General features: G+C 33.3%; 3 protein-coding genes across 20 annotated transcripts; 1 reads left to right on the top strand and 2 right to left on the bottom strand.

The window, feature by feature from the left end:
* Positions 1 to 17,358: 17,358 nt before the first annotated feature.
* Positions 17,359 to 28,221, bottom strand: LOC108024914 (transcriptional activator cubitus interruptus). Of its 3 annotated transcripts, none has more exons than XM_017095111.3 (6): positions 27,742 to 28,219; positions 21,654 to 22,036; positions 20,944 to 21,581; positions 20,377 to 20,889; positions 20,150 to 20,314; positions 17,359 to 20,096 (listed from the first exon to the last, which is right to left on the bottom strand). In XM_017095111.3, exons 1-6 carry the CDS (start codon positions 27,798 to 27,800, stop codon positions 17,631 to 17,633), a joined length of 4,224 nt encoding a protein of 1,407 aa, XP_016950600.1. In that variant the 5' UTR covers positions 27,801 to 28,219; the 3' UTR covers positions 17,359 to 17,630. The 3 variants fall into 3 exon arrangements, with proteins under 3 accessions (XP_016950600.1, XP_050742837.1, XP_016950602.1); XM_050886880.1 differs by lacking the exon at positions 27,742 to 28,219 and adding an exon at positions 22,574 to 22,645; XM_017095113.3 differs by having other exon boundaries at positions 19,818 to 20,096; positions 20,150 to 20,247; positions 27,742 to 28,221.
* Positions 28,222 to 43,070: 14,849 nt separating this feature from the next.
* LOC108024916 (40S ribosomal protein S3a) lies at positions 43,071 to 44,086 on the bottom strand. Its single transcript, XM_017095115.3, has 2 exons — positions 43,709 to 44,086; positions 43,071 to 43,612 (listed from the first exon to the last, which is right to left on the bottom strand). Exons 1-2 carry the CDS (start codon positions 44,047 to 44,049, stop codon positions 43,147 to 43,149), a joined length of 807 nt encoding a protein of 268 aa, XP_016950604.1. The 5' UTR covers positions 44,050 to 44,086; the 3' UTR covers positions 43,071 to 43,146.
* A 2,629-nt stretch (positions 44,087 to 46,715) lies between these two features.
* On the top strand, positions 46,716 to 106,277 carry LOC108024899 (protein pangolin, isoforms A/H/I/S). Of its 16 annotated transcripts, XM_017095058.2 has the most exons (13): positions 46,728 to 47,328; positions 50,307 to 50,607; positions 53,052 to 53,097; positions 56,052 to 56,149; positions 59,590 to 59,701; positions 65,485 to 65,572; positions 65,630 to 65,710; positions 67,254 to 67,403; positions 77,794 to 77,986; positions 83,374 to 83,527; positions 84,301 to 84,370; positions 93,142 to 93,573; positions 97,387 to 97,526. In XM_017095058.2, exons 2-12 carry the CDS (start codon positions 50,443 to 50,445, stop codon positions 93,473 to 93,475), a joined length of 1,491 nt encoding a protein of 496 aa, XP_016950547.1. In that variant the 5' UTR covers positions 46,728 to 47,328; positions 50,307 to 50,442; the 3' UTR covers positions 93,476 to 93,573; positions 97,387 to 97,526. The 16 variants fall into 16 exon arrangements, with proteins under 16 accessions (XP_016950544.1, XP_016950547.1, XP_016950545.1 ...); XM_017095055.3 differs by lacking the exons at positions 83,374 to 83,527; positions 93,142 to 93,573 and adding an exon at positions 78,222 to 78,387 and having other exon boundaries at positions 46,716 to 46,767; positions 97,387 to 106,277; XM_017095056.3 differs by lacking the exon at positions 93,142 to 93,573 and having other exon boundaries at positions 46,730 to 47,328; positions 97,387 to 106,277.
* Positions 106,278 to 106,714: the final 437 nt, after the last annotated feature.

Genomic DNA, 106,714 nt, shown 5'->3' on the forward strand with positions numbered 1-106,714 from the left:
GCGGCTAATGCTTTTCATCTGGTCTCTTTTTCAGCGCGGTATTCAGATGAGCTAAAAAAATACCAGAAAGATACCAGATTTAAGAAGGGAATTTTAATAGACTTCGCTACCCGCGGCCCAAAAAATAAGACATTTATTTATAACTGAAGAAGAAATTTATTCTTTTGCTGTGTTTGTGCAGAAGATGTGTGGAAACCGTAATTTAAAAATGGAATAGAAAACACATAAGGACTTCTGTGAATTAGGTGACTTGATTCGCGGAAAGCAACAGCACAGAGGGTTAATCCTCAGAACAGTGAAAGTGTTAGAGAAAAGTAAAAAATTCAATTGAGAAGCAGCATGACCAGTGAGACTTCGCTTCCTTGCTTAGACTTCTACCGGGCGTGTCCACGCAAATAAAAAAAATGCTGTCCAATGGAATAAACGTTATAGTAATAAAAGTAACTTATTGGCAGAAACGAAGAGTTCCCCATTTCCATTTTGTCAAAAAAGCCAGCTGCTAGGTACATGTACATATGTACTTTTAAAACTGTTAACTTCGGTCACAGCAAATCTGAGTACTAGGCTTACATTTGCATAACATTCTCTTGCGTTTATTTTTCTTTTTTTTGCTTATGACTAGTGGGTTTCCCATTTACTTTCATATAGTCACTTTTAATGAGCACAACACTGAGCACTCGAACAACCAAATCTGATTTATGAAGAAGATATTTAAAAATGAATTGCGTAGAAACAACAGTTTTGGTTTGATTAGTCATAGTTATTCAGATTAGCTGTTACGGAGGGTAGATTTGTCAAAAATCCCAACCGTTTTGAATAGTCCATTTATTTATGGAAAGACTTACAACAAATTATTTTATTATATTATTTCATAATTTAAATAAATGTTGAAATTAAAAAAGTCTGTTTCCACAGAAAATCCGATAAACAGATAATCTTTTTCGTAATGAATAAAACTTTATTTCCAAGTGGTTTTAAACTGTATTGCTGGTAATGAAAACTGAAAAAAAATGTAAAAAAGTAAATTAAATTATTAGTCAGTAAAAACAATATAATGATATATTTAAGCATATTTAAGTTTGATGATAATCGAACCTTCGGAAAAGGGGTGGCACGCTTGGCAGATTTTGACTCCATATGCAAACCGTTATCGAATGGATGGGTGCTAGTTTTAACAATATCCGGCCGGATTTAAATTGGTTTACCGCCTTGGTATGTACTGAGGTTTAAAGTTAAATACAAGTTAGTTATTAATTAACCAGGAATGCAATTATTAAAATTATGAAATTATGAATATAACTCTATTGCAAAGTATTTGTAAACAATTCAATAGTTTTCGTGGAGGATTTAAATTCGCACGGCGGAAAGTTTTTTTGACATTTTTTTTATGTTATTACCAGTTATTTGGAAATGACTCGAAACCGGTTTGGGACATTCGAATCTGGCTTTTTTTCTAGTTGAGTTCCTTTCTTCTTCATCCTTCACCAGCAACAATTTCTGTCTCATGGGTGAATTCGGATAAAAAATTTTTAAAAATGTCATTTATAACTTCATGTATAACCCATTTTATAGTACCCTTTTTGTATTTAAAAAAATGGTTTTTAAGGTTATCTATTGGTGTATCATTATCGTTTATTTTGGCTTGTGTATGTCCTTCCTCTAACATCTGTCCGCGTGCTCTGAAGTTTTGGACAATGCTCCTAAAATATTAAATTTGTTCATTTTTTTCTGTGTCCAAAATAAAATAAATTTTGATCTTCAAAACAATTTTAATTCATCCAGGAATTATATATTAACATTTTTGTTAACTATATATATCTATATATAGAAATTCATTTGTAATGTTTGTTAAGTTTTTTAAACAGAAACAGAATTTTCTAGATTTTTTAGGTATTTATCCAGGGTGTCGAATAGAAACATTTGTTTATTTAATATATCATTATTGTATTTATTTAACCAAACATACATTTCATGTCAAAAGCTTATATCATATTATATCTCATTATATCATTTATATCTTTAGTATATTCATTATACTTATATTCATCCCTTATTCATTATATTAGTTCGTCGCAATCGTCACGACTCTTTACCTTGCACAAAAAAGATGTTTTGTTCAATATTAGAAGTTCTTGTTTTAAAAATAAATTTATTGAATTAAAATTAAAGTTCCTTTCAATTTTGCTGTTATACTAATCATACATGAGTGGTGTTAAAAGAGTTATTTATTACGAAAATATTTAGTCGATAACAAACTTATAAATGCTTTTCTTTTAATTAAAAAGATATCTAATGGCTGTCAAGTAAGCTTAAAATGTTTTCGATACTGAACTGAAAGGGATTGCTTCTTTTATCGGTCAATATCTTCCAAACCGTAATTTGTATGACAGAATCTATATAGTTTTAAATTTTTATATCCTTGCAGAGAGTATATTGATTTCAGTCAGAAGTTTGCAACGCAGTGAAGGAGACGTTTCCGACCCCATAAAGAATATATATTCTTGATCAGCGTCACAAGACGAGTCGATCTAGCCATATCCGTCTGTTCGTACGTCTGTCCGTCCGTCTGTCCGTCCGTTTCTACGCAAAATAGTCTCTCAGTTTAAAAGCTTTCGGGCTAAAACTTTCCCAAAAGCCTTATTTCTCTTGCAGGTAGTACTTATATAAGTCGGAACCAGCCGGATCGGATATCTATATCTTATACTTCCCATAAAAATTATAATTATGTGTTTGGTGTTTTTTAACATATACCCTCCTACGCTTGGAAATAACATTTTTTTAATTAGTTCTGAATTTTGATTTCAATTTTATCAAAATCGGACGTCTATATCAAAGTCATAAATTGGTGGATCGAAAAATTGGTGGGAAAATAAAATGAAAGTTAGTAATCCCCTTCTAGTAATGCTGCGTCCAGCAGCTAGTGGCGTATTGCTAATTTTCAGCATGTGATGTGCAAGCTCAATTGAGATTGCAAAATATTGAATATATTTGGGTTTAACTTTTAAATGTGTAGTTCGATTATTTTTTGGCACGTAGATGGGTATTGATAATAAGAGAACAATGTAATTTACTTTTTAACATAATATTAAAAAATGTGCGAGCTAGATGGTTTCTATTGTTATGTTATTTGTGAGCGTTGGCACCCTGCTGACAAATTTGCGCTGCGCAAGAAGCTGAAAAATCTACATACCAAATGTCAAACTTATAGCTTTTATAGTTTCCAAGATCTCAGCGTTCATACGGACGGACGGACAAATGGACAGACGGACATGGATAGATCGACTATGCTATTGATCCTGAACAAGATTGTATACTTTACTGTATTGTACTCTGTCGAATCTAGTATACCCTTTTACTCTACGAGTAACGGTTATAAATATATACCTTAATATGATGTTTTCATTTTTTTTTCAGTTTTTTCTAATCTATTTTAATGAACAACAACGTAATTTCTACCAAAAAGGGCGTTTACCCGCCACTTTTCGTGACAGATGAAGAGAGCCGAAGTGTCTCGTGCGAACTTCGCGAGAAGTGCAATAAAGTCGATTAATTAAATGGAAACAAAACACAAAAACTAAACAGGCTAATTTCAAATAAGCAAATTTTATATTATAAAATATTAATTACTGAGCTATGAACAAAATAAAGAGCGACTAAGTAAGAAAAAACGACCCTACTGTCGGTCGAAAGCCAAATCATGCCAACGACGTGGAGTTAACAATGCGAAACCCCTCACCATCAGTTTCGAACCTGGCGCACCAACAAAATGCAGCGGTAAAACTTCTGCATCCGCACTACATTTATCAGCAACACCTACAGCTACGGCAAAAAAAAAAAAACAACAACATCCACAGCTGCAGCCGCAGGTCTAAATACAACTGCAACAAAAACCACGACAACGAATCAAAACAAAAACAAAATTCAGCAAGCGGGGGTGGACATATAGACCGGACTAGCTTTTACCAGAAAATGAACCAGGCTGTTTTCATTAGGGAGAAAATCTCGAATGCCTTGGTTAACGGGGACGGAAACTTTCATGTTGTTCCGGTCACAAAACGGGATATATGTACATGAAACCAAGCTGCAGACCAAATATGAAGAACATTTCCGAGTTGTATCACAATACCTGAAAAGAAAACTAGAAAAAGCTACTACACTTACCAAGTAAAAAGAAGCAAGGACCTGCAAGTGGTACTAAAAAAAAATCGAGCCCGACGTAATTGCCAAGGAAGTTATCGATACTCTCAAGGAAAACGGGTTTTCTACAAGGAACGTCAGTAACATTATTAACATGAAAAAGGAGCCGCACCTATTCTTCATGGTCGAGCTGGAGCCAGACAGCAAAGTCTTGAAGAAAAATGAAGTGCACCCCATTTATAACCCGGTAATACTTATTGAACCGAAGAATTAACGTGAAAGAGTAAAATAAAAGGAACGTCCCAGTGCAATGCACAAATTGTCAGGACACACCAGGGGATACTGTTCACTTTGAACAGTCTGAAAATTCGGCTTACTGCCCTGCCCCCAAACAAAAAAAGCGTTAACTGCCAAGGTAAGCACACTGCAAACGACAAGGGCGATATACAAAGAGATGAAGGACCGCATGCGAAAAGTGACAGCAACGAATCATCAGAATACCCAAAATACGTACACTTCCTCGCATGCACCGCTGTATGTATTTTTCGGCAAGGCTGCAAGATCCTCATTTGGTCAACTAAATACAGAAGGGCTTCTCATACGCCGACGTCCTTCGATCAGGGACAGAAAACCCTTTCCAGTTTAATCCAGGAAACGCTCAGCAGATCCAAGTACAGTCACAAAGCACTCTGGAATCTATGGTGGTCACCAAGTAACAAAGTATGATGGAATTTATGTCATTCATGAAAACGACCATGAAAACACTGGTACAACATCCTCGTAGTAGAGAGGGTGCTATCTGGCGGATTAAAAAAAAATTAACTGGACTACAAGGGTTTGCTCTACATCTTCACTCTCAATCCGTACATATGACTCCCACATATGGGGAACACAAACATTATTCAGCGCTTTCAAATTAAAATCCTGAGAACTATCATTGGGACACCATGGTATATTCGGAACCAAAACATCCACAGGGACCTCGGCATTCTTACCGAAAAAAAGAAATAGACAAACAAAAGCGTCCTACAATGAAAAACTCTCTGTGCACCTCAATCGCCTCGCAAGAGGCTTTACTTGGGTTTTCTGTCAATCCCGTTTAAAACGCAACGATCTGCCAAGCCAGCAATAACTTTTGGCCCCCTTTGGCACAATACCAGTAATATGACTGTTAATTAAATTAATTAGTTTAAGATTTGATATACTTATTGCTAGTATCCAAAGGGAGAAGATTTAATAAATAAATAGCATAACAAAATAGGTGCTTTTTTTTACAAATCTTTTTTTTTTTGATTATACACAAATCTAAAAACCGAACACAAATTTTTGATTTCGCTTCGAAGGTTATAATTTTGTCCACAATAAATGGTCAGAAACGCCAGTCAAACAAAAGTAATGCACATTTTCTCAAATTTTTCAGTCACTCCCAGTCGTAAGTTCCGGAAGGTTTTTACAAAAAAAATAGTTCTGAGATGCAGTCTATTGCGGTGCCCTCTAGATGTGTTTCTAATTAGTGCTTTCAGGTGTATTTTACTGGGAGTTAAAAAAAAAATAAAATGAAAATCCGAAAGTGGCCAATCCCCTTTTTTTCTACAATCGGTTTCGTTCGAAAAGGGTACATGCAGAGATGCGCGTGGCTTTTATCGTCTCTTAGTTTTTCTAGTTAAATAAAAATTAAAACCACAAAGGCATATGTTCATAGGTGCGTAGTAAAAATTACGCAATACATTGTAATTCTTCCAAAATAAATTATTTGCATATTCATAATTAATATATGTTTATCAAAGTTTAACATTCGATATAAAGCTTTCAGAATCGCAAAAAAGAGATGAGCCCACCAAGGACTGGACTGGAGCTTAGGAGGTAATATATTCAAATACACCAAAGGTATAATTTTTTCATATTATTTCCCCACCAATTATCCGATCGTTCCTTTGACAGCTTTATGACATGGTTGTCCGATTATGTTAAAATTAAATTAAAAACTAACAAATGTTGTTTCGAAGTGTCAGAGGCTATTTATATGTTTAAAAACACAAAAAAAAACCTTTTTTATTCCTATTGTTCCCATGGGAGCTATAAGATATTGTTGTCCGATCCGTCTGGTTCCGACTTATATACTACCCGAGAGTTTTAAAACTGAGAGACTAGTTTGCGTAGAAACGGACGAAAAGAAGCATGGTGACGCGGCGCATTTAGATAGCCCTATAGCATTCCGTTTTCGACTTCTGCATGTTGTTGCTTTCCGCGTTTTTGGCATCTACATCTCTATAGTTCTGCTGTAGGCTCGGAGTAACATCCCTTAAGTTCCGAAGTAGACGCGCAGTGACATGTCAGTTACTGGTAGAGTATTGTAGGATTTTTACCGAAATCTGTTTGCCAAAAATATTTTGTTCCGTGCAGAACAAGTGGCAAAGGTCGCCACAATAAGTACAGAACAAATTGGGCTGCGGAGAAGTGAATACGCCATCATTTCTTTTCGTACTGATTTTATTGAGCATGGATTTTATATACATGATTTGGGTTTACAAGGATATTTATTTAGGTCTAATTTAGATAAAATGGACAAAATGTTTTATTATAATAACCATAGCCTAAATAAGCAATTACATCTACCAGATGGTATGAAGGCACATCCGTCGGTTGGGTGCATATTTATGACCTGATATAACATGCATATGTGCACAGACCATACCCAAAAATCTGTAGCGCGTACAGGTTTTTATGATGGAAACAAAACATTACCTGAAATGTGTTTGTCTCATCAATATCTATATCTATTTATCTCTTGCTCCCTTTTTATACCGTTACAGAGGGTATAATAATTTTAGTCAGAAGTTTGCAACGCAGTGAAGGGGACGTTTCCGACCCCATAAAGTATATATATTTTTGAAACTAGTCTCTCAGTTTTGAAGCTATCGGGCTGAAACTTTCCCAAAAGATTTCTTTCTATTGCAGGTAGGAACCAGCCGGATCGGACCACTATATCTTATCCATAGAAACTATCGGGGAAAAAATTAAAAAACTAATTATATCTTCGGTGTTCTTTAACATATAACCTTCTAAGCTTGGAAATAACATTCTTAAATTATTTCTGAATTTCGAATTATTTGATCAAAATCGGAAGACTATATCATATAGCTGTCATAGGAACGATTTGAAAATTGGTGGAAAATAATATATAACAAATTAAAGCTTTGGTGCTTTTTGACATATAACCTTCTCATCTTGGAAATAACATATTTTAATTAGTTCTGAATTTGGAATTAAATTTTATCAAAATCGGACGACTATATCATTTAGCTGTCATAGAAACAATCGGGAAATTAGTGGGAAAATAATATGAAAAAATTATTTACTAAAGTTGTTTATTTCTATAACTGCAAGTGTATACAAACTTCGGCATGCCGAAGTTAACTTCCTTCATGATTCTCGAGACACTCTACTGTAGCGTTCTTCGTGCCGACGAACTTCGGAGATTTCACTCTCTTTTTGTGTCTTATAATTGCCTATCCTCGGCGCTCGGAGAGACAACCTTCGGCCGGTCCTTTTTTTGCGTCTCTCCGATATGTTCAGAAAGAAACCTCTGTTTGAGTTATAAAAAGGGAAGCAGCAGGCTGCTTAAATTTTGCGCTGCGACACATTTTGATTTATTCATAAAGTGATACCTTTTAAAAATAATAAATTCAGTGTAAGTTTTTAATCGTTGATAGAAGTTTAAAGTACTTTCTTTTTTAAGATGTTTTAAAGGTTTTACAACATAAGAGAAAATTCTGGTTCCGTTACCCGAAGGTGGCATAGTGAAATGTTTTGTGCCAATGAAAATCCCTGAAATCCCTAAATATACAAGTAATATATACAAGTTGTCGCGGAACGGATTAGGGCTATCGATAGTTAAGTTTGAATTTAGCGACTCTAGAAGTCAGTATTATTTAAGTGACGATTTTTAGGGTTATATTATTGGGTCACACTAAATCGGGTGATGACGAGCTTAAAATTGGAGGCACGGTATACACCGATTCGCTCCATCACATTGGAGATGATGCCGGCAAAGCACTCGCCCCGGCGGAGCCTCAGACTGGATGTCTCGGGTACTCCCGCCACTGCGACCACCACAGCCACAGCAACTGGCAAGCAGGCCAGCTCGGAGAGGGTGGCTGGTGATCGGCAGTGGCCACAGACTCCGAAGGAAAGTGGAGTAGCCGCCAGGAAAGCGACAAGTAACGGGGCAGATTACGGACTCCACTACTGTAGAAGTGGCGACCCTAATGGAAAGGATCGCACATTTAGAATCGGAGCTGGTGAAGGCAAGGGCAAGTGAAGGACAAGCAGAGGCCGCCAGGGATCCCGTTGAAAGTGGGGCACGCGTCGTTGGAGTGAACGGTGTAGCGAATTTGAGTGCAGCCTGAAATAGGTTGTGTTCACCCTCCAAGGGAGCCGACACACAATAAGCGTCAATACCTAGATGGACGCCACGTAGATTGCCTGAACTTCCCGAGTTCAAGGGTCAGCCAGAGGAATGGCTAATATTCCTGTGCGCGTTCACGGAAACAATGGCAGCTCACCAGTGTACAGAATTGGAGAATAACCAGAGGCTAGTGAAAGCCTTTGAAGGGCGAGGCCCGAGCAGCAGTGAAGTCGCTGCTCATCCACCCCAGCAATGCGCAAGCTGTTATGGAGCAGCTACGATTCTGGTATGCACAACTGGAGAGCGTGCGCGTTGTGCAGCCAATTCAAGATGCCAAGTGAAGGGTTCTGCATGCGAATACTGTTCGCTAGGAGGAACGGTATGCAGACCGCCCCAGATGTTGCCATATATGTGGAGGACGCTTCTTCAACCACGCTTCTACAATGTCGCGAATCGAGTCCGCCAGGTAGTTAAGTTTATGTTTTTCATGTTTGGAGTATGGATGCCTATTCTACCTATCCCTGACGGTCGCCAGTCGCAGATGGAGGCCGCAGGAGGGAACAGAAGAGCAGCTGTACAGAGACGGCAGCCGACAGATACGAATGCCACAGTCAGTGGATTCCAGCAAGAAGAGCCTGCCTACGTCAGCCGCAGTTATAGACGCGGGACCCGATGAGGACGAGGGGCGACATGCGAACGCCAGGAATTATCGCACCGAAACTTGAGTTGTGTTGAATCGACTGGAGGTCACCTCCTATTCCGGATTCTTCCCGTGACGCTGTACGGAGAGAATTCGCAGGTCGACACCTGCGCTGGATGAAGGATCGTCTATCACGCGCATCGACGACGAACTCATCTGCAGTCTGAACCTGAAAGGCGAGAGTAGACAACTGAATGTGCATTGGTTTGGCGGAAAATCTGCCAAAGAGCGCACGAGAATGGTTAGCCTGCAGATCAGTGCAGCGGGCAAGCCAAATCGCCAAGTGGCCAATTTGAACCTTCCGATGCAGAGCTTGCGTCGACAGCCCTGCAAGCATTTTTATCGACACTTCTAAGTGACTTCTAGGAGATGAAAACTATCGTCCGCGATATTGCATTCGGGTCGCGGAAGTCACTCCCGTCGGGAAGAAATGTGCCATTTTGGCGGCACTTCTTGGAGTCACTTCGGCGAAGAAATGTGCCACTTCGGCGGCACTTCTTGGAGTCATTTCGGCGACCCTTCGAGAAGTCAGTTCGGCGACTCTTCTTGAAGTGTCTTCGGTGCCACTTCCAGGAACGACATCTGAAAGTGTCGCCGAAGTGACTCCGAGAAGTGTCGCCGAAGTGGCACATTTCTTCCCGACGGGAGTGACTTTCAAGATCCGAATGCGATATCGCCGAAGTGACTTCTGAAAGTTACTTAGAAGTGAATCAGATAAAAACATTCCTAGGTCTGCGGCTATAACAAAACCAATAAAGAGACAATTAAAAGGATAAAAGGATCAAGAAGCAAAACCTTATAATGCAACAATACGATCTTACAGTTTCCCGATTTTGTCAAACCATTCATTCTTACTACGGATGCAAGCAACTATGCGATTTGCGCCGTATTATCGCAAGGAAATTTAGGAACGGACAGCCCGATAGCATACTAATTAACATAACTAAGAGACCATAGAAAGAGATATGCTGGTCATTATTTTTTATACTCCAAACTCGTAAGGTGGCGACTCCAAATGTTGTGTATAAAAAGGGCTTCCTCAATTCAATCTGAGCTCAACGTGTTAGAAGATGCCTCAGATATAGCGACAAATGGATTCCCAATATCAAAAAGACCACTAAATGAATATAATGTTCAAGTGAATCTACAGGAAGAAGAAAATCAGGAGTAGTAAATAAATTCTATTCAGGACTAAATTACGAGTAATTTTGACGGAAAACAGTTTTGATGACGAAACAATTGAATGCTAAACAATGGAATGCTAAAAGAAACTCTAAAACCTAAAAGAATGGTGGCGTCGTTGATTCCGGAATACTTGGTGATAATAATCCAATACGAATATTGCAAATACTTTGCCAATAGTAAATTGTATAAGGCCATAAGATGAACAAGAAAAATGTACTAACCGTAATAAAAAAAATTTCGAAGTACGCTTGGGGACTTACAATCCCAACAAATGACATTAACGTCAACCAGACCACAAGAAGAAAACCAGAAAATTAACCAAACCAAACGATTAAATAATAACAGGTGGTTAAGGACTACCTGCAGCAAGGAGCTTTGAGATTCGGCCGTTATCTCGGCGAAGATAATACAGACGCACAAGACATTCATACACATAGTAAGGCTACATGAATACCAAGAAGCTGTAGAAGGCAAAAAGCAAACGCTCAGGGACATGGTAAAAAATACAAAAACGAAGGATCTGGTGAGAGCACTTCAAAACAAACTACAAATGATGAAGGCAAGATTGGAAGCTATATTTCCAAAGAGTAGGAGAACGAGAGGATTAATGAACGAATTAGGTTCAGGCATCAAATCGATAACTGGGAATCTAGATGCAGAAAGGCTAGTAGCAGAGATAAGGAGAATGCAGGAAGAAGAAAATGGATTGAGAGAAGCCATAATCTCTCAGGAAAAAAAGGGTAGCAAGATCAATATAATGTTAAAAAATGTAACAAAATACATTAATAAAGAACCTTCCTAGAGGAGGACAAGAGGATTAATAGGTTAGAGTACATAGACAGGAGTTCGAAACGATAGATATTTTGGGATTAAATTTAAGTGATATAGTAGAAAGCTTGTTGATTTGACAAACAGGAAGCAACAAAGGGTGTGCAAGAGTTAGAAGGGCAAGGTATTCAATATAATGTCTGAAGAACATATGTACAGATATTTTCCATAAAAAGGGATCGTGGGATAGTATAATAGAGTTTGTAATAACACCGGAATATCTAGTAAGCAACTAGGAAGAAATATATTACTATAAGAACAAATATCAGAGAGAAGATTTATAATTCTAAACCAAGAATTATAAAATTGTAAACCAATTTAACGAGAATTGTGTTAGGAAGCAAATCAGAGGAAATAAAGGAGGTAACCTCGTTAGCAGGATTTTCAAACCGGAAGAGGGTTACACCGCAATATTCAATAGAGAGAATGTAAAATTACTAACAAATTGGGGACACAAAGGAACCATAAATGGATCAGAACTTATCATATTCAGTGAGTGCAGAGCCATGGTAAAAAACATCCAATACGAAACGATGAAAAAACTTGGTACAGCGCCAGAAAAACCGAACTACCCAAGAATTGGGAATTCTGGCACAGCACCAGAAAAACCGAACTACCCAAGAATTGGGAATACATGAGCTGAAGATGGAGGACATCAAGACGAAATTACAGAATAGAATACAGAGAGAAGTTACCGCCTCTGCAATAACCGAAAACCTCCGGCAGCCAAACATCTAGCAGCCAAATACTTTGTTCGCAATAAAGTTGCCAACCAAACACACACATCGGGACTACTTCAGATCCAAACCGCACATATGCTAGGTCAGCATAATTAGATGTAATCATTTAAGCATTAAAGACGAATTATAAAAAAAAAAAATTTTTAAAACCACATCTTGGTACTGTGTATTATTGAGACGCTCCCCGAACCAAAGTGGAATACCTTTCTCTCGAGCTTACCATATGAGTGAACGAGAGGCAAATACGCGGCTAACACTTTTCGTCTGGTATTTTTTTCAGCGCTGTACTCAGATTAGCTAAAAAAATACCAGAAAAATACCACTTTTAGCAAGTGAATTTCGATGAATGCCACGCCCACAAGAAATGTTATCTTTGGCTGTGATCGTACGGAAGCCAAGTGGAAACCACAATTTAAAAACTAGGAAGAACGCTATAGCCGAGTGCCTCGACTGATAGTCGATACCCGTTACTAAGCTTAAGGGAGCAAAAGCGAAATGGAGATATATAAGCAGCAAAGCGATTAGGGCGCCACCTACCGGCCTTTTTAGTAGATGTTATGTGGACGGCAGACAGTTTTAAGCTTTATAACAGCTTGTAGGCGTTAGAGTGGGCGTGGCACTTTTTTTTAGTGAGTCGATAGGTATTGATGAGACAAATACATTTCAGTTAAAATTTTGTTTCTATCAAAAGAACTGTAGGCGCTACAGATTTTTGCTGATTGTGGGCGTTAGAGTGGGCGTGGACCCGGTGAAACAAACTTGCGCTGCGCAGGAAGCCCAGGAATTTGCATATTAAGTTCTATCTCTTATAATTTCCGAGATTTCAAAGTTCATACGGACAGACGGACGGACATGGCTAGATCGACTCGGCTAGCGATCCTGATCAAGAATATATATACTTAATAGGGTCGGATACGCTTTTTTCTACCTGTTACATACATTCCGACGAATCTAGTACATCCTTTTCCCCAAGGAGTAACGGATACAATTAAAGAAAAAAAAACTACCCATTACGGTGAGATTTAACCAGACGAAAGGAATACCACAACTGGCGAATCCGCAGAATATTGGGGTCACGGAGATAATCCTACCGAGTAGGCCCTTTAGAAGGAGCATGACCAATGGGACTTCGCTGCCTTTATTGACATCCTGCCGGGTGTGTTCACGCAAATGTTTGGATTTGGATGACATACGTGAAACTTCAATTTCCACATCCACCATCTATCATCCGATAACGACTTATTTGAAGCCCTGTGTCTAATCAAACCAAACCTATTGCTTCTGAGCGTCCAATTTTAAATGTTAAACTTCTATTTCCATAGGGCGCATTTACCATCTACCATCCGATAGTGGTCTAGCTAATCTTAGTGAATAATGGTAGCGAATATTTCAATTTACACTGACAAAAGGTAAAATGAAAACCGGTGCGACATAATTATCTGGATTCACTTTTTTATTTGTTTATTTTGTACCCTTACAGAGGAGATAATGATTTTAGATTTTAGAAGTTTGCAACAATACTAGACGAGTCGATCTAGACATGTCCGTCTGTCCATCCGCTTATACGTAAGCTAGTTTATGAGTTTTAAAGCTATCAAGTTGAAACTTTCGCCAAAATTATTTTTGCACATCGTACATCTATATCTTAAAGCTCTCATAGGTGGAATAGGAAAATTGGTGGGAAAATAAATAAAATATTTTATACTATTTGGAACATACGAGGTGTGTTCAAAAAGTAAGGTGACTTTTCAAATTTCGCGGGCAACATATTTTCGATTATCGATTTTTTTGTTTTGTTATGTTGGTACACTCTTCCCTAACATCTGTACCAAGTTTCAATTGAATCCCCTTTTTTGTTTAGTTGTGAGAGGCGTAAAGGTAACAAGTTGTTTTGCGTGCTCAGCGATTTTTTGCTATCGAAAAATATGGATCAAAGGATTTGCATCAAATTATGTTTAAAAAATAAAATAAGTGTTCCGAAACACTTGAAATGTTGACAGTGGCATACAGTGAAACTGTTCTGAGTAAAAAAAAAATTTACAAGTGGTACAAACTCTTCCAAGATGGCCGGGAAGATGCCAATGACGAGCCTCGCTCTGGACGCCCAAGCACGTCAACAACTGATAAAAACGTTCAAGCAGTGAAGAAAATTGTTTTGGAAAATCGTCGAATCACTATCAGAGAAGTTGCTGAAGATGTCGGTATATCGCTTGGCTCGTGCCATGACATTTTTTCAAATGTTTTGGGCATGAGTCGTGTGTCAACGAAGTTTGTTCCAAAATTGCTGAATTTTGACCAAAGGAACCGTCGCATGAGCATCGCTCAAGAGCTGTTGGATGACGTCAACGACGACCCAGATTTACTCAAAAGGGTCATAACTGGTGACGAATCATGGGTATATGGTTATGATGTCGAAACCAAAGCCCAATCGTCACAATGGAAGAGCCCAGGTGAGCCAAGACCGAAAAAAGCACGCCAAATGTCAATGTTTGATCACTGTATTCTTCGATTACCATGGCGTGGTGCATCAGGAGTTCTTACCATATGGTCGTACGGTCAATAAACAGTATTATCTGGAAGATATGCGCCGTTTGCGAGAAGCAATACGAAAGAAACGTCCAGAATTGTGGAAAAACAATTCATGGCTTTTGCATCACGATAATGCCCCTGCTCACTCATCTTTGCTTGTGAGATAATGCCTCAGCCAGCATATTCACCGGATTTGGCCCCATGTGACTTTTTCTTGTTCCCAAAACTAAAGAGACCTATGAAAGGACGGAGATTTGCAACGATTGAAGAGATAAAGGCTGCATCGCTGGAAGATCTCAAGGCTATACCGAAAAGTGCTTATGGGAAGTGCTTTAAGGATTGGAAAAACCGTTGGCATAAGTGTATTGTATCTGAGGGGGATTACTTTCAAGGGGGCGACATTAATATTGATAAATAAATTAATAGTTTTTCTTGAAAATACAAAGTCACCTTAGTTTTTGAACACACCTCGTAGTTAGGACTTTCGAAATAAATTTTAAAAATATGGGATGACTTTAAGGTATAACGGTCAGAGAACATTTGAAATAATAATTTTAAAAAATGTTTGCTTTGTTGTTTTAATATCACTGAAGCTAGCAACAATCCTTAAAAGTCTAGCATGGTGTTACTAACATTGATTATTGATTTCACATAAAATACACATGTTTCAAGAAATATTTTACACAAAGACTCGATAAAAACATGGATTGAGCATTGAATAAATATCGGCTATTTTTTCAACCATTTTTATACCCTTGCAGAGGGTATAATGATTTCAGTCAGAAGTTTGCAACGCTGTGAAGGAGACGTTTCCGACCCTATATATATATTCTTGATCAGCGTCACAAGACGAGTCGATCTAGCCATGTCCGTCTGTCCGTCCGTCTATAGGAACTATCGGGGAAAAAATTAAAAAAAAAATTATATATTTCGTGTTTTTAACATATACCTTTCTAAGCTTGGATATAACATTTTTAAATTAGTTCTGAATTTCAAATTAAATTTCATCAAAATCGGACGACTATATCATATAGCTCCCATAGGAACAATCGTAAAATAAGTGGTAAAATAATATTGAATAATTATATCTTCCGTGTTTTTTAACTTATAGCCTCCTACGCTTGCAAATAACATTTTTTATTTGGTTTTTGATTTCGAATTAAATTTTATCAAAATCGGACGACTATATCATATAGTTGTCATAGGAACTATCGGAAAATTAGTAGGAAAACATGAAATAAAAATTATATCTTTTGTATTTTTTAACGTATAACCTTATAAGCTTGAAAATAACTTTCTTTAATTTGTTCTGAATTTCGAATTAAATTTTATTAAAATTGGACAACTATATCATATAGCTGTCATAGGAACGATGATAATAATTGGTTGGAAATAATGTGAAACAAATTATAGCTTTGGGCCTTTTTGACATATTATCTTATAATATTGGGAATATACATTTTTATATTTTTAAGAATTTCGAATTCAATTTAATAAAATTATTGATTATTTTTTATAACTGCAAGGGTATACAAACTTCGGCTTGCCGAAGTTAACTTCCTTTCTTGTTTAATTGATTGTTAAAAAAAAAATTAATATGTTTAAAAAAAGTAGTTTCCAATGAGAGTTGACTCGGTCCGACAAGTTCCGTAGTTAATGCTTGATCCCTGGCCCACAGGCCATTGTTACCGAACGTTATACACAATCACAGAATCTTACAAGAACAACGCACACTAGCAGGATCGAAAGTCCACATCGAAAATCAGCACCAAAAATATTGCTATACAGTCCGTTTTATGGATGTTACTCATAAAAAAGTCTATATTATCTTTAGTGTGTCCGTCTGCCCGTGTGAACTCTGGGATCTCGAAAACTATATGGTCCCCAGCTCTCATTTGGGTTTCTTATTGTCGTACGCAACGCCCAAAAACCTCAAAAAAATGTGGCACCTACATGTAATCTTAAAAAAAAATGTCAACCGAAATATATTGATCTCGTTAATATCTATCGATTGAAAAATTATTTGCCACACCCACTGTAACGCCCTTCAAGCTTAAATCTTTCTTCCGCCCGCATTATATTAAAAACGATTAAAGGTTTTTTACAATCCCGTTTTGCTGAATGTATATCTTTATCTCCCTTTTGTTCCTTTTATAACCCTCATATAAAAGGGTATCCGATAGTCGAGCACTGTCCGTCCCACACAATGCCTACAATCTGACATTTTTTTGTCTCATCAATTCCTATTGATTTACCTTAAAAAATTGTTTTCCATGGTCACTCTATCTTCTACAAACGGCCAAAACAATATCGCTTTGCTGCTTATATACCTACATTTCCCTTTTGCACTTTAAGTGCACTGAAGCGGTGCGACGCGGAGCGGCGCGGCGCGGCATGAGGTTGGTACATTCAACCGAAATCGTACGCTCGAGAAATGCAGGCAAACGCAGGTCACAGTCTGTTCTCGGCTCTGAGTATTATCGATAGCAGCCGAAACATCTCGAAAATAGCAAAAGTTCCGCAAAAATATGCCGCAGAGCACCGCACCGCTCCTTTGCTCAGTGCTCGCACCTTTAAGATAAATAACGGGTATGTTACCTGTTATCGGTTGATTCGATGAAAGGATATATCCAAGTACTCATCAATATTTTCCAAGTTCAATCAAGTTCAATTAAGAACACACCATAAGCATCAAACCAACTGTTTACACAGGCCACAAAGCCCATACGACGCTATATGCTAATTGACCTATAAGCTAGGTGACGCTAGGTGGCGTTTTTATATTTAAACCGTTTACACTTAAAGGTTAATTTGAATAAAAAACATATATGTTCATTAAAATATTTAATTACAAAGAAGGATTTTAAGGAATTTATGATTATTCGGAAGACATATTTATTGCGCATAAATCATCTTGTATGGTGATTCTGAATTATGTTCGGGCGAAATCATTTATATTATTAAGATTTTCGACCGAAATTTAAAAATTGCAGTACAAAAATTATGTAAATTTTGACATGGTTTGCAATTCTGTTGGTAAATAAATAGGGTTAATATTGTGACTGACTTTTGTATATAGATAGAATTCTTTTGTTAGATTTTTCTACAGCATCATATGAAGATATCTATTCTCCTCCAACAAAGAAGTCAGGGATGTTGTCATATCGTTGATTACCAAATTTGTCCCGGCATACGGATGTGTAGAACTGCTAACATCAGACCACAATGTATTATTTGATTGAATTTGATCGCCAGATGAGTTGTTTGTATCCACCCAGTTCTGACAACTTTGTACGTATTCCAAAGTGCGCTGGTATGTATCTGACACCATTGAGCTCGTATTACTCCCACCAACCGTCGTTTGTGTGTTCGGCTGACCAGAAAATTTTGAATAGGTTAAGGGTAGATTCTTTAAGGTGGAAGTTTCTCCATCGTTATTTATGTTTATAGAAGGAGACATTTGAGACTGACTTACTATGCCGCATTGAATCTCGCTATTTTGGTCTCTATGTAGTTTGGAAACATTTTCTGAGTTTATTTTTGTAAATATTGGATTTAGCTCGGGCAAGCTTGTCATTGATGAGTCAATGATTTCATTTTGATTTGATTTAGTTATCTGTGGTTGATAGGCTGATGATGGGTATGGTTGTTCCTTGAAACCAATATCAATATTTATAGTTTTGTCTATCTCTTGGGGAAAGCTTCTGCATTTCGTTTTCTCATGCTGGTGTGGCACTATATTTTGTTCCCTCTGGCTAGGTAAACCCCCAATCGTTGTCATTGTATGCTCTTCTTGCGTTTGCAAGTTCGATGTATTTGGTTGTAAATTTATTGATACATCAAAATTCGAAGTCGGTAGTATAATTTGTTTTTTTATTGGATTTAAATTTGACTTTGAAAGTAATAGGTTTTCGTTTGATTTTATGGTTTTAGGTACAGTTGACCTTATAGCAACATCATCTTTCTCCATATAATTTTGATCGTCCTTCACCAAATTTAAATACTGAAGCATCTCATCGGGAAGTATAAGCTCTTCAACTTCATCCAAATTTATTCTCTCATTTGGATGCTGCTCGCTGGTCATTGTCATTTCAGTCTTCATTGTAGCATGGCAAGGTCCCTTTCTTAAAGTATTCTCGTTACTAGACGATGTTATATTCACGTTCCTAGCCTTTCCAATGGGAAACTGCAAATTTTGCAGTGGGCCACTTAAAGGAGAAACATTTGTTAGTGTATCCAAACTTATGTTTGGCATTGGCTCAGATTGACGTCGTAATATGTTATTCGGGATTTCTTTATCAATTTCCTGCTCTCCAGCCGGTCCATTGTAGTCTAAATGTAGAGATGGCGTACAATTGGGAATGGAAAATCGACCGCCAGTTGTGTTGTGATAACAACTCCTAGAGTCTGTGTCCTGCAGATGCTTCAAATTGGTGGCAATTAAATGAGACGATGGAGGTGGAGGAAGACTGTTATTGTAAAAACCAAAGTACTGACCACCAAGACCCGGTTTATTAATAGAAGCATTTGGGCTGCTGTTTGCATTTAAGTCCTTGTTAATTGCAGTCAATCCTGATGTTGATGTAAGTGCGTAGGAGTTGACTACATTAGACATTTGGCTAGAGCGTCGAGAGCATCCTGGGGAAATTGGATCATAGAGGGAAGCTGTGGTTGTGTTGTACGATGGGCCTGGACGCATTGTAGATATAGAAGACACCTGAGATGATTGACTACTGCGGCGACTTTGCATGCTACCATAATATGTACTTGCAGTGGAGTTCTGGCTATCGCGACGAAAATGTCCTTGGAGAGAGCCGGAAGCGGTAAAGAAGCTTTGCTTATTTAATGTTATATTTGATTGATTTTGTGATAAGTCTTCTGAAATCCTTTCCAGCCCCGTATTCAATGGAACTGTAATATCACAAGCGGTACCAGGCTCCATCTTAAGTTCTGTTATACGCTGGTTAAGTTCGCTTATTCCAATGGTGCGATTGCTTTCGGGGATGTTGCCAAGCATAACCATACTAGAGTTTATTCCTTTAGTTTGCAAACGACTTCTAAATCGCTGCCTCGCAACAACACCCCCTCCAATGGTCGGGGCCATCGAATTTCCGCTGCCAACATTTACCATAGCACGCAAGACAATTGGTAAGTCGGCCACGTCAACGTCATCGTCACAATCCCAGCCGTCATCTAAAGTTATATGTTCGGCGGCACCATCTTGTGAATATGTTAAAAAACAGTCTGAAGCTCGAACTCCACTTAACAACTGATGATGTGGTGAACTTTCATCAGATTCAGATTTAATACTGGGACTAGACATGCCTATAAGTTTTCCCACCTGAAGTTCTTCGCTGCAAGGGCTAGAGTCAATATTATGCTCTTGAAGATTATGCCGACCTTGGCCACTGTCTCGGTGGAGGCGAGAGTTCGCATCATTTAGGGGCAATCCCTTGTGTTTTTTATTAGCATAAAACTCAGCACCATGAACTGTTTTAACATGTTTACGCAAAGAACTTGGGTCGGTGTAACGTTTCGTGCAACCAGGAGCTTTACAAATGTACGGTTTCTAAAAGATTTTAATCATAAATTATTTTTATTGGAGGAGGGTTGTGCGCTTACCTCATTACTGTGAGTACGATTTTGATGCTTTGCACGATCGCTTGCATTACTAAACGCCTTGCTGCATCCCGGATACTCGCACATATAGGGTTTTTCACCTGTGTGTGACCGTAAATGTGTTTTTAGGTTTTCCAAGCGTGAATATGCCTTAAAACAGCCTTCAAACTAAAAACAATCACAATCAATTAGGCCTGAAAATCAAATATTTTAAATAAAAGTAATCTTACTGTGCATTTATGTGGCTTTTCGCCGGTATGACGACGCATATGCACAACTAGCATATACTGCGCTTTGAAAGGTTTTTCACCACGGGTACAATTTTCCCATCGACAGACAAAGGCCTTCTTATTGGTTTGGATATGGTCATTATTGATATGTTTAACAAGCTCATCTTGCGTATTAAATTCAATACAACAACTTCGCCAATGACAATTTGTTTCTATAAAATCTCCAGGTTCATCTTTAATATCCGTCGTATCAGCGTTGGCACAATCATATTCATTTAATGGAGTCGAAGCTGATCCACTACTTATAAAGTCTTCACAGCGTCTGCTTGTTTTCACATCACCAACAATACTTTTGGTAGTACTTGCTATGTTGTTATAACAGCGATCAGACAAATGTGACGATGCGCTGTCCGCTTCTACTTGGGCCACGCTTCCTGATGTTGATGAGGGCTGCTCAGTGACAGTACTTTTCCTCTGACGATTTCTCTGGTTTCCGTCATTAAAGTCCTTTTGCTAGAAACATCAAATAAATAAAATGTATGACTTTATTAAACAATTCTAAATTACCGAGAGTGCTGCCATTTTATGTTCATCCGCTACTAGTCTTGCTGTTGAAGATGGTGTTATTTGGCCTGGTAAATCATTTAGATTACCATGAACGTCGTTGAGGCTTAAGGCTGCAGCGCTTGCAGCGTGGCTTATAGAAAACCCGGCCGCAGCTGCTTGTTGTGTATTCATCGGATTTAAAAGACCTGCACTTGCACGTAACAAATGCTGTAGACGTGGTGCCAATGTTGAATGTGCATGAGATATAGGATTAATAGCACTAGCTGAAATATGACCATATGAACCACTTGCCGCGCTGCTTCCTCGAGAGCCATTCATAATTGTGGCTAAGGAGTTTGGTGAAAATCGAATCATTGAGTTAATGTCAAACGAATCCGAATAAGGCGATGAGGAAAGCGCTCGTTTTCTGCTGATGCTTGCACGAATACTTCCGCCGGGCGGCCGAGGACTACTTAATCGCCTGTTGCCATCAATGCTGAAGTGAAAATCAGTGCTGGCTAGAGATCCTGCAGCCGCTGCTGCTACAGCCGCATGATGGAGATCACCCAGTGAGCCCATTCCTCGGGTGCCCAAAAAATCTCCTGATCCCAACCCCAGTCCCGCAAGGTGAAAAGCTGACGCACAGTTAACATAAGGATCTAGAAATTATAAATATTGATATGTAAATGTTTAGTAAGGACACTATGTATAGTGACATAAAAAAACAATACCATGAAATGAAGTGGTTGAACCATTTCTTTGAAGAGAATACAATTGCTCCATATATCCAGGGATTCTATAGGCTGGATGAAACTCATGTGCATGAGGCTGTCCAGTAACATTTAAGCTATGAACGTGTTGGCCCTGATGATTCTGATGGTGGCCAGTAGAATTAGCAAGAAGAGTGTTTCCATTACATATGGGTGGTTGAATAGTCGTTGCTGTTTTAATTGAATCAGAAGCTTCAACCGTTTGTATCATGGATGGAACTGTAACTGAGCTGGAAACGTCTGTTGTGTGTACGTGGTTAATGCATGGGGATACTGGTAAGACTGTTGCAGCGGCAGCAACGGCAGCAGCTCGCCTGGATGCTAGAAACTGCAGTTCAGAATATCTACAAGAAAGTAATTTTAGTTTTTAAATTATTAATTTCCATTTGTAAATATTATTTTATTTACTTATAGCCTACTTCCTTTGTCACACTTAAATGTTTTACTATTTTACAGTTTATAATAAAAACAAGAAGAACGCTATAATAAGTGCCTCGACTATCAGATACCTGTTACTCATCTATAGGGAGATGAATATATACACGCGGCAAAGCCAAATGGAATACATTTCAGTTTCAGTCAACTGTCGCCGCCACAGCGGGAATCCACATGACAAATTCCAAATGTGCCAAAATATCTAGCATTTGTAGTTTCCGAGCTCTCAGCGTTCATACGGACGGCAGACAGAATGCCAAACGGACATTACTCGACTGGGCCAGTGATCCCAACATTTTCAGGGAATAGAATATTATAAAAGACTGGAAGAAAGGTCCATATACAATTTATCGTTCTCTTTGTTTATTTCGGATCTTGATAGCGGCAGATGAAACCGAAAAGTTTTCATATTTTAGATATTTGCAGGAATTCTAGAATCTGCATACCAGTTAACGCCATTGCGAAGATGCACGTCGGTTATAACTCTACTTTTTAACTCACTCTTTTTAAATATTAGCGAATTTCGTATTCAATTTTGATAAGACTGACGACTATACCATATTGCTGCCATAGAAATCCGTAAAAATAATAAAAACAATTATTCGTTATTTTTAATTATTTTTACTAATTCTCCGGTACATATCATTTTCTTTAATATTTTAGAATTACTAATCAAATTTTTAAAGAATCACAATTTTAATAGGAAGGATTTGATCAATAATGTAAAAAGACCTAAAGCTTCGTCTTTTGTACACCCTTGCAGAGTTTGTAATGATTTGTAATGATTTTTTAAATGAATATGGTTCACTGAAATTAGTATTTAGTTTTTCTTTTATAAATTAGTAAGCCCTATACATACAAAAATCCCTTAGAATCGACCTACAACATTTTTCAAGGTTTCTGTATTATACGTATCTTCATTACTTGTCCAAAAGTACACACAATTTTATTAACTATAAAAAATTGTTTATATGGATATGTTTTTGCTATGCTTAATATTTAAAATAACTTTCAACTAATGTGTGTATTTTGTTTTTGTTAAAGAAAAGAATTGATTAATTATAAGAAATAGTTATCTTAACGTAAAGTTTTTCAAACAAGAGTGTGCAACCATAACATTACAAAATTTCAATGCTAAACAATCAATGTGTTTTTTATAACTCCCAACTGGGTCTTGGGTCTTGTACAAGAAAAACTCTGAAAAATAATGACTAAATCATATATTTTGGAAGTATCAATATTCTGGATGCAAATTTCAAAGTAAATTTTCAAAACTCTTTTGTTGTTTCCAAGCTTAGGAGAATTATGTTAGAAAACACCTAAGATATAATGCTTAAACATTTTTTTGGAGAAAGTTTCAGCCCGATAGCTTTAAAACTGAGAGAAAAGTTTGCGTAAAAACGGACGGAAAGATGGACTTGGATAGAACGAGTCATCTAGTGAAGCTTAAGAAAAATATATATACTTTATGGGGTAGTTGCAAACTTCTGACTGAAATCATAATACCTCTGCAAGCGTATAACAAAGAAGAACGCTATAGTCGAGTGCTTCGACGATATGATAATGTTGGAGGCAGACAGTTTTAAGCGTTTTGGCCATTTGTAGGCGTTAGAGTGGGCGCAACAAAATTTTTTAAGTCGGGAAGCCCAGAAATCTGCATGCCGAGTCCCATTCCTCTAGCTTTAATAGTTTCCGAAATCTCAGCGTTTGTACGGACGGGCAGACGGACAGACGGACGGACGGACAGACTAACATGGCTTGATCGAATCGGCTATCTTTTATATGATTGATGTTTTAAACAAAAGCTATTATCACTGTGAACGGCACTCCACGTAGTCACGAAGCGCACCAGGAGGGTGTGCAAAGGCGACTACTATATATACGAAGAAATGAAAATCTACAGTAATAGTCCTATGGCATATACATCCATACAAAGGTATTTCAAAGGTATTGATACGAGGATATATCATAATACAAATAATGCATATTGAAAGGATTTAAAACAAAAAAGGAAGTTAACATCGGCAAGCCAAAGTTTGTATACCCTTGTAGTTATAGAAATAAACAACTTTAGTAAATAATTTTTTCATATTATTTTCCCACTAATTTCCCGATTGTTTCTATGACAGCTAATGATATAGTCGTCCGATTTTGATTAAATTTAATTCGAAATTCAGAACTAATTAAAAAATCTTACTTCCAAGCTGAGAAGGTTATATGTCAAAAAGCACCAAAGCTATAATTTGTTACATATTATTGTCCCACACCGATCGAATTTGAAATTCAGAACTAAATAAAAAATGTTATTTCTAAGATTAGAAGGTTATATGCTAAAAAACACCGAAGATATAATTTTTTCATATTATTTGACTACAGCTATATGATACAGTCGTCCGATTTTGATAACATTTAATTCGTAATTCAGAACTAATTAAAAAATGTTATATCCTCCGAAGATATCATTTTTTTTTAATTTTTTCCCCCTATGGAAGCTATAAGACATAAGTGAAGGAGACGTTTCCGACCCCATAATGTACATATATTCTTGATCAGCGTCACTAGGCGAGTCGATCTATCCATGTCCGTCTGTCCGTCGGTCCGTCTGTCCGTCCGCCTGTCCGTCTGTCTGTCCGTTTCTACGCAAACTAGTCTCTCAGTTTTAACGCTATCGGGCAGAAACTGTCCCAATCTTCTTTCTATTGCAGGTAGTATATAAGTTGGAAGCAGCCGGATCGGACAACTATATCTTATAGCTCTCATATGAACGATCGGGGAAAAAACTTTAGAAAAAATGTTATCTTTGGAAATAACATTTTTTGAATTAGTTTTGAATTAGGAATTAAATTCTATCAAAACAGGATATCATATAGCTGCCATAGGAACAATCGGAAAATTAGTGGTAAAATAACATGAAACAAGAAAGGAAGTTTACTTCGGCAAGCCGAAGTTTGTATACCCTTGCAGTTATAAAAAATAATCAATAATTTTATTAAACTGAATTAGAAATTCTTAAAAATATAAAATTTTATATTCCCAACATTATAAGATAATATGTCAAAAAGCCCCAAAGCTATAATTTGTTTCACATTATTTCCCACAAATTAATAAAAACTAAAGTTACTTATATTAGGATTAAACAAATTTTAACCTAAAATAGAGTTTGGGTATCGAGAACAAATTGGAGTGCTAAGTTACTTTAGTATATAGCATTTTTAATACAATTAATTTCCAAAAACCAATGTTTTATTTTTTAAATGAATATGGTTCACTGAAATTAGTATTTAGTTTTTCTTTTACAAATTAGTAAGCTTTATATATACAAAAATCCCTTAGAATCGACCTACAACATTTTTCAAGGTTTCTGTATTATACGTATCTTCATTACTTATCCAAAAGTACACACAATTTTATTAACTATAAAAAATTGTTTATATGGATATGTTTTTGCTTTGCTTCATATTTAAAATAACTTTCACGTAATGTGTGTGTTTTGTTTTTGTTAAAGAAAATAATTGATTAACTATAAAAAATAGTTCTCTTGTCGTAAAGTCTTTCAAACAAGAGTGTGCAACCATAACATTACAAAATTTCAATCAATGTGTTGTTTATAATTCCCAACTGGGTCTTGGGTCTTGTACAAGAAAAACTCTGAAAAATAATGACTAATTAATATATTTTGGAAGTATCAATATTCTGGATGCAAACTTCAAAGTAAATTTTCACAAATAACATTTTTTTAATTAGTTTTGAATTAGGAATTAAATTCTATCAAAACAGGATATCATATAGCTGCCATAGGAACAATCGGAAAATTAGTGGTAAAATAATATGAAACAAGAAAGGAAGCTTACTTCGGCAAGCCGAAGTTTGTATACCCTTACAGTTATAAAAAATAATCAATAATTTTATTAAATTGAATTAGAAATTCTTAAAAATATAAAATTTTATATTCCCAATATTATAAGATAATATGGTAAAAAGCCCCAAAGCTATAATTTGTTTCACATTATTTCCCACCAATTATCCGATCCTTCCTATGACAGCTATATGATATAGTCGTCCGATCTTAATAAAATTTAATTAGAAATTCGGAACTAATTATAGAATGTTATTTTCAAGCTTATAAGGTTATATATTAAAAAATACAAAAGATATAATTTTTATTTCTTGTTTTCCTACTAATGTTCCGATCGTTCCTATGACAGCTATATGAATAGTCGTCCGATTTTGATCAAGTTTTTGGGAAAGTTTTAGCCCGATAGCTTTAAAACTGAGAGATTAGAGACGGACAGACGGACATGGCTAGATCGACTTGTCTTGTGACGCTAATCAAGAATATATATACTTTATGGGGTCGGAAACGTCTCCTTCACTGCGTTGCAAACTTCTGACTGAAATTATTATACCCTTTGCAAGGGTATAAAAATTATATCTTCGGTTTTATTTAACATATAACCTCCTACGCTTGAATATAACATTTTTAAATTGGTCTTAAATTTCGAATTAAATTTTATTAAAATCGGACGACTATATCATTTAGCTGGCATAGAAAGAATCGGAAAATTAGTCGGAAATATAAAACTTTGGTGTTCTTTAACATATTACTTTTTAAGCTTAGCAATAATATTTTTTAATTAGTTCTGAATTTCGAATTAAATTTTATCAAAATCGGACGACTATATAATATAGCTGTCATAGGAAGGATCGGAAAATGGGTGGGAAAAAATATGACACAAATTATAGCTTTGGGGCTTTTTGACATATTATCTTATAATATTGGGAATATCATTTTTTATATTTTTAAGAATTTCGAATCAAATTTAATAAAAATCGGACGACTCTAACATATAGCTGCCAATGAAACGGTCAGAAAAATAATAAACTAAATTTTTTTTAATATCACTGAAAGCAGCAACAATCCTTTAAAATTTCACAGTTGATTATTTCTTATTACTGCAAGGGTATACAACCTTCGACTTGACGAATTTATTTTCCTTTTTTGTTATTTCAGTTATTTACCATTATATATTCAGTAAGCATCAAAAGCCGCAATTTTGTAGGTGTCGTTGTAGTAGCCGTGGTAGGATAGATGTAAATTGATATTGTTTTGTGTGTTTTTTGTCTTGGATATATATATCATAAAAACTTTTTCGAAGTATTTATTAAAAATCAATTTAAAAATCGTATTACTCATATCTACCCTGATAAAGGTTGAAATTACCCCGATCCCCGACTTAAGATAGCAAAAAACTATTGTTATTTTATTTAATGTTATTCCATTTATTCACAATTTTGGTAACACTTACATTGTTTTGCATTGACTTCGTGTAGAACTTACACTGCACGTCCACATAAAAAATCCAATTTCAGCGATAAACGATTTTTGAGGTACATATATTTAATGTGGCATATTGATATTCAATTTATTTTCCTTTCAAATTTAAGGTCCAACCACTTGCTTTATAAGGCAAATTTTTTGTAAAATATTTTTGAACCTTGCTTTAAACCTACCTTCGATATATAAGGTCTTTTTAATTGGGAATTTAAGCCTTGAGAAATTATTATTAAACTATCGCCCAAAGTAATAATTTTAATATAAATAATATAAACTTACGCAAGGGGAAAATATGTTGGTAAAGCGTAGGCGTCCATTTTATTAAAATTTGTCTCCATATATTAAAGACCGTTTCGATTTTACGAGTAACTCAAATCCTTTTATTTTGGATTCTCCGTCGGGAAATCGAACATTTTTAGGGGCACGTTTAATAGCACGTTTTATATAATATTTTAAACGAAATTTCACTTTTGATTGGAATCTTTTACAACTATTTTTAAAACTCTGGTCAACATTGAAACTTTTAATATAAAAGTATATTTTCTAGTATCAACCGTTTCTGTGCATGGGCTCGACTTTCCTCTTCACAATTTTTTTTTTTATAAAATGCTATCAGTCACATTAAAAGTCGCGTATTTATACTTTTTCAGAAAATTTTAAGTTGCGAATAATAAAAATAATTTATCTATGATAAAGTCAATAATGTCTGTATGCTGCGTCTTAATGCTGTGTTTCCTGCGAGTGGACTGAACGATATTAACACTAGTTCTTGCAATGCTTCGTTGGTTTAGATGGAGCAGCTCAGATCTCCTCTCTTCTCACAAATATCTTTGTCCGAGCACAAATACTGGTATAGATGCTAACATAGATACGTATTGAATTACATACACTATCATGAAAACAATACAGTAACAAGTGTAATGCTGATTCCAGTGTCTGTGTGTACCTACAGATCACGAACAGTCGACGAAGGCGGGCAGATCGAAGATGGCTACACAATACATAAACATGAGCAAAGATACATTTCGGTAATAGTGTTGACAATTTAGCTATTTTCTAGTTTTAGTATACTTAAGCAAAGCTTCTATTATTTTACAATTTTCCTTTGATCCTAACTCTTAGAAGAAGGGGTACATTTTTAAACTTGATTTCACCATACGACCATTTTTTGGTACGCAGAAAGCGTACAAGATATTAGCCGCACCTACATCTACAGTGAAACAACAAACAACACTTACGCTCTCAGTCGCTTACTCTTCTCTTCTCTTATTTGGTATTTCAGTTCTCACTCTCCTCTGCCATTGTTTTTGAGAGGGTTTGGAGGCTTATGTATTATGTGTATACACACAAATGTAAATAGGTATATAAAAAAGTACTTGTATAGAGTTCGTCGGATTTCTTAATTATACCTTTGCGAAGGGGATACTTGATCACCACCGATAAAAGCAAGTCTTCCATAGTCTCGCACTTTTGACTGGCTAACTTTTGCACATGTTTTCTTAAGTCAGGACAAAAGTAGAAACGGCTATAGGGCCGCATAGGTTTGACATATACTAGGAGCCATGGTAGGTGGGTTGCGGGAATTTAGGAAAAGGTATTAGAAGTATTTACTTTTGCGGCTTCAGAGATACAAATTCTTTACATTTTTTTCCTTCTGAATTATGAAATATTAATATTGTAATTTTTCGTTCATTCCTATGGAAGCTATATGTTAAAGTAATCCGTTTTTTTTTAAGTTTTATTCGAAAAATTTTGACATATTAATAGAATGACATTCCCAAGTGTATAGGAATATATATTATTATAAGTCATTATTCGTATAGACGGGACGGTTTTTTACAGATTTAACGCTGGTAGACTAATTTGTGTAGAAACGACTGACATGGATAAATCGATTCGTCTAGTCAGAGTAGAATATATACAATTATATATATATATATATATATATATATATATATATATATATATATATGTATAGTGTATTATTATTATAATATCGGAATTTAGTTTTGTACCATTATCCCAATAATTATTCAATGCTTTCTATGACAACCATATTATATAGTCGTTTTAGTTTTAAGCCCGTTTATCTTAAATTAAAAAGGTTTCACTCTGAACGGCAGACCATGTGGTAACGAAGCGCACCAGGAGGGTGTGCAAAAGCGACCACTTTATACCGAGACTTTAGGAAAATCAATTGGCTTGGAAACGGTAAAAGTGTAAAAGGAAAATTTGGAAAATTTATTCTGTTAAGGCCCACAGTCTACATACAATACAATATACAATCGGCCCTTTGCTTAATTGTTTGAATTTGATGAAGCGTCCTGGATGTAAAAATTGTAGAATGTATATTTATTTAGTAATTCGTATTATACGCTTTCGTCACAATAGTTGATATCAAAACTTTTGTTTGTTGAAGATGCGATCTTCACTACATTTATTCCCATAAAGTATATCAGCATCACTAGACGATTCGATCTAGCCATGTCCGTCTATCCGCTCGTTTCTACGCAAACTAGTCACTCATTTTTAAAGCTATCGTGCGGAATGTTTCCCAAAGGTTTTCTTTCTTTTTCTGGTAGTATATAAGTCGAAGCCCGACGTATCACAAAACTATGTTTTATAGCTCCCATAGAAATCGTAACATTTTTTTTCAAAAATTACGCTTGGAATAACAAGCTATCTTCCTTTTTTGTTGATAATGAATGTATACGTGATTAGGTTATTAAGAAAATATTATAATATTGAAAAAAAAACCTTATGATCTAAGCCAAATAAAAAAAAATTAAGTTAATAAATCCAATTGTACAGAGCCACCCTTTATCAGTCATATTTTATACGACTTTCTGAAAGATCGAAAAATGAGGTGTCATATTCAAGGAACTGAACGATGCATACAGCTTTTAACTAGTGCTTCTGGACGGCACACTGAAAAACATTGGGAGAGTAATGACTGTTATCAAAGAAAGCAGAAGGAATTTTCGTCGTGTGGAAAATAAATAGCATTTAAAAATGGAATACTAAAGATTTATAAAAAAAACAAACTTGAAAGTGACCTTTTATCAAAAAAATAGCAGTTTCCAAAATTAAATTTTTTTCTATATGTGTCGACTAATATGATATTTGTCAAAAAAAAAGTATTTTTCGGCAATGTTGCTTCGAAACTTCTTCTTCATAAGATACCGTTCCCCCTACGAGTTTTAGGCGCCCAATACAGATTTACTAGCCGAGTCGATCTAGGCATAGTGACAGTGAACGATTTATATTTTCAACTTCTTTCTTTTGCTTGGCATTGAGGATACCAAAACAAAATATTTAATAGCCTTAAAAAGTTTACAAAAAAGTTCAACCCAATTTACAGTCTGAGTTACTTACACATATATGTATGTACCTGTTATATCGTCTGTAAAATTTGTCAAAATAGGGGCGGTCATGATGTGTATAATAAAAGAACCTCTGGTAGCCTGGGGCAAACCGATTCTATAAGTCGAAAGCAACTGCATGCATACGTTAGCCGGCCTGAAAACAAGCAAAATACCTTTTTTGCCTGCAAGTGCACAGCAGGATTGAATCTGGGATCTGAAACTTTTATCTTGCTGTGCGCTTCTACGTTCGTATTTTGTATGTGCCCTTCGTAATTTAACGTCTTACTCAAGTCTTCTTTCTATGAAAGGAGCGAGCACATGCTGTGCGGCTGTAGTTGATACATACAAACATACCCATGTCTGTATGTTGGTATTCGTGCATTTGTGTGAATACGTTCAGACCTCTGTATGTATCCGCACATACTCCCACAAATATACAAACGTGGCTGTACGCACATGGTTATACCCATTCCTTTTTATGAGAAACGTTTTGTCGTTTCTCAGAAACAACCAAACCAGATTTTTTATAATGTGTATATATAGATGTGTGTACATATATGTACGTATGTATTCATAAATTTATATGTACTTCATTCCATAAATACCTATGTATACTTCTCAACAATTTTTGCATCTGCACTATCGGTACAAATGTATGTATGTATAGATATGTAATATATTAATGACTAAGAAGTGCGTGGACAAGAACACCGTATGTAAATTTAAATTGAATTTTATACCCGTTACTCGTAGTTTAATAGGGCATACTAGATTCGTTACAAAGTATTTAACAGGTAAAGGAAGCGTTTCCGAACCCATAAATTGTTTATATGTATTCTTGATCACTATCAACAGCATAGTCAATCTAGCCATGTGTGTCTATCTGTCTGTATGAACGCAGAGATCTAGGATTTCCAGACGTTTGGGGTTTGGGATGCATATTCTTGGGCTTCCTACCAGCGCAAGTTTGTTTCAGAAGGGTGCCACGCTCGCTCTGACAAAAATAACACTAGAACACTTTTTTTTTAATATATAAAAAATATTTAAATGTGATTGTGTACTTACTAATATCCACCTACATGTCAAAAATGACGATTCATTTATTTATATTTATAACGAAATAATAATCAATATTTTGCAAGTCCCTTTTCTTTGCCCCTCTCACTCTGTCTGCCTGAGTAACGTGTATCTAATAGTCGAAGACTATAGCGTTTTATTACGTTTGTAACTTTTTTGGTAAAAAGAAGGTCTGGGATAGCATTTGAGCCCTGGGACAATATTTTGAAAATACAGTAATTTTTACTGTTTTTTTTATTAGTACTGAAGGTATAATGACTGCAGTCAAAAGTTTGCAACACTTTAAAAGAGTTGTCTGCGACCGCAACAAATATGTGATCAGCATCACTAGACGAGTCAATCTACCCATGTCCAAACTAGTCTCTCTGTTTTGAACCTATCACAACGATATCTACTATTGGGAATTGCATACTTTTTATAATTTAATCGAATTCTTTAGAATTTGTATACCCTTGCAGAGGGTATAATGATTTCTGTCAGACTTTTCCGACCCCATAAAGTTGTCCTTCTGTCTGTTTGTCCGTTTTTACGGAAACTAATCTCTCAGTTTTAAAGCTATCGGGCTAAAACTTTCTTCTTTCTATTGCAAGTAGTTTATAAGTCGGAACCAGCCGGATTGGACAACTATAAGTTTTAGCTTCCATAGGAACTATTCGGAAAAAAAATGAAAAAAAAAGTATATCTTTGGTTTTTAATTTATAACTTCCTACGCTTGGAAATAAAATTTTTTAATTGGTTTTGAATTTCGAATTAAATTTTATCAAAATCGGACTACTATATCATATAGCTGGCATAGGAACGATCGGAAAATTTGTGGAAAAATAATATGAAACGAATTATAGCTTTGAGGATTTTTGACATATTATCTTATAATATTGTGAATATAATTTTTATAATTTTAAGAATTTCGAATTCAATTTAATAAAAATCGGATTACTCTAACATAGAGATGTCAAAACAAATGAAAAAAAGACTAAAATCATTTTTTTTTTAATATCATTTAAGTCAGCAACAATCCTTGAAAATTTTATATGGTGAGTTGATTATTTCTTATAACTGGAGGGGCATACAAACTTCGGCTTGCCAAAGCTAACTTCCTTTCTTGTTTATTTTTTAATTTGGCGATTTTATTAGATAGCTGCCATAGAAATAAACAATAAATAAATTAAACTGCATAATAGGACTGTTATAATTCGTTTTCCGCAAACATACACAGTAGTGAATTGAAATGGGACGTTTTCGTAGAAACATGGATGTGGCTAGATCGTCTCGTCGAGTGATGCTTTTGAAATGTGATGCGAATTTCTGAGCCTTGCATTTCTTTCCGATTCTTAGAAAAGAAAAACACTTATTACATACATATTATTATAGTTCTTCATTTTATGTACTACCGTATATGTTAGCCGAAAACAAATACTACGGTCTTCGTGCTAGTTACCTCTCTGCGAGCGAAAAATCGCTCCAAGTACAACAACATATCAGATATATGTGGATTATTACACGAATGCAAATAAAAAATAAGAAACGATGGTATTTAGAACTACATACACATTGTTTCTAAGTTACTTTCTAATTGTTCTTGTATTAAGCCATCACCTAGAATTTTCTTACGCATCAAAAAGTTTTGGGACAAACTGACAAAAAGTTAATCCTCCAAAATCTTGGTTTGCGTTTTAAAAAGAATGCTTTGAATTTTTATCGTATCTTAGCAAATGAGGTTTCATTCGACGCGTAATTTTAGTTAAAATTTAACTAGAGAGACTTGTACATTTGTCCCTAACGGAATAAATTTGTATACATATATTCAGAACGTAGCAATTCAGTTTGCTTTCGTTTAGCTGTATGATTTCGATAAAACGTGCCGAATAAGAAAAATATAGAAAGAAAACTTATTATTATATCGTAGAAGATATTTTGGTCGCAAAAGTTAATACCAGGATTTTTCTTTGGTGAAAGTGCGATTGTCACGTTTTCACATTGCGAAAGTGTTTTTGTTTGATATATGTGTTATTCTATGTGAAACGTATCATGTTTTATTTTGGATTTTGTCGCAATACTAATATTTTTATTAATAAAAAATAAAGTTTAAAAAAAATGGCGGTTTGTGGGCGTTAGGGTGGGCGTAACAACGTTTTTTGGTCAACAAATAGGTGTTAATAGGTCATTACATTTCAATTAAGTCTTTTTTTCTATCCTAAAAATTGTAGGTTTTTCGCGGATTGAGGGCGTTTAAGTCGGCGTGGCACCCTAGTAAAAGAAACTAGCGCTGCACAAAAAGACCAGAATTACTTAGGAACCAATCGTCTGAATTTAAACACGAAATAAAGTAAATAAATGCATTTAATTTTAAATCTCTAAAAACACAGAGTTTTGCATGGTTTTTAGCGTAAGTGTGGGCATTGCAGCCTGTTGAAATACACTTGCGCTGAAAAAAAATATCTAAAATGTAAATGGTTATTTTACATTTTAGCGTTCAACAGTAAGGCTGATCACGCAAATTCGACTCGGCTCAAGAATATATATTCATAGTTAATAGGTTCGGAAACGCTTTTTTCCAACTCTTACTTACATTCGATGAATACTCTACGTTTACTCTACGAGTAAGGAGAGAAGTTGGTGCCCAAATATTTAAAAAACTAGTTTTTCGATTTATTTTACTCTTCTTCTTAACAAACAATATGTGAAATATAATTTCATATGTATATAACCGCTAACCGAAAATATTTCATGGGACTACGTTAATAAAATAATTTAAAAAAAATAAAGTGAATTAGTGCGTATCCCTCTAGTCGAAATCTTATTCCATGGAGTATGACCGAAGATTTTAAAGTTCATCCGTAATGCTGGTAGCATTGTCCTACTTGTCAGTAGCAACATCAAACAAATCGATTTGAGCAATATAAGAAATACGGGTCTACTGGTATGTAAAAAAAATGTAAACAAGAAAGAAAGTGAACTTCTGCAAGCCGAAATTTTATACCCCTTGCACCATGTGTATACCAACACCATGTGAAATTTTTAAGGATTGTTGCTGACTTCAGTGATATTAAAAAAAATGATTTCATTTTTTTTTCAGACCATTTTTTTGACATCAAAGTCTCCTTCACTGCATTGCACACTTCTGATTAAAATCATAATACCCTCCGAAAGGGTATAAAAATGTAAATAAATAAGATGTTTAAGGGATGTCGATAGTTAAAACGGTTTCCTTTGGTTTGTGACATTTCCCATGCTATTCAGCGTATTCGAGCTATTCTAATATGCTTCGAGAGAGTGGGAGTCGAATTGGGAAATGGGTTACTCTGCTGGTGTTGTACGAAGTAGTCCAACATTGTTTTTCATTCGCGGTATAAAATCAGAGATAACATTATATTTATATAAACATTTAACAACAATAAGTTGCTCAAGTAAAAATACATTACCTGTGATGGATAACGATCCTTTAGACGCTTTTTATTTACGGAACTGGAGGTAAGCAAAAGTTGAGGCATTAAAGACTTTTCGGAGTTGCTTGTCGTGAAGGAATGGAATGACAGAATTATGAAATTTATATCTTATTTAAAATTCTATTATGATTTATTATAATGAAAGCATTTTAAAGGCAGCAATTTCTGTCGCAACATATGCTTTACATATGTGTAGTTTAATATTTTTCTAATTTCTTTGCAGGTTCCTCAAAAAATTATCAAAAAACAAGGACGAAGAAAAATAATAGTTTGTACAATTCGCGATTGGTTTTTAAATAATGTTAACCCACTTAGCAAACTTAGCAAGCAAATTAATGCATATACACAATACCTATACCAGTGATTTTTATATTAAAACTATTGGTCAGGGTTATACCATAAATGGTCTACAAATTGCAGTCACACCAATTAATATATACTAATAATAATATACAAGAATTCGTTTGGGAGAAAAAGCTGTCAAAATGTAATAATGAAAATTAAGAAAATGTATGCTGCTTGAGTCGATGGGGATAAATTCCGCTGTTTTTAACATAGTTTTATTCTTACTGAGAATACGCGTCGAATGCCACCTTATTCCAAAAAAACGATTTTGGAGACTTCCCAAAATGAAAATGTTTGTCCCTTTGTTTGGGGTATTGTATGATTGCCTTTTTGATTTAGGGTCTTGGGGACTTTATGGTGCATAAAATAGATTGAAAAATAAAAATTTTGTTCGTTAAAAAAACCCGCAAGTTTAGCCTAATGCTAATTGTCTTAATACATATAATAGATTTAAAGTTCTAGTTGGTTAATGTTGTTATTTGGCATCTTTTTGCCTATTATCTTAAAATTTGTTCTAATGGGTTTTTTTCAAATTTTAAGTTTTAAATACAAATTTTGGTTTGGAGGACTTTGTGCAATAATAATCATTGCCTAGTGGTCTAAACAAGTATACCTTTACATTCTTCTCAGTTGACATGTTGAAATAAAATATACCTTCGGTGGGAGAAGCTAAAGCGCGCAAAATGTAAACATTTTAGAAAGTGGATTTATTTGGTCGAATGTACACGCGTTATTCGCCATAAAAGTACCGTCTTAAGAAGTGTTTTTTGTTGACTATACACATTATACATACATATACATTAAACATATATTGATCATATATTCATTCGAAGCCTCTAATGAATGAGCCGAAAAATGTCGTGGAATAACACCATGACTTATATATTCCAAAAGGGTAACTACTTGTACTTGTACTTGATTTCTTCTCTATCAAACTGAATATGTTTAAGAAAAATTTAGTTTTACTCAGATAAAACGAGAGCGAAAAGAATACATGCTTGTAGAAAATTGTCCACTAAAACACCTGGTGGCGTATTCTTCAATTTTGTGACGAAATAATATTATACAACCTACTAAATAAATAAACTTTAAAATTTTTCTCAATCGGGACGCTTCGTCTAAATCGTACAGCGAAACACAGTCATATTATATTGCAACTTCCCGCTTATACCATTGCAAAGGGTATAATGATTTTAGTCAGAAGTTTGCAACGCAGTGAAGGAGACGTTTCCGAACCCATAAAGTATATATATTCTTGATCAGCGTCACAAGACGAGTCGATCTAGCCATGTCCGTCTGTTCGTACGTCTGTCCGTCCGTTTCTACAAAAACAAGTCTCTCGGTTTTAAAGTTATCGGACTGAAACTTTGATGAAATTCTTTCTTTAGCAGGTAGTATATAAGCTTGAACCAGCCGGATCGGAAAAAATATTAAAAAATGATATTGTTTTTAATGATTGTTTTTTAACACATAAACACCTACGCTTGGAAATAACATTTTTTAGTTATTTCTGAATTCCGGATTAATCAGACGAATATATCATACAGCTTCCATACGAACAATCTGAAAATTTTTGGGAAAATAATATGAAACAAGGAAGAACGCTATAGTCGAGTGCCTCGACTATCAGGTACCCGTTACCCAGCTTAAGGCGGCAAAAGGTGATGAAGATATAAGCAGAAAAGCTATATTTTAGGGCGCCACCTACCGGCTAGTTCAGTAGATGTTATGCGGGCGGCAGACAGGTTTAAGCTTTTAAGCCGGTTGTGGGCGTTAGAGTGGGCGTGGCACATTTTTATAAGTAGCAAAGCTATATTTTAGGGCGCCACTTAGATGTTATATGGGCGGCAGACAGATTTAAGCGTTTTAGCCATTTGTAGGTGTTAGAGTTGGCGTGGCACCTTTTTTTTAGTGAGTCGATAGGTATTGATGAGACAAATACATTTTAGTTAAAATTTTGTTTCTATCATAAAAACTGTAGGCGCTACAGATTTTCGCGGATTGTGGGCGTTTGAGTGGGCGTGGCACCCCGCTGAAACAAGCTTGCGCTGCGCAGGAACCCCAAGAATCATGCCAAGTCCTACGGCTTTTATAGTTTCTGAGATCTCAGCGTTCATACGGACAGAAGGACATGGCTAGATCGACTCGGTTAGTGATCCTGATCAAGAATATATATACTTAAGGGCTCGGAAACGCTTCCTTCTACCTGTTACATACATACTTTCTGACGAATCTATTATACCCTTTTACTCTACGAGTAACGGTATCTTTGGTGTTTTTTATATTATCTTATATATTTGGAATATCATATATATATTTTTAAGATTTAGGAATTCAATTTTAATAAAAATCGGACGACTCTAACAAATAGCTGCCAAAGGAAGCTAGCTTTTTGTCACTGAAGATAGTGTTACTAACTTTGATTATTTCTTATAACTGCAAGGGTTTACAAACTACCTTACCTTCCTTTCTTGTTTTGAGTTTAAATTTTGAGCGAAGCATCAGGCTTTAACAAATGAGATGTCATTCGACGAATAGTAAGTAAGAATACAACCAGACTAATGCGTTTGTGTATTCATCTACAAATGCCCAACAGATCACATTTTCTAAATTTTTCAGATTTGCATTTTACATTCACCACTCTTTTCCCCAAAATAATTGATTTGATCTTTTAATTTTGCAATACCGTTTGATTTAGGTATCCCTCGTAACGATATCACAAAATATTTGCATTTTTTCGTGAATATATCGTAGCTGCCTTCGCACACTCTACTGGTGCGCTTCATCACTACGTGAACTGCCTTTCACATATTAAATGAGACTAAAATAAGGTAAATATAAACGATTAAACATTTGACAAGAAATTATGTGTATGATGTGGTATAAAAATTGAAACGAAAATGTAACGGAACCGATATAACGTAAATAGATTGGTGAAATTAAGTTAATTCTTGACTTTAAACCGATAAGTTAGTACTTACATTAAGTCATGTAGTACATTAAGTCAATTACATGTACATACATATGTATGGACATTAAATAGTAATCAGACTGTTCTGATAAAAATTTCTAAATATCTACAAAATTGTAAATTTTAACAACAAATTAAAAACGTTAATGAAAATAAAGGTAACATAAAAGAGCTTTAACCAATATAAAAGTTTATTTATTCCTACGTATGTATTTATGAATGTATGTATGTACATAAAGGTTCATTTTATTTTTCCTTCCACCTCCAGCTTTCCCATCACAGCTCTTTAGCGCTGCGGAGCCCAATGACTTTATTTTCTTCTCCTTTTCTTGGCCCAGTACAAATTTTAAAGGCTTAATTAGTCAGCGGATCGAAACCCAAAAGGGAAAAAATGTTCGTCTTTAGCGGCGTTCACTCATACATGTATACATACATAAATGAATGTACAACCCGATCGTGTCTACATACATATATTCGTATTTCATACTGGTACACGAATACATACCTACTTTTTAAATCCAGTTTCTTTCTCCATTAAGCGACAAAGCAGGCACAGATTGAAGCATCATCATTATGAAGAAATTGAGCCAAGTTGGCATTTAAAATTATGTTGTCAATCGAAACAGAAAAAAGGGGAAACTGCTGAAATAACAAAATTAAGTGAAATGTTTTAAGCCTACTTACAAATATACATACATATGTCTATTTGCCTTACAAATTGTGTGTACATCTATGTATACACAGTGTATACAAAAAACATGCAATTATAGACAATTATTTATATATATATTACACTTTATAATTTAAATAATTGGACAACCACTTTAATGGTTTGTTTCTATCTACATTCGCAAATTATGACATTGTTTTCCCCTCAATTAGAATGAAACCTTTAATGCTTTTAAAGTTGGTGTTGCATACATACTTGTACATATGTATTTATTAACATAATCAGAATGACTTCACACAAATGTATATATGTACATACATTCACATATTTATGTATTCTTTAATAGTATTTCCAAGCAAGACGAACATATTCTCCTGTATGCATACATACATACATATGTACATACGTACATATATGTTCGCATTAGGGCGGACCTCAGTTTTATTTAATAGCCTAATTTTATTATAATGCACAATGTACAATATCAAAACAGTAATTCTGCAGTTTAAAGCAAGGAAGAGCTCTATAGTCGAGTGTCTAGACTATTAGATACCTGTTACTCAGCCTTTAGCTGAGCGGAGCAAAAGAGAAATAGAGCAGCAAAGCTATATTTTACGGCGCGACCTACCAGCTATGTACATATTTCAGTAGATGTTTTATGGGCGACAGAAAGATATAAGCGTTTAATCCGTTTGTGGGCGTCGATAGATTTTGATGAGACAAACACATTCCAGTTAAAATTTTGTTGCTATCATAAAAACTGTAGGCGATACAGATTTTCGCGGATTGTGGGCGTGACACCCCACTGAAACAAACTTGGGCTGCGCAGGAAGCCCAGGAATCATGCATGGCTGTTCTAGCCTTTAAAGTTTCCAAGATCTCAGCGTTCATTCGAAAAGACGGATTTTGATAGATCGACTCGGCTAGTGATCCAGATCAAGAATATATATACTTTATGGGGGCGGAAACGCTTCCTTCTGCCTGTTACATACTTTCCGACAAATCTAGTATACCCTTTAACTCTACGAATAACAGGTATAATTAAAGTGATGGTTGGATGTTCTCTTAATTACTGACTAGTTAAAAGGTAACAAAAAATTTCTGCAATTGAGGAATGGTGATATTTGGATGGTTTTCAGGTTTTTAACAAGTTTTGAAATTGTTAAAATTTTGGGCAATATTTTGTATCGAGGCACCTTATGATAGTGCCTGTGACAATAATGATTCATGGTACAACTATACAAGGTGGTCTCATGGCTGCATCCCTTTCATTTGCAAGTATTGCTAACGGACTGCATTTTTATGACGTGACTGCCTTGTGTAGTTGTACCATGCTATGACGATGCTTCATGCATTGTGGGTGAACTTTGAGAACTTTGGTCACACCACAAAGAATACGATTTTCGTCAAGTGAAAAGACGAATGTGCTAGTGCACGAAGACTTTAAATAAACGGAATCTTTAGAGGATGTTTTTATTTATGTTAGTTAGTATCTTACGTCCTGCTTCTAGTGTCGCGGATGCTTCCACATCTTCTCCTGGCCATTCAACTCCGATTCCCAATATGCCAACGGTGTTGTCATGGCTGTTGCGTGGAAAGTTACCAAGCATCCTGAAACGGTTACTGGCTCCTCCAGCTGCCACTTTTTTGTTTCTTCATATGAAAGATAACTCTTACTCTCCAGTGGTTCCCCAATGGAGAATGGAGGGCGGCTTCTTGGCCGATGGCATATGTGGAGTCCAGTCCCACTGATTGGTTTATCTTCAGGACGTTTGGTATAGTCCTACAAGAATGGGCAACAGCTTGAATTAAGCATTTAAGCATACTAGAAAAAGGTTTTGGGCTTATAAACATACGTGCAAAGTCACCTTTCACGATCTGATAAACTACTTTTGGAGCACCACTATTAAACTTTTATTTAACTTATTTCTTGAATCCACAAGTTTTTTCTTGAGCGAATGGCAAATTGTTTGGGGTCCAACGAGAACAATATTTATTAAGATTCAGGTCCTTAAGGAAAATCAAATATCCAAGGATGCCTTTACTACGGTATGTAACATAGCGATCTTGCATTATAAGTTCACGCACGGCATTAATGTTCTCTGTAACAATGACTTTTTTTAAGCGAACTTCGGCTACAATTGAATTTAAGCAGTCACAGTGCTTTATCGCCATTCAAAAATTAATCTTAATCGATGCGCTCTTATCTATGAAATTTATTTGTCTCATCAATACCTATCGACTGACCTGTAGTGGCCGCAGTTTTCATGCTAGTAAATATTTTTATACCCGTTACTCGTAGAGTAAAGGGTATACTAAATTCGTCAGAAAGTATGTAACAGGTAAAAGCGTTTCCGACCCCATAAAGTATATATTTTCTTGATCAGGATCACTAGCCGAGTCGATCTAGCCATGTCTGTCTGTCCGTCCGTCCGTATGAACGCTGAGATCTCGGAAACTATAAGAGCTAGAATATTCTTACTTGGCATGCAGATTCCTGGACTTTCTACGACTCGCAAGTTTGTTTCAGCGGGGTGCCACGCGCACAATCCGAGAAAATCTGAAGCGCCTACAGTTTTTATAACACAATTTTAACTAAAACTCATCGATACCTATCGACTCACCAAAAAAAAAAAAGGTGACACGACTACTCTAACGCAGGCCAATTTTTTTTTTTACTATAACGTTTACTAATTTCAATAAAGTGTAGTTTGACGTTACATTTGGAGTTTTTGGATTATTCTTTTATTTTTAGGTTCATACTGTTTCTACAATATTTCTCTACGCAAGAATGCTATAGTTAATAGTATATAGTTAATTATCAAATAAGCACCTTGAGGTGTTTTGACAAATCTTTAAAACTTGCTCGGTACAAAAACATAGGAAAATAAGTACGTAATTTTTTAAAGAAATCGTTTATTCTCTTAAGCTGTTTATTTTAACTAACGTAATGTAACAAACTAAGCACTATGTAGATTTCAAGGGACGTTGTTAGTTGTGGGCGCTGCATTAACGAGACGGTGGGCCAAAGAGGTGTTCCAGGGGCTGAACACAATTCGTGCCATAACATAACCAGCATAATACAGTAGCAGACAGCAATACAGTGGCTTCTAATTTAGTTTGGGTATATTCAAAATTCAAATTCTTGAATTTTCCGCATAGAATATTTGGGTTACTATCTATACTGTAAAGTACCTGTAAAGAAAAAAAATATAGCATAGGTTAAACACATAAAATCAATAATGGCAAGATATCAGTAAACATTTTTATCAGTACTTGGGAAGTCATCAAATAATGGCAGAGACGAAAAATAACATATCATCATATTTTAACTTAGCAAAAATAAAATATGCAACTTTTGTTTAAGCGCAATATGTGCAATAAATGAAAACGTTTCTAAATAACAATTATAAAAAATATTTACTAATTGTTATTTTAAAACTAAATGCCACATTGTTCGAAGAAAACTATATATAAGTTTCATATCGCATATTTTATGATCGCGAAGCAGGATACATTTTTTTATTTTGCATACCCGTTTTTCGTAAATTGTTTCTTCGATTTAATCATGCGTCTCTTGCGAAAATCCTGGACATAATAAACAAATAAATAAAAATATTAAAAATTGAATTTTTTACATACCTCGCATACCAGATCAGAAACTGTGGACAGCAATATACCTAAAATATATAACTTTCCCAAATCCCACAAATTAACACAAAGCCCCCTCTACATAGTTTATGCAATTAGTAGAATAATGTATTTCATCTTCGAATGCAAATACATTAAAAAATATGCATTTTATTCACTTTAGACAGCTTCCTGCACTGGGGGCTCATAACCCTCGGGGCGGTCAACTACGGCTCCTTCGGTGGAAACGACGGCATCGACAGATTTGCCGCCACCATCACCATGCAACTCCAAGAGCTTTGAGACATCGAAACGCGGCTTCTTCAATACCTTGACTTTACGAATGTAAACATCATGTAATGGATAGATACGCTGGCAGCTTTTTTCAATATCTTTTGCAATGGAATCCAATGCCAGTTTGTTAACAAGCTGCTTCAAATCAGCACCACTAACTTCGTTAGTAATAATGTCAGTCATGCGAGCGCGAATCTTGCGGACCTGCGACTGTTGAGCATAGCATGTTTTGCGCTGAGACTGCTGATCCTTGGCAGTAAATCCAATGCAAAACACTCGCAGAAGGTAACCATCGACAGTCTTGGCTTCAACAATCGCTTCAATAAGAGTTTGCCACTTTTTAACCATTGACCTAAGCAGAAGTTTAAATTTTAGTAAGCAGAAGTATTACGTTTTGCAGAAATACATACATAATGAACACAATTCTGCTCAAATAACATTCACTTACCTGTACTTGTCTGTAGTTAGATCCATGCCATGGAAGTTGCAAAGCACGTTTCGGTCTTGAACGTCTTCGGCAATAAGACGGAACTTGCGGAATGAGCGCTCCGGATCTATATCCTTTTGCAAATCTGCCAGAGACACTTCAAAAACGCGACCCTTTAGATAGTCCGACGCTATTCTTTGGCCCTGGGTGCGGTTCACAAGCGTTTTACCGATTTGACGGGTTTGGAACATATTCGGGGCTTTCACATCGTACCAATCCTTGCGTGAAAAGGGGTCCACTACCTTCTTTTTACCACCCTTCTTGCCACCCTTGGAAAGACCTTTATTTTTGCCGACTGCCATCTTCAATGAATAAACCGGAAAAGGTCGAGTCACGTTGACTGTAGATGTCAAAAGAAGGAAGTAAGTGTTGGAAAAAGTGAGACAGTGTCATTTCATGACTTACTATTAAAATATTTACAAATTATACCTTGTATCCGCTGCTACAGTGAAATAATTGCGTACACATGCGCAAAGTTGACTCAAAACATTCTTTATACCATCTGCACATGACTATTCGGGAGGTGGATACGGTTTTTTCTCAAAAAATACGTTTTTCCAATCACTGTATCTGTTTTTTTCTGGACCTGCCAGCAGCCTGCCAAGTTTAGTGTAATTCATTAACATATGGTATGAATATATTTTTACTTTAGATTGCAAATTACAAAGAGACAGAACAGCTGTTGCAAACGCATTTGCCAATAGCTATCAAAAAATTCTGAAAAATATCAAAAAGTACTCAGAACTTACATCGATAAAAAGCGCGAGCTTACTATAGGAGTGAGCGAGAGGCAAATACGCTGCTAAAGCTTTTCGTAGGCTCTGTTTTTACCAAGGTACCCATTTGAGCTATGGAAATACTAAAAAAAATACTACATATTGGGAAAGAAACTTCGATGAGCGCCGTTTTTGGGCCGCGGCTCCCAATGAATTAGAAATTTGATCTGCAGAATAATGATCGTGCTGTTGATAATCCATTAAGAAGGATCCGGGCGTGTCCACGCAAAAAATTTTAAATTCTAGGTCACGTTGTAATTATGGAGGGATCTTTTTAGCAAAACCACCAGGAATACGATCTTCGACGAGTTTTCTATTGGGGAGCCATCGGACTCCACCACAACAGCTAATGCGAAGCTGAGAACGAGCCGGCACGAGGACGCCGACAGCGACAGCAAGATGACCCTTCACTAGCCACTGCCAGGATGCTGGTCGCTTACATCCACCATCTACCATCCTTGACCGGTTGATCAATACGGTTTTGCCGTTCCGATTATTTCACACTTCGTTCCCCAACCAAATTTGACTTTAATGCGATAGTTATAGGTTCTTCCCACAGAGATCCTTTACCAACTACCATAAAATTTGGTTAGACTAGCTAGATCAGCTGGTGGTACTGATGAAGGTGCTATGTGGGAATCGAAGTTTTTTGGTAGGGTGACCAACATTTTCAAAGTTTACCCGCAAAGCAGGTACGTAGGACTAAGTCTGTTTAATTTGTTAAAAAGGTCAATTAAAAAATTAGGTCAATTTAAAAAAGCAATATCTGCTGGCGCACAAATAAAAGAAGATAAATGAAGTGTTCAAAAGATGACTTTATTTATGTTAATTAGTACTTTAAGGCTTCCTTTTCGTGTAGCGGGTACCTCTCCGCGCCATCTCTCGAATTGGAAGCGGAGCTGTCACCCACAAAAAAAACCTGGAATGGTGGGCGGCTTTTTTTTCCTGCAAGACTTATAATTTTCTGTGGATTTGCCTTGTTGTGATATTGCTTCATGTGGGGCAAGTTGCACAAAAGAGTCTGGACGGTTTGTTCTTTTTTACCTGCACAGACTTACTGAAGGCGTCTTTGCCGAAGTCTTTGTCTTTCCTTCCATTTCCTTCCGATATTTACATCGTTAGAATGTGTTTTTGTTAGGTACCAGAAGTTTTGGTTTTATACATAGGAATTTAAGTTTCTTGATTGGAACTGTATAACATCTTAAATGATTCAAGACATTACTAATGAATATTCATACGCATAAAAAAAGTTAATTGCTCAAGAAGTGTTAGAGCTCTGACTGGCAAATGTGGATATTTTGGTTGGTTAAGAACTCGAAACCGTCACTTTTTAAAACAATGTTTTGTATGCCAAAGGTGAGAACTCTCAAAAAAATCTGAAAATTTAAAAGTTTTTTTTAGTTATTTTTAAACGATGGTATTTAGAAAAATCATTAGGAAGTCGTAAAAATGAAAAAGACATGTATATCTACATTCTCCTGGAGCGCTTCGTCCCTACGTGGACAAACCAAAGAAAAAGCCAATTGCAAGATAATGTCAAAAAGCAGCAAAGCGACTTTTTCTGAGATTGCACGCCGCGCTACCTAGCGTTAAATTTTTTACTTGCTTATTAAAAAGAAACAATTGAACTTAATGAAATGGGAATAATGGGGTTAAAGAGAAATAAGAGGTTCTTATGACCAGATCGAAAAATTATATCTCATATCTGGAAAAAAAAGAACACACGTCGGATTCAACAATTTAAATAAATTTAGTTTAGCGTTTTAGAATAATAACTTCAGCTGTTGAAAATTATAATTCCAACTATCTCGTTTTAAATGTCTAGCTTTTAGAGGTATATATCTACTATAAAGGGTTCATTTCCTAATTTTTGTAACTGTAATATGTATCGATAGATGGTGGTGTCAACCCTAGTTTAGCGAGTACACACACCTTGCATTTTCACATGGGCCAATGTAATATAAATAATTGTGTAATCTAATAAATAAAATAAATAAAAATTTAAACACTCAAAGTCTTTAAAATTAAAAATAAGTTCTTTCAAAATTTGGTAAAATTGCGGAATAAATGTTATCGAATATCGCAATTTTATGTCACTATCGATATTTCAGTGTGACCGCTTGAATTATTGGTATAGTAATTGTATAAAAAGTATATTTTTATAGGAAGCGGTATAAATTATCGATAAATCCGCAGTCACACTGTGCTCTTTAAAAAAATTTGATCAATTCAACGCGGACGTGGGTACGTTTCTAGGGCGTTTTAAATTTGATAATCATTTTTGAGCGGTAACGAATATTAATAAATACCTTATGTTGTGCCTGTTCGTATAAAAATGTAAAATTTCGCCTGATCTTAAGTACAAAATACATAAATAAATTAAGTTGCAGTCGTGGTTTCGACGAATTGTGCTTTGGTGAATAAATATTGCTGCATTAGTATAAGTGTATGTAAATCACAAACAAATATATGAGTGTTTATCGGTATCCGTGTGGAGGCATACATATACATGTACATATGTGCGATCGAAGCTGCGTCGGTACTCGTTGACTGGCCAAAGAATAAAAGCTCGTTCAAGTGTGTTCATAATAAAATATACATACAAAACATGGTGTCTGATTAATTAAAGCGTGTATGCCCCTTAATTGTAAAACACTTCCAATGAGTATTTGTTTCTGATTTAACAGTGTGTTTAAAATAACACATTACTCTATGCCGACGGCATGTTAAATATTTCTTAGTAAACTGAGATTCAGAAAAAATATTCGTATTATTCAAATCTCGGAAGTTAAACAAAATTTTATAGTAAGTACAATTAGTACTATATAAAAAAATGTCGAATTTTTTATTTATTTATTTGTACACTGTTACCAAAAGTTTAAACTTAAGGTACAGGGGGAACCGGCCGTAGTTGCTAAGACTTTCTGCCGCTTTTTGATTTTTTAATTTAAGTGTCTTTTACTTATTTGGTGTTAAATTTTAAAATACCCACTAACTTTTTACTTTAGTTTAAATGTGGAAATCACACTGTATAAAATGTACACTTGTATATGTATGTACGTGTGGGTATACATAGGTGCGTATATGTACATACATGCATACATACGTATATGTGTAAGCATGCTTCTCGATCCTCTGTTTCGAATCTAGAGAGCCGACAGTACTAACACAATAAAACCATAGCACGCACACCCTGAGTTTTGTTTATTTATTTGCTGAAAATACAATTTTCTGTATTCTGTTTTACGCATATATGTTTTGTTTAGACTGTGTCGTTTTCTTCTCTACCTGTTGATATACCACAATTTGTCTCTAAATAGAAACTCGTTGTGTCATTAGTCTTAAGCCGATGCGTATTCTGTTTTTATTGTTTTTGGGATGCCCTAGCGTCCTCGGCAAAGTTTTTACCTTAACTACAAGTTAGCTATTTCCGCCTGCGTGCACTACCTACCTACTTAAAAATCTCGGGCGACGGTTCAACCGCTCAGGCAGGTAGTAAACATAAATGTATACATGTGGCTAAATCCGAAAATTAACAATGGCACATATATATGTATTTGTTTTTCCGGATCATTTAGTTCTCAGGCAAGTAAAAGTCCTTGCGGGCCAACAAAAAATATTTTCAATGGAATGGATGCGCCAATTCGCTTGCACGTTAAAAAAATATTATAGTAGAAAAACAACAAATCATCTAACACCAGTAATGGTGACGTTTTCAACATCTTTCTCTTGCACAAAAATTATGTAAATTTATTTGTACCCTTTTTAATTAGTGTTTATAACACTTATTTACATGACACTTACTATATTTATAGACAATTAGTCAATCTCACTATCATCAATCAAATTAGGAAATACCTTTACCCGTTAGTCGTAGAGTAAAAGAGTATACTATATTCGTCGGAAAGTATGTAACATGAAGAAAGCGTTACCGACCCCATAAAGTATATATATTCTTGATCAGGATCACTAGCCGAGTCGATCGAGTCTGTGCGTCTGTTCGTCCGTCCGTATGAACGCTGAAATCTCGAAAACTATAAGAGATAAAACAGTCGAACTTGGCATGTAGATTCCGGGGGTTCCTACGCCCACTCTCTCGCCCACAATCCGCGAAAATAGAACAATAATTTTTACTGAAATGTATTTGTCTTATCAATACCTATCGATTGACATAAAAATTTTTTTTCCGACTACAAACCGCCCAAAACTGTGGTGGCCACAGTTGTCATCCTAGACATTTTTTTTGGTAAACTAAATTTGTCACATTAAACCCTTTCGATTGGGCCAAAATAGGAATAGCATGCTTCAGTGATATTGAAAAAAGGTTTTTTTCCAATTATTTCATTGTTTCTCTAATCGTTTCTTTAAATTTAATCCGAAATTCTTGAAAATATAAAAAATGATATTCTCAATATTCTAAGATAATATGCCAAACACCGAAGCTATAATTTGTTCTTATTATTATACCAGCTATATGATATAGTCGTCCGATTTTGATAAAATTTAATTCGAAATTCAGAACTAATTTAAATATGTTATATCCAAGCTTAGAAAGGTAAAAAAACACCGAAGGTAAACATACACCAAAGATATAATTTTTTTTTAAATTTTTTCCCCGATAGTTCCTATGGGAGCTATAAGATATAGTTGTCCGATCCGGCTGGTTCCGACTTATATACTACCTGCAATAGAAAGAAGACTTTTGGAAAAGTTTCAGCACGATAGATTTAAAACTGAGAGACTAGTTTGCGTAGAAACGGACGGACAGACGAACATGGCTAGATTGACTCGTCTTGTGATGCTGATCAAGAATATATATACTTTATGAGGTCGGAAACGTCTCCTTCACTGCGTTGCAAACTTCTGACTGAAATCATCTGAAATCATCACCCTTTGCAAGGGTACAAAAGAGGAATAAAATATTTTTTGTATATCACTGAAGTAAGCAAGAATCCTTAAAAATTTCACATGGTGTTACTAAAGTTGATTATTTCTTATAACCGAAAGGGTATACAAACTTCGGCTTGCCAAAGCTAACTTCGTTTCTTGTAATTCTGCTATTCAATTTGCTTGGGTTTAGTTGTACGATTTTGATAAAGCCATGTTTGAAATACTGACTGAGTGCAATTTTTTTGAAAAAGTACCATAAATGTACCACTATAGCTACGGAAAAATTAAAATTTTGCAGAACCTTTCAATGAAGATTTTGCTTTGTTGTTGTAAACTGGAAAAGTAAAAAGTTCGATGAAAATCAGATCTTCGGAACAGGGCTGGCACGCTTGTCGGCTTTGACTCATATCAATTTCAACTTGTCTAAGTTACCTTTCTTTTTTCGTTCGTTCTATATAAACTTTTTACCCTTAAAGAGGAATTAATATTTCCTTTTTAGAACAATATCCATCAGGATGCCATAAATTATATTAAGTTTCCCTGTCTCCCTCACTTTTATAGCGAATCAAAAAGATAAGTAATTTGCCAAAGCAAGTCAAACTCACGCCCAATCGAAACTTGTCCTACTAAAAAAGATCATTGAAAACACAACAAAACCGCTAAATTCGTTCTTATCCTTAAAAGCGGAACAGTTTGACATAATTGACATAAGTTTGACAGAAGCAGGCAGCATACCATTAAGGTCTGCACGTTTATGACGATTTCAACTTATTGATCAAATTTGCAACTAAAACGCACTTGCTAAGAATACTGACCACAAAGATTATTAGATGTAAAGCAAATAACTGGTTTTCGTCACCAATTAATTGTTTATTTTTTTTGTTACATTTCAGAAACGTTAAAGATTATGGATCACTTCAAAATACGGTACATTCAAATGCAGCGTTCTGCAGTGAGGGAAGACTTTCGCGGTTGACACAACTTAGGCAATATCAACAAAACCGTTACAAACCTGGAACGGAGTAAAACATGCCTCACACACACAGCAGGCATGGATCATCTGGAGATGATTTATGCAGTACTGACGAAGTGAAGATATTTAAAGACGAAGGAGACCGTGAAGATGAAAAAATATCATCTGAAAACTTATTAGTTGAAGAGAAGTCGAGCCTAATAGATTTAACTGAAAGTGAGGTAATATATATAAAAACCAATTTTTAATTAGGATTTAAACTTTAGTTACGACAATTAATTGAATATTTTCTCTAAGCAAAGACAACTTGGTTTCAAAATTTTTGTTAATTTACCTCAATTTTTAGCTGTACGAAACTAATCTATGAATCTGATAGCGCTCTTTCTTGATTTGTAGGTGTAATGCAATTTGGTTTCATGGCGAATTGTCTAATTCGAGTTATTTATTAAAAAATTACAAGTTCCAGGGTGTGCATATTGTCGCTTCCTTTAGCTGAATAACGGGTATCTAATAGTTGAGGCCGTCAACTACAGCTTACTTCCTTGTTATACGTTTACTAGTAGCGTAAATGGGTTTACCTTATAAAGTATATATATTCTTGATCAGGATTCCGTCCGTCTGTCTGTCTGTCCGTATGAACGCTGAGATCTCGGAAATTATAAGAGCTAGAACAGCCAGACTTGGCATGCAACTTGGCTTCCTGTGCAGCACAATTCGTTTCAGCGGGTCTCAACGCCCACTCTAACAACCACAAATTGCATAAACGCTTAAATCTGTCTGCCACCATAAACATCTACTGAAATAGCCGGTAGGTGACGCCCTAAAATATCACTCATAAAAATGTGCCACGCCACATTTTAAGGGTTCTGAAATCTCTGACTATGTAGATCAACTCAATATCAAAAACATAATCGCTACCATTTTTAGAAAAATGTTCTTGTTTGGGAAGAAAACAGCTATAAATAGCTAAATTGTTGGGCGGTTTGTGGGGGTAAAAGAAAGCGTGTCACATTTTTGTAGGTCAGTTGATAGGTATTGTTGATTTCAGTAAAAATTTCTATTCTATCATAAAAACTTTAGGCTCTACAAATTTTAGCGGATTGTGGGCGTTAGAGTGGGCACCTAGGTGAAACAAACTTGCGCAGGAAGCCCAGGAATCTGCGTGCCATGTCTGACTATTCTAACTTTTATAGTTTCCGAGATCTCTGCGTTTATACGGACTGACGGACATGTCTAGGTCGATTCGGCTTGTGATCCTAATAAAAATTTGGGCCGTTATTTTACAAACCAAACAGAATTGGCAAAAAAATTGAACATTTTTGATTTTTCTGAATCTTTTTTTACGTTTACTTCTCGGAAAATAAGTAAACACGTGCATCAGAGTTTGGACGAAAAACAGTTTTAAAAGTTTGTAAAAAATAGCTAGTTTTCGAAAAGTACCCTCTGTATGCAAGTCTATATCTCCATCTGTAGTTATCCGATTAATTGTATGCCCTTTGCATGAAATCCTCTGAAACGTCTACTGTTTAAATACATTTTTTTAAACACACAAAGTTTTTAATTTCTTTTAAAATAAAAATAAATTATTATTTCAAAAAATTTCTTAACTATTGCCCCACAAATTTTTTTTTTTTAATTGGTTACCTACAAACGGTTTTTTTTTATAGGATGGAGCCATTTTTTGTGAGTAAGTAAGTGAGAGCGAGTGAGATGGTTGCTGAAAATATAAGAGGACTTATTACATTAAATTCGATATCTTGAAAACAAAAAAATTGCTCCAAGCGATAAAAAAAACGATGGTAGGTGACGAATGGGGGTATACTTTAGAATTAACAAGAAAGGAAGCTAAAGTTTGTATACTCTTGCAGTAACACGAAGTGAAATTTTTAAGGATTGTTGCTGACTTCAGTAATATTAAAAAAAATTATTTTGTTCTTTTTTTCAGACCATTTTTTGGTCATCTATATCTTAGAGTAGTCCGATTTTTATTAAATCGAATTAAAAATTCTTAAAATTATAAAAAATTATATTTTTAATATTATAAGATAATATGTCAAAATGCCTCAAAGCTATAATTTGTTTCATCTTATTTTTCCACCAATTTTCCGATCGATGCTATGATTTTATAAAATTTAATTCGAAATTCAAAAAACCAAATAAAAAATGGCTAGATCGACATAGTGACGTTAATATCAATGAAGCCAGCAACAATCCTTAAAACGTTGATTATTTCTTATAAATGCAAGGGTATACTATTTTGCTTGCTTGCCGAAGTAAACTTCCTTTCTTGTTTACATTAAAGCGTATCATACATATATATTCTTATATGAACCTATCTTGATCTTGTTACTCTTCAATTTACGGGTATAAAAATATACTTTCTCTAATCTAAAATTTAATAACACTTTTACAAACTTTGACCTTTATTTATTTACCTCGATGATTGCTGAAGTATCTTATTCGCTTTAAAACAGTGTTTCAATGGAGAATCACAGCAACCGTCGGGGTAGTTTTTTTTATGTTTAAACGTCTAATCAGCATTATATATTTTAACTTATTTTTAAGCGATAACGAGCTATAAAAGGTTGACGTCTTACCAAATATGTTTTATAACTTATCAATATTAATATATTTGTTATTTAAAATTTTATTTTTTTCTTTGTAGGAAAAGGGTCAAAAAATTGCGCGGCCGGACCACAGTCCTGTTTTTAGTAAGTATATTTTAATATACAAATTAAACTTTCCTGGTTATCGAATGGATTGCTATAGTCGAGTGCTTCGACTGTTACATAACTCAGCCTAAGATAAAAAAAGGGTAGATTTAGATTTACAAGCATAAAAACGCCTCCTACCTGTCCCCAAAAATACCCAGTTTTATTATTTTCTTATTTTGCATTATCAAGTAATTAAATTATGTATTATAAAAATAAAAAATTTAAATTAATTGTACCGGAGCATGATTTTTTAAAACGTTATATGCGCTTGATAGTTATAGCTCTTTCTTTTTCTCAAAACAATGTTTTTATAACATGGTGGATGGTGAAATGTTTATTGTACAACATTTTAAGAATGTTGTGTTGAAATTTCATGTCAATCGGAAAAAACCTGAAAAAGATATGACCATTTAAATGACAGGCCGTTTATGCCGGTCTTTAGCATTCAAAATTTTAAACCGTTCTTCTAAAAAAAAGAGTAGGTTTTTTTTTTAAATTAAATAAGCGAAAAGGATTCACTGTACGTAAAAGTTTGTGTAGCAACCCCCAACAATCATAAGGAGTGCTAATTTATATGTAGGTATACATACAGTGTAGGCAGTGTAGGTAAACAATGCATACAAATGTGTCTTGGTAGCCAATACAAGCTTGAACAAGGTCTGCCTAAATGTGCTTGTGTTGAGTTGTACCGGCAGAGAGTTAAACGTTGTTAAAACTAGAGTGAAAGAGATAGTGAATTTGGTAGAGACGAAGGAGGTAAGGTGCGTCAGATAAATAACCGGCTACGTTGATTTAAAGTTTGGCATCCACCGTTTCATGGTGCTAACAAGGTGATGAAGATCGTTCACCGACACGCTACTTTACTTCTTTTATGTTCTGGTAGATGTGTATTCTGTATGCGTAATAAATGCACAAAACTCCTAATACATATAAACAAAGTGTTTTAAAAGCTACATCAAGTTTAATAAAGCGCCGATAAACATTTTTATGTGTTTGCAAACTAATACTAATCATATAATATTTACATTTAAAAACGTAAAGAAAAAGTATTTACGAATCAATATTTTTCTCTGTGTATCCTTGAAATTTAATGATTTTTCGCGGAATTCTCAGTCTTGAGCTTTCTTAGCTTAAAGTTGCTATGTTGGCGATCGCTGGTTCTCGACTTGGTAACTTATATAAAACCAAAGTAAAATTTGTATAAGTTACTCCTTGATAAAAGAGTAAATATTTTTTTTTCGAAATTTTTCCTTCGAATTAAATGATTAGACATTAAGTGTACAGGTTTTTCTCATATAAACATATATAAACATATATATTGGATAAATTAAATAATTAACTTCTAAGTACGAAAGTAGCAACAAATTACAAAAAATATAAATATATGACTATTTATATAAATAATGGATTAAATTAAACAAGTTTTGTTGCTAATTTGGAAATCGAACTATTTAGAAACTAATATCTACAAAAACCCATATAAAATTATGTTTGTTTATTTTGATCAGTCTACAAGAAATAAAATTATTATTTATTTTATACACCCAAAAATATATCTTTGAGTGTCAATTTAATAAGGGTGGTTGAAAATGACATGCATCATTTTTTGGGATCAATTTGATCCTAATTGAGTGTCAAATGTGTACTACATTGTATAAAAAATTATATTTGACCATGCCATAGTTACTTTGAAAACGATAAAAGCTTTTTTCGATTGTGCGAGTCTCGAACTTTGCTCAATTACTGGTTTTAGAACTTAACGCCCGCGAAAAACGTTGTGCGACAGACCAGCTGGTAAGGCCTCTGTCACTGATCTGAAAGGTCTCTGCTTCAAGTTCGCACCGAAGCAGAGCCTTAGGTATTTAAGAATAATATCTAAAATTTGCGTATAATTGTAATAACAAAACTGTTTTATTTGATTTAAGACTTCAAATATAACAAAGAAGAACGCTATAGTCGAGTGCCTCGACCATCAGATTCCAGTTACTCAGCTTAAGGGAAAAATAATAATGGAGATATATAGCAGCAAAGAAATATTTTCAAGCGCCACCTATATATTTTTATACCCTTGCAGAGGGTATAATGATTTCAGTCAGAAGTTTGCAACGCAGTGAAGGAGACGTTTCCGACCCCATAAAGTATATATATTCTTGATCAGCGTCACAAGACGAGCCGATCTAGCCATGTTCGTCTGTCCGTCCGTTTCTACGCAAACTAGTCTCTCAGTTTTGAAGCTATCGGGCTGAAACTTTTCCAAAAGTCTTCTTTCTATTGCAGGTAGTATATAAGTCGGATCGGACAACTATATCTTATAGCTCCCATAGGAACAATCGGGGAAAAAATTAAAAAAAAATTATATCTTTCGTGTTTTTTAATGTATATCTTTCTAAGCTTGGACATAACATTTTTAAATTAGTTCTGAATTGCGAATTAAATTTTATCAAAATCGGACGACTAATTAAATTTTATCAAAATCGGACGACTATATCATATAGCTCCCATAGGAACATTCGGAAAATTAGTGGTAAAATAATATGAAAAAATTATATCTTCGGTGTTTTGTAATATATAACCTTAGCTCGGAAATAGAATTTTTTAATTAGTTCTGAATTTCGATTAAATTTTATCAAATTTTATCATCTATCTGTCATAGGAAAGATCCGAAAATGGGTGAGAAAATAATATAATATATTCTATAATTATAAATAATATTATAAAATTGGGAATATAATTTTTTATATTTTTAAGAATATGGAATTAAAATTGGTAAAAATCGGACGACTTTAACAAATAGCTGTAAAAGAAACGGTCAGAGAAATAATGAAATAATCTTTTTTTAATATCACTGAAGGCAGCAACAATCCTTTAAAATTTCACATGGTGTTACTAACGTTTATTATTTCTTATAACTTTTTTTTATTTTTTTAATAAAATGTTTTGCTTTATTCCAGATAAACTCGATACACATGCTCCTAGCTTCAATATGGGATATTTAGTTTCACCCTATTCCTATGGAAATGGAACTCCAAGTGGATTGCCTGTCACAATGGTAAGAATATAAATTTCCGATATTTTGCATTTTTTTTCACATGCAGACATGTTGGCTATTCTACGCATATTTGCTTAAGAAATATTATAGTTAGTTTTAATTTTTCATTTTTTAATGAATAGGTGTCGAAGATAAACATTGCAGCGTAACTAATACATTAATAATCAAGATTCTATGTCTGTCCATACAAACACTAAAACAGGAAATTATTCCCCTTCTTGTTACTGTGGACGGAAGTCCAATTAGGGACGATACCGATTGAAAGATGTAATACAGTGATCAATTTATTTTAAACATTAAAACTTTTTCAAAAATAATTTATTAAAAAGAAATTGATGAAAATAAAAAATAAAGGAAATATGATTCGGCAAGCCAAAGTTTGTATACACTTGCAGCTATAAGAAATAATCAATTTTAGTAACACCATGTACAATTTTTAAGGATTGTTGCTGGCTTTAGTAACATTAAGAAAAACAATTATTTCATTATTTTGCTCTCGACGACGAGGTCTAAAAAGAGAATGAAATAATTTTTTTTAATATCACTGAAGTCAGCAACAATCCTTAAAAATTTGAAATGGTCTTACTAAAGTTGATTATTTCTTATAACTGCAAGGGTATGCAAAATTCGGCTTGCCGAACTTAACTTCCTTGCTTGTTATCTTTAGTTTTGTAACAGATCTGATAGTCGAAGCTCATGACTCTGGCGTTCTTTTTTTTTCGCAAGGTGATTTTACTATCCACGTCTATATTACAATAATTAATGTTTTTTCGTTACCCAGTGGTATCTGTAAATAAACTGAATATAGTTGGTTAAAGGGTAAACGATGCATTTGTGTGTTATGTGAGATTATAAGCCTTCAGAATACTACTCCATTGTTGTCAACTCAAATGAAATCTTTAAAAAATTGGGGTTACTCTCGTATTTGTATTTAAAACAGCCTTAACAAGCTTTTGGTGGTTGTTTTTATGGTTTTTATTTAGCTCCGCAATACTTTTTACAACTTTATAAAACCGGAAATTTCTTGATATTTTATATTTTATATGAATTCATGAAACTATTTGTTTAAACAAGTTGTGTTTTTAAGAAAAGGTTTCAGAAAAATAAATACAAAGGAAACAATATCAATTGGATTACTACAGCTTGAGATAAGGATGTTTAAACAATAGAAATTTAAAAAAAAAATTTTTTTTTTAGCAAAATATATCAGTATAAAAGTACGAATATATTTAGAGTAAACAATGAAAAACGCTATATATATATTTTTTTTTTGGGCACCACCTACCGACTCTTTCAGTAGATGTTATGTGGGAGGCAGCCAGATTTAAGCGTTTAAACCGTTTGTGGGCGTAAGAGTGTACGTGGCACCTTTTTTTGGCGATAGGTATTGATGAGACAAATAAATTTCAGTTTAAATTTTGGTTCTATCATAAAAACTGTAGGCGCTATAGATTTTCGCGGATTGTTGGCATTAGAGAGGGCGTGGCATCCCGCTGAAACAAACTTGCCTTCATACGGACGCACGGACAAACGAACAATGCTCGACTAGTGATCAAGAATATATATATATTTTAAGGGATTATATATTCCGACGAATCTAGTATACCCTTTTACTTTACCAGTAACGAGTTTAGAGTTTCCAAAATATTTTCTCAATCTATATAAAGAAGTCAATATATATAAAAAACTAAGTTTGTGAAATTGAATGAAATGAAATTAGTAGTTCTAAGATTATATTTTCAGCTTTACGTATTCTAAGCGAACGGGTATGATCAAAACCAAAATTGTATATATGGGACAATTTAAAGCAAGTATATACCGTTCACATCACTGGTATCAATGGGGGTGGAAACACACTTTGTGAAGGGCGGCACGTTTCATATTAGAAGCGGCGACATCAAAGGATTTTTTAGTTTCACTGAATCGTTTGCCGTTGTACTCAGCAGCTTGTTTTTATTATTGTTTATGTGTTGCTTGTTTGTTTCTATTTTATTCGCCAAGGCGTAATAAGCAAGACTATTATCAGTGATAAATTGAAAGTCCATATTTACGCTTGATTTAAAAATGGGAGTTTGGTATTAATGTATTATTTTCTCTTTGCGTATTGCTTGCTTTTTTATTATAATACCAGATTCTTTGCATATATTTGATATAAATTTCAACGAAAACAAGAGGTATCAGGTTCCACTTTTTAGTTAACGAAAAAATTAGTTTGTCTACTACAGCCCACGCTAAAACGAAATTTTTAAAAATGCCGCTGGACCGACTTACACTTTTACACTATCTGGGATCTGTTTGCTGAGTTCAAAATTTGGTTACTCGTTACTCGTAGAGGAAAAGGGTATACTATATTCGTCGAAAGTATGTAACAGGTAGAAGGAAGCGTTTGAGGCAACCAAAATTTTGACACAAACTGCCCAAAATTGTGACAGCCACAGTTTTAACGCTAGAAACAACATTTAATTGACATTTATTTGGCTCTTGCATACCTATTGATTGACCTACACGGACAAATGGATAAGAATAGATTGACACGGCTAGTGATCCCAAAAAAGAAATCTAGTTTATGGGTTCCAAGACGCTACCTTCTAGCTGTTCATCCTTTACCCAAATACCATATACAAGTAACGGGTATAATTGAAAACAAGACGGGAATTTAAGTTCGGCAAGCCGAAGTTTGTATAACTTTGCAGTTATAAGAAATATTCAACGTTAGTAAAACCATGTGAAATTTTTAAGAATTGTTGCTAGCTTCAGTGATATTAAAAAAAATTTTTTTTTATTAATTTTCTGACCGTTTCATTGGCAGCTATTTGTTAGAGTCGTCCTATTTTTATTAAATTTAATTCGAAATTCTTAAAAATATAAAAAATTATATTCCCAATATTATAGGATAATTGTCACTCACTCAAGTTATAATTTGTTTCATATTATTTACCCATCCAAATTTATAACTAATTAAAAAATGTTATTTCCAAGCGTATGAGGTTGTATGTTAAAAAACACCAAAGATATGTATAATATTTTCATTTTATTTTCCCACCAATAGTCGTCCGATTTTGATCAAATTTAATTTAAAATTCATAACCAAATAAAAAATGTTATTTTTAAGCTTTGGAGCTTATATGTTAAAAAACATCGTATTCCTATGGGAGCTTTAAGATATGGTTGTCCGATCCGGCTGGTTCCGACTTATATACTACCTGCAATAGAAGGAAAACTTTTCAGCCCGATAGCTTTAAAACTGAGAGACCAGTTTGCGTAGAAACGGACGTCTAGTGATGCTGATCAAGAAAATATATATCTTATAGGGTAGGGTTTGCATTGCAAACTTCTGACTTTGATCATTATACCCTCTGCTAGGGTATAAAAAACTGATTTCAAATTTTCGTTTTTGGTGTAAAATGTATTCGATTAATAATGAGTTTTTTGTTTATTAGGCCAACAAAATTGGACTACCTCCGTTTTTTTGTCACAATACAGACCCGTTAACGACACCACCTCCAGCACATTGCGGAATTCCACCTTATCAACTTGATCCGAAGACTATGGGTAAGTTAAAACTAAAAAAGTAATAATTAATATATAAAAATTATAAGAACACTTAGTTTTGTAATGTAATGTTGTTGTTATTCCGTCGGTATTATTTTCAAACTAAATCTGTTCATAAGACATTTCGATTCCAATATATATATATATATATATATATATATATATATATATTGACCAACAGAGACTTCATAAAATGAAATGTTTTATTTTTGTTTCAGCAAGTGAATTGCTCAGAAAAATACTTAAGTGTGAACCCCTGTTCTTAGCTGTGCGTTTAAGGTTGAAAATGTAAAACAACCATAAGCATATCCTGCGGTGCCCAAGCACTGTTTTTGTTGGCCATAATTGATTTACATTAGTGGACATGCGTATTTTGACAAAGAAAACATAAATGTTCTCAAATTTTCAACATACTGTACATGGGAAGATCATCTTAATTTCCGTATTTACAGATTGAACTTTTTCAAGAAAGGTATTACCCTTTTAGTAAACGATATCTGTATGATAGCACAACAAAACCGATGACACATACTTTTGTGTGTTGTTTTATTCTTGCGGCTTGTCAGTGGCCCTTTTAAATTTCTATAAAGTAACCCCGCCACAAGTTATTGACTTTTTCACCCTAGTCACCATTCACGAAATTCATTCAAATTATGAAGTAATAATTGCTTATGATGCGATTTCATTTGTACACATAAAAAATTGTTAGGAAATGATTCTGTCCCTCGTTGTTTGTTTGCGCTGAATAGAATTCGTGGTGGGTTGAAATTTTACCCCAGCATTAGGGCTATGTTGGTTTACGGATCAAATGGGTACCAGCGGCGTAAATAAAAGGCGTGCACTTAAGAGGTCCAACGGATTACACGGCGTTATGAACCTTTACAATGATCAAGTATTCATAATTGAATAATACAATAAAACTTGAGCCAGCTATATGATGCAGCCACAGGCATTGGCCGTTGCTAAGGCTAAAATAATTACGTACTTGTGTGAGTTATTTTTTTTCGGAATGTATGTAACAGGCAGAAGGAAGCTTTTTCGACTCCATAATGTATATATATTCTTGATCAGGATCACTAGCCTAGTCGATCTAGTCATCTTCCTCTGTCTGTCTGTCCGTCCGTCCGTCCAACCGTCTGTCAGTCATCGATCCCTATCGTTTGAGTCCAAAAACATTTTGAAAAACTCACTTTAACGCCCACAAACCGAAGAAAATTGCAGTGACCACAGTTTTCATGATTGAAAAAAAATATTTATTTAAAATGTATTAGTCTTACAAATACCACTCTAACGCACACAAACGGTAAAAACGCTTATATCTGTCTGTGCTGGGCAGGAAGCCAGGAATTTGCATGCCAAGTCTAAATATTCTAGATAGTTCCCGAGATTTCAGCGTTCATACGGACGGACGGACAGACAGACGACCCTGTAAAGTATACTTATATATTGTTGATCAGGATCACTAGCCGAGTCGATCTAGCTGTGTCCATCTGTCCGTCCGCTTCTACGCAAACTAGTCTCTCAGTTTTAAAGCTATCGGTCTGAAACTAACCCAAAAGTCTTATTTCTATTGCAGGTAGTATATAAGTTGGAACCAGCCGGACAACTATATCTTATAGCTCCCATAGGAACTATCGGGAAAAATATTTAAAAAAATATCTTTGGTGTTTTTTTACATATACCTTTCTAAGCTTGGATATAACATTTTTAAATTCGTTCTTGATTTCGAATTAAATTTTATCAAAATCGGACGACTATATCATATAGCTCCCATAGAAACAATCGGAAAATTAGTGGTAAAATAATATTGAAAAATTATATCTTCGGTGTTTTTTAACTTATAACCTCCTACGCTTGGAAATAACATTTTTTATTTGGTTTAATTTTGAATTAAATTTTATTAAAATCGGACGACCATATCATACGGCTGCCATAGGAGCAATCGGAAAATTAGTCGGAAACATGAAATAAAAATTATATATTTAGTGTTTTTAAACATATAGCTTTATAAGCTTGAAATTAACATTTTTAATTAGTTCTGAATTTCGAACCACATTTTATTAAAATCGGACGACTATAGCTGTCATAGGAACGATAGAATAATTGGTGGGAAATAATATGAAACAAATTATAGCTCTGGGCCTTTTTGACATATTATCTTATAATATTGTGAATACAAATTTTAATATTTTTAAAAATTTCGAATTCAATTTAATAAAATTATTGATTATTTTTTACAACTGCAAGGGTATACAAACTTCGGCTTGCCAAAATTAACTTCTTTTCTTGTTTAACATAAAATCTTCTTAGCTTGGAAATAACATTTTTTAATTAATTCTGAATTTTGAATTAAATTTTATCAAAAACAGACGACTATATCATATAGGTGTCATAGGAACAATCGGCAAATGATTGGGAAAATAATATGAAAAAATTATTTACCAAAGTTGATTATTTTGTATAACTGGAAGGATATACAAACTTCGACTTGCCGAAGTTAACTTCCTTTCTTGTTCCTATAGATAGTAAATCTACACACTTGTGGTTTGGTTTTTAGGTACTCAATATTGCAATCTTAAATATTGCACCTGTTTCATTAAATTCCAAGGTCTTGAATGTCGGGATTGACACTATTTAACAAATTATTTAATACTTTTCAACAAACCATTAAATGCGGTTTATCGCATACTCTGGTTTGGTTACTTAGACATTGATTTATTTCCTGTCAGCATCCTACAATACTGAAATGCATATATAAACGATAATTGTTCAGCTATTAAGGTCGACACAAATAGGGGCGTTTTCCTTTTTAAGGATATACAGAGAGACCGCCCTCTGTGCGAAGTGGTTAAAAGCACTTCGTTCATGACTTGAAACTACCCCCATAAACCTTAATTGTAAGCCTTGGTATTACTCCCTTTACATTTTTTCAGATTTTCCAAAAACGATATGAGCCATTTAGGTAAAAAGATTCAAATAGAACATTTTGTAAACTAGATTTCTTATATATGTATTTTATGCCCTTGCAAAAAGTTTTATAATTTTGGTAAAAAAAAATTTACCACGTTTTCAACCCTGTAAAGAGTATTTTTCATACTCTGCGATCTGAGTTTAAAGTTTATTATTTTTAAACTTTTCATTCGATTTAAACTAATTTAATGCATTTTATCTTAAAAATGTCCCTGGTAGGCCTTTTATCTATACTTTATCATAAAGAATACTTTATTATTTGAAGACAGATAGATAAATAGATTGGCGAGAAATCAGATATAAAGACATGATTTGTCTAAATACCACCGTTTAAATCTTATTTGAATTTTTTTGATTATTGGGAATCCTGATCTTTTGATATACAAAACATTGTTGTAAGATTTACTAGTTCAGGACATATAACACTGCGTGAGCCTGACATTTTGGGTGCGTATCCATACTCTATTTAAGGGACTTGGAATCATTTAAATTGTTATAAGTAGTTCCGCATCAGAAACATGAACTCTATTAATTTTGGGAAAGTAAAAACATATTTTTAGGCGGTCGTCCCGTGTTAAAACGGTAACAACTTAAAATAATTTTTTTATATCATTTTTTTTTTTTATATATATTTTTTTTCATTTATATATTTTTTTCTTTATATATTTTTTCTTTACATATTTTAAGGCAATCCACAATCAAGATTTTGTACTTTATATAAAGGAAGTTTAGTACAGTATACGGTATGGTACAAAACAATCCCCTATTGAAATTGATAGTAGTTCACAAAATCCCTTTTAAGGGTTGCGCGACAGACGAGAAAAATGTCAGGGGAGAGCATTGCTAATAGGGCATGACCCCTTCAATGGTTCTACTGCGGGCAAAAAAAAATAACATAATGCCAAAAAACATGTTGCACAACCACATAATAATGACATCTTTCTGTCGCTAGATTAATTCATGGATGCTATCGCTTTCTAAGGGACGCGATATAGCCCGCGGGTTATTGCAGTAACCGTCTCGTCACCCCTCTTAGTTTGAACTCCTGCCGCAGTATAACAATTGAACTTGAAAAGACAACAATAGAACAAATGTTAAGGACAAGAACAAAAGAGACAACACTGAAGCGTAAAATAGAAAGGACAACAAATTTTCAATTAAAATAGAAACGCCTTGGATTTAAATCTAAAATTGTTTAATAATCCTATATATACACATACATTTTACTGTTGATAAGAAAACAAATCAATTCCCTTCTGTACAAAATTTGTATATGACAGCATTAAACTTTTTGTTGTATTTTTAATACAAACGGGACTACTTTTGAAATAATACCCGTTACTCGTACAGTTAAAAGGGTATACTAAGTTGGTCCTTCACAGCGTTTTGATCTTCTGATTAAGATCATGACACCCTCTTCAAGATAATTACAAATTATCTTCGTTGGTTTTGGATCATAGTCTTCCTTACTTTGAGGTATACCTTTTTTTAATGTTTTAAAACATAGAATTTTATCATATAACAAGAAAGAAAGATAATTTCGGGAATAGGAGATTTAAAGATTCTAGACCCTTGCAAATGGAAGCATTATATGTACAGAGGTTTCCGTTCATTAGTAAACTAAAAATAAGAAAGAATGCTATAGTGGAGTGCCTTGATCATCAGATAATTGTTACTAAGATAAAGGGAGCAAAATGCAAATGAATATATAAAAACACTATGTCAATATATGGGAATGTGGGCGTTGGAGTGGTCATGGCACACTTTTCTTTAATGTTCGATAGGTGTTGATGAGACAAATACAATTTAGTTGAATTGTTTTTCTATCAAGAAAACTGTGCAATTCACAGTCTTGGGTGGTTTGTGGGTGTTCAAAAAAATGTTATTCTCCTAGCATAAGAACTGTACGCGCTATATTGTGGGCTTACAGCCGGGGTGGCACCCTGCTGAATGAAACAAACTGGCGCTGCGCAGGAAGCCCAGGAATTTGCATGTCCCAATGCCCTAGCTTTTGTACGAACAGACGGTCAGGGCTAGATCGACCTGTTACCCACTATTCGACAAATCTAGTATAGAAATTAAAGAAATGAAGAAATTACAGCTTTAAAATAAAGTCGTACGGTTTTTTTTTTTTAATTTTATGCGTAATTATAAAAAAAAACAAAAAAAAAATAGTTTGTCAAAAAAAGCACACAACTTATAATTTTTTATATTTTTAAAAAACGTTTGTTTGATTATACGTATGGAAGCAAAAAGATATAGTTTTTCGATGCAATAAAAATAAAAAATCTTGGGGAGGTTTCAACCTGAAAGTATGATACTGGTACGCGAGGAAATAGCCAAACGGATATGGCTAGATCAACTTACCCAATGCTGCTATGGTGCTATGGGTTCGGTAAAGCTTCCTCCTACTCGCTTTGCTTCTTGTATATCTAAATCTTCCTTTTGCCCCCTTTAGCTAAGTAATGGGTCAAGGCACTCGACTATTGCCTTCTTCTTTTTTCTTATAGAGAGTTAACATTAGAGAATCAGATTCCACTGGGATCCAGACGTATATGCCTTCTCTAAATGGTAATGGTACACTCTTTTTCAGTGTTCATAATATTTTGTTATTTTTGTGAAGATATATTGACGCACCAAAAGTTGATTAAATCGGACCAGCTAATTTCGTTAGCTGAATAACGGGTAAAAATAGTCGAGTAACTCGATTAAAGCGTACTCTATTATTATTATTATTATTTTTTTTTTTTTTTTAGAAAATATTGCTCACATTTCAGAATTCATGTTTTATATTTTTTAAACCTAATTTGCAGGCCTAACTCGACCAGCGATATACCCATTTCCAGGAGGTCAATATCCTTATTCAATGCTAAGTTCTGATATGTCTCAAGTGGCTTCATGGTATGTCTTCTATAAAACGTTTTTAGTTATAATATAAATACCTAGTTTTATTTATAGGCACACGCCCTCTGTATACTCTGCATCTAGTTTTAGGACTCCTTATCCTTCCTCCTTACCGATAAATACTACACTTTCAAGGTAAAAACACGTTTTGTAACATATGTATACTAAGCCACCCATGCTCTTACATTTATCAAGCCATTTTAATACTAGCGCTGTTGTGTAGCTATTATAAATCAATAAGAAGGATAACAATAATAGAGAAATGGTAATAGCAATAAAAGGATTGGCTTAAAGCTTTTTTAATTAATATGAATGATAACGTTCATCGTTAGTGCATATAAACTATTTTGAATTATTATATTTATGATGTATTATGATGATTATAATTATGATGTATGATGTAATAACTGATTTAATTTAATAACTTACACAGGTAGACAGCCATAATTTTCCACGAACCAATTATAGTTTACATGATAATAGATCCTCCTAAGTAAAAGTCCCATAGAAACTTATCTTACCTACAGTTTCCATGGTGTATCTAAGAAGATGAAAACCGATGTTTGCCAACATATGGAAGTATTTTTATACACGTTACTCGCATGGTAAAAAGGTTAACTAGATTCGTCGGAAAGTATGTAAGAGGTAAAAGGAAGCGTTGCCGACCCCATAAAGTATATATATTCTTGATCAAGATCACTAGCCGAGCAGTGTTTCTTGTCAGAATGAGATCTCGGACACTATAAAAGCTAGTTGATTCGGACTTGGCATGCAGATTGCTGGGCTTACTGCTTTGCGCCAGCGAGCTGCCATGGCCACAATCCGCAAAAATCTGTAGCGCCTACAGTTTTTATGGTAGACAAAATTTTAACTGAAATGATTTTGTCTTATCAATACCTATCGAATGATGTAATAAAATGTTGCCACGCCAACCCTAATGCACACAAACGTCGAACACTCTTAAATCTGTCTGCCGCCCACATAACATATACTGAAATTCCATTTTTATTTTGATCCCTTAAACTAGAGTAACGGGTATGTGATAGAGGCACTCGACTATAGTGTTCCATAGCATCCAGAGACAGAATAGACTATTTTTTAGTAATGCCGTAATGTATTCGGAGCGTGGTTCAGCAAAAATATGTAAGATAATTCCAATAACGTAGGCAACGTGATTTAATATGAGGACAAACATCGGTTTTTTGTATTATATTATATTATATTTTATTCATGAGGACCCAGCAATCGTGAAAAACTAGGAATGGTTCGTAGAAATTTTACAAAGTTAAAGTCCATCTGGTTTTAGTTTAATATAACACAAATCCAAGTTTGCATCAAAATTATTAGCACGACAGGCATGCAAAATTTTAATCAAGCAATTAATGAGTTTAGTATACCACGTTTTAAATAAAATTATTTTGGTAAAATTGGTAATACACGATTGAAAACATTTTTATAAGGCTCTGCAGGACGACTGCAATGCTTCTAGCCTATACAATTACATTCTTTTTTTTGTAAAATTTTCTCTTCGGTCAGATTTATGTTTATTCCACATATGCATACCTTAAACTTTTTTTTAAATTTATAATATGTTTATGTGGTGGCTGAGTTTTTATTACACGTCCCGTGTAATAACAGTATTCCCATAGAATAGCTCTTATTAATGCTTTATTTGCAGTGACTTCCCTTTCCGATTTTCGCCTAGCCTTTTACCTTCAGTGCACGCCACGTCGCACCATGTTTTAAATGCGCATACTGCTATTGTGGGAGTTAACTCCAAACAAGAATGTGGTGTTCAGGATACAACAACGAACAATAGATATCCAAGGTAAGTGCAGAAAGTGGAAGTTTTTTAACAAAAATGCAATAAACTGGAAAATAACAGAAATTATAAGATAATGATTAATTTAAATTTACTACTGTATGTCTACAAGTTTACAAGTTTTTCCAAAATTAAATTGTTAATTCTGAAGTATTAAACCTTATAATCCCAATCAGGATCACTAGCCAAGTCACCTAGTCATATCTGTCCTTCTGTCCGTCCGTATAATAGCTGAGATCCCAGAAACTATAAAACTAGAATGTTGTTATACACGCATAATACAACGCATACCAATGCGTTCTTGAGATTAAGAAACAGTGGAAGTGTATTTTAGTTGGGTACCACGCCCACTTCAACGTCCATAACGCTAGATCTCGTCTAGGGTTTCAATTTAATGTTTTTGTCCTAAAGTAAATGGAATTTGTTTTTTAATATTAATAACCGTCTACATTCCAACACATACATACATACAACTTTTTCAAAATAATGTGTATAGGCTTAATTTTAGTCCATATCTTAATCTCATTCTCAGTCCCCTCACCTAAGTAACAGGTATTTGATAGTCGATGCTTGATTTAATACATTTTATTTAAGAACTGTTAAGGGGCTTTATAAAGTCGAGTTGTTTATATAAAAATGTTGTTGCAACAAATTATTTCTACTTTAAATTTACTGCGCTTTTGACATTTCAATTTAATGGGTGGGCGATTTACATCCGCCATCTTTAATTTACCAATGGCTTTCTTCAATGCACATACTCCCTTACACAAGCATAAGGTACAAATAGACAGGTTTTCGGATATATATAAACTCACTCATTGGTCCTCTCAGTGACATAGCGCCTGCGCATTTTTGTCAACCCTTAAAATGAACGTTTGAATTTTATTTCCCCTTAGTTTTAAATTTCGAAGTCCTATATTTTCAAAAATTACCAAGTACTTCAAGGATATTAAAATATAAGAATAATTTCAATACATTTTTGTATGCCGCAAATAAGTAAAACCTATATTAAGCTTCTTGTAGACCCCTTCTTACTCTTATTAATAAGAGATAAAACCACACCCACTTCTATGACCAGCCGCCCCATCACAAAAACTATTTATATGGTAATTTCCACAAAAAAGTTAATCAGCCGAAGTTCATTTAAAGAAACTTGCTTATAATAGAAAAATTATAGAATATAGAATAGAATAGAAGAAAAAGTACTTATTATTTGTTTTATTTTAATATTGGCACAAATATAGTGTTTATTTATTTCACTTGTGAGACTTAAACTCTCCACTAAGTAAAAATTCAGGCAAATCAAAAATGTGATCCAGGATCCAAACCGAGTTGATCTAGCCTTGTCAGACTGTCCATGTAAATAATGTGATTTCGGAAACTGAAAACTCGGAATCATTAATTATTTAGTAGATCATATATTACATTTTCGTCACAGAAGTTGATATCAGAACTTTTGATTGTTGTGCCATCGGCACTATATTTTTACCTCGTTAAGAGGTGTTTTTGTTTGATATCAAAAGTTTTTGTTTTATATTTAAACAAATCATGTTAGAAAGGGGTACACATTTTAAAATACCTTTCTAATAACATGTAGCTTTAGTAGTTTATTAGTTTTTAATAATTTGAGAGGACTCCGAGAACATCCGATTTTGGCAGTTGTGGTTATCATAGGACGCGTATTTTAATTAGGAATACAAATAGGTAGATATCACTTTTACACTTTCACCACTTTTTCTCCCACACCAGTTGATTTTCTTAAAGATGGTGTGTAATTATTTTACTTTTTAGATTGATGTTAGCTCGAAACAATCGGTTACTGTAGATTTTCATTACTTCGTGTATATTTGTATAGTAGTCGCCTTCGCACAGCCACACTGGACTGTCGTTCACAGTGATGAATGACCACATTTTTATACTCGTTACTTGTAGAGTAAAAGAGTATACAAGATTCGTGGAAAAGTATGTAACAGGTAGAAGAAAACTTTTCCGACCCCTTAAAGTACATATTTATATTTAGGATCACTAGTCAAGTCGATCTAGCCATGTCTGGGCTTTCTACGCAGCGCTAGTTTGTTTCAGCGGGGTTCCATTCACCCGCAATAACGCCTACAATCCGCGAAAATCTGTATCGCCTACAGTTTTTATGATAAAAACAAAATTTTAACTGAATTGTGTTTGTCTCATCAATACCTATCGACTGACCAAAAAAGATAGCCACGCCCTAGCTTTGGTGCTATTTGACATATAACCTTCTTAGCTTGGAAATAACATTTTTTAATTAATTCTGAATTTCGAATTAAATTTTATCAAAATTGGACGCCTATATCATATAGCGGTCATAGGAACAATCGGGAAATTATTTGGAAAATAATATGAAAAAATGATTCACTAAAGTTGATTATTATATAACTGCTCGGGTATACAAACTTCGGCTTATGTGCTAACGCCATTAATTTCATCGTTTTTAGTCGATGTATATTTTTTCTTTTTCCATACCTGTAACTGCATTATAGCTTTTTGAAACACCATTCTCGCTACGTTACGCAATTTATTCCAAAGCTCATGATACTAATATCGACCGTCCCTAAAACTTTCAAGCATATCCAGTTTCAAAACCGTAAGGCCAGACTAGCTTTGAAAATACTTTGTACGTAAAATATTCGTACGAAGTATACAATCCTGTAAATTTACATGTAAAGAATATCTCGAAATGTACACCAATATATGTCTACGTAAAAACAAACAATTTTTTCTTAATGTAACCTTCTAAATTTATATTACTATGTCAACTCTAATACATAATCGTCTAGTAATTAAAATATGTTTTATTTGATTTGCAACAGGGTTACAAATAATAATATGGATGAGAGTTTGCTATAAAATGAGCGTGTGCGCAATAGCTCTTACGCAGTTATTTTAATTCGTGTCGCTGAGTTGGCTTGGTCTCTTGTTCGGATAGAGTTCGTACCTTTATCGTTAAGTTTTATTTGTAATGGCCGAAAGAGAGTAATTCGGAAAATTGTTGTGACAGTATATACAATTTTGCGAAAATTTATATAAGCAAACAGTTTAATAAAAAGGATGCCTAAAAATAATTAATAAATATTTCGGAAAAGTAAAACAAATTTTCTTAATCGTCCTGCTCGTTGGAAGACAAAAACTAAAAGTGTCAAAATTGTATGCTTAAAAAGAAAAAAACTGAATAGAAACTTTTAGCAATAACATTAAAAACCTTTAAAACGGCAAATGCGTGTGAAATATCTCTTTCCTTTATATACTAAAAATATAATGTTCAAAGTAATTGTTTAAAACTAAAATTTTTAGCAAACAAGTTTCAAACTAAACCAAAAGAAACTAATTTTTGCCTAATTGTTAAGCCATGAACCACTAAAATGAAATAATTAATAAAAATGTGAACAGAATTTGAAAATCTTAACTAAAGTTTATATTCAAATAAAATTACTTGCATGGCAACAGGCGAGCAATGATCAATTTTTTACTAATAATACGTTTGCCGACATTTAAGAAGTAAACGTAATTAAATTAACTCTCATGATTCAAAATATACACATTTAAATACATACTTATTTCAAAGGTGTTTTACAATGAAAATTCATAAAACAAAAACCACTCTATGGACATTCACAAAATTGTTTTGATGCCATAAATTGAAGAAATTACTAAAATATATACATTTTTTAATATTGCAAACAGCTTATATAAAAAAAAAGACCTGATAAAATTAATTTTATATAATGTCGAGAAGTAAAACATATCCAACAGTTAAAAAAGATTAAAAAAGATGGAAGTAAATGGAAACACGAAAATTAAAGACAAATTTATCAACACTTTTAGGAATAATAGTTGTAATTTTAATATTTTCGGCTTGTAAAAATCATAGACTTCAACAACTAACTAATGTTTGACATTTAAAGGACCTTAAAAGTAGGTTTATTGAAATACCTATAATGCCCAACTGTGGAACATCCAATGGTGGAAGGACATCGGATTTAAAAGAAATATCAAACAGCAAAAGAAGTAGTCGCCATGAAGAACAACGATTGAAGCAACATAAGAAATTCTTTAATAATTTAAAAGCGGTTCAGGACAATCTTGGTAACTCCCGTGATCAATATAAGGTATCCACTAACAACAGTACTAGTGATGATTTTGAAAACATCTTTGTTGTTCCATCAAGAAGTTCGGCAGGAATAGCATCGTCGTTATCCGAACTGCTCTTAAGCCAGCATTGGCAAAACAGAAAGACACCAGAAACAGATAGTTATCAAGAAGAGGTTTTTCGCAATCATAATGAACTATTTTCCTGCATATACACTAATAGTATGCTAAATCAACAAAAATGTTCGGAGCAGCAGCTTTTGGCCACGCAACTTTTTTATGCACGGCTTCTTCACCCACACTTAGCAGAACAAGAATCCTTTTCTGAGAAATTCACTGATAGCGCCGCAAATATGATTCATCACGCAGAATTAAAAAAGCCCATGATTGGACATAATGAACTTCCACGAACCCAATCTTCGCAAGATAATAATAACAATATTGAGTTGACGAATGATTTAGAAAATTGTTCAAGATGTGGTGATCAACCAATATTTAAATTTACTAAACTTAAAAAAAATCAGAAAACTGTGCAAAAGAATATGCAGGAATTGGAAAATTGTAATTCTATTTTAAATAAAGAACAGAAAATTAGCCAAAGTAAGGAATCCAAATGCACAGATGACTATGATCTACAACACACGTGTGAGTTTATCCGGGAAAACAAAAACGTACTTATCGACGTTAAAAATAGACTCGAAAAACTTTCTGTACTATCAGCTAAATTTAGGAAAAGCCTGAGTGCGCGTCAATATTATGTTGATGTAAATAATGGTTCGGATTCAGCCCTTGAGGCAACTGTGGGACGACAACTAGATGGGAATTGCAAGTCAATTGAAAGCGTACTGGAACAAGTAAAACGGCTTTATAATAAGTGGAGCAGCGCTGAGCTCTACTACCGTCGAAGTTTACAACGCTTAGGACTCACATCAGAAGAAGGTGTTGAATGCAGTCCTACGCCAACGCACATTATTATGGCTTTGGCTGCAATAGCATTATCAGAAGAAAAGGAGCTATCAGTGAAGGAAACCACTGGTATTGACTCAAAGCTCCTCGAAATTGAAAGCGTGTCTATAAAACCTAAAACACTGAACGAAATAGAGGATATAATATTACAACTATCTTCAGCTGTTAATATGCATCAATCTAGTGTACCTTGCACCACACCTGATGTATATAGTGATGGAGTCAAGAGCGATTTCGTAGAAACAACTTTAATACCCAATTGCATTTGGCATACTAATAAGCAGAGATTTCGGCATAAAGAGGAGGGTGAGCATTGTACCACCGCAGCTGAAATTATTTTAGAATATGCTTCATTGTCTTCATCATCTAATGCAAACACGATACGCGTGCCTGACACTTTTAGATCTGTTTCCAACTTTACTGACGCTATAGAAAATTTTAGTGTCACAACACAGTCTCCTAATATTTTAAACAACAATCGTGAAGGCTCAGCTGTGTCAATCATTTCCGATCCTTCATTTTTTCCTGAGTTTTCTACTGCACCTTCTACACCTTCGACAAGTAGTAATAGTGGCTGCTCGACTGGAATAGTATCTGGAATTTTTGGATTGGGTCACAATCGCAGAAAACCACGATTCGCAAGGCGTATTGAAACTCAGACTTCAGATTCTTCTAAACCTAATGTTATAAAAGAGAGTGACGATCAGGAATTATCTAACCATCTTCTTACTTCGTCAAAATCAACTAAAACAGCAAATAATTTGTGCCCTCAAATTCTTACGACTACACCTTCAATTAAAATTGCTGTGACAACGACGCAAGAACGTTCAATAAGTAACATGTTCGAAGCACGGCTTTGTGCATTATCGACAGATACTGGATCCCTCGAGTCTGAAATTGTACCAATGCTGGATGCTCCGTATGACTTAAGTATTGGAACCAAGATAAAACCCATGTAATTTTTTATTAACTATATACTTTTATACCCTTGCAGGGTATAATGATTTCAGTCAGAAGTTTGAAACGCAGTGAAGGAGGCGTTTCCGACCCCATAAAGTAGATATATTCTTGATCAGCATCACTAGACATGTCGATCTATCCATGTCCGTCTGTCTGTCTGTCTGCCCGTTTCTTAGTTGTAAAGCTATCGGGCTAAAACTTTCCCAAAAGTCTACTTTCTTTTGCAGGTAGTATATAAGTCGGAACCAGACGGATCGGACAAGCTCCCATAGGAATAATCGAAAAATCATTTGTTTAATAATATCTTTGGTGTTTTTTCACATATTTAATTCTAAATTTCGAAGTAAATTTTTCAAAATCGGAAGTCTGTATCATGTAGCTGTGCGGAATATACCATGAAAAATGTATATCTTTGGTGTTTTTGGACATATAACCTTCTACGCTTGGAATAACCATTTCTTAATTAGTTTTGAATTTGGAATTTATTTTATTAAGATCGGGCGACTACAACATATATCTGCCATAGGATCGGTTGAAAAATTGGTGGGAAAAAAATATTGAAGAATTATATCTTTATTGTATTTTAGCATATAACCTCCAACGATTGGTAATAACATTTTTTAATTAGTTCTGAAATTCGAATTTAATTGTATGAAAATCTGTAAAATCTAACATGTAGCTGTCAAAAAAACGGTCAGAAAAATAATGAAATATTTTTTTTTTGTTTTAATATCACTGAAGCTGGCAACAATCCTTAAAAATTGTACATCGTGTTACTAACGTTAAATTTTTCTTATAACTGCAAAGGTATCCAAACTTCGGCTTGCTGAAGTTAACTTCCGTTCTTGTTTCTTTTTATAAAGATCGCATGTAAATTTGTGCCCTCATAGGAACAACCATCAAAGTAACCCAAAAAAGAGAACGCTATTGTCGATGTCGTCGACTATGAAGTAGCCTTTACTTAGCTCAATGGAGATGGTCTATAGTTATAGGTTTGGAAACGCTCCCTTCTACCTGTTACATGTTGTCCGATCAATGCAATATAGCTTTTTACTTTTCAGTAAAAACTACATTTCTACAAAAACGAAAAAAACCTAGCACAACACAATTAATCTGTAAAGTATAGAAACTCAGTTTCATGATTTTATTTTAAAAACTCTGAAAAGAATGCTCTAAAACGATTATTTATATACCCGTTATTCGTAAAGTAAAGGGGTATTTATTGATATTGATGTGGGCAATCTTACCATTCTCCCAAATTTCAAAATAGTACATTTGACCTTAATATCTCAAAAGCTATCAAAGATTCAAAATTTTGATTTTTGATTTAGCTTCGTAAGCAGCGCACTTTTGTCTCGTCAATATCTATTGATTCATCTAAAAAAGTTTACCATCCCACTCTAATCCCACAAACGTCCATAACACTTTTATCTGTCTTGCATCATATATTAAAATCGCGGGTAGGGGGCGCTTTACAATCTCTCATTGGTGCTTGTATATCTCCGACTCTCTTTTGCTCCATTTGGTTGAGTAAGGCGTGTTTGATAGGTGAGAAACTCGACTTTAGCGTTCTTCCTTAGCCAAAAATCGTCGGCGGTTTGTGTGACACCCTTGATTGAGAAAGAGATTCCGTAAGAACTTAATGATATTGGAAATTTTAATAACTTGAAATTTGGGATTTAACAAGCTTTTCTATTGGTGCCTACTCAACGAGTTCCACGTTCACTCTCACCAATCGCATAACCCGGTAGAAATTAAATGCTTCTATATTTATTTATTTAAATTTATTTAAATTATTTAAATTTATATATACTTGATCAGCATCACTAGACGAGTCGATCTTGCCATGTCCGTCTGTCCGTCCGTTTCTACGCAAACTAGTCTCTCAGTTTTAAAGACTTTCCCAAAAGTCTTCTTTCTATTGCAGGTAGTATATAAGTCGGAACCAGCCGGATCTTACAGCTCCCATAGGAATTATGGAAAAAAAATGTAAAAAGAATTATATCTTTGATATTGTTTAACATGTAACTTCCTACGCTTGGCGGAAAAATAATATGACAAAATTAAGTTTTTGGTGTTTTTATACCGGTTACTCGTTGACTAAAAGGGTATACTATATTCGTCAGAAAGTATGTAACAGGTAAAAGGAAGTGTTTCCGACCCCATAAAGTACATATATTCTTGATATTCAGGATCACTAGCCGAGTCGATCTAGCCATTTCCGTCTGCTCGTCCGTTTAATTATTTTTTTATTAGTTCTGAATTGAGGTTTTAATTTGATCAAAACCGGGCGACTATATTATTTAGTTTTTATAGGAAAGATCGGAAAATGGGTGGGAAAATAATAAGAAACAAATTATAGATTCAGTGTCTTTTGACATATTATCATTTAATATTGGGAATATATTTTTTTAAATTTTTGAGAATTTAGATTTAGTTTAATAAAAATCGAACTACTCTAACATATAGATGTAAAAAAAATAGTCTGGAAAAAAAGAATGAAATAATTTTTTTTTAATATCACTGTAGTTATCCTTACAAATTTCTCATGGTGTTACTAACGTTGATTATTTCTTATAACTGCAAGGCTATACAATCTTCGGCTTATCGAAGTTAAATTCCTTTCTTGTTTTATTATTTATCGACCTACATTAGAAATCTTCGACGAATTGCACAACTCTGTAGCGGCCGAATCGAAATAATAATTAAAATGATTTTATTTTGTCAATAGTCGTGTCAACTCAATCCACGAATGATTGTTTGAAATCGATGGATAATAACGAATGTGTAAACTCTGATATCATGGGTAAACCCTGAGCATGAAGAAGGTGGGAAGTTCTAACTATGCGAACAAACTCCGGACTGGAAGCAAAGAACAAAGTCAGGAAATGTACTAACATTTTTTTGAACATGGTTAATTTTATTTTATTAACCACATGTTTTTCCATTATCTCAGGCCAAAAATCTCGCGATATGGGGAGGTTAAGATCGATAGCTGTGGTGCCGGGGAAAGTTTTACTATCGATAGTTATCTTTTTGCGCTTGGAGAATCAGATATATTGAGCTGCGATTTCAGTGCATCGAGCAGATCCGTGTTATTTCTGCTGTTGTAACTTATGTAAAGGTGCTCTTAGTGAGCCGCCCTATAGAGCTTGCCTGTCAAAGCAACTGTGTGACATGTCTAATAGGCGGCTCACTATGAGCCATAAATCACCGCCTTGAATTTTGTTGATAATCTGCAAACAGTAATTTCTTCTTCCGATTAAGAACGCTGGAAGCATTTTATTGTACTTTTGTGGGCACCACTGTTTTTTTCTCTGGGCGCTTCAGAAGAAAGACAAAAAAGGCAAAGATAATACAATAAGAAAAAGCATAGTTTAAAAAAATTGTTATTTATCAATATGAATATTGTTATTTTCTATTATTACTAATATATTTGCAATTATTTTCATGGATCCTATATGGTTTTACCTCAAAAGTTGTATAGTGAGATTTAAAGTAAGGAAACTGGTTGTAAAGGAAATAACAGACCGAAAAAATGGCAGAGCAATATCGAATGGCGTTTAGTTTACAAATAGGAAATTTTGATAGTGTTGGTCTCCTGTATCACAGTAGTAGTTTTTATACCCTTGCAGAGGGTATGATGATTATAGTCGGAAGGAGGTGTTTTCGACTCCATAAACTATTTATATTCTTGATCGGGATAAGTCGATGCGAGCCGATCTAGCCATGTTCGTCCGTCTGTCTGTCCGTCCGCCCGTACCTCCGTTTCTGAGCAAACTAGTTTCTAAGTTTTAAAGCTTGGACATTTAACTTCCTACGCTACGCCTGTGCCATAGGAACGATCGGAAAATAATATAAATCAAACTACAGCCTCGGTGTTTTTTTGGCATATTATCTTATTCTTCTGGGTATATCATTTTATGTATGTTTAAGAATTTCGTAATAAATTTAATAAAAATAGGACGAGTCTAACACATAACTTTTTTAAAAAAAGTAAAAGAGTGTTTAATGTTTTAAATGTCTTAAATCTTAAGTATGCTCCGAATTATAATTTATTAGTTTGTGCGTCATTTTTAAGACAATAGATCATGGTTAACAATGGTGCAGTTAAACTATGAATTCATTTTTAATGATACACACTTGAAGTCATTACTAACATTAAAATCTTTTAAAAATGATTAAAAAATTGAAAATGATGTTCATATTTTCGTTATTTAGAGGTCCAGCACTAATTGCAGTAAATCGTTTGGCTAATATATAATATATGCTTTCGGAAATATAATTTTATTATGCCTCGCCAGGATGTACAATATAATTACTAAGCGATTTACGTTATTCTTTTCAGAAACTTGGATACAAAAAATTCATCGAATACACAATCAAACGACGCTAAGGAGACATCAAATGATAAAAAAAAACCGCATATCAAAAAACCACTAAATGCGTTTATGCTCTATATGAAGGAAATGCGCGCTAAAGTTGTTGCCGAATGTACACTAAAAGAATCGGCTGCTATTAATCAGATTTTGGGAAGACGGGTAAGAAAATAACTAAAATAATTTCGATAAGAAAGGTTGATTCAAATTCTATTGGAGTAGAAAAGTTGTAGGATCTAAAGAAATGTCGCTTTCGTAAAGCAATCAAAAGCTAAAATAATTTTCAATAAATGGACATTTGGAATATGAAAAAAAAAGGACATGTGATTTAAACGAATTTTCGATTAAAAGTACATATATTATACAAACTGCTTCTAATGGATTACCTTATTTGTAGTGGCACGAACTTTCCCGCGAAGAACAAAGCAAATATTACGAAAAAGCTCGACAAGAGCGCCAATTACATATGGAATTGTATCCGGGGTGGAGCGCACGAGATAACTATGGTTATGTGTCAAAAAAGAAAAAACGAAAAAAAGACAGATCGACAACGGATTCGGGAGGTACTGCACTAAATTCTCAAAATGTTACTCTTTCCCTCGTTTTTTTGCATTTCACTTTTATATTATTTCATTAAATCACATACACATACGCATTAAAGCACACATCTAACATCAACAACTAACTACCCCACAACTAGAAATAACAAAATAAAAATACCTCTACGTAATTTGTGTAAATACTTGCATTATATTTAAATATTGTAAAGTACCTAAAAAGAGTACTCAAATGTATCTCAATCTTGAAGATTAACATCTTTGCTTTTGTAGATTTGAAAATAGCTTAGACGAGTTTAGCCATAGTTGGTCAATGTAAACATAGATACTAATCTTAACCTTTTAGAAATTGGAATTGATGAACTAACCTATTTGTATTAAACATCATAAAGATCATAAAATCAGAAATATTTCGTTTTATCTATTTTTATGGGGACATAAAAAGTGGAAAAGGACATGCAACTGATCGTGTCAGTGGTCATTGCGTTTAAATGCATCTTTAGAAACTCACGTATAGCATTTTCATTAAATATTTAAATGCAGTTTTGGCATTAGGAATAAACTTTTTTTCTATAAATATTAAAAACTCATATACGAACACGAAACACAAACACAAATAAAATATCCCGCTATCTTACAGCCAATTAATTGCGATAAAGAATATTAAAGAAGGACCAGAAAATGTTATTTTTTTTTTTAATATCTACAAATTGTAAAATCGTAAATTTAAAAAAAAAAAATTTGTTTCTGCTTTTTAAAAATTTATATTTTATAATATTTAATTTATGAATTATAAAATATCACAAAAGGGTGGGGGGGGGGGGGGTGGGGATTGATGGTGTGGGGGGATCACGGAAATTATATAGCGGTGATTTCCTTTGGAATTCTTGCGAACTCCTATATAAATTTTTCTTGCACTGATTATTAAACTTTTTCAGTAGGGATTTTCTTAAAGGATTGGCTGTAAAGTAGTGTTGCTGGTAAATAAAATTGGCAAAAAAATGTACTAGAAAGATAGAACATATACTGAAAACATGATATTTTCTACACGTTTTTATTTCAATCGATTCTTTGTTTAAGAATCTGGCAACCAACAGTAAATTTGTATCCTAATCTACTTTGGGCATCTGGAATATAATTGGCAAAAGCATGCGCCCGAAACCGTGTTAAAGATCGATCAGTCCAAACTTTAAAAAATATCGTATTAAAAAACGATAATTTTTAAATAACCCATTAAAAACGTATTTCCTTCATTTGGTAGTTTTGACGAAACTATCTCACAATCGTACATACTTCAATCGAGAAGCGTAAAAAGTTATAAACGGAGTTTTGAGTCGAGATTCCTTTTGTACACTTTTTCCTTGTATTTAATTAATACTATTTAAATTTAATTTATGGCTATCTCCATTTATTATGAAGTTAGGGGGCTGGGGTGTCAGCCAAATTTTTGGGCAGGAAATGCGAAGAGACAATCATGGCTTGATCGACTCGGTTAATTAGTCTGATGCAGAATATATAGTGTTTATGGGGTCGGAAACGCTAATTGTAGAGTCAAATAGTATATTATATTCTCGACAAGCATTTCGATCCTATAAAGTTCCCTATAAACAATCAAGGCTAGAAGATTGGGATTTGACATGAAGATTTTTGAGGATCTTGTGACACTCCCCCTAACGAGCATAACGCTCTAACCTGTCTAGATTCCGAACATTTAAATCTTAAGCAAATGGAATTTGTCTGATTATAAATACCAATCCGCATACCAAAAATGGTTTAAATATGATAATTCATTGAGAAGTTATCAGTAATGGCACGCTTGCCAATCCAGAAACAGCCTATTTGATGCTTGCAAATCTCCATCTCTCTCAATTTAGAGGTAAATGCTTAACGGGTATTAAATATTTGTTTTATTTTTATAACTCAATTGTTAATATTATTATTCTATTAAATCTATGAATATATATGTTACAAGCAAAAGAAAAAACTTCGACATGTTGTTTATTCTTATAGCATTTAAACAAAGAGTCAGTTTGCGTAGATAATAAAAAAAAATCGCTTTAAACCAAGTTAAAGTTTATTGTGCCCAAAAAATTCAAGGAAAAATAAAAATTATATCTATTCAGAATTTATTTTTAGAGGCTGTTTTTTATCCGAGTATTTGTAAAAAGTTTGTGATTTTTAGCTTTGACATCAAGTTTCAAAGACATGAACAATGGTTCAAGATAGGGACCATTTTTTTTTTATTAATGACGTCATTTATTGAAAGTATTTTTCAACATAAATATTTAATAAGGACAAAAAATGTCAGAAAACTTAATTTTTTGTATTCTTAGCAATACCGCTGAATCTGGATGTGTTGGAAAAAAGTTTGTATGGGACTTTTACTGAGGAATCATACATTGGAAAAAGAGATATTTCTCCGAGAATTTGTTTTTTATGCCATAAAAAATGTAACAGATGACATTTTTAGTTAAAAAGATTAAAAACCCAATAAAGTATTAAAAAACCAAATATAATAAAAGCAAACATCCCAAGAAGAATGATGGAAGTTATTGGTAGATTTAGTTTTAACGGAATTAACAGACGTCTGTGGAGGCACTAAATAGTTCAGACTTGTCCGAGCTGAATTTTTATTATTTATTTGGCGACATTAAATGGTGAAAGTATAATATAGTTATAAACTATAGGTAGGCGCATCGCGAGATATCATCTCGAAAGGTACGATGAAGAAAATCATTAAAAATGTGTTTGTCTTGATTTATGTGATCCTGTCCCGCAAAAATTACTTTCACCATTCTGGGACACTTTCAAAATATTATTTTCTAGACTGGTGGAACCTGAAGAAACCGCCGTTTGAATTACTAAGGTTTTGTAAATTTATAGTCGTTAGAGTGGACGTGGCACTTCGATGAAACAAAGCAAAGTTTTCTATTTAGCCGTAGAATACATATTTTTAATTCCAGCTTTTAGCTTTTATAGTTCCCGAGATCTCGGCGTTCATGAAAATAGACAGGTTGACAGGGTTGATACCTAGCATTTCATACCTTTTTAAATACTAAAACGTACTAAGTTGTAGATATGAATAAGTAAAAAAAATTAAATTCAGCTAAAACAACAAAATCTTTGAAAACTGTACGTTAGTTATTAGTTGAGTAACGGTTATATATTTGTTTTTATATGCGGTTGGTTATACGCTTAATTATTACTCAATCAATATTTGACACGTCCGTTCCGAGTCTTTGTTTCCTTAACAATATCATAATGAACATTACCCAGATTATGCCCCCTTAATATTCATAACTATTTCTTTCAATGCTAAATCCAGTAAACTGTACGTTCTTAAGATCCCCGAGCGGTTTTGATTATTTGCAATTAAAAATATACCGACGTCGTCTAAATGTAAAACTACCCTAATATTTTCGAATTCATTTACTATTAATATTTTTAAATTATTTACTAAAAATGAATTTATTTAAAAGCTTTCTATGATCAATTTAGACTAATTTAAAAAATCGACGCCACGTAGCCCACAAAATTGAATAAATATATAAATAAACAAAATTTTTAAAGAGTTGGAGGAAATTTCAAAAAGTTGATAGATTTGCTTGATTAATTTATCCAAAGTTATCTAAGATCTCGAAGTGAAGTCTTTGATGGCGGCTTGTACGCTTACTGTATTTTATTTTTCAGGTTTTCACAAAGAACTACGGGCAGTGTACTATAAATACTTAGTATGTATTGGCTAGAAAGTTGGAAAAAAGCATACGAATTCGGGGCTCTACGCAAGTTTGTTTTACCGAAGTGACTCTCCCAATCTAACTACCCATATGCCTACAACGTTAAAGACTGGCAAACGTCCTCATTTTTACAGATTTTCTTTCAGTGTAAATTGAAATTGAATGACTAAACTATTGCGTAAAGGAGTTAGGAGCCGAGTCAAAAAATACCTTGGAATTTTATTTTACAGAAAAAGAAACTGTTTCTTGTTTTAAGGCACAACATTATGGCAATAGCTATAAAGCACTTATATTTAATACGAGCTTCACTTATGAGAGATTGGAAAGCAAATTAATTGAACTTATAAAGTAACAAAAAATTAGTATACTTTTTCCTTCAGTAATAACAGAATAGATGACAATTTTATCATCTGTAGTATTTTAAAGCAACAACTAACCCTAAAACGGGTACCGCTCCAACAAACACAACTTGCCAAGGAAGATAGTTCATTCAAAACTTTATTTAAGTAACCCATTTGTTCTCATATTTTTACAATTTGCAACAAACTACAAAATTACAGTTTTACCATGGTACACGCGTTATAGGTTCACCTTAAAATTTTTTTTAGATGAGTTCCAGACATAACGACAAAGCTCAGGCACAAATCAAAATCCACCGCTAGTTTGCGTATTTGATTACGTAAGAATTCTGTCCGAACTTTTCGAAAATTGCGTCGATGAAAAAGCATATAAACCTTTTGTCGCCTAATCAGCAAAACAGTTGAAAAATAGCCTTCGTAGTAAAACACATACGTATTTTTTGATTTAACTGTAATTTTTAAGATTTATATAATGGCTTAACTGATCTTGAGATCTGATCCCAAGATCTTGATTACGTTTTGTCAGACTAATAAATGTATGAGTTAATAAAATGTTCACATAAGTGTTCGTCCGGAGAACAAATAGTACAATCGAACACTTTTTTTCTAATTAAAATATTTATAAAAATAGTTATATTTGAACTATAAGATAATGTGTAAGAAACAGGGCTGTAAGCTAATTAATCCTTCAACGTGAGCTCAATTGGCATTATTGATTTTTTTTTTAAGACATAGACTGTGCCAAGTTATAGGTATTTAAAGCCCTGTTTAAAGACATACACTTCTAAAGCAAATCATTAAATTGGCTAATTATGTATTTCATAATACCGATACATTTTGCCTATTATTATTATATATTATATTTTCGCGAAACATCGCGTTTATCCCACTCCCAGTGGCATGCCTTGGGGCGTGAAGAGCAAGCGAAGTATTACGAGTTGGCGCGAAGGGAGCGACAACTGCACATGCAAATGTATCCCGATTGGAGCTCTCGTACAAATGCCTCTCGGGGCAAGAAACGGAAGCGGAAGCAAGATACCAACGACGGAGGTTAGATACATTTTCATAAACTATTCTACGAAGTAAAGTCAGCTTATATAAAATCAGAAAAGATCAATGTAATATAAATAAAATAATAAATACAAATATGATTATATTGATAGAGCACCTATTCAATTTTGATTCATGCTAAAATTCATGAGTGTAAATAATTCTTTCTCATTTACACATGTAATCGCATATAAATCGGAATTGAATTCGGAAAATTTATTAAACCAAAAAAGATTGGCAAGCGGCATACATAAACTATTGTCAGTATAGAAGTATTCAAAATTCAATAGAAACCCGATTAGCAAACTTATAAGAAAAAGCTGTATGTGGATAAAAACATGTGTTAAATTCAAATATTTACTTAAGTGGCATGAAAATGTAAATAATTATTATTTCCCTGTACAATAAAATTTATGTATTGCATGTATAAGATATAAATTAGTAAGTTGTAAATTTAAGAACATTTTAAATTAGCATAGAAACGTCTGCATGTATTTATATATGTAGTCTTTTGTTAAATAAGCTAAGAACATTTAACATTTGTATTCAGTAAATTAAGTAGCCTTAATATTTTTCTCCAGAAATTGAAAGAGTAAAACTTTAAATTTATTTTTTAATTGTTTGTTGAACGAGTTTATAGAGATAACTCATATTAGTGTTTTCTTTATAATCACATCACTAATTATCGCAAAGTAGCTTACTAACAAATCATTTACAATTTCATAATTCACATTTTTTATATATTTAAATTACAATTGCCTTTACTTCCCTAGGTAACAATATGAAAAAATGCCGAGCTCGATTTGGTCTGGATCAACAGAATCAATGGTGCAAACCTTGCAGGTATGTTTCAGCTGGTATACAGTGCCTTGTACCTACATTTTTCAAACGTTACTACAAAGGACATTACAAGATTCACGCAAGCTTTATTTTTCTAATAAAATAAATAAAAAAACTGTCATTTGTTTTTGTTTTGCTTTTCGGATAACTTAGGTGATATCACGCAATTAAATTGTTTTGTTTAATATTAAATGCGTTACCGACATACACAAAAGTAAAAGTAGCCTGTTCAGCATACAAAATGAACACTGTACACTCTGTCCAAGTGTATGTAGCAATTAAGCTGTTGTTTGAGGTTTTTATATAAATCTAATTTGGATACAAACCCCAAAGTGTTTAATATTTTCTAATTCTTATAGTTAGGAAATATCTAAAAAAAAAATAAATAAAATAAAATTTTGTATGAAGAAACAAATATTATTATAGAAACCAATTTTTAACAGGTTTATATACTGTATAAAGGAAAATTAATTAAATGTCATTAAGAGAACATTGTTGTTTGTGTGCGTGAACTGATAAACAAAAGATTGCTATGTGAGATAGAGGCATTTTTGCCCACATTTGATTGGCATGAACACCTAGCCCTAAAAGGATTATTCTCGGTGGAAACCCAACATTTTGATAATCGCTCAAAAAAAAAGATTATAGATAAAAGAAATTTTGTAAAAAAAAAATACAATAGCGGTTCTCCAAAAGTCATAAGATTGTCACAGGTTGCTTATAATGGATATATGCTTATAAGCCAGAAATAAAAGAGCAATTGATTGTGGAGGTCTTTGAATAGGGATCAAATCATACTAAAATCGATTGTGGTAAAAGCACTTCGAAGCCAATGGTCGCCTGTTTCCTCGGTAAAACAGGTCATTGGACGACTATTACGCTTAAGTCTGGCACACCAGAACTTGTTTGCTTGAAGTCTTCGAAGAAAATCGAAAAATAAACAAAGAAAAGAAGCAAATATTTGTTTTTAGATTTACCCCAGATACCACATTTGAGGATTTTTTGAAATTTATACGTGAAAAATTCCCATTCGAAGATATTGCAGTTGAATAATTTCGATTTGCATACGCCCGTAGGACGTCGTCTTTTAAAATATTTTCCCTTCACTGTGCCAAAAAAAACTAAATATGAAGCTACCCAAGCTTTATGCTAACTCCTCTGCATTTACTGAAGATATTTTAGCTTTTACGGAAGCTTGGCGGAAACCAGGGATATCCGACTCTGAAGTTCTGTCTAATAATTGTAATTCTTATAGGACCGATTGCCACATTTCTAAGTGTGAAAGTTTCCTTGCAATCTTTACCTGTTTTTGTTACATGTTCTTATATTCCACCTGACTCTGACCTAGTAATTTATGAGCACCATCTGTCTGCAATAAAATCTGTTTTATCCCTTTTTTCTAACAGTGACCTTTTGATGATTTAGGTGGTTCTGATTTCTGATTTAGGTGACTTAATATACCTGATATTCATCGGTCTCCTCCTACTGACTCATTTGTTGCTATGCCTTTATCCGCCCAAGATTTTGCGGATGGTCTTTTAGTATTATCGATACAGCAAGTAAGCATTATAAAAAATTCCTTAAGAAGACAATTAGATCTGAAATCACAGTATGTAGAATTGACGCTCTTGTTATACCTCTACCCATATCAACCAACTATGGAACTGACATTTTGCCTCCCCTGCTCTGATACCCTTCCTTCTTTAGTTTCTCCAACTAAAATGAAATGTTTTCATGAATGTGACTATAACAAACTTAACGATATGATTTCTCATTATAATTTGACAGTCTTGTACAATTGTACAGGCATTGAAAGTGCCACTGAACTATTCTATACAGTCTTAAATACGTTTTATAATGAATGCGCACCTGATGGGTTTCTTTCAATCCTAAACAGACCTCCTTGGTTTACCAATGCGCTTTAAAGACTTAACCTTAAATCTAACACTTATAAAAAGTATAAAAAATCGGGTAGACCAGTAGATTTTTCGAAATATGTTGTGGCTTGAAAAGATTTTAATGTTCTCAACAGTCATTGCTACTCTATGTATCTAAGTCGATGTAAATTTGAATTTTCAAACGATCCGAAACAGTTTTACAATTTTGTCAATGCCAAGCGTAAGGCATCGGCGTTGCCTTCATCGGTACGTCTAAACTCAATGGAGGCATCGACGGATTCTGAAATAATGTATGCTGATGATGTTAAGCTTTGTTTATCATATAATGATATATATCAAGTGCACATTGACCGAGTCGGTACAAACAAAAAAATTCTTTTATTTTCCCTGCGTAGTTTGAACTGGGATCGAAACGTAAGGCTACCTTCTTACCAGAGCAGAATACAATTGCTTAATTTACCTACAATTGTAAATCGTAGAACGAGCTCTTTCGCGTTTTATGTAATAACTTTAATAAACTTTATCATTTAATTTGCATTTCAACTTCTATCCCGGTACTAAAAACATATAATATAATATTTTAACTCATTTGTTTCATTCCTAGATGTGCCTTTTATCCCGTGTTCCGTGTGTCTATTTGTTTCATGTATCTTCCTCGCGAACTCGTATTTTTTTCCCATTGACGGACATAACCAAATTGACTCTACTAGTGAACCTAATCAATAATATATAATATATACCTGTTACATACTTTCCGACGAATTTAATCTACACTTTTATTATACACTTTATGAATAAAGGGGATAAAAAATGTCTTTGTGATCAAAAGGCGATTTTTATTACCTGGGAGTGCTCATTCTAAGGCACGTTTTATTCCAAAGAAGAAAGTAGTAGAAGAGATTTTTTGATGAACATTGTTTTTAAATACATTAAATTATTAAAGTGTAAAAAAAAGCCGGGCTTCGGTTTTTCACATTCACATTTTGAATTGTTTTACTTTTCACAAAACGAAAAATTGTTCTTGCATTGTGAAAAGTAAAAGGCTTTCTACCTAAAATCGTTTTCAGTTGTTAAAAAAAAATAAGCGTTACTCATTGATTCATTACTATTAATTTGCAACCCACACAGTATCTGACCCCTTCCAAACACTAACAAAGTTTACATACATTTTTACAATAGAAACACAGTTTCCATGCAAATTTCTTTGAAGTCCTTTCTGACCATGCGGATTATATCTTATCTAAGTGTCTTAAATCTAATATCAGTTTCTTTTTTAGACAAAAAATAAAAAGCTTGCGTGAATTTTGTTTACATTAAGTGATATACTTTTTAGAAAATATGCACCTATTAGAACTATTATAAAACCGTCCACATTTAAACACACTGACACAAGAACATAGTAGGTATACACCATCATATATACTAAAAAGTTAATTATTACAACCAAGTTCAGGAACATTACTAATAGCACGAAATTCAACCCTCTAGAAAATTTTAATTTGCTTCTAGTATACATTTTTAAGTTATAAATTGTATCAGAAAAACGTCCCTCATACTTTTAACTAGATACTATATATAGATTATAAGTTATTCATATGTTCCCCATTTTTTATTTTAGTAATTTTGGCAAACGCTTACAAGGGTCTAGAGAATGGCAATAATTGGTTATAAATGTATAACTGTTCGGCAGGTTCGGTTTTCTACTAGGCACCGAAAACCTTTTTTGAATTGCTTGAAACTTTTAAAATATTCTCTGAACTTATTTACTGAATAGTAAATGTAGAAAAGTAGATTTATAACCCGTGCAGTTTATCAAAACTTTTAAAGAGGGTTCAATGATTTCAGTCAGATGTCAGAATGTGTACCATGTTCCACAGTGGAGGTAAGGGTTAGGTTTTATGAAAAACCAGTTTTAAGATTAATTTATCCCCTAAGAGCTCTGCGGCACATTGCTTCCTCCTTTAATCCTTTTACCGACATACACTGGTCGGAATTAGAATTTTGACGAAACAAAAGTTAAATATATTCGTAGTTTTAACTTACTTCTTGTGCATCATTTAAAAGATAAGTTAAATACCGTTTGAATGATACAATACTTTTTTAAACCCATTCACTTATCGAAAAAGACAACATTTTTGTAAAAATCGAATTTTTATTTTTTTTTCTCGCCCTAAAACTTAAATTTTTTTAATGCAAAAATAGTAAGTGCAAAAAAATATTTCATAAATCAGTTTGTTTTAAAAAAAAAAATGGGTTAAATGAATTTTTCTAAACATTTTCAAAAAAAAAAAATATTTTTCACTTTCACGTTTGTACCGTCAAAATACTTATGCCGACCAGTTCATTAACAAAGGATATTTCCGATGCCAAACTGAGACATGTCATGGGTCAAACCCTTATGTACTTAATGTGGGGAAAAAATGACATAATTTTTTTTGGAAAAAGGATTTTTTTTTATTTAAATTTATTGTAATTCACTCCCGATAAAATTCCACTTAAAACGCGTTTGCCTGAGTGGTTTTTGAACAACATACACCCATGCTCGTTTGGGAAACAAGCTAATTTAAATGAACAATTCTCCGCTCAACAAGTAAAATTCAACGATCGCTATTTTGTAGTGGGGTTTAACATAAATCTATTTTATGTTTCTGTTACGAATAGGATATAAAGAGTGTCCTTATTAAGAGAAAAGTTATTATCAAAAAAAGCCTAGTAACAAATATAAAAAATTATTAAATGTATGTTAAAAAAAAGATTGCGTACTATTTTTGTATTGGCTTTTTACTTTTATATCCATGATGTTTGATTTCATTCTTAGCATACACCTTTTGGGACCAGTGGCAAAAAAGGGAAATTCCTCGTTAAAATTAAGTTGGGGTCAAATATAAAAAGAAATTTGAAAACAAATTTTTAGGTAGAGAAGGGAAACACAATAACATATTTTTTCCGCAGCAGTTAAAAGTTTTATTTACCATATCATATGAAATCATATCTTTCACATAACATTAAATTACTGTAATACTATACACGTTTAAAGCGCTAGAAGGAAAGATAGTATTTTATAGCTTATTTTATCTGCAGGTACAGAAGCAGAAAACTTTTAACAAGGTTATCTGACAACGGATTTGATAAAAAAATGGCTTTGCGGGGTATACGATTCTGGGAGGTAAATGAGTTTGTTTGCTTGATCTACCTATTTACCAAAAAAGATTATATTGTTGTTAAAGGATTTTTTACTTTTCATTTATTTTGTGTCTCTGTTTTTGTCCAAAATTGTAAGAACGCTAAAGTCGAGTGCCTCGACTTGGGTCTCTGTTTTTGTCAAAAAATTTTAGGATCGCTATAGTCAAGTTCCTCGACTACCAGATACCCGTTTGTTTCTATCATAAAAACTGTAGGCGCTACAGATTTTCGCGGATTGTGGGCGTTAGAGTAGGCGTGCCACCCCGCTGAAACAAACTTGCACTGCGTAGGAAGCCCAGGAATCTGCATACCAATTATGAATATTCTAGCTCTTATAGTTTCCGATCTCAGCGAGATCTCATCTATAACGACTCCGCTAGTGATCCTAATCAAGAATATATATACTCTATGGGGACAATTTCGACAACAATTATTAAAAATGTAGCATGGTGTTACTAACATTAATTATTTCTTATAACTGCAAGGGTATGCAAACTTCTTGCCGAAGTTAACTTCCTTTCTTGGTTATAATATTTATACGCGTTCCTTATAGAGTAAAAGGGTATACTAGAAGGGAGCGTTTCCGTTTTTTATTTTTGGCTCTCTTTATCAGCGTGCCGAATGTGGTGGTAATGACGTCATGTTTAAAAGGCGTTCATAGTATTTCAAAATACCTTTTTTAACGACATATAGCACAAGCTTAAGTAGTTCACAAGTTAAGGGTGTACAAATTGTATCTATTTATCAGGGACCGTAATTATTGTAAGATTTATTTTAAAACTTAAAAAGTAATCATTAATTTTGTCTATCAAATATAATATTTTTTTCTGATTTGCATTTTTATACCCTTGCGAGGATATAATGATTTCAATTTGCAACGCAGTAAAGGAAACCTTTACCACCGACCCTATAAAGTATATATATTCTTGATCAGCGTCTCTAAACGAGTCGATCTAGCCATGTCCGTCTGTCTGTCCATTTCTACGCAAACTAGTCTCTCAGTTTTGAAGGTACCGGCTGAAACTTTCCCAAAAGTCTTTTTTCTATTGCAGGTAGTATAGAATTCGGAACCAGCCGGATCGGACAAAAATATATATCTATGATGTTTTTAAACACGCTACGTTTGGAAATAACATTTTTTAATTGGTTTTGATTTTCGAATTAAATTTTATAAAAATCGGATGACTAAATCATATATCTGCCATGGGAACGATCGGAAAATTAGTGGTAAAAAAATATGAAAAAATTATATCTTTGGTGTTTTTCAACATATAACCTTCTTAGCTTGGAAATAACATTTTTTAATTAGTTCTGAATTTCGAATTAAAATTTATCAAAATCGGAAGACTATATCATATAGCTGTCATAGGAGCAATCGGTAAATTGGTGGAAAAATAGGTCCTTTTTTTTTTACAAATTATCTTGTACTAATTCGTATAAACCGATGTGTTTTGGATTCCAATTTTCGCCTTAAGTTGTGGACGAAGTTGCCGGTAAAAGTAGTTTTGCAAATTATTGAAAATGGACATATAGTCGTCCATTCGCAAAATTACCTTTACCGGCAACAACAGCTGCCATAGGAACGATTGCAAAATGGGAAAATAATATGAAAAAAAATGATATCATTGGACGAAATAACGTTTTTAGATTAGTTCTGAATTTCGAATTTTGTTTTTCAAAATCGATCGATCGGTAAAATGGTGGAAATTGAGGGGTTTTTATCTTTTACTATTGGGAATATAATTTTATTATTTTAAAGATTACAATTACATAACATATAGCTGTGAAAAAATCGGTAAGGAAAATAATAAAACAACTATTTTTAAAAAAGTCTTGCTTTGTTGTTTAAATATCACTGAAGCTAGCAAGAAGAAAATGTATAATGGCGTTAATAACATTGATTATTTTTTATAGCTGCAAAGGTATACAAACTTCGACTTGCCAAAGTTAACTTCCTTTCTTGTTTTCATTGAGGTGTTTAGCATCATCTATAATTTTCAGGACTCTAAAATAACGGAGCATCTGATTTTGAGAGTTAAGATAAAATGACTAAGGTACTCTAAAAAAATGTTGTACGTCAGAATGTACGCGCTTTTGTTATCAAGTTGGGTACAACATATTGTTGTATTTACAAGACCAAATTAGTAAAGAATTCGATTTATTTCCGAAACTCAGCGCCAAGAAAAATAGGCGGAGAGCGTTTAAAACAATCAATCAAAAGCATAAGTTAATGAGATATGACCAATGAAAATCTCTGCCCATTTTCATAATTTCCATAGAACTATAAAAAATTAATTTCATAATTTAAAAAGATATCGATAACCCAATACCACTGTGATCATGGTTTCATGTTGTAGAGTCGTTATCCGTTTATAAAATGCATATTCTTAAAATAATTATCCACTCTTATGACTATCCTCCAAAAATTCTGAAAGTAACTTTAACCTTTTTTTTAAACAGAATAATATTACATCTCCTTTGAAATTATTAGACATTGTGTTTTACATAACCGGAGAGATTTTTATTTAAAACTCATCATGTAATCATTTTTTGTGAACTTTATTTTAAATTTGGCAAATAAAACTTATTCTTTGAGTTTTACCTTCTGCTTGTAAGTTAGCTTATTTTAAGAGTTTTTGAGTTGTTACAAAATACTCAAGTCTATGAACCTGCGTCATCAACTTCAAACCAATCAAGTACTCTTCTAATGTCATTTTCGTTTGACGAATTACAAAGCGAAAAGAACTATTATGAAGACAAAAAAGGCGTATAGTGAAATTGAAGATTTTTTTTCAAGAGTACCTTTTTCTCTGAAACATATTCTAACGGGCATCTCATGCGAACATTCGCCAGAGATTCAAATTAAACACAACTTAAAATTAATGATTTTATATCAGCCATTTTCCTTATTGCAATCTTACGCTATAAGTGGTTGCAAGCATTATATAAAACTAAAAAAAAATTGTTTCACCTGGAACAAGTAGCGAAATCTTATTCCACGTTTTCGGAACTAACTCTAATCCACTAGGCCATTTGGACAGTTTCTTTTGTTAGTTAAAAGCGTTCTCTTAATAAAATAATTATACTTACCGTGGGCTATAAAATAAAAAAATAGACAACCGCCCATTTAGTGTTCTAAATTTGTGGTAACATATCTGTGAACAACAAAATCACCGCATTATGATTTCAAGTTTTATTTTTACTCAAAAAAAAATACAACTCAGAAAATAAGTTTAATTATTTCATTTTTATTTAAAACTTAAAGAATAACTTTTTTTTGTCAAGCGGAAAATAAAACTTGGACATTAAGGTTTATTTGTCAAGTTTAACATAAAACACACAGAGTACGGTATTTTTTAAAATAAAACTTAAAACATTTAAGATCGCTGCCTTAAATGTTCTTTGAATTTATTTCAAAACCAAAGTGATTTTTGTAGCTTGCTTATTAATTGCCAATATGTTTACATTTAGTTTCTGAGTTGAGTACTGGTTAGCTTATTGTCGGCCTATTCGACTATAACGTGCCTAATATAAAATTAAGAGACCAAAGCACATGAACACTGATATAGAGTATTCTAAAACAGTTAATTCAAACTTTGATGTCTTTAATTACATCTTTCTCTTTTTTATAATGACGGTTAATTACATTAATTTTTGACATTTTATTGACTTTCGCCTTGACCAATAATTAAGTCCCAGTTTGGGTGTCATTTCATCTGTAAGCAACAATGGCAGCAGCGTTGGCATCTCCAGTAGTTCAACAGTCAACAGCATTGGTGTTGGCATGCTAGCACCCATTGTAAGTGGCATAGGGGGTACGGTAATGTTGCCCAACTCGTCATCTTCGTCCTCCTCATCATCATCCACCTCGTCTTCTCATACACATGTACAATTGATGGCTACCAGTAATGGAAACGCAGTAGCATCTTTAAATGGCATAACATGCGCAGGAGGAGGTGGTGGTACAGCAAGCGCATGTTCACAACAGCTATCGCCTCAGGCACCACCGACTTATGTCAATTTATAGATAAATGAATGCGGCAGCGAAACGAAAACATCTGGAATCAATAACCTACCAATGATGATGAGTTTTTACACCTTAAGGTTTCGTCAACATCCAAACCAGTAAATAAACAAATCCAAAAATTAAAGTAAATGCATATCAGGGCTTACAAAAAAAACTTATTTGTGTATATATTTACTTACAGAACTATATACATGAATTTATTGCATGAACAATTTTTTTTATTATTAGCAAAATTAAATAAAAGTTCAGTTGACTAAAATTAGTTTTATATTGAATATTTTAGATTACAAAAATTTTTTGTTCACAACTTTTTGATGTTATATAGTGCAATAATTACATTTGCTTATGTGTCAGAATATTGAAAATACTAATACGAAGCTTGATAAGCCCATTCTTGTTTTATAGAATTTCTTATTTCGAATTTTCTTAGGATATAATTGTAAAGGTTTAAATACATTTTGTATATTTAAATTAATGTTTATGCCCAGCATTACTGAATTTGGTTATCAAAAGGTTTGGTATTTCGAATAGATTTAAAAAAGGGCCCTGCTAAACGCTTTAGTTTAAAAAAATTACATACCTTACCTCGTACGTTAAAATGGTATATTTGTTTGCATCACGCTGAATAAAGTGGTTTCTGACTAGAAAATCAATGCATTGAATAAGTTAAAAAATAAATGGTTAGTTAGAAACATAAGCATATCGAATTGAGTGTTAGTGTAACCATTGAACATTTTAAGTTTCAAACGATATTCAGATATATTTTATAAAAAATATATATATATTATATATTTTTAAAGTTTTTGAAAACACTTACTTTGTTAAACCCTGATATACGATTTAAATAAGGTCTTCATTGTTGTTTGATCTATTTGTTGTGCGTAGCCCAAAAAAATATTTATATTAAGTGTTAAAATTTCTTAATATTGATTTGTCTTGTTTTATTTGTTGGTAATGCGTTATTGTGCCTTACTTAATGCCATGATTTCTATTTTTTATGTTATAACAAGTGTTAATTGGCTTTAAAATTAATTTTTTTTTGCTTAAATGCACAGGTGTACTGATAAAATAAAAACAATTTTAGCACTATACACTGTTGATTATGCAAGATTTTAGTTAGTGTATTACCCAATCAATTCAGTAACCAACATTTTATGCCCTTAATTAATTTTTTGCCAGAGTTCACCATTCCGTTTGCACTGTGACCATCATTAAAAATTAAAGTCGGGACGCTTATTGTGGAAAATCCGAATCTGCTTATATATTATTGTAGAAAGTCAGAAATTTGAAACAAAGTAAAGATAAAGTTATTCAAAGTCTCCCACCTATTGAAGCTTGCTGCATGAAACATTGCCAAAGTGATATTTACAATACAGTTAGTGTAGCCGCCAATTCGACTATTAGCAGATAGATCAAAAATAGTATTTAAATATATAAGCTTAGGAAGATCGTTTAATTATTATTCTTCTTATTCAGAAAACTACTTTTAACAATTAAAGAAAAGCGCTGAAGATATTTAGTTTTTTTGTTTTATGTCGCCTAAGAAATAATTTAGAAATGCGGTCGCATGTTTCGTACAAATGAAAAATAAAACATCATAACTACGGGATTCATTTAAGGAGTCTGATGAAAAAAAAAACGAATGTGCATTTTATATTTTTAACGATAGGAATAATAGCTTATTATATTTAAAGTGGAAACAAAGCCCTATAAACATGATGATACAAATTATAGCTACGATTACAAAAAAAACAATGTTTGCCATCATATTGAATTAAATGGCCTACATCATTAGACTTATCTTAGATATTTTTGCTGAAACGCACTCTCAATACATTACGACTTAACTGAAAAGTAGTCTCTTCATAAACTATGTTTGTAAGTTTATTCAAAGACAAAAAAGGGGTTTAAAAAGATTATTTTATTTAGGCTTTAAACAAATTTAAAAAAAAACTAATTTTTTTATATTTATTCAAGGAAATAAATCGTTATAAATCTCTTTATAAAAAAGTGCCATCCGATGTTCATAACAATAGGAACTTAGGAAGTAAAATTTTCAAGACAAACAATCCTACGTCTCTTCTTTTAATATTTACAATCTATTTTATGACATAAACTCTATTATTGGAAATTTTTTTCTTCACCTTACTTTTGAAGAAATATATAAATGTATTATAAAAAACCTAGTTAGCCCCATATAACGAAACTCTTGTGAAAACAGGCTTTAAGTTATTAATAAATAATAATAAAGTATTAGAGTTTTGTAATCCCAGTAAACCGCTAGGTTGAATAATTTTTTTAACAAAAGTTTAAGTTAACTCGCTAATTTTAACTTTAGGCCTATGTTCAATTCTTTTAAAGTTTAATAGCAAATCAGTAACTATCATTGTTAAAATATATATCCTTAATATTTTTTTTTCCGGTTTTAATACCACGGCCAAAATTTTGATTTTCCGAAAATAGTGTTTAATGATCACCGTTCCAGGAAACAAAGTCTACAAACTTGTTTTGCACCATTTCAAATTGAAGTAGCTATATTTTTTGGTAAAGCTAAAACCGGACACATACAGAAAATAAAAAATTACGTAATAAACTTTTTGAATGTTAAGGTTTAAATTACTCATTTAGCTTTATTTTGATTTTCCTAAGATCAGTTATCTTGAAGTTATAGTTTCATTTAATAGAAGTGTAAATTATGTTTGACATTGACGTTCTTTGTCATATTATTGGCCCTACAACCATCATTGTTAGAAATAAAGGAATATAGATAGATAAATTTATTTGTATATTTTTGTATATTCTTGTATCCTGAATATATTTCGTTTTCACTGTACCTCAATATATTTAGGCTATAACACAAAAATAAGTTTAAGAACATTTTTTAAAAGTTTACTGTTTTTACGGTTGAAGTATATATAATTCTTTAAGAGTGCACTAAACACTGAAACAATAAAAATGTAGTAGCCAACACAGTTTTCTTCGAAAAAATATCAAGTTAGACAAATTTGTATACCACAAAATGTCTATGGCAGTTACTTTATTTAAGCAAATTATATAATTTTTTCCTTGAATGCTACTATACTGAAGTTAGGTCTATAATGGTCTGTTTAGCCAAGAAAAACTATAAACAATATCTTTAATATTGTTTCAATTGATTTTATTGTTTAATGAGATTAATGAGTTCTGTTGTCTAAAAAGAGTTTATAGCTCAATTTCTTAATGAAATGGTGCGTCAATACCCGAAATGTTTTGTGTGAAACTCAAACCTTTTACCTTTTAGAAATATAAAGATGTACTGGTTGGAGATGCAGTATGATGAAAATGAGATACAATTCGACCTATTAAACAAATACGCATTTCGGTTACAAGTGAATATAAACTTCGTGTCCCGAAGTTAGCTTTTTCTTATTTTAATTATTTTTAAGTTTTGTCGTTTGTATGAAGTTTCTCTGAACGAAAATAATTTTTAGAGTTGTATTCTTTAAGGCTTTTGAAGTAATAATATTGCATTTTAACATACTTGGATAATATGTGTACAAAATTATTACATTATTTTTGTTTATTTGTTGCAATACATGTATTGTTAGTTTTTAAAATATAATCGTTCACCGAATGAATGGTTTTATTGGTTCTGTCAAAAATTAAACATGCGAAGAATACATTTATTATTAAGATTTAAGAATAAATATTAATATAGTTAAAGCAATATAGGCATGCTGTTAATAATAAAATATTATCATTTTTATTTTTATGATCTGTTTGTGAATTGTAAGGTATTCATCCTTGCTGCATGAACATTTGAATATTTGTGTATTAATTTTACGGAATGAATAAGAACTGGCATTTTAAGTTTTTTTTGAAACATTTCTTTTATATTTAACTTATGTTTACCTTGTTCTTATTTTACATAGGCGCAAAAAGAAATGCATTCGTTATATGGAAGCACTAAATGAAAATGGGCCCACCGAAGACGGGAGCGGTATTGATGAACACGGAAGCCAGCTAAGTGATGACGACGATGACGACTACGATGATGATAAACTGGGAGGAAGTTGTGGAAGCGCTGACGAAAGTAATAAAATAGGGGATGACGACACCGAGTCTTTAAATCAATCTATGCCAAGCCCAGGCTGTCTAAGTGGATTGTCCAGTTTACAGAGCCCATCGACAACAATGAGTTTGGCGAGCCCACTTAATATGAATACCAACACTGCAACTAATGCTCTTTTGATCGTCAACGCAGATCCGCCGACTTCACAACAACGGCCAACATCTGTGTCTACATCAGGATCGAGTAGTGGGTCAACTAGTAGCATCAGCACAACCCCAAATACCTCAAGTACAGTTTCGCCAGTTACAGGTACGACGGGTCCATCACCAAGTTCATCCCATGAAAGGGCCATGATGCTTGGAAATCGATTTAGTCACTTGGGAATGGGGTTGAGCCCTCCAGTAGTTAGCTCAAGTAGCTGTAACCCTGACACATTTTTTCAGCAACATCCCACACTTTGTAATAATGCTATAATTTCATTGCCATCGATTGGTAACAGTAGTTTACACCACTCTTCAATGCCAAACATTTCCCGAAACCCTATTGGTGCTAACCCAAGGGATATTAATAATCCGTTGAGCATTAATCAGTTAACTAAAAGACGTGAATATCAAAATGTTGAATTAATGAAAGATAGTAGCTCACAGACGATTGTCGCTCATGCAGCTACTTCTATTATTCATCATGTGGCGGCACATGGCTATCGCGCGAACCACTCTCTTCTAAATAGCACTTTTAGCCAACATTTCCATCAACAATTAACTAACCATATTGAAACAGCTAAAATGATTGAGCCGACAATGTTGTCGGTGAGTACTCATGCTGTAAATAGCACTGAGTGCCATAAAGGATCAGATCCACAAGCAAATGCATCTGTAAAGACTACAAGCGCTGGCGCTTCCGAAACTGGCGTCATTAGCGTTTCATAACAGATCTAACTGTATTTTTACACTTCATTATTTATAAGTGTGCGAAAAATAATTCCAATAAATAACCGTGCAATAATTATCTTGACATACATTCGCCATCTTATGAAACCAGAGGCCATTTATAAATAGTGCCAAGATTAACATCGCAATATTTCTTCTTTTTTATTTCGACTTTATAATAAGTTCACAAAGTTTTAGGATTTATTCACAAAAACCGATAACATCAACTTAAATAGAGGCCAACTATAAATATTTCTTAAAATAAACCTGAGACAAATCCCAATTTAAGAATGCCAAATAGATCAGTAAATAAACAGACAATATAAATTAACTCTATCAATCCACTACTTACGATAAATGACTTTAATTTTTTTTATGTTTAATTAATGAATTTAAACAATATTATGGAGACATTGCGGTCTAAATACTTACACACAATAATTAATTTTTATTTTTTAGAATAAACTAAATTTTTCTTGAAGATGCCGGTGTCCTAAACATATATGGTCACAAATAAATAGTTAATGCAGCCATTTTCCTATATTTACTGGCTTTTTGTCGTATTCAAATTAAGATCTTTTAATCTTCTTGTTCTGGCTTATGCTTTTATAAGAGTCAATATTTAGTTTCTCAACTCTCTCTTTAAAATGAGATTAAAGTAATGCATGCATATTGTAACGCTTACAAAATTTAAAACTAGGATTTTCTTATGTTGTCATTACCTGTAGCTTTCCTAAATTTGGTTAGACCTACAGTTATCACACAACTTTTTATGTTAATTAAGGTTAGAAAGTCACTTCCATTTGAGGTAATACTGCTTGTGTCTCTATCTGAAGGTTTGTTTTGAAGATGGTGAACATATACCGTACATTTGATAGCCGACACACTCGACTATAGCGATCCTTACTTTAAGCAATGATTGCGGTAAGCTTTACAAATTGGTAATGCTCGCACTTACGCAAAATTCAAGGTTCAGATTAAAATTGCTTTAATAAGATGGTTGACATTTCTGTAAGCATTTAAAGAGCCCTTTTATAATGGGACATAACTTTTTTAACACGAATCCAAACGATAATATTTATTTGGAATAATACTTTTCTTAAACAATTGTTTAATTTCAGCAATAAACTCATAGTTAAAGTCATATATATCACATTATGAATATTTTAATTAATAACATCCATTCGAGATTCCTGACAGTCTTTTTATATGCTGACATTAAAGAGATATTACTTCCATACCAAGTACTTCACATGCACTGGCGAAATTAAAATTTTTTATTTGAAGTTATTTTTAATTCACTTCTAAAAACAAAAGAAATGATAATATAAGCGCCGGTTATTCACATATTTATAAACATTTTTGATTTACAAGAGGTATATTTCGGTAACCAATACGATTTTTCTGAACTTTTTCTGCTAATTTTTTAACAAAATATCATCTGCAAGAAAGAACATTTAATTCATGTTTTTTCAAAATTGATTAAGAATACATTTCAAATGAGATGTGAAATAATATTTATATATACAATATAAAAACAAACAAAATGTAAATAGGTAACATTTTCATATAGAAGTACTGATAATGTTTACGAATTTATTGACCATAAGACCTGATAGCCATTATTCCATTAAAAATTACATTTCTGATAAAAAATACAATTCTTACATTTTAATTTTCACATTTATATGTACTTTTATACTAGTCTGCATTCAGTTATTAAACTTTAAATAAATTGATTTATTGTGTAGAGATGCACGTTTTACGTAAATATTGGTTTTATCGTAAATGTTTGCTGAACATTTATATTATATTAAGCAAAAATGTTTGTTAGTGTGTTTGTAATTCAAATTTTTTCAGTTTTCATTTTCTTAAAATTGTAATATACCTTTACGTTACGTTACGTTATGTACATCTGTACTTAATAAACATGTCATGATTCGTAGGTTTGCAATAATTCAAACAATTTATTATGGGAAACAGAAAGCACTATGACTAGAGCCTAATGTAAATTTAAAACAAACATCATATTTCGTAAAAAATATATGAATGTTTGTTTGTAATAATGAATAAAGTATAATTCAATCGGTTAGGTTGGTAAAAAAATACTACATTCACGGGTTTAATTTTTTGTATATCTAATATAATACTATTTAAATATTTTATAAATATTTTTATGAGACCATTTAAAGTATATGTGAAATAAATATGTAGCTATTCAGTCGGACAATCGAAAAGCAGTAAAAAGTGACAACAATAATAAACACCATGAGATACATCAAATTAAAAGGATCGAATGTTAATGCGAGTTTAGTTTCTTTTATTTTCGCATATTTTTAAATTTTACTTTACGGAACGCAAAAATAGATATTATGCAATTTTTTTTAAAGGAAAACGTAAAAAGTTTTTTGCGTTATGACATGTAACAATTTTAAATCTAAAATTGTGTGAATTAGTAAGTCTTGGTTAAGACCCCACAATTCGTTTTATCAAATGGCATATTACATCACATGCAAACGCAGATGTCAACATGAGAAAAAGCGGGTACCAAAACATCGCAGCAACAGTGGGATGTAAAAACCAAACAAAAGCTTCGTAATTTCCTTTGAGTGGACTAATAATTCTTCTTCTAGGCTAGCCTTACGCAAGACGTTTCAATCGTGCTTTTCTCGGAACCACGATTCTTAGACCGGCAATAACAATAAGCCAAAAGGTTATAACTTTTTTTTACTGTTCTACGTTGTAACATAAAGGTTTTGATCAAAGATTTTTTTTTGATTCGTCGTTAAATGAACATTCTATTTAATTGTGTTAGTTCTTTCGCTCTAAAAGTATATTTTGAGACGCACTTACAGATTACATTTAGTAAGTATTTCTCTATCTGTTGTCTTCCCATAATGGTCTTAGCTGGAGATTTTTAAAAAATTTTGCATAAAAGCAATGTAACTCTTTAGAAAATTGCATTAATTAAAAGTACTATTATTGGTTTTCTTAACCGATATTTGATTTTTATTGCTTTGAAAAATGAAGGAACTGGAAAAAAACCCAAGGCCCAATACATACACATTTCGTATCAAAATAAAATAGGAGAAAACGCTATAGTCGATGCCATCGACTATCAAACACCCGTTATTCAGCTAATGGTGCGATGGAGATATGCAGCGAAACGACTCATTACGTTTATTGTCTTTTTTTTTATTTGCTTATAACTTGTTGTTAGTATACACTTTTACTCAACGAGTGATGGGTATAAAATTCTTTTACACTTCTGCAAGAATATGCAATTGTTTTTTATTATATAAATGAATATGAATCAGAACAATTTTAAAATTTTTCTTTTTTGGAGATTTATTGAGGGCCCAATTCTACTTTTTACTTCCGAAAGATTTACGTTTGTTTTCTTTCCGAAAAGTCTTCACGAAATTTTTGATCCCTTTCTACCTCATTGCCCCTTTTTTTAATTTCTAAATTTGTTGTACTTTTTGGGACATTTTGAATAAATGGTACACTATAATAACAATGTTTTTTCTCTTCATTTTTTAAACTTTCTTCTTTTGCTTGAAATATCACTCAGCCTTGTGTTGCCCATGCTGGACACGTTTGCAACAGGAATTTTAACGGCTCTTTTTATTTAGTAAAATAGAGAAGGTGGACCCTTATTCCTGTAAAAGTTCGATGGATAATCTGCAGAGACGTTAAACATAAAAGCTTTTGTCGTACACCAATTTTTTCACTTTTAAAAGTTATATGGTAAGATGGCGAACTGATAAATATATACTAAAACTCTGGGTAGATTTACAAATAATTTGATTTTTCTTTAGGAAAGGTTGAAAATGTGCCATGATGGCATAACAATTTAACTTTACACTTAAAAAATGTTTACCTCAGTTCTGGACTTAAACTTATCTATTTATCTTAGTTGGTTTCCATAAATATTTGTTCTATCACTGCTTAATCACATGTAAGTTGAATAGGTTCTTTTGTTTTTGATCAAAACCTTTCTTAAAAATATTATTTCACATACATTGTCGGCACGATAGGAGAAATCGACTATAATTATCATATGAGATTTGACATGTTCAACACCTTACCCTACATTCCCCTATTATAGGGATAGAGTGACAATATCAATTTATCACAATAAAGGGCAAATTAAAACTCCAACAAAGTTAAGGTTTTGTTAAGAGACTGCCGCTTCAGAAGTGAAATACTTCATACCAAAATTGAGCTTGATGAAGAGCATTTCCCAACATACAATAAAGATATTATTATGTTAAAGAAAATGCTATAAATGTTATCGAATTCACTACCGAATAATATCGAAATATTTTTAAATTATTATATTCGTGGAAAATTAGTAGTTCATGAAACCAGGATATCAGGAACTAGGAGCTTTCAACCATAAAAATAAAAGCGTTGTTTTCGGTTTTAAACAAACACCTTTTGCAGGTACCTTCTACATACTTAAAATACCACTTCTACCCAAATTCAGTTTTATCAGAAAACCAAAACTCTTTAATTTTGGTTTTTTAAACAATTATTTATTTTTGAGGAAGATTCATCTATAATACTAGGATTACAAAAAAATTAAAACGTATTGTTATTATTTTATAAATTTATGTGTCGCCCTTGAAAAAATTATGTTCTAGTAGGCGGGGTCTACATACTCTTTGTAAATTTCTGTGCCTATGTATTTACATCGAACTGAAATCGGTACATATCTTTTAAAAATCAAATTATTTACTTATGAATAAATACGCGGCATTATTTTTGTATACCCTTGCCAAGGTTATAATGATTATAATCAGAAGTTGGCAACGCATTGAAGGGGACGTATCCGACAAGTTGATATAACCAGGTCCGTCTGTCCATTCGTTTCTACGCAAACTAGTTTCTCAGTTTTTAAGCTATCTGGCTGAAACTTTCCCAAAATTGTTCTTTCTTTTACAGATAGTATATAAGTCGGATCCAGCCGGATATAGTTACAGTTAGTTAGTCCGGTATAGTTATATCTTATAGCTCCCATAGGAATAATCGGAAAACAATTTTTTTAAATATATTTTTGGTGTGTTTAAACATACAACCTTCTACTCTTGAATATAACATTTTTTTTTAATTTCGAATTTAATTTTATCAAAATCGGACGACTATATTTGTTATAGGAACATTCTTTTTAAAATAATCATTCTTACGGTTGATAGCATCCCTTGGCGCACTAAGTAGGCTCATATTTCATTAATTAGAAATACCCATGAAGCACAGCAAGAAGTTAAAAGGTTATACTAGACTCGTCAGGGAGAAGGAAGCGCTCCCGGCCATACATATATCAGGACGATTAACCAAGCCGTTCTAGACATGTTCGTCTATCCTTCTGTCTTTCCGGTCAAAGGAACGCTAAGATCCCGGATGCTAAAAAGCTAGAAAGTTGGAATAAGGTTGTTTATTTCAGCAGGGCACTCTCTGGCACTCTTACATAACGCTAAAATGTGCCTAGCGGCAAATTTATAAAGATTTTGGGAAAATTCTAAAATTTTTTTTTTGATTATTAATGTTTATCTAATGTTTAATCGGACCAGTCTTATATAAATTTGATGCAAAATATTTGAATTCTTGGTTGTAGTCACTTTACTGCTCACATAACTCCATCTCCTTCGCAATCCCCTAAGCTAATTTAGATATTTGATAGTCAATGGCATCGAGTATAGTGATCTCTCCTGTTTTTTTCATTGAATCTTAAAGAACATGTTTTATTTGTATAATGTAAATTGTTCTAAAAAAAGGTTAAAATAAAGGAATATAGAAGGCCTAGAAATTCAATAAAAATATTGCTGTGATAAATTAAATTTCGATTTATATAGGGCTCTAGTCACGGTTATACATATATATAAATGTATAGTATACATATCATACAATAATATTACATATTAGGGCTTGCTGATTTGAATGATCCCAAAAAAGTGATAAATTGGTAAAGGAACGGAATATATGGACAAATCTAATCAATATTGCCAAAGAAACTATGTCTTAAGAATGACTTGATCCTCCGCTTTTGGCAGATAAAAATAAAAACAAACTATCTAGTAGTCTAGACTTCAAATCATTGGTACGGACCAAAAATGTTATGTTTCTAAGCATTTTTTTTTTAAATCTATGTGTCCAACAAGTTAGACCCTCCGCAATTGCAAAATAAAAATTTTGAGTTTTGTTTCGTTTCCGAAAAAAAATATAATAGTAGCCATATCAGATATTCAAGTAATGACATTAAAAAAATTTATTCAAACAGAACAATAATTTGAATTTCTCCAATTTACCCAAAACCCATTTATTTTTCCTTGCAAATGCGGATGTTCAAACGTGGTTTATTGGAATTGCGCCCAATTTGTGTTCTGCCCTAAAAGATTAATTTAATTGATCGCGCTTATACCAGTGTTTCAAATTCAAGACTACTAAAATATTTTTATTTAAACAGTATTTTGTCTTGTCAATGCGGTTGGTTATATGAAGTTTTAAGGCTAGTATATGTGACTCTATTACTTAGAATTGTACATAGATAACTTCTCCCTTTGATTTGAAGATCTTAAAATCGACTAATCCTTATACATTTATATAAAAATATATACATATAAATGGATCATTACCTTTAAAACCGGCCTACTAAAACCGAATTTTTGTGTCATGTTTTTCATATGGTAATCTTTGAAAACTTGTGAACCAATTTTAATGACGAACACTTAAAGTTTTATTAAGTCAAATTTTAAAATATTTATAGTTTTCTAAGTAAAATGGGAAATTTAGTTTTAGAGGGTCTGTTTTCTAAAGATTGATACATTTACCTATATATTTTTAAAGAACTTAATTGCAAACAAGTATAAAGAATCTGTGTTACAATAGTTTTGTGGTCTTGGGTATATAAACAAACTAATGTATTATTTATGTAATCAGATGAATGTATATAGCCATTGCTTCTTTGAAAGACTGCTTATCACATATTACATATGTTTGATCCGATCATTTATCAATAAACAAATAATTAAATTAAGCTTTATTTCATTAAAAAGATTATGAACAACTCGTTACTTCAATATATACAAATGTATAACTAAATATAAGATAGTAGTTTTTAACTTATTTTTAATCGCTAAACAATATCAAATGCTTCCATTTTCTATATTTTTAAATTTTTGCAATATTTACTGTTCTATTTATTGAAGAACATTTAAAGTTTATTATTTATGTTTATCTTTTAATTTGCATGTCTATAAAAAGTGCAGTAAAAAACTAGTACGTTCTAATTAATGGAAGATTTTGTAGATTTTTTATTCATTTGTTAAAAGTATATTTTAATAAGAAACCTTATGAATTAATACAAGTTGGTATCAGAAAGATCCAGTCCATATACGTTATTGGTGTTAACAATCAAAAAGAGGACCGACAACGAATATAATAGCTATTTGTATATACATATAATATATATATTACATTTTATTTACTTATTGGTTTGCTTCGAGGGAAATATGTTGAATAAATGAACTCTGATATCATGAATTTAACTTTCACTTTATTCATTATAATTGTTTGGTCGACTGATAGGTTTTTAGCCTAAGCTTAACTTTAGATAATGGCAAAGGCTAACAATGTATATTTATAATAAATGTTATCCTATACCTAAGCGGATATATGAATAAATGTTAGCTTAAGTTACTAGAATAACATATTTACGTTAAAGTAAATAATACTTAAAATAGATTATAAATAATGTATGAAAATAGATTAATTCATATACATATACAATAATAAAAGAAATAATGTTGAAAATATAAAACCTTTTTTTGAATTCGAAATTTCAGATTTTTATAAAAGTGCGAACCTATGAATTTTTATTGGTAAAAAAGGAAAAAGAGGGCTTTTGTTTTCGCGGCCAACCTTACCTCATACAAAAAGAAAACACAAAGAAAAAATTCAGCCAATTTTATTATAGGGCTTTTCAGCGATAGCCATATAGGATAAAAACCCTTGGTAAAGTTGAAAACGACCATCTAGTATTAACTAATCACGTTTTTTATTTGTATTTATGATAGACCTGAGTATTACAAAATCATACCTTAAAGCACGGATCCATGAATAATAATATCGGTACGAAAAGATTTAGTGACGTTTTTGTTTTTTTGCAGCCTAATTTGATAAGTACTTATTGTGACGCAAAAAACAATTTTTAGCAAAAATATTTCGTTTGAAACCCACATTTGAATAACCAAAGGT

Source organism: Drosophila biarmipes, chromosome 4 (genome assembly GCF_025231255.1).
Source record: "Drosophila biarmipes strain raj3 chromosome 4, RU_DBia_V1.1, whole genome shotgun sequence".
NCBI lineage: Eukaryota > Metazoa > Arthropoda > Insecta > Diptera > Drosophilidae > Drosophila > Drosophila biarmipes.

Coding starts and splice junctions, on each gene's coding strand:
- LOC108024914 (XM_017095111.3), bottom strand. CDS start 27,800: ATGGAGACAAATTTTAATAAAATGGACGCCTACGCTTTACCAACATAT. Junction 21,582..21,653: donor TTCAACCACTTCATTTCATG/GTATTGTTTTTT, acceptor TATAATTTCTAG/ATCCTTATGTTAACTGTGCG. Junction 20,097..20,149: donor ATCGTACTCACAGTAATGAG/GTAAGCGCACAA, acceptor AAAATCTTTTAG/AAACCGTACATTTGTAAAGC.
- LOC108024916 (XM_017095115.3), bottom strand. CDS start 44,049: ATGGCAGTCGGCAAAAATAAAGGTCTTTCCAAGGGTGGCAAGAAGGGT. Junction 43,613..43,708: donor CTAACTACAGACAAGTACAG/GTAAGTGAATGT, acceptor ACTTCTGCTTAG/GTCAATGGTTAAAAAGTGGC.
- LOC108024899 (XM_017095048.3), top strand. CDS start 71,369: ATGCCCAACTGTGGAACATCCAATGGTGGAAGGACATCGGATTTAAAA. Junction 78,388..84,300: donor ATCGACAACGGATTCGGGAG/GTACTGCACTAA, acceptor TTACTTCCCTAG/GTAACAATATGAAAAAATGC. Junction 84,371..97,386: donor CAATGGTGCAAACCTTGCAG/GTATGTTTCAGC, acceptor TATTTTACATAG/GCGCAAAAAGAAATGCATTC.